The 144179-nt window shown below is 37.8% G+C and overlaps 1 protein-coding gene and 2 non-coding genes across 6 annotated transcripts; 2 read left to right on the top strand and 1 right to left on the bottom strand.

The window, feature by feature from the left end:
• Positions 1 to 304: 304 nt before the first annotated feature.
• On the top strand, positions 305 to 410 carry LOC120100168 (U6 spliceosomal RNA). The gene has a single exon (XR_015657178.1). It is a non-coding gene; the product is annotated as a U6 spliceosomal RNA (small nuclear RNA).
• Positions 411 to 16570: 16160 nt separating this feature from the next.
• Positions 16571 to 72641, top strand: LOC134484003 (cytochrome P450 2C7-like). Of its 4 annotated transcripts, none has more exons than XM_087609356.1 (9): positions 16571 to 16874; positions 25927 to 26089; positions 26255 to 26404; positions 35023 to 35183; positions 37002 to 37178; positions 50370 to 50511; positions 67838 to 68025; positions 71060 to 71201; positions 72219 to 72641. In XM_087609356.1, exons 1-9 carry the CDS (start codon positions 16638 to 16640, stop codon positions 72398 to 72400), a joined length of 1542 nt encoding a protein of 513 aa, XP_087465482.1. In that variant the 5' UTR covers positions 16571 to 16637; the 3' UTR covers positions 72401 to 72641. The 4 variants fall into 4 exon arrangements, 3 of the variants coding, with proteins under 3 accessions (XP_087465482.1, XP_087465494.1, XP_087465504.1); XR_015653289.1 differs by having other exon boundaries at positions 16592 to 16874; positions 50370 to 50522; XM_087609368.1 differs by lacking the exons at positions 67838 to 68025; positions 71060 to 71201; positions 72219 to 72641 and adding an exon at positions 54624 to 55976 and having other exon boundaries at positions 16592 to 16874.
• A 15111-nt stretch (positions 72642 to 87752) lies between these two features.
• LOC134485296 (U6 spliceosomal RNA) lies at positions 87753 to 87859 on the bottom strand. Its single transcript, XR_015656573.1, has one exon. It is a non-coding gene; the product is annotated as a U6 spliceosomal RNA (small nuclear RNA).
• Positions 87860 to 144179: the final 56320 nt, after the last annotated feature.

Here is a 144179-nt window from a genome sequence, read left to right on the forward strand (position 1 = left end):
GAGTACACTGTCAGTAAAGGTTGGTGGATGCAATAGAGCTGAATTTCTATATGGAGAAAAAAAGGGCAAGATAAGGATTCACACCCTGGCTCAACTACCTACATTCTCTGTCTGCCTAGGCAAAGGACAAAATGTACAAGGCTCAGCTTAATGGCCAGTAGAAATAGTTTTGTCTTAGACAAAGAAAGTAGAGAAAAATCAGAAGAAATACTGAAATGAGAATTTTAAGAAAATCCACTGAATTTGTGTAATATCATTTAGGAAATACTGTATAACAGTCTTTTCTTAAAAAAAAAAGATCTTTTTGCTTGTTTTGGCAGTACATATACCAAAATTGGAATGATATAGAGAAGATTAGCATGACCCCTGTGCAAGATGACATGCAAATTCGTGAAGAATTCCATATTTTTTAACAAGTAGAAGCCCATAAAGAAGAAACACAAAAATCCCAAAAGAATTACAGGAAAACACAACCAAACAGGTGAAGGTATTGAACAAAACTGTCCAGGATTTAAAAATGGAATTATAAAGAATAAAGAAAGCACAAAGGGAGACAACCATGGAGATAGAAAACCTAAGGAAGAGACAAGTAGTCATAGATACGAGCATCTCCAATAGAATACAAGAGATAGAAGAGAGAATCTCAGGGGCAGAAGATAGCATAGGAAAATTTGTACAACTATCAAAGAGAATGTAAAACACAAAAAACTCCTAGCCCAAAACATCCAGTCAACTCTGGATGTAATCATTAGGATAATAGGTATAGAAGAGAGTGAAGACTCCCAGCTTAAAGGGCCAGTAAATATATTCAACAAAATTATAGAAGAAAACTTCCCTAATCTAAAGAAAGCGATGCCCAGAAATATACAGGAAACCTACAGAAGTCAGAATAGATTGGATCAGAAGAGAAATTACTCCCATCACATAATAGTTAAAACACCAAGTGCACAAAACAAAGGAAGAATATTAAAAGCAGCAAGGGAAAACGTCGAGTGACGTATAAAGGCAGACCTATCAGAATTACATGAGACTTCTCACCAGAGACTATGAAATCCAAAAGATCCTGGGCAGATGTCATAAAGACCCTAAGAGAATAAAAATGCCAGCCCATGCTATTATATCCAGCAACATTCTCAATTAACATAGAAGGAGAAACCAAGATATTCCATGACAAAACCAAATTTACACAATGTCTTCCTCTAAAGGATATAAGATGGAAAACTCCAACACACGGAGAGAAACTATGTCATGCAGAAAGCAAGAATATAATCTCCTTGCAATGAAACTAAAAGAGAGACACACAAACGTATTTCTACCTCTAACAATGAAAACAACAGGGAGCGACAATCACTATTTCTTAATATATGTCAACATCAATGGAATCAATTCCCCAATAAAACGTCATAAACTAACAGACTGCATACATAGAGAGGACCCAGAATTTTGCTGCATACAGGAAATAAACCTCAGAGACCACGGCAGACTCTACCTCTGAGCAAATGGCTGGAAAAAAATTTCCAATCGTATGGCCTGAAGAAACAAGCTGGGGTTGCCATTCTAATATTGAATAAAATTGACTTTCAACTAAAAGTCATCTAAAGGATAAGGAAGGACACTTCATGTTAATCAAAGTAAAAATTCACAAAGATGAATTCTCAATCATAAATATCTATACTCCAAATGCAACGGCACCTACATTCGTAAAAGAAACCTTAACTAACGCTCAAATCACACATTGCACATCCTACAATAATAGGTTCAGCGCTCCACTCTCATCAATGGACAGATCATGGAAACAGAAATTAAAAAGGGACATAGAGGAACTAACAGAAGTTATGAACCAAATGAATTTAACAGATATTTATAGAATGTTCCATCCTAAAACAAAATGATATACATTCTTCCCAGCACCTTATGGTACCTTTTCCAAAATTGACCATATAATTGGTCACAAACAGGCCTCAACAGATACAGGAAGATACAAAAACGTCCATGAAGCCTATCAGATCACCACAGAACGAAGTTGGTCTTCAATAACAACAATAATGACAGAAAGTCCAACAGACACTTGGAAGTTGAACAATGCTCTATTCAATGAAAACTTAGTCAAGTAAGAAATAAGGAAATTAAAGATTTCTTACAATTTAATGAAAATGAAGACGCAACATACCAAATTTATGGGACATAATTAAAGCTGGGCTAAGAGGAAAACTCATACCTGTGAGGGCCTGAAAAGAAAAAGGGGAGAGCGTATGTCAGCAGCTTGACAGCACACCTAAAAGCTCTAGAACAAAAAAGTGAGCCCAAGAGAAGTAGAAGGCAGGAAATAATCAAGCTCAGGGCCAAAATCAAACAAGTAGAAATGAAAATGACTATACAAAGAATCAACAAAACCAGGAGTAGCTTCTTTGAGAAAAATAAAAAAAAAATAGATAAATCCTTAACCAGAGGTCACAAAGAGTGCATCCAAATTATCAAAATCAGAAATGACAAGGGGGACACAACAACAGAATCTGAGGAAATTAAAAAAATCATCAGATCCTACTGCAGAATCCTATATTCAAAAAAAGTCTGGAGGAAATTCACAATTTTCTAGACAGATACCAGGTACCAAAGTTAAGTCAGTAACAAATAAACCATCTAAACAACTCATAATTCCTAAATAGAAGCAGTTACTAATAGTTTCCCAACCAAAAAGAGCCCAGGACCAGATGGGTTTAGTGCAGAATTCTATCAGACCTTCATAGAAGACCTCATACCAATATTGTCCAAATTATTCCACAAAATAGAAACAGAAAGAGCAGTACCATATTTATTCTATGAAGTCACAATTACTCTTATACCTAAACCACACAAAGACCCAACAAAGGAAGAGAACTTCAGACCAATTTTCCTTATGAATATTGATGCATAAATATTCAATATAAATCTTGCAAACCGAATCCAAGAACACATCAAAAGGATCATCCATCATGATCAAGTAGGCTTCATCTCAGGATGCAGGGATCATTTAATATATGAAAATCCATCAATATAATCCACTAAATAAACAAACCCAAAGATAAGAACCACATGATCATTTCATCAGATGCTGAGAAAGCATTTGACAAAATTCAACACCCCTTCATGATAAAAAGTCCTGGAAAGATTAGGAATTCAAGGCCCATATCTAAACATATTTAAAGCCATATACAGCAAACCAGTAGCTAACATCAAACTAAATGTAGAGAAACTTGAAGCAATCCCACTAGAATCAGGGACTAGACAAGGCTGCCCATCCTCTCCCTACTTATGTAATACAGTACTCGAAGTCCTAACCAGAGCAATCAGACAACAAAAGGAGGTCAAAGGGATACAAATTGGAAGGGAAAAATCAAAATATCACTATATGTAGATGATATGATAGTAAACTTAAGTGACCCCAAAATTTCATCCAGAGAACTACTTAACTTAATAAACAACTTAAGCAAATATTCAGGGTATAAAATTAACTCAAACAAATCCCTGGCCTTCCTCTACTCAAAGGATAAACAGGTTGGGAAAGAAATTAGAGAAATGACACTCTTCACAATAATCCCAAATATTATACAATATCTTGGTGTGACTTTAACCAACAAGTGAAAGACCTGTATGACAAGAACTTCAACTCTCTGAAGAAAGAAACTGAAGATCTCAGAAGATGGATGGGTCTCCCATGATGATGGATTTGCAAGATTAATGTAGTATAAATGAACATTTTGCCAAAAGCAATCTACATATTTAATGCAAATCCCTTCAAATTCCTTCTCAAATCTTCATAGAACTAGAAAGAGCAATTTGCAAATTCATTTTGAATAAAAAGAAAAAGTGAGAATAGCAAAAGTATATTCAAAAATAAAAGAACTTCTTTGGGAATTATACCTGACCTCAAGCTATATTACAGAGCAATAGTCATAAAAACTGTATGGTATTGGTAGAGAGACAGGCAGATAGATCAGTGCAGTAGAAATGAAGACCCCCACATGAACCCAGACACCTGTGGTCACTTGATCTTTGACAAAACAGCTAAAACCATCCAATGGAAAAAAGATAGCATTTTCAACAAATGGTGCTGGTTCAACTGGAAGTCAGCATGTAGAAGAATGCAAACAGATCCATTCTTATCACCATGTACAAAGCATAAGTTCAAATGGATCAAGAACTTCCACATCAAACCAGATACACTCAAATTAATTGAAAAATTAAGTGTGTATGAGTATCGAACACATGGTCACTAGGGAAAATTTATTAAACAAAACACCACTGGCTTATGCTCTAAGATCAAGAATCAACAATGGGACATCATAAAACTGCAAAACTTTTGTAATGCAAAAGACACTGTCATTAGGACAAAATGGCAACCAACAGATTGGGAAGAGATCTATACCAATCTGATAGAGGACCTATATCCAAAATATACAAAGAACTCAAGAAGTTAGACTCCAGAAAGCCAAATAACCCTATTAAAATGGTGTATAGAGGTGAAAGAAACATTCTCTGCTGAGGAATATTGAAAGACTGAAAAGCACCTAAAGAAATGTTCAACATCCTTAGTCCTCAGGGAAATGAAAATCTAAACAACCCTGAGATTCTTCCTCATACCAGTTAGTACAGCTAAGATGAGAACCTCAGGTGACAGCAGATGCTGGAGAAGATGTGTAGAAAGAGGAACACTCCTTCACTGTTGTTAGGATTGCAAACTGGTAAAGCCTCTCCAAAATTAGTCTGGAGGTTCCTCAGAAAATTGGACATTGCACTACCTGAAGAGCCATCTGTACCTTTCCTGGGCATATACCCAAAAGATGCTAAAACATAACAACAAAGACACATTCTCCACTATGTTCATAGCAGCCTTATTTATTATAGCCAGAAGCTGGTAAGAACCCAGATGCCCTTTCACAAAGGATTGAATTAAAAAATGTGGTACATCTACACAATGGAGTACTACTCAGCTATCAAAAACAATGACTCTCTAAAATTCATAGGTAAATGGAATGAACTCAAAAACATAATCCTGAGCAAGGTAACACAATCACAGAAAAACATACATGGTATTCAGTCATTAATAAGTGGATATTAGCCCAAGAGCTTGAATTACCCAAGATGCAATCGAAAGGCCAAAGGAAAATCAAGAAGAAGCATGATGGAAATTCAGATTCTCCCACCCCTTGATCAAAGGGGTAACAAAAACATCCATAGGAGAGGATACAGAGGCAAAGTTTAGAACAGAGCCACAGAGCCTGAAGGAACAGCTATTCAGAGCCTATACCACATGTGGCATATATATATATATATATATGTATATATATATGTATATGTATATGTATATACACACACACACACACACACACACACACACACACACACATATATATATATATATATATATATATATATATATATATATATATGTTTGAAAATAAAAAAAATGCATGCTGAAAGGGACCAGATATAGATCTCTCCTGAGAGATACATCCAGAACATGTCAAATACAGAGGTCAATGCCAGCATCAAACCATTGAACAGAGAACAGGACCCCCTTTCAGGGAATTAGAGGAAGGATTGAAGGAGCTGAAGGAGCTTGCAAACCCATAAGAGCAACAATACCAACCAAGCAGAGCTTCCAGCAACTAAACCACTACCCAAAGTCTATACGTGGACTGACCCAGGGCTCCAATTGCATATGTAGCAGAGAATAGCCTTGTTTGGGCACCAGCGGAAGGGGAAGACCTTGGCCCTGACAAGGTTTGACCCCTAGTGCAGGGGAATATTGGTGGGGGGCTGGTAGGGGAGTAGATGGAGCGGAATACACGTATGGTGGAGGGGGAGAGGATGGTTGCTTATGGACAGAAAACTTGGAAAAGGAATAACATTTGAAATGTAAATAAAGAAATATATTTAATAAAAATAAAATAAAATAATAAAAATAAAGATTTTTTTATTGTATATGAGTACCCTTTAGCTATTTTCAGACACACCAGAAGTAGGCATCAGATCACATTATAGATAGTTGTGAGCCACCCTGTCGTTGCTGGGAATTAACTCAGGACATCTGAAAGAGCAATTAGTGCTCTTACCCAATGAGTCATCTCTCTAGCCCCATAACATAGTCTTAAAAGACAATTTTCTGTTGTAAGGGAGCTTAGCAATATCTGTTGTCAATTTAGAATATCAGGCCATCTCTACAAATCAAGCCTTTGCTTGTGCTTTGTCATTATAATTAGAATAACACATATCATTTTATTCTTATTTGATTCTTTATAGTATCTGTTTCTTCCCATCCCATTTTGAACAGTCTGGTCATTGTATACTATGAATTCCAACATCCCTAAGCAACAATGTTTTATTAAAGCCAAGAGTGATATGAAGGGGACAATCCCAATACTTTTCTTACATAGTCATATAGCTGCTAGCTATAGTGTTTTTGTGGAACTCCTAACAGGGGGAGTGGTTCTTTTGCCTGATCTTGAAACTCTTCTCCCTTATTGTGTTGTCTTTTTTAGCCTCAACATGAAGGCTCTTGTCTTGCCTTACTACTATGTCTTGATTTGTCCAATTTGACTGTCATCCCTTGGAGACCTGCAATTTTCTGAAGAGAAAAAGAGGGGGAGTAAATTTGGGAAAGAAGAGAGATGGGAGGAGCTGGAAGGAATTGTGGAGGGAGGAGTGGCCTGGATGTATGGTATTAGACAAGAATAAATTTTCAATAAAAAATTGTAATAAAACGTCAGTGAGTAACTATGGCCATAAGAAAATCTCATTGTATTCAACTTCCTTTTTCTATGAACTGTATCATAGTGACAGTACTTCTGTTTGTTTTTTCACCATTAGGACAAATTGATTTTATATGAATTGTGTCATATAGAGGTCATGGACAAGATAATGCATCTTCTTTTATTCAAGATATATGAGTAGCACTAGACACACCTTATTTACTTAGTTGTGTTTGTCATAGTGTATGAAATTACACTTATTGAGAATGCTTGTGTAAATGTTTATGGTAACAAATATATATTTTAAATATATAGTTAAACCTGGGCATGGTCACTTCTAACCTTGGGAAAGTAAAGAAGATTGGTAGATAGTCTGAGCTATAACATGAGACTTTTGTAAACATGAAGAACATTGTTTTATTGATCACATTTTTGTAATTTTGTGTTTATCACTAGGATAATGTCCACATGAAGGATAGATGAAAGAGCATCAGCTAGCTAGTTAGTCAATTATGAGGACATCTTGATTCTGAGCCACAGGATAAAAGTTCTGTGTTGTCTGATCAGAGCTGGTTCAGTAAGTAGGAACTCAATGGATCACACTACTGGTACTTACACGCTCTCTCTCATTCTCCTCTCACTCTGAAGACAGAGTTCTGGGAGAGGGAAGATTCCTCCTGGCCCCACCCCTCTTCCAATTATTGACAATTTACTCCAGCTAGATATAAAGAATGTCACTCAATATTTAGCCAATGTAAGTATGTATAAGTATACCTTATGCTCCTTTAGTACCTTGCAAAGAAAGATAAATTGGACTGTTCTCTTAAATTTTTCATTTTATATTATATTTACATTAGTATTATTTGATATTATAATATATTACACTTTCTCCTAACATGGTGGAAGATGTGACTTGCTCTTTACCAGAGACCTTTAGCAAAAATTGTTGGAAATGATAGTAAGACAAAAATGGGAAGAAGTATACAAGCTTTTGCAATTTTGCAAGCTGTCCCATATACTTCTTGTTCTATTTAAAAATCCATGGCCTATTCTTTTTATTAAGTGTTATTACAGGTGTATATGTACCATATATATATATATATATATATATATATATATATATATATATAATTCCTACATATAACCTCTGTAGTCTGTATAACGTTATTTTGTGCATATTTTCAGAACTGGTCAAACCAATAATGTAATCATCGATTATAAAGTTAGAAACCTGTAAAGTTGCATTTCTTGTCCCCATCAGAAATCGAGGAAAAAGTGATTTCTATTTTAAATTAGAGAACTTTTGGGTCTTTGCATATTGTAATAACATTTGCAAACTTGCAGAAGTTGTGTATACGTCTTTTGATCTTCATTTAATTGCTGTTTAACATAGTTTTTTCTTAAGTGTCTGGTAAAGGGTACAATACTTCCAAGGGAGGCTGCACTTTAGAGATGCAGTTTTATTGGATGTAGCCTTTGAATAACTGACGCTCCCTGAATAACATGCTTTATTAAAAGAAAATATCTATAGATGTGGCATAATACAGGGAATAAGAGAACTAAACATTTATGATCCTATCTAAATTGATTTTTATTCTGTGTCCAGGACCATGACTGCCCCAGTGTAAGAAACTGTTCTCTTAGCAGATGCACATGCTGTGTGCAGCGTGTAGTAATGACAGAATGAACCTGGTGTTCTCACTACGGATTTCTTTTTCTCTTACTGGATATTTTATTTCTTTACATTTCAAATGTTACTTCCCATCTGGGTTTCCCCTCTGCAAACCCCCTATCTAATCACCCTTCCAGTACTTCTATGAGGGTGCTCCCCCATCCCACCAACCCAATCCCACACCAGAGTCCTGACATTACACTGGGACAGGGAGCCTCCACAGGACCAAGGGCCTCTCCTCTCATTGGTGCCAGATTAGGCCATCCTCTGCCACATATGTAGCTGAAGCCATGGGTCACTCCATGTGTACTCTTTGGTTGGTGGTTTAGTCCGTAGAAGCTGTGGGAGGTCGGCTTGGTTAATACTGTCGTTCTTCCTCGGGGGTTTCAAATACATTTAACTCATTCAATCCTTTTCCAAACTGTTCCACTGGGGTTGCTGTGCTCAGTGCAATTGTAGTCTACAGTCAGCCTCATCTGTATTTGTCAGGCTCTCATGAGAGAGATATATCAAGCTCCTGTCAGCAAGCACTTCTTGGCATCAGCAATAGTGTCTGGGTTTGGTGTCTGTATAAAGGATGGATCCCCAGGTGGGGCAGTCTCTGGATGGTCTTTCCTCAGTCTCATTATGGATTTCCACTCTTTTTCTAGGGGCTAAGCTTCACAAGAAAAGTTGTACAGGTGTTTCTGAAACCATCATCTGAGCATTGATACTTATTTTAGTATTGAGTCAAAGTGGAATTAGATTGCCCAGGCCTCAAGTGTTAAAAGAATACCAATGTTGAGGGTTTTTTTAAATTGGATATTTTTTTAATTTACATTCCAAATATTATTCACTTCCCCAGTTTCCCATATATAGTGCCCTATCCAAAACCCGCCTCCCCATTCTTCCAGAAGGGTGTCCCAAACCATTCTTGCCTCCCTGACCTGACATTCCACAACATTGGGGGCAGGGTCCAGCCTTGGCAGGACCAAGGGCTTCTCCTCTCATTGGTGCTCAACAAGGTCATCCTCTGATACATATGCAGCTGAAGCCATGGGTCTGTTGGTGTGTAGATTTTGAGTTGTAGTTGAATCCCTGGGAGCTGTTGTTGGTTGGTATTATTGTTCTTAGAGTGTTGCAAGCCCTGTCAGCTTCTTCTTCTTGTTTTTTTTTTTTTAATCTCTTAAGTTTTTTTTAATTGAAATGAGAAGACCATGTTATTTGTCCTATCTTACATATTACTCTGATAATCTCTTAGTTTTGACTTTCATTATCATGAAACAAGAGGGCAGGGACAGTGTAAACAATCAGAAGACACAGAGCGTACACCAGCCCAGGAATGCTCATGTATGCCTTTCCAGTCCACTCATCTGCTGTGGGCGATAGGTTTCTCCATTCTATTTTTTTTTATTATTTTTTTCATTATCTTTATTAACTTGAGTATTTCTTATTTACATTTCGATTGTTATTCCCCTTTCCGGTTTCCAGGTCAACGTCCCCCTAACCCCTCCGCCTCCCCTTTTATATGGGCTTCCCCTCCCCATCCTTCCCCCATTACCACCCTCCCCCCAACAATCATGTTCACTGGGGGTTCATTCAGTCTTAGCAGGATTACCACATGAGCGTGAATGATATTTTATTTCTTTTTTTTCCCAATTTTTTTCTTTTTTTCTTTTTTCTTTTTTATTTACTTGAGTATTTCTTATTTACATTTTGAATGTTATTCCCTTTCCCGGTTTCCCAGCAAACATCCCCCAAATCCCTCCCCCTCCCCTTTTTTATGGGTGTTCCCTTCCCCACCCTCCCCCCCATTTCCGCCCTTCCCCCAACAATCACTTTCACTAGGGGTTCAGTCTTAGCAGGACCAAGGGCATCCCCTTAAACTGGTGATCTTACTAGGATATTCATTGCTACCTATGAGGTCAGAGTCCAGGGTCAGTCCATGTATAGTCTTTAGGTAGTGGCTTAGTCCCTGGCAGCTCTGGTTGCTTGGCATTGTTGTTCATAATGGGTCTGGAGCCCCTTCAAGCTCTTCCAGTTCTTTCTCTGATTCCTTCAATGGGGGTCCTACTCTCAGTTCAGTGGTTTGCTGCTGGCAATCGCCTCTGTGATTGCTGTATTCTGGCTGTGTCTCTCAGGAGCGATATACATCCGGTTTCTGTCGGCCTGCACTTCTTTGCTTCATCCATCTTGTCTAATTGGGTGGCTGTATGTGTATGGGCCACATGTGGGGCAGGCTCTGAATGGGTGTTCCTTCTGTCTCTGTTTTAATCTTTGCTTCTCTATTCCCTGCCAAGGGTATTCTTGTTCCCCCTTTTAAAGAAGGAGTGAAGCATTCACATTTTGATCATCTGTCCTGAGTTTCATGTGTTCTATGCATCTAGGGTAATTCAAGCATTTGGGCTAATAGCCACTAATCACTGAGTGCATACCATGTGTGTTTTTCTGTGATTGGGTTACCTCACTCAGGATGATATTTTCCAGTTCCAACAATTTGCCTATGAATTTCATAAAATCATTGTTTTTGATAGCTGAGTAATATTCCATTGTGCAAATGTACCACATTTTCTGTATCCATTCCTCTGTTGAAGGGCATCTGGGTTCTTTCCAGCTTCTGGCTATTATAAATAAGGCTGCTATGAACATAGTGGAGCACATGTCTTTTTTATATGTTGGGGCACCTTGTGGGTATATGTCCAAGAGAGGTATAGCTGGATCCTCAGGTAGTTCAATGTCCAATTTTCTGAGGAACCTCCAGACTGATTTCCAGAATGGTTGTACCAGTCTGCAATCCCACCAACAATGGAGGAGTGTTCCTCTTTTTCCACATCCTCGCCAGTATTTGTTGTCACCAGAGTTTTCCATCTTAGCCATTCTCACTGGTGTGAGGTGAAATCTCAGGGTTGTTTTGATTTGCATTTCCCTTATGACTAAAGATGTTGAACATTTCTTTAGGTGTTTCTCAGCCATTGGGCATTCCTCAGCTGTGAATTCTTTGTTTAGTTCTGAACCCTATTTTTTAATAGGGTTATTTGACTCCCTGCGGTCTAACTTCTTGAGTTCTTCTTATATTTTGGATATAAACCCTTATCTATTGTAGGATTGGTAAAGATCTTTTCCCAATCTGTTGGTTGCCGTTTTGTCCTAACCACAGTGTCCTTTGCCTTACAGAACTTTTGCAATTTATGAGATTCCATTTGTCGATTCTTGATCTTAGAGCATAAGCCATTGGTGTTTTTTTCAGGAAAAATTTTCCAGTGCCCATATGTTCAAGATGCTGCCCTAGTTTTTCTTCTATTAGTTTGAGTGTATCTGGTTTGCTGTGGAGGTCCTTGATCCACTTGGACTTAAGCTTTATACAGGTGATAAGCATGGATCGATCTGCATTCTTCTACATGCTGACTTCCAGTTGAACCAGCACTATTTGCTGAGAGTGCTATCTTTTTTCCATTTGATGGTTTTGGCTCCTTTGTCAAAAATCAGCTGATCATAGGTGTGTGGGTTCATTTCTGGGTCTTCAATTCTATTCCACTTGTCTGTCTGTCTTTGTACCAATACCATGCAGTTTTTTATCACTATTGCTCTGTAATACTGCTTGAGTTCAAGGATACTGATTCCCCCACAAATCCTTTTATTGTTGAAGATAGTTTTAGCTATTCTGGGTTGTTTATTTTTCCAGATGAATTTGCAAATTGTTCTGTCTAACTCTCTGAAGAATTGGATTGGTATTGGAATGTTATTGGATTGGATTTGATAGGGATTGTATTGAATCTGTAGATCGCTTTATAAGACTTGCTTTGGCTGTGGTGTCTGTTCATAACTGTGAAACCTTAACTATGGCATTGTTGTTAATATCATTATTGTTAATTATCATTTTTATCATCATCATCATCACCACCACCACCATCATCATTATTATTATTCATTCACATCTGTAATTTTGCACTTCATCCACTCTTGCAGAGTTCTTTCCCCATCATCTCTCTCCTGTCATTCTGAGAGGGTACCTTCCACCTATTTCCCCCTTCTTCACATATCAAATTTCTACAGGATTAGGAACATCCTCTCGAACTAAGGCAAGACAAGGCAATTCTCTGCTACATTTGTGGAAGGGGGGGCTTAAACTTTTCAAGACATGCTTTTAGGTTGGTGGCATAGACTTTGGGAGCCCCCAGGTGTCCAAGTTAGGTGACAGTGTTGGTCTTCCTATGGGGTCACTATACCCTTCAGTTCCTTTAATCCTTCCCCTACTCTTTAGTAAGAAGTTCTCTGACCTCAGTCCAATGCTCGGCTGTGAGTAACTGCATCTGTTTCAGTCAGTTCCTGGAAAAACCTTTCAAAGGACAAACATGCTCAGCTCCTGTCTACAAGCATAATATAACACTGGTAACAGTGTCAACATTTGGTGTCCTGCCTATGGGATGGAGTCTTTTATTCATGAACAATTAAGTCCTAAAATCAATCTGGAAAACTCTTGGCTCAGTTATTTGTTGAACATGATCAAGAGACCTGTTGACTATTTTGAAGTGACATTTAACTATAATCCAAATACCACCTGCCTGGGTCATCACAAGGTACATTGTGACATCAATTACCCAATATTTTGCTTTCCAAATTCCAGTTATCAAAAGTGCATGGCCCTGTGCTCACTCTGTACTTTTGGATGAAGTCCAATGTGGTGTTGGATGTAGATGAAGCAGTAAACGAAGACTTGATTGATCATGGGGAGTAATTTGCTGTAAGAAGAAGCATCCCACTAGCTGAAAAATTAATAAAGGCCTTGGTAAGTAAGTGTGCATGTTCATATGTTGGCTGGGTAGCAATCATAGTGAGAAACAAGATAGAAAGAAAAGCCAGACTTGATCCTCTGGCTTATCCACTGCCTCTCTATGGTTATGTCTTCTCAGATGCCCTTTCTCTTTCTGGGATCACATTGTTGTTTCTGTTATTATTTGTTAGGAAAGTTTTTAGCCATGTAAGCAAGGGAAAGAGGCAAGACCTTCACACTCATGACCCTTCAGAATTTAAGAATGGGGAAAGGGAACATTGAGGACCATGTTCAAGAGTAAGCACAGTCCTCAGACACAAAACCTGCCTTCAGAGAGCTGGTATGACAGGAACACTCTCCCTCCTAAACCAACAGCCCAGAGGTAGGACCTTACTTTCTCTCAGCTGACTCCCATAAAGAGACCCACCATTAGTGGAAGGATTCAGAAGCCACCAGGTAGCCTGGAACAGGACACTTCTAGTCTCCATCTATGCCCAGAGCTGGGGCTGTTCCACATCTCTCTGAACCAAAATCTGCCAGCAGAGAGCAGGTCTCCCAGGAGCACTCTTATTTCAAAGATCACAGGCTCATGGGCTCATAGGCTCACAGGGTCACAGGCTTACAGTCCCACAGACCCACATTAGAGACACGCTCCACTCAGAGACTGTAAGACCAAGTAACATCGGAAACAACTAGATTGTGAGAGGCAAGAGCAAGAACCTAAGCACAAGAAACCAAGACTACTTGGCATAATCAGAACCCAGGTCTCCCAACACAGTAAATACTGGATATCCCAACATACCTGAAAAGTAAGATTTGGCTTTAAAATCACATCTCATGATGCTGTTAGAGGACTTTAAAGAAGGACATAAACAACTACCTTAAAGAATTACAGGAAAACCCAACCAAAACGGTGAAGGAATTGAACAAAGCCATCTAGGATCTAAAAATAGGAATAGAAACAATAAAGAATTTACAAAGCAGGATAACACTGGATATAGAAAACATAGGAAAGAGATCATGAGTCATAGCTGCATTCATCACCAATAGGATACAAGAGATTGAAGAGAGAATCTCAGGGACAAAAGATACCATAGAAAACATTGACATAATAGTCAAAGAAAATTCAAAAGCAAAAATCTCCTAACCCAAAACTTTCAGGAAATCCAGGCCATGGGGACCCACATGAAGACAAGATGCACATATGTTGCATATGTACAGGTGTACGGGTATGTTCAGTCCATACTTGCTCTTGGTTGGTAGTTCAATCTCTGGGAATCTCCAGGGGTCCAAGTTAGTTGATTCTGTTGGAGTGCCTATCTTCTTGTGGTCTCTCAATCCTTCCCCAACTCTTTCACTAGACTCTCTGTGCTTTATTTAATGTTTGGATTTGTGTATCTGTATCTGTTTCCATTGGCGTCTGGGTAGAGCCTCTCAGATGACTGTTATGCTAGGCTCTGGTCTGCAAGCATAATCTATTATGTCTAGTATCCTTAATAGTGTCCAGGATTGGATTTTGCTCATGGGATGGATCTCGATTTGGTTGGCTCTTCCTCCATCTTTGCTCCTTCTTTGTCTCTGCACATCTTGTAGGCAGACTACACTTTAGGTAGAAAGTTTTGTGGGTGAGTTGGTGTCTTTATTTATCCACTTTGAGTCCTGCCTGGCTCCAGGCCATGGTCACTTCAGATGCCACATCCCGCACTGCTAGAAGTCTCAGCTAGAGTCACTCCCATAGATTCCCTGGGGCCTCCCCTTTGAGATATTTATTAACAAAGAGTGTAGTCTATGACATGGAAGGACATTTTAGAAGAGAAATATTATTAGGATTCCTAATGTAGAAGAAACAACTGGTAAAAAAAGTGTTTATAATTTCCAAGTCATTACATAATGACTTGATATTAATAAAATGGTATTATGAATTCTATTCAATTTTGTAATCAATATGCACTAATATTTTTTTTCAAAATGACATAGAAATGCTTCAAAATATGTGTTGATGGGTGAAGATACATGCCAATAAATGAAATGATATGAAGAAAAGTGTCAAGAAAAAGTTTACACAAAATCTTTAATCTTAGATAGAGTTGCAATGATTGCTGATACGCCATGCATCACTAACAGCTCCTTCCTCAAAAATCAAGCAAAATGTAGTCTACTTGAGCTCAGAGCCTCATCTCTCTCTAAGTATTCTGTAATTCTTATATTTGATAAAGGAAAAGTTGATCCAAAGGCCCAAAATGTCTTATAAGTAAGTGAAATTGTACCAGAATCAATATCTCTCCAGGCATAAAAAGATATCTGATTGTATGCATACATATAATCTATTTTGGGGGGGGGATTTTAGAGTTATATAATATGATAACAACAAACTTCTTCTTTCTCTGCTGTAAATGATGAGAATAACCCTGACATTGGGCCACTGAAGTTCTGAACATTACAAAATAAATAAACCTTTTTGACTCTAAGGTTAAAGAATATAATTATTAACTAGAGTCATGTTTATTTTTTGTGATAGTGGTTATCATCAATATATTTACATAATGAATAGTCAAGTAATTATGGACATAATAGTTCAGAATTGAGCTTTTGTTTATGTAGAAATGTCCTCCTTAGCCTCAGACATTTGAACACTAGGTACCCAGTTGGTACTGCTGTTTGGGAACACTTAGCTGGTATCAGTTATTGTTATTTTCTCTGTACAGAATCATGCTTAACCAGTTTCATATGTGCATTAGTGGAAAATGGAGAATCATGAAACTTTTCTTCAAGAATCTATAATAAAGTCAGGGTAATAAGCATGCTCGTTAGATATTCACAGTGGATTTTAAATTCTTCCAACTATGATCTGTGAGATACTGACAGTTCTTTTTGTTTCACCACCCTTAGAAAAAGAATAATGGTCTTTTATAATTGAGTAAAGATGTGTGACTGACATGTATGTTTTCTGTTCTTTGTTTTGTATTGGACAAGAGTAAAATAAGGAGCTATAAAGCATATGTTATTGAACAAAATCTGTTGGAATGTTTAGTATAGAAAATAAACATTTTAAGTATGCATGATCTTTGTGGTATGTAAATATATTTCTGGTTATTGGGGCAATGTAGCAGAAGAGCTGTCAGTTAGAGACCTGCCTATGTTATATAGTATGATTTTGTTAAAAATAAACATATTTCATTGAGTATATAAATATCATAAGTAATATATGACTTAAGTCATATATGGAGGAGTTTTCTTGAATCTTAAAATTAATATATTAATTCTGAAGAATTACCACACATTAGAAAATATTTGTTTACTTTTATTATCAGTAATTGGGCACCAATCCTTAGTATTAGCCAGAAATTCAAATGGGCACTGTATAAAGGTCAAAGTAAATGATATCTTATATTTATCTCTATCAAAGGGACAAAGATCACTTGATAGAGAGCAAGTGGGATTAAAGATTCCCTAATGGACTAATCAATGATGCTCAAAGAGGTGCATGTTGTTTCAGCATGTTATAAAATCTCTGTGCTGCCTGATCACAACTGCATCAGTAAGGAGGGTCTCCATGGATCTGGTCACTTTCCTGGTACTTACTCTCTCCTCTCTCATTCTCCTCTCACTCTGGAGACAGAGCTCTAGGAGAAGGAAGCTCCCTCCTGGCCCCACTCCTCTCCCAATTATTGGTAATTTCCTCCAGATAGATGTGAAGAACATCAGCCAATCCTTAACCAAGGTAAGTATTGTCGGTGATCCTGTAATAACTTGATAAGGAAGATAAATTAGAACTTCTTTTAAATGAAAATATAGTACTGAAGACAGTAATGTTATAAATAATCATAAAGTCATACCTCTCACCAAGTATTGTGTAGCTTATGCCTTTTATAACTGGCACTTGTCAGGAATTGAATAATGAACAAGGTTTCATGTTGAAGAAAGTTAGGTCATGGCATTAATTTATTAATTATTTTAGTAACTCAAATCCTGACTGTAGTTTCTTCTTAGCTCTTCCTAATATTTGGTTGTGAGTTTCCATCTAATTCCAACTGCTGATTGTTGAAGCCTATCAGATGACAGTTATGCTAGTCTCATGTCTGTAAGTATAGCAGAATATCATTAATAGGGTCATGGATAGGCTTTTTCTTAAGGAATGTCTCTCAAGTTGGGCCAGGCATTGTTTGGTAATTTCTTCAAATTTTGCTCCAGCTTTATCCATGCACAACTTGTAGACATGAAAAATTGTGACTTGAAGGTTTTGTGGCTGGAATGGTGTCCCTGCCTGTCCACTAAAGTTTTGCCTGGTCTTAGCAGGTGGCTATTTTAGCGTCTATATCCCCTACTGAAACAGTTATGGCTACAGTCACCCTCATAGATTACTGGAGTTTCTATTTTACTAGGTTCCTAGCTTGTTCAAGAAGGATTTCTTTTCTTTTCTTTCCCTTCCTTCCTTCCTTCCTTCCTTCCTTCCTTCCTTCCTTCCTTCCTTCCTCCCTCCCTTCCTCCCTTCCTTCCTCCCTTCCTTCCTCCCTCCCTTTCTTTCTTTCTTCCTTTCTTCCTTTCTTTCTTTCTTTCTTTCTTTCTGTCTGTCTGTCTGTCTGTCTGTCTGTCTGTCTGTCTTTCAATACACACCCCAGGGGATCAATGAGTTTGAGGCCCTTTCCATGTTCTCTCAGATAAATCATCTAAACTGACCCACGAGCCCAAGGCAAAAGAAGCAGTCATTAGAAGTCTGCCAACCAAAGATTAAAACAGGGGCAGAAGGAACACCCATTCAGAGCCCGCCCCACATGTGGCCCATACATATAGAGCCACCAAATTATACAAGATGGATGAAGCAAAGAAGTGCAGGCCGACAGGAACCGGATGTAGACCTCTCCTGAGAGCAACAGCCAGAATACAGCAAATACATAGGCGAATGCCAGCAGCAAACCACTGAACTGAGAACGGTACCCCCATTGAAGGAATCAGAGAAAGGACTGGAAGAGCTTGAAGGGGCTCTCAACCTTACATGAACAACAATGCCAACCAACCAGAGCTTCCAGAGACTAAGCCACTACCCAAAGACTATACATGGACTGACCCTGGGCTCCAACCTCATAGGTAGCAATGAATAGTAAGAGCACCAGTGGAAGGGGAAGCCCTTGGTCCTGCCAGACTGAACCCCCAGTGAACGTGATTGTTGGGAGGAGGGCAGTAATGGGGGGAGAATGTGGAGGGGAACACCCATATAGAAAGCGACGGGGAGGAGTTAGGGGGATGGTGGCCCAGAACCGGGAAATGGAATAACAATAAAATGTAAATAAAAAATACCCAAATTAATAAAGATGGAAAATAAAAGAATACTTAAAAAATATAAATGTTACCCCCTTTCCAGGTTTACTGTCCGTCAGCCCCATAACCCCTCCTCCCTTTCTGTAAGAGTGTTCCCCTTCCCATCCATCTCCCCCTAACCTCTGTAAACAATCCCCTGAACTGGGAGTCCAACCTTGGCAGGACCAAGGGCTTGCCCTTCCATTGGTACCCCAACAAGGCTATTCACAGCTACATGTGTAGTTGGAGCCCAAGGTCAGTCCATGTATTGACTTTGGGTGGTGGTTTAATTCCTGGAAGTGCTGGTTGGCTGTCATTGTTATTCTTTTGGGGTCGCAAGCCCCTTCAGCTCTTTCAATTCTTTATCTAATTCCTCCAACAGGGGTCCCATTCTCAGTTCAGTGGTTTGCTGCTAGCATTCACTTCTGTATTTGACACGTTCCGTTGTGTCTCTTGGGAGAGATCTATATCTGGTTCCTGTCATCATTCACTTCTTTGCTTCATGCATCTTATCTGTTTTGCTGGATATATGTATATATATATATATATATATATATATGTATGTATGTATGTATGTATATGGGCCACATGTGGTACCGGCTCTGAATGGCCATTCCTTCAGTCTCTGCTCTAAATTTTGCTTCCATATCCCCTCCTATGGATATTTTTTATTTTCCTTTTTAAGAAGGAATGAAGCATCCACATTTTGTTCATCTTTCCTGAATTTCATGTGATTCATGCATTGCATCTTGGGTAATTCGAGCATTTGGGCTAATATACACTTATCAATGAGTGAATACCATGTGTGTTTTTTGTGATTGGGATACTTCACTCAAAATGATATTTTCTAGTTCCTTTCATTTGCCTATGAATTTCATGAAGTCATTGTTTCCATAGCTCAGTAGTACTCTATTGTGAACATGTAATACATTTTCTGTATCCATTCCTTGATTGAAGGGCATCTGGGTTCTCTCCAGCTTCTGGCTATTATAAATAAGGCTGCTATGAACATAGTGGAGCATGTGCCTTTGTTGTATGACAGAGCACCTTTTCTTTTGAATATATGCCCAGGAGAGGTATAGTTGGGTCCTCAGGTAGTGCAATGTCCAATTTTCTGAGGATCCTCCAGACTGATTTCCAGAGAGGTTGTACTAGTTAGAAATCCCACCAACAATGGAAAAGTGTTCCTCTTTCTCCACATCCTCATCAGCATCTGCTGGTGCCTGAGTTTTAGATTTTAGCCATTCTGACTGATTTGAGGTGGAATCTCAGGGTTGTTTGATTTGCATTTCCCTGATGACTAAGGATGTTTAACATTTCTTTAGGAGCTTAGCAGCCATTTCATATTCCTTAACTGTTTATTCATTGTTTAGCGCTGTACCCCATTTCTTAATGGTGTTATTTGGCTCTCTGGATTCTAACATCTTGAGTTTTTGTATATTTTGGATATTAGCCCTCCATCGGATGTACAAGTGTTAAAGATATTTTCCAAATCTGTTGGTTACCGTTTGTTCTAATGACAGTGTTCTTTGCCTTACGGAAGCTTTGCAGTTTTTTGAGGTTCCATTTGTCAATACTTGATATTAGATTATAAGCCATTGGTGCTCTGTTCAGAAAAGTTTCCCCAGTGCCCATGTGTTCAAGACTCTTCCCTACTTTTTCTATTACTTTGAATGTATCTGGTCAGATGTGGAGAGAGTACTCTCCTCCTGTTTCTCAGAGTATATCTCCCCCCACTGTAAGTGATTTGGGTATAGGGAACGGTTTGACTGGTTAGTTCAGATCTGGGCACAGATCTGGATCTTGGGGCTCCTGCAGCTGACTGCTGCTATATATATATATATATATATATATATTTAACTTTTTGAAACTTAATTTTTATTTTAAATCTTTTTTTATTAACTTGAGTATTTCTTATATACATTTCGAGTGTTATTCCCTTTCCCGGTTTCCAGGGCAAACATCCCCCTCCCCCCTTCCCCCTCCCCTTTCTTATCGGTGTTCCCCTCCCCATCCTCCCCCCATTGCCGCCCTCCCCTCAACAATCTAGTTCACTGGGGGTTCAGTCTTAGCAGGACCCAGGGCTTCCCCTTCCACTGGTGCTCTTACTAGGATATTCATTGCTACCTATGAGGTAAGAGTACAGGGACAGTCCATGTATAGTCTTTAGGTAGTGGCTTAGTCCCTGGAATATCTGGTTGCTTGGCATTGTTGTTCATAAGGGGTCTCGAGCCCCTTCAAGCTCTTCCAGTTCTTTCTCTGATTCCTTCAACGGGGGTCCTATTCTCAGTTCAGTGGTTTGCTGCTGGCATTCGCCTCTGTGATTGCTGTATTCTGGCTGTGTCTCTCAGGAGCGATATACATCCGGCTCCTATCAGCCTGCACTTCTTTGCTTCATCCATCTTGTCTAATTGGATGGCTGTATATGTATTGGCCACATGTGGGGCAGGCTCTGAATGGGTGTTCCTTCTGTGTCTGTTTTAATCTTTGCCTCTCTATTCCTTGCCAAGGGTATTCTTGTTCCCCTTTTAAAGAAGGAGTGAAGCATTCACATTTTGATCATCTGTCCTGAGTGTCATTTGTTCTAGGCATCAAGGGTAATTCAAGCATTTGGGCTAATAGTCGCTTATCAATGAGTGCATACCATGTGTGTTTTTCTGTGATTGGGTTACCTCACTCAGGATGATATTTTCCAGTTCCAAACATTTGCCTACGAATTTCATAAAGTCATTGTTTTTGATAGCTGAGTAATATTCCATTGTGTAGATGTACCACATTTTCTGTATCCATTCCTTTGTTGAAGGGCATCTGGGTTCTTTCCAGGTTATGGCTATTATAAATAAGGTTGTGATGAACATAGTGGAGCATGTGTCTTTTTTATATGTTGGGGCATCTTTTGGGTATATGCCAAAGAGAGGTATAGCTGGATCCTCAGGCAGTTCAATGTCCAATTTTCTGAGAAACCTAGAGACTGATCTCCAGAATGGTTGTAACAGTCTGCAATCCCACCAACAATGGAGGAGTGTTTCTCTTTCTCCACATCCTCGCCAGCATCTGTTGTCCCCTGAGTTTTTGATCTTAGCCATTCTCACTGGTGTGAGGTGAAATCTCAGGGTTGTTTTGATTTGCATTTCCCTTATGACTAAAGATGTTGAACATTTCTTTAGGTGTTTCTCAGCCATTCGGCATTCCTCAGCTGTGAATTCTTTGTTTAGCTCTGAACCCCATTTTTTAATAGGGTTATTTGTCTCCCTGCGGTCTAACTTCTTGAGTTCTTTGTATATTTTGGATATAAGCCCTCTATCTGTTGTAGGATTGGTAAAGATCTTTTCCCAATCTGTTGGTTGCCGTTTTGTCCTAACCACAGTGTCCTTTGCCTTACAGAAGCTTTGCAGTTTTATGAGATCCCATTTGTAGATTCTTGATCTTAGAGCATAAGCCATTGGTGTTTTGTTCAGGAAGTTTTTTCCAGTGCCCATGTGTTCGAGATGCTGCCCTAGTTTTTCTTCTATTAGTTTGAGTGTATCTGGTTTGATGTGGAGGTCCTTGATCCACTTGGACTTAAGCTTTGTACAGGGTGATAAGCATGGATCAATCTGCATTCTTCTACATGTTGACCTCTAGTTGAACAAGCACCATTTGCTGAAAATGCTATCTTTTTTCCATTTGATGGTTTTGGCTCCTTTGTCAAAAATCAAGTTCCCATAGGTGTGTGGGTTCATTTCTGGGTCTTCAATTCTGTTCCATTGGTCTATCTTTCTGTCTCTGTACCAATACCATGCAGTTTTTATCACTATCGCTCTGTAATACTGCTTGAGTTCAGGGATAGTGATTCCCCCTGAAGTCCTTTTATTGTTGAGGACAGTTTTAGCTATCCTGGGGGTTTGCTATTCCAGATGAATTTGCAAATTGTTCTGTCTAACTCTTTGAAGAATTGGATTGGTATTTTGATGGGGATTGCATTGAATCTGTAGATCGCTTTTGGTAAAATGGCCATTTTTACTATATTAATCCTGCCAATCCATGAGCATGGGACATCTTTCCATCTTCTGAGGCCTCTTCAATTTCTTTCTTCAGAGTCTTGAAGTTCTTATTGTACAGATCTTTTATTTGCTTGGTTAAAGTGACACCGAGGTACTTTATATTATTTGGGTCTATTATGAAGGGTGTTGTTTCCCTAATTTCTTTCTTGGCTTGTTTCTCTTTTGTGTAGAGGGAGGCTACTGATTTATTTGAGTTAATTTTATACCCAGCCACTTTGCTGAAGTTGTTTATCAGTTTTAGTAGTTCTCTGGTGGAACTTTTGGGATCACTTAAATATACTATTATATCATCTGCAAATAGTGATATTTTGACTTCTTCTTTGCTGATCTATATCCCCTTGACCTCCTTTTGTTGTCTGATTTCTCTTCAGATCGTATAAATCTTTTGCCGTTCTCCTATATTTCTATGCTCAGAGTCACTACGCAGTTTCCGCTTGTGCCTGTGATGTAGGCAAATGTGGGCAGAAGTTGCAGTCTGTACTGCCCTGCAGTCTCAGGATTGCCTGCACTTCTGAGTGTTCAGTTCTCTCTCCCATGGGTTTGGGAGCAGGGAGCTGTGGGCTGGGATCAGATATGTTCTGGCCACAGTCAGAAACCAGAAGTGCCCGTTCCTAGAGTACTTCTATCTTTGTGTGTCCTGAGTCCACCAGGCAGGTCACTTGGAGCAAAACAGTTGGCCTTACCTCTGCTCTCAGGCATATAGTTGCTCCTGACAGCTGGCTTTCAGCTCTTGGTGAGGGCAGCAACTGGAAGGGTCCTGCCTCTATTGCTCCTAGTTCCCTGTTCCCAGGGCAGAGATGGCACTAGGTATTTTCCTCTTTAGACCAGAAGGTGGGTAGAGAGTAGTCTCCTCTCGTATCTCAGGAGTGTCCACACTTCTGAGGGTCTAATTCTCCACCCCCACGGGCTTTGGATGCTGGGAGCTGTTTGACCTGTTCAGTTCAGATCTGGGCACAGATCTCCACCTTGCTCCTGCAGATGACTGCTCCTATATTCCTGTGTCCAGAGGCACTATGTAGTTTCCTTTTGGGCCAGGGATGAGGACAAGGCTAGGCAGAAGTGGCAGTCTGTTCTGCCCTGCAGTCTCAGGATTGCCCGCACCTCTTGGTGTTCAGCTCTCTCTCCCATGGGATTTGGGAGCATGGAGCTGTGGGCCAGGATCAGAAAAGTTACAGCCACAGTAAGAAACTGTATTTTGATTGATATTAATAACCAATGATTATGAATTGCTGTTATTCTCATGATAATGGAGTGTGTGTGTGTGTGTGTGTGTGTGTGTGTGTGTGTGTGCGCGCGCGCGCATACACCTTCTTTTGATTTTATTTGTAAGGAATTACTTATTTCTTGTGTTTTCATGGGTATAGTCAATATCCTTGAGTTAAAGTTTTCCTTCCAGTATCTTCTATATGGCTAGATTGTTGAAAGATATTCTTTTAAATTTGGTTTTGTCATGGAATATCCTACTTTCTCCATCTATGGTGAATTTGAATTTTGCAGTGTATAGTAGTTTAGGTTGGTTTTGATGGTTTCACAGATTCTACAAGACATTTGTCTGGGATCATTTCATTTTTAGAGTCTCTATTAAGAATTCAGTATAATTCTGTTAGATCTCCCTTTGCATGTTACTTGGTATTTCTTCCTTGGATCTTTAAATATTCTTTGTTTGTTCTTTAGGTTTTATGTTTTCATTAATATACGGTGGAAATATTTTCTTTTCTGGCTCAATCTAGTTGGAATTTTGTAAGCTTTGCATATGTTCATAGGCAGTTTTTTCTTTAGCTTGGGGAAAATTTTCTTCTATGATTTGATTGAAAATACTTTCTGGGCATGTAGCTGGCAATCTTCTTTTACTCCTATCATTCTTTGGTTTGGTCTTTCATACTGTCCCAGATTTTATTAATGTTTTGTGTCAGAAACTATTTATATTTATCATATTCTTTACAGATGAATTTATTTATTCTATCATACCTTTTTATGCTTTTGATTATTTCTTTGATATCTTTAAATTTGTAGCTTCTGTTCTTTTACCTAATTGTTTTATCTCCAGGATTTTTATATTTGTGTATTTTTTGTTTGTGTTTGTTGGTGTTTGGTATTTATTTGTTTGCTTACTTATTTACTTATTTATTGCTTTATTTCCATTTTGAGATCTTAAACAGTTTTATTCATTTCCTCTTAAAGTCCTCTATCATCTTTATTGGATTTAAGGTCATTTTTTCATGTTTTAACTATGTTAGCATATATGCGGCTTGCTAGAGTAGAATATCTAGGCTCTGGTGGTGCCATTTTGCCCAAGTTTTTCTTGATTTTTGTTCTTAAGCTGCTTTTACCAAAGTGACTGTCCCAGTTACTGGCAGGCCTCCAGGAATGCAGGCAGAGTTTTGAGCTGCACAATGGAACACAAGAGACCATGTGCAGCTTAGGACCCTTTGGTATGATTTAGAGGGTATTGGTTTGCAGGGAACTTGGAGGTGAGCATTTTTACCTGGTTTCCCCCACTGCATGCAGTCTCAGAGAATGGAGATACAGGGACAAAATGGAACACAGGGGGTAACGTTCAGGTTGCTTTTGCTTGGTGGCCCCTGGAGGCAAGCAGTCTGGGGCTGGTTCTTACCAAATTATCCTTGGTCCATGTAGGTCTCCAGAAAAGTTGGAAGAGCTCAGGGGACAGGGCATAGATCGTTGGTGATGGGCATATGAGACATGGAAGGCACACTTTGTGAGGGAGGGGTCCAAATGCTTATCCCTGGTGCTTTCAGGCCTCCAGGAATACAACTGAGCTATAAGTTGTAAATGGCGCTCCAGCTCAAAACATTTTTTAAATAAAAAATAAAAATCCACTCAAACTAGAAAATTTATGAATATTTGTTTTCTTTTTTAAAAACAGCTTTTCCGATTAGTTTTGTTTGGGAGTCAATAGTGAGTAACATTTTATTCAATAAGTCAGGTATACTTTTAGACATATATCTTTATTGAGGTTATCTACTTGACACTGGACTCTAGAGAACTAATACCTAATTTATCTAAATACCAATGGACATGGAGTAACACAAGAAATGCAAAAATATCATTCTGCATATTTAGTGATATTCATATCCATTTTTGGTTCATGCATGCCTAAATCTGGTGTTAAGAATACTGCCATATAAGGGACCAGTTTTTCAGGAAATACTGTATACCTGTGGTGTTCACACCTGCTTCTGCAGTGTTCATTCTCTGTGTTTGTGATAGCAGTAAGCCAAATCTGGACTGATCAATAGAATCATTGGTGTTGTCTTAAAAATTTACACTTCAAACATTAATTGGGCCTAATTTTGCTGATTTATGTCTGCATCATTAAAATGCAAAGACAATGTTAGTGTGAATGAGGTTTACACTGTGTAGATTAAGATAACATATGTTTGCTAGTATTTGCATTTTCTTTCCTATTTCCAGTTTTCAAAAACCTATGGCCCTGTGTTCACTCTGTATTTGGGCTCACAGCCCACTGTCATATTGCATGGATATGAAGCAATAAAGGAAGCTCTGATTGATAACGGGGAGAAGTTTTCTGGTAGAGGAAGCTATCCAATGATTGAAAATGTTACTAAAGGTTTTGGTAAGTAAGTGTACATATTCATGTGTGTGTTGTATCATGTTTATATTAAGATATAAGTTTGAAAGAAAGGGGTGGACTTCCTTCTTAAGCACAGTAGGACGTCTCTATGGCTTCCATTTTCATCTGTTCCTAGCATCTATTTCTAGTATCTTCTCATTTCTTTAGGCATTGTTTTTAGCAATGGAAACAGATGGAAAGAGATGAGACGATTCACAATCATGACCTTTCGGAATTTGGGAATTGGAAAAAGGAACATTGAGGACCGTGTTCAAGAGGAAGCACAGTGCCTAGTGGAAGAACTGAGGAAAACAAAAGGTAAATACAAATTTATACATTTACATCTTAGTTAGGGTATGCATGGCTAAGTTATGTTGATAATGTTCTATCTAAAACAATTTCATTGTTTTTAATCAGAAATAACAATATATGCTTCATGTAATTTTATGCTGAGTTGTGGAACTATGTAGTCTTATTAGAATAGATGTGGTTTCCCCATTTTGTATCATTTCATCAAAGAATAAATGCTACTGATAAAGGTGGCAGAAGATATTTGCTTACATTTTCTTGAACTACAGATAAATTACACTGTATTAACTACAGATTCATTCCAAAATCAAACTAAATGGAGGGAAACTTGAAGAAATCCCACTAAAATTAGGGACTATCCAAGGTTGCCCACTCACTCTACATTTTCAATATAGTAGTTGGAGTCCTAGCAAGAACAATTAGACAATTAAAAGAGGTTAAAGGGATACAAATTGGAAAAGAAGATGTCAAAGTATCATTATGTGCAGATGATATGATAATACAAATTAAGTGACCCCAAAACTTCCATGAGAGGAATGCTAAACTGATAAACAATTTCAGCAAAGGAGTTACGTATAAAATTAACTCAAACAAATCAGTAATCTTCCTCTACTCAAAGGATAAACAGGCTGAGAAAGAAATTAAGGAAAAGACACCCTTTACAATATTCACAAATAATATAAAATACCTTGGTGTGACTCTAATCAAGGAAGTGAAACATCTGTATAACAAGAGCTTCAAGTCTCTAAAGAAAAAAGTTGAAGATCTCAGAAAATGAAAACATATCTCATGCCCATGGATTGGCAGGGTTAATATAATGAAAATGGCCATTTTTCTGAAAGCAATCTACAGATTCCATTCAATCTCCAGCAAAATTCAAAGTCAATTCTTCATCCACCAAACCCAGTCACTACTGCTGATACCAAGAAGTGCTTGCTGACAGGAGTCTGATAGAGGTCTCCTGAGAGGCTCTGCTATATCCTTACTAATACAGATGATGATGCTTGCAGCTAACCACTGGACTGAGCACAGGGACTCCAATGGAGGAGTTAGAGTAAACACTGAAGAAGTTGAAGTGGTTTGCAACCTGATAGGAAGAACAACAATATCAACTAACACTAACTAGACCTCTCAGAGCTTCAGGGACTAAACCACCAACCAAAGTGTTGGGAGACATTTAATGACTGCTTCGATTTCTTAGGGGTTACAGAACTATTTGGATTGTTTATCTGACCCTGATTAAACTTTGGTACCTGGTATCTGTCTATAGAATTGTCCATTTCATCCAGATTTTCCAGTTTTGTTGAGTATAGTCTTTGGTAGTAGGACCTGGTAATTTTTTGAATTTCCTCAGTTTCTGTTATGTCTCCCTTTCCATTTCTGATTTTTTTAATTTGTATACACTGTCTGTTCCCTCTGGTTAGCCTGGCTAAGTATTTATCTATCTTGTTGATTTTCTCAGAGAACTAACTTGTGGTTTTGTTGATTCTTTGTATAATTATTTTTGTTTCAACATGGTTGATTTCAGCACTGTTTGATATTTTCTACATTCAACTTCTCCTGGGTGTATTTGCTTATTTTTTTCTAGAGTTTTCAGGTATGCTATCAGGCTTGTTGGATACATTATATATGATTTTACAACCAAACAGCTCTGCCAAGGGTCATGCAGGAGAAATGACAAATGGCTTTAGAATTTATGTAATTCAGTCCATGGGTTACCATAGCACTATGGGAGGGCCTTTTTGTGTCACAGCCCTGAGACCTATGTGTCCTGTGGACATTATGCTGTTATGGAGTTCTGCTCTGTTTGTTGCACTCTTAGTTTAAGAGTTATATGAAAACTTTAAGCAGACTTCCATTCCCTCACTGGGAAGTCTTGGTGGCATTCACAATATTAGTGCCTGATTTATTTTTGGCATTACTACTGGAACACCACCTTAGAGAAGAACTTAGAGATTTAGAATGTGAACAATGACTACCACCCTTAGAAAACTTTGGGAAAAATAAGTCAGTTAAGCTTGGTTGAGATAATTTTTACTACTATCTCCGATGTAAAAAATCTTAGGGAACAGTGTGAAGTTCAGAAAGGTACAGTTTTAGTTAAGCTAGGGACCTTTTATGGTCAGGGAACACGAACAGTGTCATTATTCTCTGATGTCATTACATCTCATTGAGGATGGACTGGTGATAACTGATTTCATATATCATTTTTTGCATTCAGCTTTCCGATATGATTTATTAACTATTGTTGATGAGTAGATGTACATTTTGAGGATTTAAGACAGATATGACTGTGAGTAAGAGAGCTGAACACCCAAAGTGCAGACCATCCTGAGACCTCAAAGCAGACTGCCACTTCTACCCACTTTTGCCAATATTGCTTGTTCAAGAGGAAACTTCATAGTGCCTCTGGACACAGGAATATAGGAACAATCAACTGCATATACCTGCCATTCTGGTCTTTGCCCAGAACTGAACTGAACTGGACAAACAATTCCCTGAACCCAATCCCTCAGGGGAGAGAGTTGGACCTACAGAAGTGCAGACACTTCTGAGAAATCAGAGGAGACTACTCTCTGCCCACATACCCCACCAAGAGGGAATCACGTAGTGCCAGCTGTGCCTGCTGGATGCAGGGAACTAGGAGCAGTCAGGGACAGGACCCTTCTGATTCTTGCCTTCATCGAGAGCTGAAAGACAGTAACCAGGAGCACCTACACACCTGAGAGCAGAGATAAGACCTATTTTTCTGCTCCAAGTGACCTGCCTGGTAGACTCGAGACACACAGAGGCAGAATTCCAAATCCAAACAACCCTGAGATTCCACCTCACACCAGTCAGTCTAAGATGAAAAACTCAGGTGATAGTAGATGCTGGCAAGAATGTGGAGAAAGAGGAATACTCCTCCATTTTTGGTGGGACTGCAATCTGGTTCAACCACTCTTGAAATTAGTCTGGAGGTTTCTCAGAAAATTGGACATGGCACTTCCTGAGGAGCCAGCTATACTTCTGCTGGGCATGTACCCAAAAGATGCTCCAACATACAACAAAGACACATGCTCCACTATGTTTACAGCAGCCTTATTTCTAACAGAAGCTGGAAAGAACCCAGATGCCCTTCAAAGGAATGTATTAAGAAATTGTTGTACATCTACACAATGGACTATTACTCAGTAATCAAAATCAATGACTTCATGAAGTTCATAGGCAGATGGAATGAACTAGAAAATATCATCCTGAGTGAGGTACCCCAATCACAGAAAAACACGTATGGTATGCACTCAGTGATAAGTGGATATTAGCCAAAAATCTCGAATTACCCACGATGCAATCCACAGACCACAGGAAGCTCAAGAAGAAGGATGACCAAAATGCAGATGCTATCACTCCTTCTTAAGAGGGGTAGCAAAAATGTCCATAGGAGGGGATATGAAGGCAAAGTTCACAGCAGTGACTGAAAAATGGCCATTCAGTGCCTGCCCCATATGTGACCCATATGTATACAGCCACCAAAGCTAGATAAGATTGATGATGTTATGAAGAGCATGTTGAAAGTGATTGCATATACATCTCTCCTGAGATACACAACCAGAGTATTTCAATTACAGAGGTGAGGCTAGCAACAAACCACTGAACTGAGAATGGTGCCCCCTTTGGGGGAATTAGACTAAGGGTTGAAAGAGCTGAAGGGTCTTCAAACCCATAAGTACAGCAATGCCAACCAACCAGCAATTCCAGGGATTAAACGACCATCCATATACTGATCCAGGGCTCTGACTGAATAAGTAGCAAAGAATAGCTTTGTTGTGGCACCAGTGGAAGGGGAAGCCCTTGGTCCTGCCAAGGGTGGACTCCTGGTTCAGGGGAATGTTGGGGGGGTTATAAGGGGTGGTTGATTGGGGAAACATCCTTATGGTGGAGAGAGAATGGGAGGGTGATTATGGACAGGAAACCGGGAAAGGGAATAACATTTGAAATGTAAATGAAGAAATATGTCTAATAAAAAAGATAGATATGACTGATTTTTATATAAAAGTTTAGATTTGTGATTATGATTTTACAGGATTACTTTTAAAGATAAATAGTATTGTAATACTTCTTTCTTTATAACAGCAAATTGCTGCCTTCCAGTAAGAGAAAAAACCGTGAGAAACTCTCTTGCTTGCTTACATTTTGTTAAACTATAGATGTTGCTTGTTTATGAATGCATATGATTTTTTAAGATTAATTTGATCTTTACATGCGCTATGTAATATTATATTTCCTAAAGTTAGGAGAAAACATACTGTTTCTTCATAATCATTCACCAGAAGAAAACTAACATGTAATCACATTATAATTATATACTGCTTGAAAGATTTTGCTGGGATATATGAGCTGTAGAAGAAAGAATAAACTAAGATAGGGTGTGGCTAGAACATTGTTTCTCTCATGCATCAACTATGTGTATGTGAATGGTTTGGCTGGGACATTGCCTCTCACAGCCATCAGCTGTAAGTGTGTGTGTAGAGTTTGTGCAAATGGGACTTGGAACATTGTTCCTTCCATCCACCAGTTGTGTGTATGTATGTATGTATGTATGTATGTATGTATGTATGTATGTATGTATGTGTGTGTCTATGTATGTATGTATATATGTATGTATGTAATACTTGGACTTTGCATGCTGAAGCTTTTTTCTAACCATTCAATAGGTGAATATTTATTTGTCTGTCTGATCATCTGTATGCATGTGTGTATGTTTGTATGTATATATGCAAGCATATTTGTGTGTATGAAGTTGGACTCTGCTTTTTGATTTGTCCATTCTGTCTGTGAGTGTGTGTGTGTGTGTGTGTGTGTGTGTGTGTGTATGTGTGTGTGTGTATGAACTTTCTCTTTCATCCTCTTTCTCTCTGACCCCAAGGAGTTAAAAGAGTTCATAGGGTTTTTTTTTTGTTGTTGTTGTTGTTTGGCTGTTTTTTTGGGGGGCGGAGGACTGGCAATATAGAGTGCCAGACCCAGTCAATTAAGTTCCCTTCCTTCAGCAAATATGTCTGCTGAGCAACTTCTCTAATCTGCCTTTAGCAGCAGCCCCTGTAGGTATCTGGATCAACCCTTGTCAGTGACTTTAAGCACTGACCTCCAATGGTTCAGTTTACCCACCATGTGGATGACAAAGACAGTCACTAGCAATTAACAACTTATGAAACCAATAAGTGGGCTTATCATTACAGAGGTTAATTTTCCTCACCCCATCAGTCATATATAGCTCTCTGTCTAAGGGTAGCGTCTGAGCTTTTTATCTTCCCACATTAACACTCCTAATGATTCAGTCATTTTTCTAATTATTTTTGCAGCCATGTCCAGGACAAGTTTTCACAATAGATTTCATGCTATTCTTGTTCTTACAATGTTTCTGCCTCCTCTTCTGCATGTTCCCTGATCTACAAATGGAGAAGTTGAGACTTAGATGTGTTGGTTGAAGTTGATATCCCTACAATCTGTTGATATCTGCATTGTATCCAATTGTGCCTTTCTGTGATGGTCCCACATATGCTCTAAGAAGAGATATCTTTTATAAGGTGTGGCAGCTATACTTTTAGAGGAATTTGACACTTCCTCTTCCAGAAGCTAATAATTGCAAATAATCCCTTCACTATGTACAGCACATCATGCCCAGCTACCGTTTTAGGATATGTTATGACTTTGGCTTGCACAGGTCTTGCTCATCCTATTATATTTGCTGTGACTTCATATGTGCAGCTGTCCTGCTGTGCCCAGAAGACATTTTTTCCTTGTGGTTATCCACCACCTTTCTGTTCCCTATTTCTCAATGGTCCCTGAATCTTTCAAGGAAGGAGGATAATACATAAGTTATATTTAGGACTGAACATTTTGAAGTCTCTTATTCTTTGCTCTGTGTTCTCTTGTTGTCTCTGTGTTGGTCATCATCTACTATAAACAGAAGCTTCTCTGACAGTGGTTAAGAAATGTCATGTATGTGTGGCATTCTTCTAGAGTACAATTGACATATTATAGACAGCCATACTTTTAAAGAAAGTCAAATAATTCTGTCTTAAGAACTAAGAAGTGCCAGTAATTCTTGACTATTGGTGGAACTTTGGAGCCATCTCACCTCTCCATCCTTTATGATCTAGTCGTATTCATTCCAGAGATTCAGGGACATTTTAATTAATAAAAATCAAGAAATATAATCAATTTAATTATTTCTTCTTTTATATACTCAGAATTCTGACGTATGTTCTAATAAAATACATATGACATCCCAGATCTTTAAAAATGCATAGAGAAGCTGTGGAAATATTTTCAAACTAAATCATTTTTTAAATTAAATCTCAACTATTTCAACTAACTCTGCTGCCTGCCATTTCTACACAAGTTAACTCTTTGTGAGTGTTTGTCTGAAAAAAGATTTTTCTTTTCCTACTACAGTGGATGGTACTACTCAACAAGTTTCTGAAGGAAAAATTTGATTAGCCATTTGATTTCTAATGATTTTTAAGTTAGTCTTCCAAATAAAGAGAAAGGAAAGAACGAAAAATCAAATTTAACCTGTGGGTAGCATGTATACACTCTTGAAAATTCCCAAATGTTTATCTTCCACTCCTTTTTGGTAAATTAAAACATTACTTGACAATATAGAATATAATTATGTTTTAAAAGTCCAGTATACTAACAGCAATTGTAAGGATTTTATTTTATTTAAATGTTCATTAATTTATTCAGAAAAGTGGTAATTTAATGATCCCTATGTGAAGTCTTCAGACTTAAATTAAGGATCACCTGGAAAATAAAGACTACTGATCATTTGATCAAAAAAATTCTCTATAGAAAGGACATCAGAAGAAACTTCCCTGAGAGATGGCTTATCACCTAGGAGAGTATGTTTCTCCAGAGGAGCAGCAATGGGTTCCCAGCAACTATATAAGGTAGCTCCATGACATATGACATGCTTTCCAGATCTCCCTAAGTATAAACACACACACACACACACACACACACAACACAACACACACACAGACACACACACACAACACAACACAACGCTTCTGTGATGTATTCACAGAACTAAAAAAAAGAATTTTCTTATGAATTTTGAACCTGTAATATTATTGACATCAATGTGATGCATAATTTTAAGCATTATATTTACACAGAAATTTGATGATGATGATTTTTGAAAATGTTTACAAAAGTATAAATCTCGTTTTCCCCCAGACATTTTGTGTAGAGTGTGATTGAACATGCTTGTTATTTAGTTCTCTTGTAAAAAAGATCAATACTAATAGTATATATAGTGAGGGTTTCATAAAGATCCTTATTGTAGTGTACCATGTGCTTTGAACATGCTCACATACCATCACCTTTCTGGAAATTCTATTTCAGTTTTTCCTATTCCTTCCTTCTCCAGAATTGTTACTTAAATATTTGTGTTTATTTTTAGTTTCTTTATATAAATGCTTACCTACAAATATAGGAGTGCACCACTAACATGCTTGGTGGTCACAGAAGTAAGGAAAGTGTGTCTGGTGATCCCCCTAACTATGCAGTTTTGAAACCAATTCTCCATTCTTTCCAATGTCTTTCTGAGGGTTCTCGGGTATCTATATGCGATCCTTTCTGTTTATCTCTCAGAATCCTGTCTACAGCTGAGATAAAGACCTAGTACTGACACTTCTCTTTTCCATAACTTGGGTACCATTAGCTAAAAATGTCTACCTATGGACTGTCTTATCTTCTAGCACCTTGTGTTGTTGAGTTCCTTTGTGAAATTTCTTAATCTTTGCCCTAAGCACCCTGAAACTTTGGCCTATGGTACAAAATTGTGAATGCAAGACATGGCACTCAGCAAAATATATCGCTTTCAGGTGACAAAATGAATATAGAAGTCTCTATCAATTCTTTCATGTTTTTCCCCTCCTAGAATATGTACGGTAAAATTTTATATTTAATTTAGTCATATCAACAAATCCACAGAGAACTGGCTGTTCTTGGAGTTGCACCATCTTCTTGTATAGCAAGGAGCAGTTCTCATCATGGTTTTTCCTCTCATACGGAAACCACCTGTAGTGTGGTCCTCTCCTCCTTTTTTGGATCAATAGTTGCTTTTTTGATTTATTGATTGTGGATACACAACTTCCAGGTATACACTTTTCTATTTCCTTCTGAGTATCAAATAGCCTATACGCAGTGAAGTAAGATAAAATTCTGCTCTGAATCTCTGAATACATGAAAATTTTATTATAACGTTTTTGTTTCCTTTCAGTACAGAAGAGAGTTAAAACTGCTGAATTGGTATAATAGATTTTCCTTAAGAGTTTTAAACCTGTAAGATCATATACTTCAATATGATGCAAAATTGTAAGCACTATATCAGCACAGAAATTTGATGATATTGGAAAATATTTACAAACCTATAAATTTTGCTTCTCCCTAGAAAAATCACCTCAGGTTTAAGATCAAAGAGATATGTGAATTTTATATATAATAAATGCTTAGCTATTAGGAAAATTGTAGGCAAGATATGATTTAAAACTCCTAAAGAATATTTACCTTTTAACAGAAACAGCGTGTCTTATTTGTCTATTTTAATGGTATTTTTCTAATTTTTTCTAAATCTTCAGGCTCACCCTGTGACCCCTCCTTGATCCTGAACTGTGCTCCATGCAATGTCATCTGCTCCATTACTTTCCAGAATCATTTTGATTATAAAGATAAGGAAATGCTTACGTTCATGGAAAAAGTGAATGAGAATCTCAAGATTATGAGCTCCCCATGGATGCAGGTGATGTCAATATTTTTTTAACTTGTGAGAACACAAATGATACTTTACTGGCACAGATCTAATTCAATATTTCCCAAAAAGTGATGTGATAAGACACCTTGGTTCTGACCAATGTATTATGTAAAGAATATTCATTGATCTTCCCATGAATGTACAGAGAACTGTTGGTATAAAGCACAACATTTAATACACTTAAAGTGTGCCCAAAAAATCACAGGACATTATTCAATGCAACATTCTTGTTGTCTTTAAACTACTAAGCAATACTCATCATATTTCTGGGCAGAAATACCTTAGTTTAGAATCAATATTCTCGTAAGGAGAAAGAATATCAGTGGCAATGAAATCTGCCTTGAAAGCATGTTTATTTTCAATGCTTTGATTTTTGAGCCACAATCCTAGTGATGAGGTGACAGGTAGAAATAGAATATGAATAGTTCAATGCTGTGTAGACCACAAATGTCCTTACACGGTTGTCATAGCTCGAATTAGCATCTCCTGAATTCTGCATAATAACTTTGTGGTCATAGAGAATCTTGTAAGTGGTATGATGTACATTTGCATTCAAGGCTCTTAGGAACCCCAACCACTTCTGAATATTCACTCTTTGCTGAGACTGGTTTTAGGAAGTTAAATATACCTTTTGTTCTGTAAATCAAGTCACTTAACACTTCCCTTCTGCTATCATCTGAATACTATAAATGGCAATAATTAACATATCATATTTCAAACTCAATAATGTGGAAACTTATGATCTTTGATCAATTGGTCAGGAATTTTTCACCCAATTCTTTCTATACTCAGAGGGCATTACATTATTCCATGCCTGAAATGAAATACATTTCTTTATGTTAGACACCATTTTTATTCATGTCTGCATTCATAAACCCATGCTGGACATTGTATATATTTTAGATATGTGCATTTCTTCAAATCTATCCATTGAAAAGGATTCTTTGGCAAATGTATAATGAATATCATTTTGTATGTGTGTAGTAAATTAGCACAGAGGGTGCTTTTCTTTATCTTAGCTAGTTGCCCAACAATGACACAGATAGATCAAGACAGTTTCCAAGTTAAAACATAATATCTAGCATTAAAATTATATTGTAATTCTCTAATCAAATCTGTCTGTCTACCAGCAAAATCCCAAACCATTTGAATTTTTGGATTGGTTTGACTATCTGGAATTCAAATGTATATTGCTTTTTATGTCTGTCTAGATCCCTTCCTCATGCTGAATCCTCTCTTCCTTTCTCTTCCTTATCCCCTGGCTGGTAAAAGTCCTGCCCTATACTTTCTATTGCCTAGTTATTTCCAGCTTTTATGGACAAGTCAGAGAATAAATGATGAACCTTGTTTACACAAACCTCATACAAGAGTTGCTTAACATAAGCAGTATAACGCTGTCTCAGATGGAAACAAGAGAGTAGGATAGGGTAATCAGCATTTGAGTGATAGAAGGATACATTTTACACAGTACACAATATATTATGCCTATAGTCAGGGACTGAATAGATGCATCAGTGCTTAAGGTTGTGTGTTACCTTCCAAAGGATCTGAGTCCAATCTTCAGTACCCATGCCAGGTGGTTCACAACCACTAGTTTCAGAGGCTCTAATACATCTGGCCTTCAAAGGCACCCATCCATATATCATACACTTGCATGTGTATGTATAGACACACACAGATACACAAGCACAAACAATGACACACAGGCACACAAATACATACACATATTCACACACATACACGCACACATAAATAAAATTAAAGCAACACATATTAACAAAATAAATTATTGGTCTGGTTTTATAGGTCTGCAATAGTTTTCCTTCACTCATTGACTATTTTCCTGGAACTCATCACAAAATAGCAAAAAATATTAATTATATGAAAAGCTATTTGTTGAAGAAAATAGAAGAACACCAGGAATCATTGGATGTTACAAACCCTCGTGATTTTGTTGATTATTACCTGATTAAACAAAAACAGGTAAAATGTTAATATAAGATTATTTTATTTTTCAAACATTTTCTGGTTTGTTGAACATTGAAACGTTTGTCAGAGATGTTTGACGTCAGTATACTTTGAAAAAGATTTCTGTATATGTTATATGTTAGAATGTAGCATACAGATACTTGTGATATTAAGGGAATTTGTTAATCAGAGCACATTAACTCCACTGCAGTTGTGGAGAAAACAAGCCAAAGGGCAGATAAGATTGGAAAAATGTAAAAAAAGTGTGGATGCTACAGTCCTACTCAGTAGGGGAAGAGAATAATCTCTGGGAAGTAGAGGGAGACAGGTATCTGGGAGGGAGAGAGGAGGGTGAGGGGAAAGTGAGGGCAGTTCAGATAAGGGAGGAGATTGGGAAGAAGTACAAAGAATCAAAATTTGAAGGTAAATGTGTAGAAATGGGGGAGGGGGAACTGGGGAGTAGCCACTTGAAAGTCCCAGATGCCAGGGACACAAGAGGTTTCCAGGACCCTACAGGTAGGACATTAGGCAAAATACCCAACAAAGGGGAGATAGAACCTATAGAGACCATATCCAGTGGATAAGTATGGCCCCAGGTTGAGGGATGGGACCACCCACCCACCTCAAAAATATTAATCCAGAATTCCTCCTGTCAAAAGGAAATGAAGGGACAAAGGGTGGAGCAGAAACTGAAGGAAAGGCCATCCAGAGACTGCCCTACCTAGGGATCCATCCCATCGGCTGACACCAAACCCAGACACTATTGCTGATGCCAAGAAGTGTTTCCTGAGAGAAGCCTGTTATAGCTGTCCCCTGAGAGGCTCTACAAGAACCAGACAAATACAGATGCAGATGTATACAGTCAAATATTAGACTACACATAGGGACCCAAATGGAGAAGTTAGGGCAAGGACTATAGGAGCTGAAGGGGTTTGCAACCTTATAAGAACAACAAGAATATCAACCAAACAACCCCACTAAGAGTTCCCAAGGACTAAAACACCAACCAAAGAGTATACAGGGGGTACCTATGACTCCAGATATGTAGCAGAAGATTGATTGATTTATCTGGCATCACTGGGAGGGTAACCTCTTGGCCCTCTAGAGGCCTGATGATTCTTGGTGATGGAATGCTAGGGTGCTGAGGCAGGAGTAGGTGGGCAGGTGGAGGAGCACCCTTATGGAAGAAGGGAGGTGGGAGGAGTGGATATGGGGCTTATGGAGGGGAAACAGAGAAGGGGGATAACATTTGCAATGTAGATAGGTAGAATAACAATAAAATGAAAAAAATTCTAATCAAGTAAAAAGCAACCAACTGTCATGGAAGTATGCATATTGGCACCATAAATGCACATATTGTGTGGCTAGATTTCCTGCATGTCTAGCGGATTAAACTTTATCTAGCTATATTGTTTATTTTATAATGATAGGTATAGAAGCTAATTTCTGAACGACTGAATGGTATATGAAAAGGCATGTTGTGGGAAGAGTTAGTGTATCAAAGAGCAAGACTTTGAGTATAACCTCAAGTTAATATTCACCAGAAGTGATTGAAGAGTGGTATCTGTTGCTTATCCTGGTAGCATGGACTGTGCTCGCACCATACAGTTTGCGCAAAAGACGTTTCTCAACTGAATTTTCTTCAGACTCTGTATAAATGTGTTGACAATAGATTTTTGGGGTTGTTTGTGCACATCGATTCTGCTCCACTGATCTTAACTTTCTTTTGCTAGTCCACCACCATGATTTCTTCACTCCTGTAATTGTATAGCAGTACTTACTATCCAAGTGTTTAATGTCTTTGATTTTGCTGTAATTTGATTTCTCTTGAATGACTATTTTGTCTCATCTGTGTCCTTTAAATTTGTATTCTTGTAAGATTATAATTCAGAAAGTCAGATCAGGATGTTTAATTGGTACCTCAGGGCAATAACCCTGTTTCTTTTATTTTATGGTGGTATTTTATGTGCCTACAAAACACTGCAAGTGCCAGTTTCTGCTGTTTGGAGAGCATCTTATCACTATGTAACCACTTATGAAAACCCCTGATGTCCTGTGATGTCTTGTAGATTTTATTTTATTTCTTATTTTGTTATTTTGCGTTTAGGTTCTTCTAAGTGTCTCTTGGCAGTAACTTCTGTGGCACAGTTCAGATTCCCCTGGGACAACTCTCAGCAGCAGTCTTCTCTTCTACTCTCTGATCCTACTCTTTTGTCTCTTGGTCTATTCTCCTGTTTAGTCTGCAATCTTCTATTTTTTATTTTTATTTTACTGGGTTTTTAATTTACATTTCAAATGTTATTCCTTTTCCTGGTTTCAGAGATATAAGCCCCCAATAGTATTCCCCTGCCCTTCTTCTATGAGAGTGCTCCCCTCCCCATCCACTCCCTCCCTTCATGCAAGCCCCCACCACCCCATGATATTTCCCTACACCGGGGGTCAAGGGCTTGGCAGGATCAAGGGCTTCTCCTTCCACTGGTGCCCAACAAGGGCATTCTCTGCTAAATATGCAGCTGGAGCCATGGGTCAATCCGAATATGTTCTTTGGGTAGTGGTTTAGTCCCTGGAAATTCTAGTTGGTTAGCAGTGTTGTTCTTCTGGGGTTGCAAGTCCCTTCACCTCTTTCAATCCTTTCTCTAATTCTTCCAACGGGGGACCTATTCTCAGTTCAAAGGTTTACTGCTAGAATTTGCCTCTGTATTTGCCATGCACTTACTGTATCTCTCTGGAGACATCTATATCCAGTTCCTGTCAGCATGCACTTCTTAGCTTCATCAATCTTTTCTAGTTTTGGTGGCTGTATATATATGGGCCACCAAACTTTGATTCCATATCCCCTCCTATGAATATTTTTGTTCCTCCTTTTAAGGAGTGAAATATCCCTACTTTGGTAACCATTCTTCTTGAGCTTCATATGGCCTGTGGATTGTATCTTGGATAATTTGAGCTTTTGGGCTAATATCCACTTACATAATGTGCATTTTTTTTGGTTGCGTTACCTCACTCAGGATGATATTTTCAAGTTTAATCCATTGGCGGGTGAATTACTTGAAGTCATTGTTTTTGATAGCTGAACAGTACTCCATTTTGTAGATGTACCACGTTTTCTGTATCTATTCTTCTGTTTAACGGCATCTGGGTTCTTTCCAGCTTCTGGCTATTATAAATAAGGCTGCTATGAACATAATGGAACATGTGTTTGTGAATTGGTTTGGAATTTTGATGAGAATTGCATTGAATCTGTAGATTGCTTTTGTCAAAAGGGCCATTTTTACTATACTAATTCTGCAAATCCATGAGCATGGGAGGTCCTTCCATCTTCTGAGATCTTCTTCAATTTCTTTCTTCAGAGACTTGAAGGTCTTCTCATACAGATCTTTCATTTCCTCGGTTGGAGTCCCTCTGAGGTATTATGGTATTTGGGACTATTGTGAAGGGTGTCAATTCCCTAATTTCTTTCTCAGTCTGTTTATTCTTTGAGTAGAAGAAGGGTCCTGATTTGTTTGATTTAATGTTATACCTACCCACTTTGTTTTTCAGGATTAGTAGTTCTCTGGTGGAACTTTTGAGGTAGCTTAAGTATACTACCATATCATCTGCAAATAGTGATATTTTGACTTCTTTCTTTCCTATTTTTCATCCCTTTGACCTCATTTCGTTGATGTTCCTTGAATTCCTGAACTTCCCAGGTCTTTTATCATGAAGGGGTGTTGAATTTTGACAAATGCTTTCTCAGCATCTAATGAGATGATCATGTGATTTTTATCTTTGAGTTTGTTTATGTGGGGGATTACGTTGATGCATTTCCATATATTGAACTATCCCTGCATCCCTTAGATGAAGCCTACTAGATTGTGATGAATGATAGTTTTGATGTTTTCTTGGATTCGTTTTGCAAGAATTTTATTGAGTATTTTTGTGTCAATAATCATAAGGAAAATTGTCTGAAGTTCTCTTTCTTTGTTGGGTCTTTGTGTGATTTAGGCATAAATATAACTGTGCCTTCATAGAAAGAATTTGATAGTGTTCAGTCTGTTTCTATTTTCTGTAATAGTTTTGACAGTATTGGTATTAGGTCTTCTACGAGGTCTAATAGATGTGTGCACTGAACCCATCTGGTTCTGGTCCCTTTTTGGTTGGGAGACTTTTGATAATTGCTTTTATTTCTTTAGGAGTTATGGGGGTTATTTAGGTAGTTTATCTGTTCCTAATTTAACTTTGGTAGCTGGTATCTGTCTAGAAAATTGTCCATTTCAGTCAAATTTTCCAGTTTTGTTGAATATAGGCTTTTGTAGTAGGATCTGATGGTTTTTTGGATTTCCTCCAATTCTGTTGTTTTTGTCTCCCTTTACATTTCTGATTTTGTTAATTTCGATATGCTATCTTTGCCTTCTGGTTAGTCTGGCTAAGGGTTTATCTATCTTGTTGATTTTCTCAAAGAATCAGCTCCTGGTTTTCTTGATTCTTTGTATAGTCCTTGTTTTCTGTTTGATTTCAGCCCTGAATTTGAGTATTTCCTGTCTTCCTGGGTGTATTTGCTTCTTTTTGTCGTAGAATTTTTGGTGTGCTTTCATTGTGTCTCATAAGTTTGGGTATGTTGTGCCTTCATTTTTATTAAATTCTAAAAAGTCTTTAATTTCTTTCTTTATCTCTTCCTTGACCATGTTATCATTGACTAGAGAGTTGTTCAACTGCCATGTACATGTGGGCTTTCTCTTGTCTTGTTGTTATTGAAGACCAGCCTTAGTCCATGGTGATCTCATAGGATGCATGGGATTATTTCTACCTTCTTGTATTTGTTAAAGACTGTTTTGTGGCCAATTATATGGTCAATTTCGGAGAAGGTACCATGATATGCTGAGAAAGTGGTATATCCGTTTTTTTTTTTTAGGATGAAATGTTCTATAAATATCTGTTAATTCCATTTGGTTAATAACTTCTGTTAGTTTCTCTGTGTCACTGTTTAATTCTGTTTCCATGATTCCTCCATTGATGAGAGTGGTGTGTTGAAATCTTCTAGTATTATTGTGTGAAGCATAATGTGTGATTTCTTTTATGGATGTAGGTAATCTTGAATTTGGAGCATAAATATATAGGATTGAGAGTTCATCTTGGTGGATTTTTCCATTGAGGAATCTGAAGTGTCCTTCCTTAACTTTTTTGATATCTCTTGTTTGAAAGTTGATTTTATTTGATATTAGAATGGCTATTCCAGCCTATTTCTTCAAACAATTTTTATTGGAATTTTACCTCTTACTCTGAGGTATTGTCTGTCTTTGACTCTGAGATGTATTTCTTTTATGTAGCAAAATGCTGTGTCTTGTCTGTTAGTCTATATCTTTTTGTTGGGGAATTGAGTCCATTGATGTTACAAGATATTAAGGAATAGTGATTGTTGCTTCCTGTTATTTTGTTGTTAGAGGAAAAATTATTTTTGTGTGTCTCTCTTATTTCAGTTTCATTGCAAGATTAATTTCTTATATTTTCTAGGGTGCAGTTTTCCTCCTTGTATTGGGGTTTTATGTCTATTATCTTTTTGTAGGGCTGGATGTATAGAAAGATATTGTGTAAATCTATTTTTGTCATGGAATGCTTTTGTTTTTCCACCTACATTAATTGAGAGTTTTGCTGGATATATTAGCCTAGCATGGCATCTCTGTTTTCTTATGGTCTGTATGACATCTGCCTAGGATTTTCTTGCTTTCATAGCCTCTGGCGAGAAGTCTGAAATAATTCTTATAGGTTTGCCTCTATATGTTACTTGACCTTTTTCCCCTACTCCTTTTAATATTATTTCTTTGCTTTGTGCATTTTGTGTTTAAATATTATGTGATGGGAGAAATTTCTCTTTTGTTTCAATCTATTTGGAGTTCTGTAGGCTTCTGGTATTTTTATTGGCATCTCATTCTTTAGGTTAGGGATGTTTTCTTCTATAATTTTGATGAAGATATTTACTGTCCCTTTAATTTGGGAGTCTTCACTCTCTTCTATACCTATTATTCTTAGGTTTGATGCTTTCATTGTGTCCTGGATTTCCTGGATGTTTTGGGATAGGAACATTTTGCATTTTACATTATCTTTGATTTTCTTGCCAATGTTTTCTATAGTATTTTCTGCCCCTGAGATTCTCTCCTTTCTCTCTTGTATTCTATTGGTGATGCTTGCACCTATGACTCCTGATCTCTTCCCTAGATTTTCTATCTCCAGTGATGTCTCCCTTTGTGCTTTTTTATTGTTCTTATTTCCATTTTTTTAACCCTGGATGGTTTGTTCAATTCCTTCACCCGTTTGGTTGTGCTTTCCTGAAATTCTTTAAGGTATTTTTGTGTTTCCTCTTTAATTCCTTCTACTTATTATTCGTCTTGCCCTGCATTTCTTTAAGGGAATTCTTTATGTCCTTCTTAAAGTTCTTTATTATCATCATAAAATTTAGTTTTAAATCTAAGTCTTGCTTTTCTGGTATGGTTGGATATCCACAACTTGCTTTGTTTGGAGTACTGTGCTCTGAAGATGCCTGGTAGTCTTAGATTCTGTTGCTTAATCTCCTTTGCTTGCCTCTCACCATCATTTTGTCCCTGGTGTTAGCTTGACTTGCTGTCTCTGACAGTGGCTTGACCTCCCTGTTGGCCTGTGTGTCAGCACTCCTGTAGACCTGTTTTCTTTCATCCTGATCTGGGAACATAGAGCTCTGCTCTCCATTGTATAAGTGCTCCTCATGACTGGCTTTCTACTCTCCATGCAGGCAGAATCCAAAAAGGTCCTGCCTCTGACTGCTCCCAGGTTCCTGTGCCCAGTGGGCACAGATGGCACTAGGCAATTTCCTCTTGGGTCAGAAATGTGGGCAGAAAGTAGTTGTTTCCTCTGATTTCTCAGGAGTGTCCACACTTCTGAGGACCCTGCTCTCTTACCTAGGGAATTTGGGTGCAGTGAACTGTGTGAACTGTTAAGTTCAGTTCCTGGCACAGGCAGAAACCTCTGTTCCTGCTGCTGACTGTGCCTATATTCTTGTATCTAGAAGTACCATGCAGTTTCCTCTGAGTCCAGGTATGTGAACAGAAGTGTGCAGAAGTGGAGGTCTGTTCTGAGGTCTCAGGATTATCTGTGCTTCTGGGGTTTCAGTTGTGGCATCGGTTCAGTTCAGTTCTGGGAACAGTCAGAAACTAGAAGTGCACTGTTCCAGAGTACCTCTGCCTTTGTGTGTCCTGAGTTTACCAGGCAGGTTGCTTGGAGCAAAAAGATGGTCTTACCTCTACTCTTCGGTGTTTAGGCAATCTTGGGAACAGGCAGAAACCTGAAGGGTCCTGCCCCTGACTGCTTCTAGGTCCCTTTGCCCGGAGGTCACTGATGGCACTAGGTGATTTCCTCTTGGGTCAGGTGTGTGGGCAGAAAGTGGTTGTCTCCTCTGAGTTCTCAGGAGTGTCTACACTCTGAGGGCCCACTTTCGCCCCCACAGGATTTGGGTTCAGGGATCTGTGGGACATGTTCAGTTTTCTAGTGTCCAATATTACTAGTCAACTTTCAGCCTCTGTTATGTTTTTGTAACCTCTCCCATTCCCAGAATTCCAAGAGGCAACTGACACTAAAGGTCATAGTATGAAGCAGTTCTAGAGAATAATAATTCGAAAAGAGTTAGTTGACTAGCCATCTGTCATCCATTAAAGGGATAACTTTGCAAAATAAAGCACCTTCTATTTCCTGTCATTTGTTTTAGCTACTGATTATGCAGTTTTGAAGCTGCTTTTCCATTTTTCCCAATGTCCTTTCCAGGGTTCTTAGGTGTTTGATGTGGTCTTTCTGTTGACCTTTCAGTATCCTATCCACAACTGAGATAAAAACCTAGCAGTGATGCTTTTCTTTTCTGTAACATGGATTCTGCTTCCTGAACCTTTTATATGTAGAGACTATCTGATATTCTATAATCTTCTATTCTGGAGTTCCTTGCTGCAGTGTTTTAGTCTGTGCCCACACCTTTGTGAACTTTTGGGTTGTCTCAACTTGGTAATTCAAGATGTAGTATTCAGAAGAGTCTTTTTAAAGTCCAGTTCACAGTCCTATTGTTGCTCAGCATTGTGGATGGCTCTGTACTGCAGGAGATCAAAACCCTGCTCATAGGTCTTTCAGAAATATATGGTAAATGTTTCTCATTCAGGCTTTTCCTACTTGCAGAAGAAAGCAGTGACTTGATAGGCTCTGTTCTTTCCTCTTTTGGGATCAGTGGTCTAGGTTTCCAGAATATCTCCCATGCTTAACTCTGAGATTTATTAGTTTTTTAGTATTCATAGTTTCTTTTTGAAAAAATATAAACAAGTCCATGTCCTTAAGACAAAACATTCTCTGATGTTAACACATTCTTATAGTCCACAGGATGATTTAATTCCAGTTTTTTCTATAACCCCATGTATTTCAGCTGCTGTCCTTTTTTGTATGGCGTATAAACTTTAATTTTCTAGTTCTGCGAGATGAAACATGTCCACCTGCCAGTTTTCATTTGTTTTGGTACTCTTAAAGTTGATTCCAGCAGGAAGTGGAGTTGGGTTATACAAAGGGCCAGTAGAACATTTTATTGTAATTACCTCAGTTTGTTTCCAGGAGATAGAAAAGTTTTTCTTTAAACATTTACTGTTAACTTGAGATTAAATGTGATATTTTGGGGTTACCAATATATTTCCTACTAACAATTGATCAGCGTTTTCATTTCTTTTGTCAAAGTATTTTGCAAGCTTGTATATATGAGATAGAAGATGGTTAATATGATGTATAGTTTCCATTTATGATTGCTTATTGCATTTGCTTAAATAACAAGGATAATTCTGAATTATCTATTAAAATTCATCTGTTTCTATATTTAAAATAACTCGACATATTTAGAATCAGTAATTATATTCAGAGTTTCAGGAAAATCTAATAATTCAATGATAATTACATAACACTCTGATTTTTGAAGTGAATTATATGGGCCTTCTATCAGTTTCTGACTTATAACTAGGCATTCCCAAATTTTTGCATCAGAATAGATTATAGGTGGTTAAAGAATTGATGTTCCTTTTCCAAAACACAGAATTCAATTAGTGCTTTTTATAAGCTAAAGATGCTTGCTTTTAAGATATTGTTGTTAATTTCCCCCAAATAGTTTCTATAAGCTCTTTGACAATTTTTAGTGATTACACAAAACATAGAATATTTTTACTTTGTGTACCAAGAAAATCTTTTCTAAAATACTTTCTCTTATATAATTGAAAACTCAGTTCTTGTTGTGTTCTGTTTGGATAAACTGCAAAGTATATGGTTGTTTTGGATGTTATTTTTCTGTAATTTCCCAAGGAGTATGTTCCATTTCACCCTTAATTTTAGGGACTGTATTTGGTATCGAGAGAATATTAATATGAGTTCCCCAGCGCTGTACTGAAAGTCATCACTATAAGTCCAGGACTTTGTCAGTCATATAAGGTTTTAACTTTCCTATTTAACCTTCTAGTCCCACACGTGTAAGGTATCACAAGTTTGTTTTATGTGAGGTGACTTTTCAATACCTAGATATTTTTTTGAAGTGGCCATTATGAAACCAAAGGTTTGTGTGAAATAATAGTTACATTGGCTTCTGTATGCAATACATCTTCTATTTCAATATCATTCACTTGTGACTTTATTATTGGACTCTGGTGATTAATAACTGCAAGAATTCATGTTTTCCTGTAATTCCAAACTCTTCTGATCTTTCAACTGGAACAGCTTTATCATTAACATAGAAAAATAATAACAGCTGAGCAATGTCATCATCTATGTTAATTGCATATTTTCTTTATTTTTTTTAAACTCCAGAATTTATCCCCTCCCAGTCCATCCTCAGATTGTTTCACATACCAAATGTCCTCCCCTCCACTCCACAAGGATGTCTTCATTCCCCCACCCCAACATCCTGCTCCTCCCTGGGGCCTCCAATCCTTGAGCGTTAGGTGCATCTTTCCTGACTGAATATGGTCCTGGCAGTCCTCCACTTTACATGTGTTGGGGGCCTCATATCAACTGGTGTATGCTGCCTGGTTGGTGGGCTAGTGTCTGAGAGATCTTGGGGTGTCTAGGATAGTACACTTTCGAACCAATAGCATTTGTATTCTTTTTTTTTTCTGTTCATCCTTGAACATTTTCTATGATTTTAGTGGTGTAATAACTTTTCCACATTCTTAATTCCAATTATTGAATTTTAGGTTCTCTACCAACACCTTGATTCTGATTAGATATGATTATGTTTGCCACTGGGATCAATCTTTGTAAAAAGAAAACAAAAAACAGTGAAATCTTATCCTAAGCCTTATATAAATTTTGTAAAAAAGTTAGAAATGTTTTTTATCTGGATTCTCAAATTTGTTCCAAGTTCTTAAAACTTCTAAATAACATAGTTCTGTGATTGCATCTTCAAATTATACCTGTTCTTGTATATTAGCATAATAACCTTCAGTAATATACTGATCCCTCACTACATTATTAATTTCCTTAGTTCTATTGAGTTGTGCCACATTTTTGGCTTCTTCTCTTAACCATGACAACCACTGCAATTCAGGGCCAGCATCTAGTACAGCTGTTACCAATCCCATCAGTCTTGGGGTATTCTATTTTGAGTAGCCCAATTATTTAGAGTTTGTTTCACATGGTATGAGTCCACACCATTAGACATCATTGCCTCTTTTGATTTATCTATCTATCTATCTATCTATCTATCTATCTATCTATCTATCTATCTACCTCAATCAATTTATTTTAATAATCCATATTTTATTCCTCTCCCAATCTACCCCATAGAATTCCACATCCCATATCTCCTACCCACCCACCCTTCACTCCCCCTTGCTATGTTTCCACAAGGATGTCCCTACTTCACCCACCCCACCAGACCTTTAAACATCCTGGGGCCTCCAGTCTCTTGAGGGTTTGCCTGCAAAAACTCAGGATTTCCTCATTCTTTTTTTTTCTTTTTTTCGGAGCTGGGGACCGAACCCAGGGCCTTGCGTTTACTAAGGATTTCCTCATTCTTAATAGCTGAGTAGTACTTCATTGTGTAAATGAACCACATTTTCTGTATTCATTGTTCTGTCATGAGACATCTGGATTGTTGCCAGTTTCTGGCTATCACAAATAAGGCCACTAAAACAGAGTGGAACATGTGTCCCTATGTCATAGTGGTGCATATTTGGGGTATATTCCAAAGTGGGGTATTTCTGAGTCTTTAGGTCTATTTCCAATTTTTTGAGGAAACATTAAATTGATTTCCAGAGTTGTACCAGTTTGCAATTCCACTAGCAATGGAAGAGTGTTCCTCTTTTTCCACATCCTTGCCAACATGTGTTGTCACCTGAGGTTTTGATCTTAGCCATTCTGACTGGTGTGATGTGGAATCTCAGGGTTGTTTTGATTTGCATTTCTCTGACCATTAAGGACTTTGAACATTTCTTTAGGTGCTTCTCAGTCATTCGAGATTCCTCTATTTTATATTATCCATTGATGACAGTTGGGTGTTGAAATCACTTACTATTATCATGTGAGGTGCTATGTGTGCTTTGAGCTTAGGTAAGGTTTCTTTTATGAATGTAGGTGCCCTTCCATTTGGAACATAGATATTTAGGATTGAGAGTTCATCTTGGTGGATTTTTTCTTTGATGAATATGAAGTTTCCTTCTTATCTTCTTGAATGACTTTTGGTTGAAAGTCAATTTTATTTGATATTAGAATGAAACTCCTGCTTGTTTCTTTGGGCCATTTGATTGAAAAGGTGTTTTCTAGCCATTTACTCTGAGGTAGTGTCTGTCTTTGTCTCTGAGATGTGTTTCTTGCATGCAGCAACATCCTGGGTCCTACTTACCTGTCCAGTCTGTTAGTCTATGTCTTTTTATTAGGGAATTGAGTCCGTTGATGTTGAGAGATATTAAGGAATAGGGATTGTCACTTCCTGTTATTTTCATTGTTAGAGGTGGAATTATGTTTGTTTATTTTTCTTTTGGTTTCATTGCAAGTAAATTATATACTTGCTTTCTGTACAGTGTAATTTCTCTCCTTGTGTTGGAGTTTTCCATACATTATCCTTTGTAGACCTGGATTTGTAGAAAGATATTGCACAAATTTGGTTTTGTCATGGAATATCTTAATTTCTGCATTTATGTTAATTGAGAGTTTTGCTGGATACAGTAACTTGGGCTGGCATTTGTGTTCTCTTAGGGTCTGTGTTATATCTGTCCAGAATCTTCTGGATTTCATAGTCTCTGGTGAAAAGTCTGGTATAATTTTTGTAGTTCCGCCTTTATATGTCACTTTGACAATTTTTACTGCTTTTAATATTCTCTCTTTGTTTTGTGCATTTGGTGTTTTAACTATTATGTGATTAGAAGAAATTCTCTTCTGGTCTAATCTATTTGGAGTTGTGTAGGCTTCTTGTATATTTATGGGCATATCTTTCTTTAGGTTAGGAAAATTTTCCTCTATTATTTTGTTGAATATATTTACTGGCCCTTTGAGTTGGGAGTCTTCACTTTCTTCTATACCTACTATCCTTAGGTTTGCTCTTTGCATTGTGTCCTGGATTTCCTGTATGCTTTGGGCTAGGACCTTTTTGTGTTTTACATTATCTTTGACAGTTGTGTCGATATTTTCTATGGTACTTTCTGCCCCTGAAATTCTCTCTTCTATCTCTTGTATTCTGTTGGTGATGCTTGTATCTATGACTCCTTGTATCTTCCTTAGGTATTATAAATTCAGAGTTGCCTCCCTTTGTGCTTTCTTTATTGTTTCTATTTCCATTTTCAATTTGTTTACCTGTTTACTTGTGTTTTCCTGTAACTCTCTATCTATTTATACATATATATATATATATATCATAATCGAAAGGATATGTTTATTTCTCCTCTACTCTATATTCTAGGGTCTTTGTTACCATCACCATAAAACTTTAAAAACTATATAAGGTTTAGTATAAAGTAACCTTGTAAATGAATAAATATATCATGTGAAAAATTATACCCAAAATCTATTCAACTCGGTGAATTTCTATTCAGTTGGAATAGCCATTGAACTATGTACTTTCTCTTGAATTTTAAAACCTCAATATCAACTATTCAACTGTACAAATTGTACAAACATTCAAATGTACAACTGTAGATTCACTGTAATAAGTTGTGTTGGTAAGTAATTTACTAGATTTCCGCATCAAATTATTTATAGGCAAACAACATCGAACAATCAGAATATTCACATGAAAATCTGACATGCAGTATCATGGATCTCATTGGTGCAGGGACAGAGACAATGAGCACAACATTGAGATATGCTCTCCTGCTTCTGATGAAGTACCCACATGTCACAGGTATGTCACAGGTAAGGGCACAGGTGGTGAACAAAAGTGGAACAATACTGGAAAGATGATACCAGGATTCAGCATGTTGTTTTAGTTAGAGCAGTCTCAGTTCTTCACTTTTTGTGCTACTGACTATGATGAATAGCATGACTGAGATGAATGGATTCTGGCTGTAGGAAAAGCAATCAACTGCTGGTCAGTATCTGGGTTCCCTGGGTAGAATATATTGCCTGACAGAAACATATCTTTCTTTTTTATTTTATTTTATTATTTTTACACTTTGGATTTTATTCCCCTCCCAGTACACTCTCTAACTATTCCACATCACAGACTTCATCCCCATACCCCTCATCCCTAATCTCTAGGAGAATGTCTGACCCTGACACCTCACCCCATCAGACCTCTAAACTCTTTGGAGCCTCCAGTCTCTTTAGAGTTAAGTACATCTTCCCTGACTGAAGCCAGAGTATTCTTCTGTATGTATGTTGAGGGGCTCATATCAGCTGCTGTATCTCCCTAGTTGGTGATCCAGTGTCTGAGAGATCTTGAGGTTCTAGGTTAAATTGAGACTGTTGTTCCTCCTACAGGATTTCCCTCCCCCTCAGATACCTCCGGATTTCTCTAATTCAAGCAAAGGGGTCAGCAGTGTCTATTTCTCAGTTGGGTGCAAATATGTACAGTTGACTCATTCAGCTGCTTGGCCTTTCGGAGGGCAGCCACAATGGTCCAATTTTTTGTCAGAGTTCTATACTTTAGTAATGGTATCAGGTCTTGGGGCCTCCACTTGAGATGGGTCCCACTTTGGGACTGTCATTGGCCCTTCTTTTCCTCAGGTTTTTCTCCATTTCCATCCTTACAGTTCTTTCAGACAGGAAGACTAATGGTTTGGGTTTTTGACTGTGAGATAGCAACCTCATCCCTCACTTGATGCCCTGCCTTTCTGCTGGAGGTGGGCTCTACAAGTTCCCTCTCCCCACTGTAGGGCATTTCATCTAGTTCTCCCAATTTGAGTCCTGAGAGTTTCTCACCTCCCAGGTCTCTGATACATTCTATAGGGTACACCCAACCTCCAACATCCCGAGGTTGCCTGTTTCCATTCTTTCTGCTGGCCCTAAGGGCTTCAATTCCCCACCCAATACCAGATCATGTTACCTTCTCCAGCCATCCCATTCCCTTTCTCTCCCAGTACCCTCCTACCCTTCCCCCTTATGGTTGCTTTCTTCAACCTATCAAGTAGTACAGAGGTGTTGTTACTTGGGACTTTTAGTTTGTTGACCTTTATGACTTCTGGGGACTGTATCATGGGTAGTTGGTACTTTTTTGGCTAATATCCACTTATTAGTAAGTACATAACATTCATGTCCTTTTGTAACTAGAAGATACATATTCTTTCATTCTTAAAATTCTTTAAATTTTCTTTAAAATCTCTGTAAGTCAGCTAAAATCTTATGGTCTCATGTCCTTATTTTGATGAATTTAATTTTAGCATAGAAAAAAGAAAACTTACTTCACTGAAGCATAACCTGAAAGTCAAGAACTTATTATGATTGAGATAATGTACCCACTGACAAGAAATCAAAATATTTAGATTATCTAGTGACGTGTTTCTATTCATGCAGAATATTTAGATAATCACACCACACTGTTAGTCCACTTACTTAACCTTCTGTTGAACAATGGTGTTTTTCACCTCTACCAATGATGTTTTCTTTTACAGTGTACTTTAAATCAGATCGAGTGCTTCACCATAAATGAAACACACCTTCACTTCTTTGCCTAACATTTCCTACTCCAAAAAGTACAAATTTAATATTTTTAATGTATGAGAAGATAACAATAAGGCTTCTCAAATTTACTAAAACAAAATATGATGTTTAAGAAAAAAAGAACAAGATTATATTGAAATTTAAATGTTATAAGGACACACATGCATTAATCAAAACATGTTAAGGATGTATATCTACAAACCAGAAAAGACTAGTACTGTTCAACAGTCATAAAAGTTTAAGTAGAAAACAAGGTTATACAGACCATGCTCATCTTGCTAAAAATGCCTTCCTACTCGAATCATCAGAGGACTTACCTTCCAGATTCACTGAATTCTTAAATAAGGGTATAGGGTTGTCTAAGAGGTCTTTTTCCTGAGACATCAGTTGTTAACAGGGAATGAGCAATGAATAGGTATGAAAGGGGAGACGGGCAACATTTGATTCCTGAATTCTCCTTCTATCTGTGCCTCTTCCCTGATTTGTTCCATGAATGTAAGCTTTAGGCTCAATCCTCTAGACACAGAGTGTTAATACTGTTCCATATTTTACTATCCTAGTAGAAAAGACTTTCCAAGTATTCATCAGAATGGATTAAAAACATCCACCAAAGACACAGGTTCATAGTTTCATGAGTCTTCTCTTTATGTGGACTCATGAATAGAAGTGTGAAACCCTTCAGGGAGATCCCTGAGTCAAATGTAAACTATTCTCTTAGAGACTACATCAGAATTTTCAAGAGAAATGGATTTCTGGTAAGTTTATAAATTAAAATCCAAATGAGACCTCTGTTTGCTTCCCCCATTTTTCAGGTCTACTTGAATCTGTGAGATTGTTTTTTATTCTATGATCTAAAGCAAAGTCACAGGAATTCATGGAGTCCAGGAGTCTGAATAACTAATCAAAGAGAATGAGGGTTTCAATGAGGTTCCTGGGTCCCAGGTTTGCTAAGTCCCAAAGTCAGTATTTATATTATTGGTGCTGCAGGTGTGAATGAAAAAGGAGATGAAAGGAAACATTCTGTAGCCTAAAGCTCCCATTACTCGAGTATAATTACCAGCATCTTAAAAAAAATCTATCTCAATATTAAGTATAATTCTTTATCAAGGAATGCAAATTTACAAATAAAAATGTATCCAATTATCAAAATGTGCTAATGAAAGGTAATCACAATTTATTTTCATGACAATGAAAGGTCTTTATTATCATGAATAATATTTTGTGATTAAAATTACTCTAACAATGGATATTGGTTTAACAAAGAATTATAATTTAATCTGCTGTTTTTTTTCTGTTAATTGAAAATTATTTTTTCTCACCTACTATATCATAATTATGGTTTCTCCTCCTTCTTCTCAACCCTATTTTTCCTCACCTTCCACAACCTGCAGATCTACTTCCTTTCTGCCTCTAATTAGAATACAATCAGGCAGCTAAGAGCCAGGACAGTTTCACAGCCCTCACACACAAACTTGCCCTCAGACAACTGGTCCATCAGTAGCACTATCCCTTCTAAATCCTTAGCCGACAGGTGAGACTCTACTACCTTCCGCATTGTCTATCCAAGGAGAGATCCAACAGAATGCACAGTGCTGAGGAGCCACAGTGCAGTCTGGGAATGGACCCTTCTAGTCTCCATCTGTGCCAGAGCTGGGTTTTTCCCCACAGCATTATGGACAATAAAACTGTACACAGAGAGCTGGTCTGCAAGGAGCACTCTCCCTACTAAACCCACAGCCCACAGGAGATATCACACTTTCTCCCCACTGACTATCTAAGGAAACATATTCTGGGAGCACATGGGCACAGGAGATGTAGCACAGCCTAGGACAGGACCCTTCCAGTCTCCATCTAAGCCCAGAGCAGGGGTTGCCCCATAGCTCTCTGACCCAAAACATGCCCACAGACAGCTGGTCTTTCAGGAACTCTCTCACTCCAAAGATCACAGGCTCAAAGGCTCACAGATCCACAGGACAGAGAAGCTCCAGTCAATGACCGCAAGTCCAACTAACATAAGAGATAACCAGATAGCGAGAGGCAAGCACAGGAATCTTAGCAACAGAAATTTCTAAAGCTCAAAACATTTATTACACTGCACACGATAATAGTAGGAGACTTCAACATACCACTTTCATCAATGGACAGATCATGGAAACAGAAAATAAATGTAGACACAGTGAAAATAACAGAAACTTGGAACCAAATGGATCTATAGAACATTTCATCCTAAAACAAAAGAATATACCTTCTTCTCAATACCTCATCATACCTTCTCTGAAATTGACTATATATTTGGTCACAAAACAGGCCTTAATAGATACAAGGATATTGACATAATCCCATGCATTCTATCAGGTCACCATGGACTGAGGCTGGTCTTTAATAACAACAAAAACTTGAGAAAGCCCACATACACGTGGAGGCTGAATATTGCTCTTCTCAATGACAACATGGTCAAGGAAGAAATAAAGAAATTAAAGTTTTTTTAGAATGTAATGAAAATGAAGACACAACATACCAAAACTTATGGGAAACAGTGAAAGCTGTTCTAAGAGGAAAACACATAGCTCTGAGTGCCTGCAAAAAGAAACAGGAGAGAGCATACATCAGCAGCTGGACAACATACCTAAAAGCTCTAGAATAAAAAGAAGCAAATACATCCAAGAAGAGTACAAGGCAAGAAATAATCAAAACCATACAAAGAAAGAGAACTTCAGACCAATTTCCCTCATATATCGATACAAAAATACTCAATAAAATTTTCACAAACTGAATCCAAGAATACATCAAACTGATCATTCACCATGATCATGTAGAAGTCATCCCAGGGATGCAATGATGATTTAGTAGATGGAAATCCATCAACATAATCCACTAGTAAAGAAACTTAAAGGAAAGCTGACATGATATCCACAGATGCTGAGAAAGCTTTTGAAAATACTCAATACACAGAAAAACACACTTGGTATGCACTCATTGATAAGTGGATATTAGCCAAAAGGCCCGAATTACCCATGATGCAATCTACAGACCACAGAAAGTTCAAGAAGAAGGATGATCAAAGTGCAGATATTCACACTCCTTCTTAAAAGGGGAAAAATATTCATAGGAGAGGATATGGAATTATAGTTTAGAGCAGTGACTCAAGGAATGGCCAATCAGAGTCTGACACACATGTGGCCCTTATATATACAGCCACCGAAACTAGATAAGATTGATGAAGCTAAAAAATGCATGCTGAAAGGGACTGTATATAGTTCTCTCCTGAGAGACATATCCAGAGCACGTCCAATACAGAGGTCAATGCTAGCTGCAGACCACCGAACTGAGAATAGGACCCCCTTGGTGGGGGGATTAGAGGAAGTATTAAAACAGTTGAAGGAGTTTGCAACCCCATAAAAACAACAATGCCAACCAGCCAGAGGTTACGTGAACTAAACCACTACCAAAAGACTACACATGGACTGACCCAGGGCTCCAACTGTATATGTAGCAGAAGATAGCCTTGTTGGGGCCCAGTGGAAGGGAAAGCCCTTGTGCAGGGGAATACCCATATGGGGGAGAGGTAGAGGAGGGAATGGGGGCTTATGGACAGTAAACCCGGAAAGGGACTAACATTTGAAATGTAAGTAAAGAAATATATAATAAAAAATTCAAAAAAAGAAAAGTAAAGAAATATATAATAAAAAATTTTAAAAAAAGGAAAAATAGTAGCTTATTTGAATTTCCGGGTTTGGATTATATAGTGATACTTTTATTTTTTTATTTTCTTTCCATTTTTGATGTATTTATTCTTTGACCATCTCACACATACATATAATGAATTCCCATTGTTCTCTCCTCCATTATCCTTTGTCACATCACCACTCACCCCACTGAAAACCCTTCTACCCAGAACGCTCCCCAAAAAGCCACTACTTTAATGTCTTCTTTGTCTATTCAACCCACACATTTCTTTCTCTTTTTTTTAAACATTTTTTGACATTCCTTTATGTACATTTCAAATGTTATTCCCTTTCCTGGTTTCCAGTCCATAAGCCACCTATCCCCTACCCTCCCCTTCTTCTATCAGTGTGCTCCCTTCCATATCCAGCCCCCCCCTTTTCCTCCCTCTAGATATCCCCTTACACTGGGGGTCCAACCTTGGCAAGATCAAGGGATTCTCTTTCCACTGGTGGCCAAAAAGGCCAAGCTCTGCTACATATGCAGCTGGAGCCATAGGTCAGTCCATGTAGTCTTTGGGAGTGGTTTAGTCCCTGGAAACTCGGGTTGGTTTGCATTGTTGTTCTTTTTTTTTTTTTATTAACTTGAGTATTTCTTATTTACATTTCGAGTGTTATTCCCTTTCCCGGTTTCTAGGCCAACATCCCCCAACCCCTCCCCTTCCCCTTCTTTATGGGTGTTCTCCTCCCTATCCTCCCCCCATTGCAGCCCTCCCCCCAACAATCACGTTCACTGGGGGGTTCAGTTTTAGCAGGACCCAGGGCTTCCCCTTCCACTGGTGATCTTAGTAGGATATTCATTGCTACCTAGGAGGTCAGAGTCCAGTGTCAGTCCATGTATAGTCTTTAGGTAGTGGCTTAGTCCCTGGAAGCTCTAGTTACTGGGCATTGTTGTTCATATGGGGTCTCGAGCCCCTTCAAGCTCTTCCAGTTCTTTCTCTGTTTCCTTCAATGCGGGTCCTGTTTTCAGTTCAGTGGTTTGCTGCTAGCATTCGCCTCTGTATTTGCTGTATTCTGGCTGGGTCTCTCAGGAGAGATCTACATCCAGCTCCTGTCTGCCTGCACTTCTTTGCTTCATCCATTTTGTCTAATTGGGTGGCTGTATATGTATGGGCCACATTTGGGGCAGGCTCTGAATGGGTGTTCCTTCTGTGTCTGTTTTAATCTTTGCCTCTCTATTCCCTGCCAAGGGTATTCTTGTTCCTCTTTTAAAGAAGGAGTGAAGCATTCACATTTTGATCATCCGTCTTGAGTTTTATGTGTTCTAGGCATCTAGGGTAATTCAAGCATTTGGGCTAATAGCCACTTATCAATGAATACATACCATGTGTGTTTTTCTGTGATTGGGTTAGCTCACTCAGGATGATATTTTCCAGTTCCAACCATTTGCCTACGAATTTCATAAACTCGTTGTTTTTGATAGCTGAGTAATATTCCATTGTGTAGATGTACCACATTTTCTGTATCCATTCCTCTGCTGAAGGGCATCTGGGTTCTTTCCAGCTTCTGACTATTATAAATAAGGCTGCTATGAACATAGTGGAGCATGTTTCTTTGTTATATGTTGGGGCATCTTTTGGGTATATGCCCAGGAGAGGCATAGCTGGGTCCTCAGGTAGTTCAATGTCCAATTTTCTGAGGAACCTCCAGACTGGTTTCCAGAATGGTTGTACCGGTCTGCAATCCTACCAACAATGGGGGAGTGTTCCTCTTTCTGCACATCCTCGCCAGGATTTGCTGTCACCTGAGTTTTTGTGCTTAGCCATTCTCACTGGTGTGAGGGGAAATCTCAGTGTTGTTTTGATTTGCATTTTCCTTATGACTAAAGATGTTGAACATTTCTTTACGTTTTTCTCAGCCATTCAGCATTCCTCAGCTGTGAATTCTTGTTTAGCTCTGAACCCCATTTTTTAATAAGGGTATTTTTCTCCCTGCGTTCTAACTTCTTGAGTTCTTTGTATATTTTGGATATAAGACCTCTATCTCTTGTAGGATTGCTAAAGATTTTTTCGCAATCTGTTGGTTGCTGTTTTGTTCTAACCACAGTGTCCTTTGCCTTACAGAAGCTTTACAGTTTCATGAGATCCCATTTGTCGATTCTTTATCTTAGAGCATAAGCCATTGGTGTTTTGTTCAGGAATTTTTTTTCCAGTGCCCATGTGTTTGAGATGCTGCCCTAGTTTTTCTTCTATTAGTTTGAGTGTATCTGGTTTGATGTGGATGTCCTTCATCCACTTGGACTTAGGCTTTGTACAGGGTGAAAAGCATGGATCGATCTGCATTCTTCTACATGTTGACCTCCAGGTGAACCAGCACCATTTGCTGAAAATGCTATCGTTTTTCCATTTGATGGTTTTGGCTCCTTTGTCAAAAATCAAGTGCCCATAGGTGTGTGGGTTCATTTCTGGGTCTTCAATTCTGTTCCATTGGTCTATCTGTCTGTCTCCGTACCAATACCATGCAGTTTTTTATCACTATTTCTCTGTAATACTGCTTGAGTTCAGCGATAGTGATTCCCCCTGAAGTCTTTTATTGTTGAGGATAGTTTTAGCTATCCTGGATTTTTTTGTTATTCCAGATGAATTTGCAAATTTTTCTGTCTAACTCTTGGAAGAAATGGATTGGTATTTTGATGGGGATTGCATTGAATCTGTAGATCGCTTTTGGTAAAATGGCCATTTTTACTAAATTAATCCTGCCAATCCATGAGCATGGGAGATCTTTCCATCTTCTGAGTCTTCCTCAATTTCTTTCTTCAGAGTCTTGAAGTTCTTATTGTACAGATCTTTTACTTGCTTGGTTAATGTCACACCAAGGTACTTTATATTATTTGGGTATATTATGAAGGGTGTCATTTCCCTAATTTCTTTCTCGGCTTGTTTCTCTTTTGTGTAGAAGAAGGCTACTGATTTATTTGGGTTAATTTTATACCCAGCCACATTGCTGAAGTTGTTTATCAGCTTTAGTAGTTCTCTGGTGGAACTTTTGGGATCACTTAAATATACTATCATGTCATCTGCAAATAGTGATATTTTGACTTCTTCTTTTCCGATCTGTATCCCCTTGATCTACTTTTGTTGTCTGATTGCTCTGGCTAGAACTTCAAGAACTATATTGATTAAGTAGGGAGAGAATGGGCAGCCTTGTCTAGTCCCTGATTTTAGTGGGATTGCTTCAAGTTTCTCTCCATTTAGTTTAACGTTAGCAACTGGTTTGCTGAATATGGCTTTTACTGTTTAGGTATGGGCCTTTAATTCCTATTCTTTCCAGGACTTTTATCATGAAGGGGTGTTGAATTTTGTCAAATGCTTTCTCAGCATCTAATGAAATGATCATGTGGTTCTGTTCTTTCAGTTTGTTTATATAATGGATCATGTTGATGGTTTTCCCTATATTAAACCATCCCTGCATGCCTAGGATGAAGCCTACTTGATCATGGTGGATGATTGTTTTAATGTTCTCTTGGATTCAGTTTCCAGAATTTTTTTTATTTATAATACATTTTATTTATTTATTTATTTTTATTAACTTGAGTATTTCTTATATACATTTCGAGTGTTATTCCCTTTCCCGGTTTCCGGGCAAACATCCCCCTCCCCCTTCCCCTTCCTTATGGGTGTTCCCCTCCCAACCCTCCCCCCATTGCTGCCCTCCCCCCATAGACTAGTTCACTGGGGGTTCAGTCTTAGCAGGACCCAGGGTTTCCCCTTCCACTGGTGCTCTTACTAGGATATTCATTGCTACCTATGGGGTCAGAGTCCAGGGTCAGTCCATGTATAGTCTTTAGGTAGTGGCTTAGTCCCTGGAAGCTCTGGTTGCTTGGCATTGTTGTACTTTTGGGGTCTCGAGCCCCTTCAAGCTCTTCTAGTTCTTTCTCTGATTCCTTCAATAGGGGACCTATTCTCAGTTCAGTGGTTTGCTGCTGGCATTCGCCTCTATATTTGCTGTATTCTGGCTGTGTCTCTCAGGAGCGATCTACATCCGGCTCCTGTCGGTCTGCACTTCTTTGCTTCATCCATCTTGTCTAATTGGGTGGCTGTATATGTATGGGCCACATGTGGGGCAGGCTCTGAATGGGTGTTCCTTCAGTCTCTGTTTTAATCTTTGCCTCTCCCTTCCCTGCCAAGGGTATTCTTTTTCCTCATTTAAAGAAGGAGTGAAGCATTCACATTTTGATCATCCGTCTTGAGTTTCGTTTGTTCTAGGGATCTAGGGTAATTCAAGCATTTGGGCTAATAGTCATTTATCAATGAGTGCATACCATGTATGTCTTTCTGTGATTGGGTTAGCTCACTCAGGATGATATTTTCCAGTTCCAACCATTTGCATACGAATTTCATAAACTCGTTGTTTTTGATAGCTGAGTAATATTCCATTGTGTAGATGTACCACATTTTCTGTATCCATTCCTCTGTTGAAGGGCATATGGGTTCTTTCCATTTTCTGGCTATTATAAATAAGGCTGCGATGAACATAGTGGAGCACGTGTCTCTTTTATATGTTGAGGCATCTTTTGGGTATATGCCCAAGAGAGGTATAGCTGGATCCTCAGGCAGTTCAATGTCCAATTTTCTGAGGAACCTCCAGACTGATTTCCAGAATGGTTTTACCAGTCTACAATCCCACCAACAATGGAGGAGTGTTCCTCTTTCTCCACATCCTCGCCAGCATCTGCTGTCACCTGAGTTTTTGATCTTAGCCAATCGCACTGGTGTGAGGTGAAATCTCAGGGTTGTTTTGATTTGCATTTCCCTTATGACTAAAGATGTTGAACATTTCTTTAGGTGTTTCTCAGCCATTCGGCATTCCTCAGCTGTGAATTCTTTGTTTAGCTCTGAACCCCATTTTTAATAGGGTTATTTGATTCCCTGCGGTCTAACTTCTTGAGTTCTTTGTATATTTTGGATATAAGGCCTCTATCTGTTGTAGGATTGGTAACGATCTTTTCCCAATCTGTTGGTTGCCGTTTTGTCCTAACCACAGTGTCCTTTGCCTTACAGAAGCTTTGCAGTTTTATGAGATCCCATTTGTCGATTCTTGATCTTAGAGCATAAGCCATTGGTGTTTTGTTCAGGAAATTTTTTCCAGTGCCCATGTGTTCCAGATGCTTCCCTCGTTTTTCTTCTATTAGTTTGAGTGTGTCTGGTTTGATGTGGAGGTCCTTGATCCACTTGGACTTAAGCTTTGTACAGGGTGATAAGCATGGATCGATCTGCATTCTTCTACATGTTGCCCTCCAGTTGAACCAGCACCATTTGCTGAAAATGCTATCTTTTTTCCATTGGATGGTTTTGGCTCCTTTGTCAAAACTCAAGTGACCATAGGTGTGTGGGTTCATTTCTGGGTCTTCAATTCTCTTCCACTGGTCTATCTGTCTGTCTCTGTACCAATACCATGCAGTTTTTATCACTATTGCTCTGTAATACTGCTTGAGTTCAGGGATAGTGATTCCCCCTGAAGTCCTTTTATTGTTGAGGATAGCTTTAGCTATCCTGGGTTTTTTGTTATTCCAGATGAATTTGCAAATTGTTCTGTCTAACTCTTTGAAGAATTGGATTGGTATTTTGATGGGGATTGCATTGAATCTGTAGATTGCTTTTGGTAAAATGGCCATTTTTACTATATTAATCCTGCCAATCCATGAGCATGGGAGATCTTTTCATCTTCTGAGGTCTTCTTCAATTTCTTTCCTCAGTGTCTTGAAGTTCTTATTGTACAGATCTTTTACTTGCTTGGTTAAAGTCACACCGAGGTACTTTATATTATTTGGCTCTATTATGAAGGGTGTCGTTTCCCTAATTTCTTTCTCGGCTTGTTTCTCTTTTGTATAGAGGAAGGCAACTGATTTATTTGAGTTAATTTTATACCCAGCCACTTTGCTGAAGTTGTTTATCAGCTTTAGTAGTTCTCTGGTGGAACTTTTGGGATCACTTAAATATACTATCATGTCATCTGCAAATAGTGATATTTTGACCTCTTCTTTTCCGATCTGTATCCCTTTGATCTCCTTTTGTTGTCTGATTGCTCTGGCTAGAACTTCAAGAACTATATTGAATAAGTAGGGAGAGAGTGGGCAGCCTTGTCTAGTCCCTGATTTTAGTGGGATTGCTTCAAGTTTCTCTCCATTTAGTTTAATGTTAGCAACTGGTTTGCTGTATATGGCTTTTACTATGTTTAGGTATGGGCCTTGAATTCCTATTCTTTCCAGGACTTTTATCATGAAGGGGTGTTGAATTTTGTCAAATGCTTTCTCAGCATCTAATGAAATGATCATGTGGTTCTGTTCTTTCAGTTTGTTTATATAATGGATCACGTTGATGGTTTTCCGTATATTAAACCATCCCTGCATGCCTGGGATGAAGCCTACTTGATCATGGTGGATGATTGTTTGATGTTCTCTTGGATTCAGTTTCCAGAATTTTATTGAGTATTTTTATGTCGATATTCATAAGGGAAATTTGTCTGAAGTTCTCTTTCTTTGTTGAGTCTTTCTGTGGTTTAGGTATAAGAGTAATTGTGGCTTCATAGAAGGAATTCGGTAGTGCTCCATGTGTTTCAATTTTGTGGAATAGTTTGGATAATATTGGTATGAGGTCTTCTATGAAGGTCTGATAGAATTCTGCATGAAACCCATCTGGACCTGGACTCTTTTTGATTGGGAGACCTTTAATGACTTCTTCTATTTCCTTAGGAGTTATGGAGTTGTTTAACTGGTTTATCTGTTCCTGATTTAACTTCAGTACCTGGAATCTGTCTAGGAAATTGTCCATTTCCCCCAGATTTTCAAGATTTGTTGAATATAGGCTTTTATAGTAAGATCTGATGATTTTTTGAATTTCCTCTGAATCTGTAGTTATGTATCCCTTTTCTTTTCTGATTTTGTTAATTTGGACACACTCTCTGTGTCCTCTCGTTAGTCTGGCTAAGGGTTTATCTATCTCGTTGATTTTCTCAAAGAACCAACTTTTGTTTCTGTTGATTCTTTCTATGGTCCTTTTTGTTTCTACTTGGTTGATTTTGGCTCTGTGTTTGATTATTTCCTGCCTTCTATTCCTCCTGGGTGTATTTGTTTCTTTTTGTTCTAGAGCTTTAGGTGTGCTGTCAAGCTGATGACATATGTTCTTTCCTGTTTCTTTCTGCAGGCACTCAGACCTATGAGTTTTCCTCTTAGCACAGCTTTCATTGTGTCCCATAAGTTTGGGTATGTTGTACCTTCATCTTCATTAAATTCTTATGGGGCTGCAAGCCACTTCAGTTTTTTCAATCCTTTCTCTAATTTCTCCAACGGGGGTTCTGTTTTCAGTTCAGTAGTTTGCTGCTAGCATTTAACATGCCCTTGATGTGTCTCTCAGGAGAAATCTATATCTGGTTCCCGTCAACATGCACTTCTTAGCTTCATCAATCTCATCTAGTTTTGGTGGCTGTATATATATGGGCCACATGTGGGGCAGGCTCTGAATGTCCATTCCTTCAGTCTCTGGTCTAAACTTTGATTCTGTACCCCCTACTATGAATATTTTTGTTCCCCTTTTTAAGAAGGAGTGAACGAACTATCTTCATTTTGGTCATCCCTCTTCTTGAGCTTCATGTGGTCCCTGGACTGCATCTTTAGTAATTCGAGCTTCTTGGCGAATATCCACTTACCAATAACTGCATACCATTTGTTTTTTCTGTGATTGAGTAACTTCATTCATGATGATATTTTCTAGTTCGTTCTATTTTCCAATGAATTTCATGAAGTCATTTTTTTTTACAGCTGAGTAGTAGGCCATTGTGTAGATGTACCATATTTTTTGAAACCAGTCCTCCAGTGAAAGGCATCTGGGTTCTTTCCAGCTTCTGGCTATTATAAATAAGGCTGCCATGAACATAGTGGAGCATACATCTTTGTTGTATGCTGGATCATCATTTGGGTATATGCCCAAGAGAAGTATAGGTGGGTCCTCAGGTAATGCAATGTCTAATTTTCTGAGGGCCTTCCAGTCTGATATCCAAAGTGTTCTTCCTCACTTTTTCTTCTATAAATTTCAGTGTATCTTGTTTGACATGGAGGTCCTTGATCCACTCGAACTTAAGTTTTGTAATCCCACCAACAATGGAATTAGTGTTCCTCTTTCTCCACATCCTCGCCAGAATCTGCTGTCACCTGAGTTTTTATCATAGCCATTCTGACTGGTATGAGGTGGAATCTTAGGTTGTTTTGATTTGCATTTCCCTGATGATTAAGGATGTTTTGCATTTCTTTAGGTACTTCTCAGGCACTTGCTATTCCTCAGGAGAAAATGTTTTGTTTAGCTCTGTGCCCCATTTTTCCTGGGGTTATTTGGCTGTCAGGATTCTATCTTCTTGAATTCTTTGTATATTTTAGATATTAGCCCTCTACTGAATATAGGATTGGTAAAGGTAATTTCCCAATTTGTTGTTTGCTGTTTTGTCCTTATGACAGTGTGTTTTTCCTTACAGAAGCTTTGCAGTATTATGAGGTCGCATTGTCAGTTCTTCACCGTAGAGCATGGTGGTTTTTTTTCCAGGAAATTTTCCCCAGTGCCCATGTATTCAAAACTCTTCCTCACTTTTTCTTCTATAAATTTCAGTGTATCTTGTTTGACATGGAGGTCCTTGATCCACTTGAACTTAAGTTTTGTAAGGGCCATAAGAATGGATTGATTTGCATTCTTCTACATGCTGACCTCCAGTTCAGCCAGCACCATTTGCTGAAAAAAATCTTTTCTTCAATTCTATTCCGCAGATCTACCTGCCTGTTTCTATACTAATACCATACAGGTTTTATCACTATTGCTCTGTAATACTGCTTGCAGTCAGAGGTGGTGATTCCCCCAGAAGTTCTTTTATTGTTGAGCATAGTTTTCACTATCCTGGGTTTTTGTTATTCCAAATGAATTTGCAAATTGCTATTTCTATCTCTGTGAAGAATTGGGTTTGAATTTTGATGTGGATTGCATTGACTTTTTTGGTAAAATGGCTATTTTTACTCTATTAATTCTGCAAATCCATGAGCATGGGAGATCTTTCCATCTTCTGAGATATTCAATTTCTTTCTTCACAGACTTGAAGTTCTTGTCATACAAATCTTTCCCTTACTTGCTTAAAGCCACACCGAGGTATTTTATATTATTTGTAACTCTTGTGAACTTTGTCATTTCCTTAATTTCTTTCTCAGCCTGTTTATCCTTTGAGTAGAAGAAGGCTACTGATTTTTTTGAGTTAAATTTATACCCAACCACTTGGCTGAAGTTGTTTTTCAGGCTTAGTAGTTCTCTGTTGGAACTTTTGAGTTCTCTTAAGTTTACTATCATATCATCTGCAAATAGTTATATTTTTACTTCTTCCTTTCCAATATGTATCCCTTTGACCTCCTTTCATTGTCTGATTGCTCTGGCTAGGACTTCGAATATTGAATAAGTAGGGAGAGAGTGTGCAGTCATGTCTCGTTCCTGGTTTTAATGGGATTGTTTCATGTTTCTCTCCATTTTGTCTGATGTTATGTACTGGTTTGCTTTATACTGGTTTTACTATATTTAGGTATGGGCCTTGAAAATCTGGTCTTTACAGGACTTGCATCATGAAGGGGTGTTGAATTTTGTCAAATGTTTCATAGCATCTAATGAAAAGATCATGTGGTTTTTATCTTTGAGTTTCCTTATAGAGTGGATTAAGTTGGTGCATTTCTGTACATCATATCATCCCTGCATCCCTAGGATGAAGCCTACTTGATCCTGATGGATGATCATTTTGATGTGTTCTTGGATTCGGTTTGAAGAATTTTCTTGAGTATTCTTGTCTCAACATTCATAACAGAAATTGGTCTGTAGTTCTTTTTCTTTGTTGGGTGATTTTGTGGTTTAGGTATAAACATAATTGTGGCTTCATAGAAGGAATTTTGTAGTGCTCTGTTTTTCTATTTTAGGGAGTAGTTTGGATAGTATTGGTATGAATGGAGGAATGTTCCTATTTCTCTACCAGCATCCGCCCTGAGTTTTTTTTAATGGATAATTTTTATTTGCATTTCAAATGTTATCCCCTTCCCCAGTTTCCTGGCCAGAAACCCCCTATTCCATCCTTTTCTCCCTTCTTCTATGAAGATGTTCTCCCACCCATCAACCAACCCCTTCCCATCTCCCCATTCTGATATTCCCCTACACTGGAGGGTCGAGCCTTGGCAGGACCAAGGGCTTTTCCTCCCAGTGGTGCCCAACAAGGCCATCCTCTGCTAATTATGCAGCTGGAATCATGCATCTGTCCATGTGTACTCTTTGGATGGTTGTTTAATCCCTGGGAACTCTGGTTGGTTGGCATTGTTGTTCTTATGGGGCTGCAAACCTCTTCAGCTCCTTCAATCCTTTCTCCAACTCCTCCAACTGGGACCCCTTTCTCAGTTCAATAGTTGTCTGTAAGCATCCTCCTCTGCATTTGTTAAGTTATGGCAGAGCCTCTCAGAAGACAGCTATATCAGGCTACCACCAGCATGCACTTCTTGAAATCAGCAATATTGTCTGGGTTTTGTAGCTGTATGTATATGGGCTGGATTCCTGTTGGGCACTTTCTAAATGGTCTTTCCTTCAGTCTTTGCTCCAAACTTTGTCTCCATATTTACTCCTGTGAATATTTTTTTCCCCATTTTAGGAATGACTGAAGCATCTGCATTTTTTGAATGTTTAAGGTTAGGAGCTTTTTACCCTTTGTATTTTCCTTGACTGTGTGTTGATATCTTCTATGGTATCTTCTATACCTGAAATTATCTCCTCTATCTCTTGTATCCTGCTGGTGATGCTTGCATCTGTAACTCCCACCCTTTCCTATGTTTTCCATCTCCAGGGCTGTCTCCCTTTGTGTTGTCTTTAATGTTTCTATTTACATTTTTAGATCCTGGATGGTTGTGTTCAATTCTGTCACTTGTTTGATTGGCTTTTCCTCTATTTCTTTAAGGGTTTTTTTGTGCTCTCTCTTCATGGGTTTCTACTTGTTTATCTGTATTTCTTTTAATGGAGTTATTTATGTCCTTCAAGGCCTCTATCATCTCTATGCGATGAGAATTTAGATCTGAATCTTGCTTAATAGATGTATTGTGGTATCCAGGGCTTTCTGTAATGGGAGAAATGGGTTTTCATGCTGTGAGCAATATTGGTTTCTGTTGCTTATGTTCTTAAGCTTGCCTCTTGCCATCTACTTATCTCTGGTGTTAACTGGCCTATCTGTCCCTGGCCTGTTCTTCCAGTGAGCCTCTGAGCTTGTGATTCTGTGAGACTGAATGAGTCAGAATCCCTGGGGGTTTGAGCTTACTGGGGTGTGGTCCACGTGGATTGGGATCCAGAGCAGAGGCTATACTCCAGGTACAGGTGTAAACCTCAAGGAATGCAGGTCTCTCACTGGGCAGGGTATCTGCAATGCAGGGTCCATGGATCTGGTTCCACCAGGTATTGGGCTGGGGTTTGGGAGTCTCATCTGTGATTGTGGATGTGTCAGAATACCTGGTGATTGAAGTTGCAGGTTGTGTGTGGGTTGAGTTTGTTTGGATCCAGAGCAGAGCCTCTGATACTAGCACAGGGGCAAAAGGGAAATAGCACAGGTCTGGAATGAATTTTGGGTTTAAAACCTAACACTAATAACTTTAACCAAGGACTAAAATATGTTGACTAATTATACTGCTTTATTTGATATTTTAATTACTTATACTTTCTTTGTTCTCATGACTCCAAAATAATGAGTATATGCTGTTTTGTCTAAATATTTCTTTTGGCATACTTATATTGAACTCTGTATGTCCTGAAATTATGACAAACCTGTCACTTTCCCCACATTTTCCTGCTTTTTACTATGACCAACCAGCTAAAGTCCAGGAAGAGATTGACCGTGTGATTGGCAGACATCGCAGCCCCTGCATGCAGGATAGAAAACACATGCCCTACACAGATGCCATGATTCATGAGGTACAGAGATTCATTGACTTTGTCCCGACCAACCTGCCCCATGCAGTGACCTGTGACATTAAATTCAGGAACTACCTCATCCCGAAGGTAAGCTCCTTTCTTTGTTGAGCCTCCAAGTTCTTGATGCTTCTAGTTTCATAGTGTGGTACCAGTCCTCTGATATATCTGTGCCTGCCTTCATGATCCAAAGGGCAGCTCTACTGCAGCCACAGATATATTTTGTATTGACACCGCCACATTTGCTTAGCCTTCCACATACTGTTTTGCAAAGGTTAGGTATTTCTCTGTGAATGTTTCACTATTTTGTCAATTTTCCAAAAGTCTTTTCTGAAATTTTTATGACTGTGAGAAATAAATCTCCAAGTTTGAAAACAAAATGAAATGCTGAATACTTTAATTTATCAATGCCATTCATTTATGTATTGGGGATGTTAATTTTCTCTATGCCTTGTTTCTTTGTCATAGAGCAGCCCATTCATATCTACTTAGAGTTTTCATGAATGGTAAATATACTTCTGTTATCATTTCTCTAAGTGCCTCTGACATTCTTTCTATCTGCTTAATTATTTATTCACTCTGTTGAATTTAAATTTATCCCAATGTAAATGTTTACTTATATTTATATGCATGTAAATGTATGTGGAATTTAAAGTGTTATGTGAGCTAATTCTTTTGTATGTACTTTTTGTATCCTGTGTTATTAGTTTCTCTTCGTTGTGACAAATTGATGTGCAGACCTGGTTCCCTTAGGCATGACTTGTATCATTTCTCATTAGGCTGAAAAATCATAATTTTAACATCTCCATATCAAATTTGATGTTTTAGAAATACACAGTCATGTTGATCAGATGAACATTTTTTAAGTCTGTTCTGTTTAAAGATATAAAGGACACTTTATTTTGGAACAAATTATGTATGAGTATGACCAAGAATACTTATCTATACTTTGGAATGATATTTCTATCCAAAGTCTCTACATTATTTCCAAAATATTTCGCAGCAACATTTTAATGATTCTATGCCTTGTTTACTTTTCTTTTAAACTATTGACTGTATATTGTAGAAACATGGATGTACATTGGATATTTTCTGCTTTACGTTGCCTATGGCTTCTATCATAAGAAATCTCTGTTCTTATTTTTGCTTCCTCAAACTTGTTAGAATTTTGATACTAAAACTGAGATGGCTGCTTAAAACTAAGTTGAAAAATGTTCCCTGATGTGGTTCTGTTTTTATATATTTAATTTTTTGTAGTTACTTAATGTTACTTTCAAGACACTGAAAAAATTCTGATTGAGGATATGGTATTACAGATGAAAAATGCCAAAGTTTTATAATGATAACTCCATTCAGAAAGAGTTCAATGCTATCTCTTGGGCAATTTCATATTTTTAGTGAGTTGAGCCAAAATGATACAGGTAGAGTTCCCACTACTCACATCATGTGGTGCTGATGGAACTAACTTTGCAGGTGGTAATGGGCCTTGCTGTGTAATGCCAGGCTTGGTATAAGTGTTAGGATACCAGTTTGCTCTCTTTAGCCAAATGATATTTTTGAGATATTGTTTTCACTTATTATAGTTGAGATCTATTGCTAATTTTCAAAACTTGTTTATGTTGTATGACCTTAGACCCATCTAAATGGTAAATAGAATGAAAAACAAGATAGGAATGACTTGTGTCATGATAGATTTCTTGAATTTAATGCCTAGCTTGAGGCTAGTGCTGCATCAGTTAAATTTCCCACCCTTTCTACTGCTGTTGGCTCATGACATGATTGGTCTCTGTACTCCAGTGGAGTAGAATATTCCATTATTTTCTTTTTCAAATTTACCTGGTTTAGAAATAAGCATCGCTTCACAGCTGAAAAATGAGGTAATTGATTTGTTTGATAAAACTCAAGCCACTGCTCTTAGTAGAACTAATAGAATAAAGAAGAACCATTCATCTTTGCCATAATAAGCATAGTAGATTTCAGGCTTTCTTGACCATTAGGATTATGCTTCTTCTTCAGAAGCTCTGTCATGAGTAGCAGAGAAGCAATCACAGGCAGTGTGTAAACAAATGACTATGAATATAATATGTTCCATGCTTACTGAGACTTGGACTTAATTTTCACACAACTTAACAATGTATTCTTTCGGGATTTTAAATATTAAATATATTTATTTAAGCTGAATTCAAACACATGTGACAGGCTTGTGAGACCTGTGAACAGAACATTCTTAGAACATTTGCAATGATATGAGGTTACTTTGTGCTTTAGTTAAAGAGAATTTTTCAGTACAAGTTCCCAAAATTTCTGTGAATCTTCAGAAGTTTTATGATTTAGCTTCCATCAGGTTATGGCTATTAAGACTTACACTGTGTCTTATTTTGTTTTATTTTATTTTCTTCTTCTCCAACTCCTTCTATTTCTTCCCTTACTTTTCCCACATAACCCTCATCCTGCTTTACAATCATACACACACACACACACAGACACACACACACACACACACAAACACACACATATATATGTATATCTGAGAATTTGCATCTGCACATTAATAAAGATATATAAATTATATATATATATATATATATATATATATATATATATATATGATAGCACACCTCTACTCTGGCACATATCCCCGCATTTACATTTATATGATATAAATATATAGACAGATGGATGAATAAATAGAGTACATGAAGGGGAAATGTAGTATTTGTCTTTCTATACACTTCCTAATGTGCTTAATGAATTTGGAACTCTCAACATATTATTCCTTTTGGACTCTGATTCATGTGATGTGTATGGAGTCAGATGTGATGAGCTAGAACAGTGAGTGCTACGAGAAGCAAGAGTCCAATCTACAGGAAAGGGAGAAGAAACTCAGAAATTTTCATTCAAGAACTCATGTGAAATGTTACTGGAAGGCACTTTGGCCACATCAGTATGACTGGCCTCAGATAAATTTCCACCCCCTCCTCCAATACTTTGTGCATTAAAATGTCACTGCCATTCTTTGTATTCAACTCCTTCTATATAGCAAAAGATGTGAATTATGTTATTTTCCTGGTAACTTTAGCCCTATGATTTCTTTGTAACTTGATGCTTCTATGTATTGTTCTAGGGAACAAAGGTGTTAACATCATTGACATCAGTGCTGCATGACAGCAAGGAGTTCCCCAACCCAGAGATGTTTGACCCTGGCCACTTTCTAGATGAGAATGGAAACTTTAAGAAAAGTGACTACTTTTTGCCTTTCTCAGCAGGTAATAGAAACTCATTTTTATGGTTTCAGTGACATGAAGATCTGTGGAGACTTACACAGTGGCTCCCAATTCCTGAGAGACTTGCAATTTATGCACAATTGAAAGCATACTTATCCATGTCTCAGTGTCATCCTAGAAGGCAAACTTCATTTACAATTTACTATCTCACTACAGAATTGAGGGAATCATAATTTAAATTCATATTTCTTGTGTCACTCACCTCCATGCTCAGTTAGCTAGTATCAAGTATCAAAAATATAGAAAACCACAAGGGATCCTCAAGTACACTCAGTATTCGCATGAATGACTACTACTTTTTAAACGTCTGCTGGAGAGGATAATGAAAAAGTCTCCAAGATCTCTGGGTTTTTGAGAAAATAGCAAATTTCTTGCTCAAACCTTAAATTTTACAACTGCAAAACATATCACCATCTTAATAATTGACTTCTTAGTTGTTTCAGAATATGGGTAATGGAGAATTATAAGAAGAAACTGCATATCAATGAGGAAGCATTAGATCAGAAACTTTCTATGTGAGTCGAATAACAGAAACTTCAAGATTATTATGAGATGATGGAGACTTTGTATTTATGCCATGATTTTCCACAGTGAAACCTTGGGAAATCACTGGGAACCTTGTTTTCCTCCATTCAAGCTGAGAGTTATGGATTTTGAGTCTAAACTTATTTTGTAGGGTCTGACTTCTGATATGCAGTTTCTTTCCTTGGGTTTGATTTTTGATAGTAAACATAGAATACTTCTTAAATATCCCAGACAGTTTGATTATAAATGTGAACTGTTACACTTTGCTAAAAAGTATTTGCAATTCTCTAGATTATGTTAGTTGAAAAACAAATTTGTTCTATCTTTGACTGTTTATCTAGTCCTTTCCCCTAGCCACCCAGCTAACTACCAATACAATGACTCACCATTCATTCATAATCTTATGGGTCAGATACAAGAATCGTGTATTGCACATTTAGGGATATTTAGTATTCTACTTCGACTTTTTTCTAGGAAAACGAGCTTGTGTTGGAGAGGGCCTGGCCCGCATGCAGTTGTTTCTATTCTTGACAACCATTTTACAGAACTTTAACCTGAAATCTCTGGTTCAACCAAAGGACATTGATACGAGGCCAGTTCTGAATGGTTTTGCCTCTCTGCCACCCACTTACCAGCTCTGCTTCATTCCTTCCTGAATAGATCAGGCATTTTGGCTTCTACTGTGTTGCCTTCTGCAATCCCCTTCAGGTTTTTATCCAGTCCCTTCCCTCTATCATCCATCCTGACTCTTGTCTTAAGATCCAGAAAGCACATGCAGTTTCTGGAGTTATAGCACAAATCCACTTGTATTATCTCTTTCATATAACAATTTATGATCCCTTGTGTCATTGTGTATCCATTCCTGAGTTAAAATAAAGCTTCACTATAAAATAATAATTATCATAATTCCTAGTTATTTTTTATTTTGCATATTTTCAATAATATTTATACTTGATTTGTGTACCTGCTCTAAGACTTGCTTAAAATTTATGTAATAAATTGGCAACTTAACACATCCTTCAGGTCTACATCAAAAGAAGCATAGAGAATGCAAGAGAAACTGTTAGGGAATATATATTGTTTTCTAAACTGCTTTCACCTGTATACAATCTCTAGCACACACACACACACACACACACACACACACACACACACACACACACACACGTGTGTATATATTGACACAGGGACAGTCAGATAGATCAGCGGACTAGAATTGAAGACCCAGAAATGAACCCACATACCTATGGTCACATGATCTTTGACAAAGGAGCTAAAACCATCCAATGGAAAAAAGATAGCTTTTTCAACAAATGGTGCTGTTTCAACTGGAGATCAGCATGTAGAAGCATGCAAATAGATCTATTCTTAACACCCTGTACAAATCTTAAGTCAAAGTAGATCAAGGACCTCCACATCAAACCAGATACTCTCAAACTAATAGAAGAAAAAGTGGGGAGGAGTCTCAATCATGTGGGTACTGTGGAACATTTCCTCAACAAAACACAAATGGCTTAAGATTCAAAGATCCAGAATTGACAAATGGGACCTCATAAAACTGCAAAGCTTCTGTATGTCTAAGGGCACTGTCATTAAGACAAAACAGCAACCAACAGATTGGAAAATACCTTTACCAATACTGCATTTGATATAGGGCTAAAATCCAAAATATCCAAAGAATTCCAAAAGGTTATTTGACTCCAGAGAGCCAAATAACACTATCAGAAACTGGGGTATAGATCTAAACGAAGAATCTTCAGCTGATGAATATCGAATGAAAAGTACCTAAAGAAATGCTCAACATGCTTAGCCATCTGGGAAATGCAAATCAAAACAACCCTGACATTTCACCTCACATGAGTCAGAATGGCTAGGATAAAAACCTCAGGTGACAGCAGAAAGGGGAAAACTCCTCCATTTTTGGTGGGATTGTAAACTGGTACAACTCTGGAAATCACTCTGTATGTTCCTCAGAAATTGAGACACTCCACTACCTGAGGACCCAGCTATACCTCTCCTGAGCATATACCCAAAAGATACTCCAGCATACAATAAAGACACATGCTCCACACTGTTCATAGCAGTCTTATTTCTAATAGCCAAAAGCTGGAAAGAATCCAGATGCCCTTCAACAGAGGAGTGGATACAGAAAATGTGGTAAAGTACATCTACACAATAAAGACTCAGAATGCTCATAAAATTTACAAAATCCAAACACATTCACCTTCAAAGGTATATAAGCAGGAAAAGTTGCTAGAGGTTATGTCTAATTAACTCAGCTTTATGAAGTTGTTCCAAATGTCTATGAGTAAGACCTTAGCTATGGGCTTTTAAGACGTTCTAATAAATTCATTGATTCACTAAGAAAAAAAACAAGAAGAATTAGATGGAACTTCTCAACAGAGACACTAAAATTCAGAAGAACCTGGTTAAAGGTCATGCAAACTCTAAAAGAACACAAATACCAGCCAGGTTACTATACCCAGCATAACTCTCAAACAATATAGGTTAAGAAACAAAAATATTCCTGGACAAAACCAAATTCAAACAGTACCTATCTGCAAATCAAGCCATACAGAGTACTCTAGAAGGAAAACTCCAACATAAAGAGGGTACTCACAACAAAGTCAAAATGAGAGAAACACATGCACATAATGCCATCTACAAAAAATAAATAAAAAAAATGACAGAAGCTAACCACCATCTGCCTTATCATCTCTCGATGTTAATGGACTCATCTCACCTATAAAGAGACACGGGCTGGCAGACTGGATATGTAAACAGAGTCCAGAGTTTTTCTGCATATACAAGGTACCTAAATAACAAAGACAAACATTACCTCAGAGTAAAAGGCTGGAAAAAATATCTTCCAAGAAACTGGTCCCAAGAAACAAGCAGTACTTGCCATTCTAGTATTCAATAAAATAGACTCAACCAAAAGCTATCAAGAGGAATAAGAAAGGACACTTCATATTCATGAAAGAAAAAATTCACCACGAGGAAGTCCCAATTCAGAACACTATTCCCCAAATACAAGGCCAACAACATTCATAAAAGAAACTTTACTAAAGCTCAAAACGCACATTGATCCTCACACAACAATAGTAGAAGAGTTCAACAGTCACTCTCACTAAAGGTCATGTCATTGAAACAGACTAAGCAGAGACACAGTGAAATTAATAGAGGTTTTGAACCAAATAGATTTAACAGATATCTACAGAACATTTCACTCTAAAACTCTTCTAACGACTGCCTGTATTTATGTGTTATATACTTGTTTATGTGCTATTTAATTGTTTTTCTGATCTTGTCTTTACTTCAGTATATTTTATATATATATATATATCAGTAAATGATATATATTTTTAAATTATATATACATATGTATATACATATAATTAATAAAGAAAAGTATCCATTTATAGTTTTTTATTTTATGGAGAACATGTCTTTAAAGTATGAGTTGATGATTCATTGAATTTCCTTGCTGTCTGATGTTATGTCTCCCATTTCATTTCTGATTTTGTTAATTTGGACATTCATTTTCTCCTTTTTAGGTAGTTTGGATCAGGGTTTTTCTATGTTGATGATTTTCTCAAAGAACCTACTTTGTTTTATTACTTCTTTGTATTGCTCTCTTGTTTTCATTTTATTAATTTCAGCCTTTATTCTCCTATTGCTATTATTCTTTTTTAGTCAACTAGAGTTGGTCTTTTCATAGTACTGCAGATTTTTTGGATGTTTTGTTTCAGAAAGCTTTTTTACATATAACCTTTTCTTTGACTGATGTATACATTTCTTCTATTATTTTGCAATTGGCTGAGGTTGGTATCTGTAACTTCTGTTTACATACCTAGATTTTCCATTTTCAGAATTTTCTTTTTGTGTTTTATTCATTGCTTCTTCTTCCATTTTCCATCAACTGTCTGTTCATTTGTTAGTTTTTATTTTTCTTCTTGTTTGAGGAATTTATTTATTCCCTCCAATTTTTTGTTTGTCTTTTCCTCAATTTCTTTAAGGAATCCACTCACTTCATTAGGGTCTTCTGTCTTGTTCATAATGTTGATACTGATGTCTTTTCCTTGTGCTTTTAACTGTGTTAGAGTATTCCAAGCTTCCTGCAGTAGCCTAGCTGTGCTGTAATAGTGAAATAATGCTTTGGCTATTGATTTTGTTCTTATCTTGACATCTAAGCACCTGGGTTTGGTGAGATTATACATCTAGGTGCTGATTTTCAGGTTTTTCTTTGCTACATGTCTGTTTTGTTCCTTGCTTTATGTTTCTACTCTGGCCTTCTGGCCTGTATGATCAGGTTAAGTAAGAGGTCTCCACTGAGTTTGGAGGCTAGATAACTGGTGGCCAGCATAATCTTTTGTCAAACTGGGGGTCACTGTCAATTTAGGAACTGGTCTTCTAGTAGGCTGTAATAAAATGCTTAAATGGAAGATAATAAAACTTGTGGCTATGGTTGGTGGTCATGATCTACGTGTAGCAACTAAAGAAACACAGTTCTGAAAACACATGAGATTTGAGGTAGTGGTTCTAGGCTCTCTTCAATTAATAATCGAAGTGAATTCATATTCATTTTAAATTTCTAATGGGTCCTCATGATCTTCAGAACTTTTACAAGATTGGATTTTGTAGCAATATATTAATTTAAATAACATATTTAAAATTTAAAAAACAAAAAGTTATTTTTGACATATGGAATTATTTGAAAATTAAATGCTAGTTTCAAATTTTTGGAATATTGCTATTCTCGTTTATGTGCACATTGCCTATCACTGTTTTTCTACTATAGTTGCATATTTCAAAAGCATCAGCAAATGCTTGTGAAGTAAAGTGTAAAGTGTTTTTCACAAAGTCATCTGTAAGCAAATTATTACTCTTGTCTTTATCTATTGTCTGAAGTGATATTAGTTGCCCCATCTGTTAAAGAAGTTATTATTTTCATGGTTAGTAAGAGTGTAAAGTCAGTTATAAAAATCATGATATTTCTTTACCAAGTAATTCCAAGAATGAAAAGAATATGATTCAGTTCATAAGACCCAAAGTGTACAAGCATATTATGCATTACAGGTTAGATGGAGGGTTATGAATATATCAAATGTGATAATTGATATAAAGCTTGACTATACTGAACTCATGCTGAGGGGATCTGTGTCATAAGACATCTCTCATTCTTCAGTCTCTTTAGCATTTATTTATCTGTAATGATTTAACTTAAATGTTGCCACATTATACATAAACCCAATATTTAGAAACAAAAAAATATGTCAGAAAGTTCATTTGGCTACAACTTAATAAAAAAACACTTTCCAAATCATATAAATTCTTTTAATTTGACAGAGAAATGTTACAGTTATATTGTTCAAAAATGACATGAACATGCCTATGTATTAGACATACCTATTCTCTCGTATTTACCTCATAATATTTATGCCAATCCTGTCAATTGTCTGGATGAATTATGAATTGATAGTATAATCGACATTTTGAGTTTCTGAAGATCTTTCCATTATTTGGGTACACACATATTCCAAGTGTTCTGATATATTTCTATAAACATCTTATTTTCATGAATTTACAAATTAGCAGCAGTTCAAATTACTGATTAATGAAATTCATCATTTGGGTCAATAATAAGTTAAATGATAATGAAGTACAAACATATGAAAATAAATTTACAGATAAAATGTTCACCAGAAGTCACCTTTAATTTTGCATATAGTTTTAGAAGAAACATCTGTAACTAGCAAAATATATGAGATTAGGTAAGATAAGATCATGTAATGATTAAATCATTTTGAAACAGTAGCTTTAAAAGTAATAAGAAAAGAATATTCATTATTCAAGAAAACTCAAAACTATTTACGAGTTATAGCATTAAAAGGAAATTATTGTGACTTATTATGACTGAAATACACCAAACATAAGTCAAAGTATGATATAGCCTTTTTCATAACTTGAAGAATTATGCATATAAACTACTTTGAATTATTTGTAGTTTTTTTCAGTATTAAAAACTCCCAAACATCTTTTTTGTGTTCAACACAAATTGGAAAATATACCTGAAATTATAAACAACTAATTTTCATACAAAAATCTTTGGAAAAGAAAGACAAAACAAATGTGGAAATGCCCATGTCCTTGCTTTCTTAGAACTGCTTTCCCAATTGTGAACCTGCATAAGTAATAGGAAGCACAGTGTTATGGAGAGTACTTGAATCAAACTGAAACTGGGAAGATCAAGAGCACAGAAGTGTAGCAGAGAGAACGAAGCTTACTTTGGGTATGAAGTAGTTTCTGAATTTAGTATCACAGGTCACTTCATACACTATATTGTTTGGGACAATGTTACTCTATCTCTGTACCTCATGCACCATGGCATTTGTGTAGGGCATGTGATTCCTGTCCTGCATACAGGGGCTGGGGTTTCTCCCAATCACCTGGTCAATCTCTTCTTGGACTCTAACTGGATCTTAGCAATGAAAAATATTGTAAAATGAGAAATACAGCCTGTATTTCCCATTAATGCATAACTACCTAGGCCACGAAGAAAGTGACCCAATAGCATTTGAACTTACATTTCACACTGAGGAGTAAACTTAGATACATAGAATTATTTTAATACAAATTTATACTATTATTCTATCACATAAATAATATGATTCATTATTATATGCCAATTGTTTTTATTCATGGTATCAAATAATATGATATGTAATTCAATATTGGTAATAATAAAACAGAATACAATTAATTTGACATTTATAGACAATATTAAAACATATCAGAAATAAGTTATAAAGTGCTGAATGCAGTACTGATTTTAAAATTATATATGTGAAGATCTTGTTGGTGTCATTTTATGTTCTTTTTTTAACTATTTGTGTGAAGGTTCATCACCAACAACTATGGAGAAATATATTTGTATTTTAAACAATAACTGTTTTTATGTACTCAATCATATACAATATTTTATTAAAATATTGGTATCAAATGAGAACGTATCCATTATATCTATAGTTTATTTATAAATACACATCTACAAGTAGATAATGAACTTACATACCATATACATGTAAATGTACACACATGCATCATTCTTAGATTACCATATTTAGTAATATAGACAAATTGGGGAAAGAGTTAGTTGTAGACATATAAATATAATACCCAGAAGCTGGAAGAACGCAGATGCCCTTCAACAGAGGAATGGATTTAAAAAATGTTTTACATCTACACAATGGAGTATAATCAGCTTTCAAAAAATGAGTACATGAAATTCATAGGCAGATGGAATGAACTAGAAAATATCACCCTGAGTGAGGTTACTCAATCACATAAAAACACACTTGGTATGCACTTATGGATAAGTGGATATTTCCCAAAAACTCAAATTACCCAAGATAAAATCCACAGGAAGCTCAAGAAGAATGAACAAAATGCAGATGCTCCCACTCCTTCTTAAAAGAGGAAAAACATGCATAGGAGGGTATATGGAAGCAAAGTTTAGAGCAGCGACTCAAGGAATGGCCATTTGGGGCCTGACCCACATGTGGCCCATATATATACAGCCACCAAAACTAGAAAAGATTGATGAAGCTAGAAAATGCATGCTGAAAGAGACTGGATATAGATCTCTCCTGAGAGACACATCCAGAGCATCTCCAATATAGAGGTCAATGCTAGCAGCAAACCACTGTACTGAGAATAGGACCACCTTGGGGGGAATTAGTGGAAGTATTGAAAGACATGAAGGAGCTTGCAACCCCATTAAAACAACAATACCAACCAACTGGAGCTTCCAGGGACTAATCCACTCCCGAAAGTCTATATATGGACTGATGCAGGACTCCAACTGCATATGTAGCAGAGAATAGCCTTTTCGGGGCACAAGAGGAAGGGGAAGGAAGCCATTGGATCTGCCAAGTTTGGACCCCTAGTATAGAGGAACATGGGGGGGGCAATAAGGGGCTTGTATAGGGGGAATACCCTTATGGTGGAAGGGGAAGTGAAAGAATGTCGGCTTATGGACAGGAAACTGGGAAAAGGAATAATGTTTGAAATATAAGTAAAGAAATATATCTAATAAAAAGTAATAAAAGTAAAAAATGCACCCCATGGAACTGGAAATTTTCTTTAAGCAAAAGGATATGGTCCATATTGCAAATAATCAACTTACAGATTGTGAAAAACATTTCATTAACTCCATATTCCAATAGATGGCTTAAATCCAAAGTGTATAAAGAACTCATGAAATTTAACACCAAAAACGCAAACAACCCAATCCAAAAATGTGGTATAGAACTAAATAGAGAATTCTCAACAGAGGAACTGTAAACGGTTGAGAAGAACTGAAAGAAATGTTCAAGTCACTAGTGATCAGTGATATATAAATCAAAATGACACCTTACACCAAGCAGAACGGTTATGGTCACAATTTCAAGTGACAGCACATGCTGGCAAGGATATGTTTAAAGAGGGCCTCTTCTCCATTGGACGTGGAACTGCAAATTATTACAACCATTCTGGAAATAAATCTGGAGGTTCCACAGAAAATCGGATATAGATTTACCTGAAGAACTTGCTATACCACCATTGGGTAATGCCTAAAGATGCCCTACCATATCACAAAGGCACTTGTTCCACTATGTTTTTATCAGCTTTATTTTTGATCGGGAGAATGTTGAAACAATCCAGAGGTCCCACAAAGGAAGAATGGATACAGAAAAAATGGTTCGGGTACGCAATATAATATTACTCATCTATTAAGAATGAGGGCATCCTGAGGTTTTTAGGCAAATGGATGGAAATAGAAAATGTCATCCTGAGTGAGGTAACTGAGACCCAAAAGTACATTCATTCTATATCCTCATTAACAAGTGATTATTAGCCAAAAATTTACAGACTACCCAGGACAATCATCAGAACTAAAGAAGGTTAACAAGCTGAAGGGCCCAAGTGAGAATACCTCAGTTCCACTGGTGAGAGAAAAGACAGCAATTGGGGGTTGGGGGCAGAAAGAGGGAGGAACCTAGTTTGGAGAGGGCACAGAATGTGTTAAAGGTGAACATGATGAGGTATTGGTGTGGGAAGCAAGACTGAAGCCCTCAGAGCCAGCAGAAAGAGTGAAAACAAGCAACATCAGGAGGTAGGATGTGGCATATCCTTTATGATGTTCCAGAGACCAAGTAGATGAGAGATTCTCAAGATTCAAAGAGAGGGACCTTAGATGAAATGTTCTACAGTTCAGAGAGGGAGAATTCAGAGTCTACCTCCGGTAGAGCGACAGGATAACATGTGAAGTGATAATGTTGCCATCCCACAGACAAAATTCTGACCCAGATTTGTTACTGTCTGAAAGAACTGCAGGAACAAAAATGGATAAGAGCCTGAGGGAAGGGAAGCAGAATGACTGGCTCAAATTGGGATCTAGCTCAAGGGAAGGCTCCAAGGCCTGACATTATTACTGATGACACGCTGTGCTTACAAAAAGGAGTCTACCATGGCTGCCCTCTGAGAGGCCAAACAAAGAGCTGAAAAAGTCAGATACAGATACTTAAACCCAATCAGTGTACAGAAGCCAGGGGCCCCTTTGGTTGTATTAGGGAAAAGCTGGAAGAAGCTCTGGAGAAGGGTGACCCCATAGAAAAATCACCAGTCTTATCTAACCTGAACACCTGAGATCTCTCAAGACAATGAGCCACCAATCAGGTAGCATACACGAGCTAATCTGGGGCCCCTGACACATATAAAGTGGCCTCAGTGAGGGAAGATGCACATAATCCTTGAGAGACTTGAGAACACAGGGAGTGGGGAAGTCTATTGTGTTGGGGTTTGTGGTTGGGGATATCTTGTTCGAGACAAGGGACAAGGTATAGATTGAAGATCAGTCAGTGGGCAGACAGGGAGGGGCATAAAGAATAGATGGTAAAAATGGAGTAAAAACAACAACAACAACAACAACAACAACAGTAATGGGTAAAAATCAACATACATAAAAAAGGCCAATCTCTGTGAGTCCTCACTGGCCTCCTTACAGTAATTGACAACATATCTTTAAATTCATATGGAAGTTTAAGGATGTAGAATGATCAACAGTCTTGAAAATATGTGGCAAATTCCAGGGACATACAGTCTGGGCTTTTAAAACAGGATTTGAATGTTTCATTAATAGGGAACTGGGACACTGCACCACTAGTAAAGGATATAAACAAAGACAAAGGGAACAGAACTGACTCCTAACAACTAACCTCAATTTCATTAAATGTTTTATAAATTAGATTGTCACATTGTGGAAAAACAGTTTTTCCTAAATTACACAATGCCAATAGTTAATCTTGACAGTTTATTTAATAAACACCTATCTTTAATCCAACTAAGGCAAATTCATCAAAATTATTCTCAGATCTTTCATTCACCTACTCATTCTAATGGTACAACACAATTATCTGTTTAAAAACCTCTATAGGGCTTATTGGTACAAATATGTCCATATCTTTTTAAATACACATGAAATACAAGTGATGCACACACTGGGTAATGGTGGTGAAAATTTTCATATTAATACAGAACTATTTATGATTTGTAAGAATGTTGAATATTGCTTCATTTTATCTGCCATTTATCTTACGCTATTCTGCTTCATTATTTTAAATTTTCCTGCAGAATCACCATCCCTCATCTCAAGCTATATTACAGGTAATTGTGATAAAAACTGTATCATATTGGAACATAGACAGGAAGGTTGAAAATGGAATGGAACTGAAGACCCAGAAATGAACCCCCACAGGTAAGGTCACTTGAACGTTGACAAAGGAGGTAAAAACATACAGTGGGAAAAAGATAGCATTTTTAACACATGGTGCTTGTTCAACTGGAAGTCAGCATGTACAAGAATGCAAGTTGATCCATTCTTTTTCCCCTATCCAAATCTCAAGTTCAAGAGAATTAGGACCTCCTCATAAAACCCAATATACTCAAAGTAATAGAATAAAAATTGGGAAAGAGTCTCAAACACATATGCACTGTGGAAAATTTCCTAAACAGAACACTAATGGCTTATGCTATAAGATCAAGAATTGACAAATGGGACCTCATAAAACTGCAAAGCATATGTAAGGCAAAGGACACTCTCATTAGGACAAAACAACGACCAACACACTTGGAAAAGATCTTTACCAATCCTACCTCAAATAAAGGACTAATATCCAATATATACAGAGAACTCATTAAGTTCAACTTCAGAGAATCAATTAATACTATTAAAAATGGAGTACAGAGATACAAAAATTCTCCTCTGAGGAATATAGAGTGGCTGAGAAGTACCTAAAGAAACGCTCTGAATCTGTAGGTTGCTTTTGGCAAAATGACCGTCGTTACTATATTAATCCTGCCAATCCATGAGCATGGAAGGTCTTTCAATCTTCTGAGATCTTCCTCAATTTCTTTATACAGAGACTTGAAGTTCTTGTCATACAGATCTTTCACTTGCTTGGTTAAAGTCACACCAATATATTTTATATTATCTGGGGCTATTGTGAAGGATGTCATTTCATTAATTTCTTTCTCAGCCTGTTTATCCTTTGAGTAGAGGAAGGCTACTGATTTGTTTGAGTTACTTTTATACCCCGACACTTTAGTGAAGTTGTTTATCAGGTTAAGTAGTTCTCTGGTGGAAGGTTTGGGGTAACTCAAGTACACTATCAAATCATCTGCAAATAGTGATATTTTGACTTCTTCATTTCCAATCTGTATCCCTTTGATCTCCTTGTTGTCTGATTGCTCTGTCTAGAACTTCAAGAACTATATTGAATAAGTAGGGAGAGAGTGGGCAGCTTTGTCTAGTCCCTGATTTTAGTGGGATTACTTCAAGTTTCTCTCCATTTAGTTTAATATTAGCTACTGGTTTGCTGTATATTGCTTCTACTATGTTTAAATATGGGCCTTGAATTACTGATCTTTCCAGGACTTTTATCATGAAGGGGTGTTGAATTTTGTCAAATGCTTTCTTCAGCATCTATTAAAATGATCATGTGGTTCTTATCTTTAAGTTTATTTATATAGTGGATTACATTGATGGACTTTCGTATATTAAACAATCCCTGCATCCATGGGATGAAGCCTACTTGATCATGATGGATGATTGTTTTGATGTGTTCTTGGATTTGGTTTGCAAGAATTTCATTTTTTGTGTCAATATTTATAAGGAAAATTGGTCTGAAGTTCCCTTTCTTTGTTGAATCTGAGTGTGGTTTCTGCATAAGAGTAATTGTGGCTTCATAGAAGGAATTTGGTAGTGCTCTGTCTGTTTCTATTTTGTGGAATAGTTTGGACAGTATTGATATGAGGTTCTATGAAGGCCTGAAAGAATTCTGCACTGGACCAATCTGGACATGGGCACTTTTTGGTTGGGAGAGTTTTAATAACTGCTTCTATTTCTTTAGGAGTTATGGGGTTGTTTAGATGATTTATTTGTTCTTGATATAACTTAGGTACCTGGTATCTGTCTAGAAAATTGTCCATTTCCTCCAGATTTTCCAGTGTTCTTGAATATAGGCTTTTGTATTAGGATCTGATTTTTTTAATTTCTTCAGATTCTGCTGTTATGTCTCCCTTTTCATTTCTGATTTTGTTAATTTGGGTACACTCTCTGTGCCACCTCGCTAGTCTGGCTAAGGATATATCTATCTTGTAGATTTTCTGAAAGAGCCAGTTCCTGGCTTTGTTTATTCTTTGTATAGTCCTTTTCTTTTCAACTTGGTTGATTTCAACTCTGAATTTGATTTCCTTCCTTCTACTCCTCTTGGGTTTATTTAGTTCTTTTTTTCTAGAGCTTTAAGGTATGCTGTCAACCTGGTGACATATGCTCTCTCCTGTTTCTTTTTACAGGAACTAAGGGCTATGAGTTTTCCTCTTAGTACTTCTTATATTGTGTCCCATAAGCTTGGGAATGTTGTGTCTTCATTTTCATTAAATTCTAAGAAGTCTTTAATTTCTTTTTTTTTCTTCTTTGACTAAGTTGTTATTCAGTAGAACATTGTTCATTTTCCACGTATGTGTGGGCTTTCTCTCATTATTGTTGTTATTGAAGACCAGTCTTCATGCTTGGTGATCTGATAGGATGCATTGGATTATTTCTATCTTACTGTATCTGTGGAGGCCTGTTTTGTGACCAAATATATGGTCAATTTTAGAGAAGGTTCCATGAGGTGCTGAGAAGTATGTGTATCCTTTTATTTTAGGATGGAATGTTTTATAAATATCTGTTAAATCCATTTGTTTCACAAATTCTGTTAGTTTCTCTATGTCTCTGTTTTCATGATCTGTTCAGTGATGAGTGGGGTGTTGAAAACTCATAGTATTATCACGTGATGTGCAATGTATGCTTTGAGCTTTAATAAAGTTTCTTTTATGATTGTAGGTGCCCTTGCATTTGGAGCATAGATATTTAGGATTGTGAATTCATCTTGGTGGATATTTCCTTTGATGAATATAAAGTGTCCTTCCTTATATTTTTAATGACTTTTGGTTGAAAGTTAATTTTATTTCATATTAGAATGGCAACTCCAGCTTGTTTCTTTGGACCACATGCTTGAAAAGTAGTTTTCCACCCATTTTCTCTGAGGTAGTGTCTGTCTTTTTTTCTGAGGTGTCTTTCCTGCATGCAGTAAAATGCTGGGTCCTCTTTACGTATCCATTCTGTTAGTCTATGTCTTTTTATTGGGGAATTTATTCCATTGATGTTGAGAGATAGTAAGTTATAGTGATTGTCACTTCTTGTTATTTTCATTGTTAGAGGAGGAATTATGTTTGTCTCTCTTTTTGTTTCATTGCAAGGAAATTATATTCTTGCTTTCTGTACAGTGTAGTTTCTCTCCTTTTCCTGGAGTTTTCCATCCATTATCCTTTGCAGGTCGGTATTTGTAGAAAGATATTGCATAAATTTGTTTTTGTCATGGAATATCTTGGTTTCTCCATCTATGTTAATTGAAAGTTTTGCTGGATACAATAACTTGGGCTGGCACTTGTGTTCTCATAGGGTCTGTATGACATGTGTACAGTATCTTTTTGCATTCATAGTCTCTGGTGAGAATCTGGTGTAATTGTTATAGCTCTAACTTTTTCTGTCACTTTAACTTTTTCCCTTACTGCTTTCAATATTCTTTTTTGTTGTTTTGTGCATTTGTGTGTTTGGTGTGACAGGAGGAATTTCTCTTCTGGCTCAATCTATTTAGAGTTCTGTAAGCTTCTTGTACGTTTACGGGCATCTCTTTCTTTAAATTAGGGAAGTTTTCTTCTATAATTTTGTTGAATATATTTACTGGCCCTTCATGTTGGGAGTTTTCCCTCTCTTCTATACATATTATCCTTAGGTTTGATCTTCTCATTGTGTCCTGGATTTCCTCTATGTTTTGGGCTAGGATCTTTTTGCGTTTTACATTATCTTTGACAATTGTGTCAATGTTTTCTATAGTATCTTCTGCTCCTGAGATTCTCTCTTCTATCTTTTGTATTCTGTTGGTGATGCTTGTATCTATGGATCCTTGCCTCTTCATTTGGTTTTCTATATCCAGGGTTGTCTCCCTTTGTGCTTTCTTTATTGTTTCTATTTCCCTTTTTCAATTCCTTCACCTGTTTCGTTGTGTTTTCCTGTAATTCTTTCAGGGATTTTTGTGTTTCTTCTCTAAGGGCTTCTACTTGTTTACTTGTATTTTTTGCATTTCTCTAAGGAAGTTCTTTATTTCTTCCTTAAAGTCCTCCTTCATCATTATCAAAAATGTGATTTTAAATCTAAATCTTGCTTTTCTTGTGTGTTTGGATATACAGTATTTTCATTGGTGAGAGATCTGGACTCTGATGATGCCAAGTCGTCTTGGTTTCTGTTGCTTGTGTTCCTGTGCTTGCCTCTAGCCATTGGGTTGTCTCTGGTGTTTGCTTGTCTTGCTGTTTCTGAGAGTTACTTGACCCTTCTGTAGGCCTTTGTGTCAGCACTCCTGTAGAACTGTTTTCCTGTTTTCTTTCATCCTTTCCTGAGAATAGGTGCTCTGATTTCAGGTGTTTTGGCACTTCTGGAGACTGTCTTCCAGCTCTAGACATGGGCAGGAATCAAAGGGTCCTGCCCCTGATTGCTCATGTAGTTCCTTGCTCCCAGAGGGCACAGTTGGCACTATGTGATTCTCTCTCATGTCTGGACTATGGGCAGAGGATAGTTTTCTCTGACTTCTCAGGTGTATCCACACTTATGCGGGTCCAGCTCTCTCCCCCATGTGGTTTGGGTGCAGGGCGATGTGTGGCAGTTCAGTTTGGTCCTGGAGGCAGACCAGAACTGCAGCTACCACTGACCATCTGTTCCTATGTCCCCATGTCCAGAGACACTGTGCAGTTTCCCCTTGGAACAGGGATGTGGGCCGAGGTATCCCTTTCTTCTTTTAATATTCTTTCTTTGTTTGCGCATTTGTTATTTTAACTATTATGTGACGGGAGGCATTTCTCTTCTGGTCCAATCTATTGAGATTTCTATAGGCTTCTTGTATGTTTTCACGCATCTCTTTCTTTAGGTTAAGGAAGTTTTCTTCTATAATTTTGTCGAATATAATTACTGGCCCTTTAAGTTGGGAATCTTCACTGTCTTTCATACCTATTATCCTCATGTTTGACCTTCTCATAACATCCTGAATTTCCTGGATGTTTTTGGGGTAAGAGTATTTTGCATTTTACATTATCTCTGACAATTGTATAAATGTTTTCTATAGTATCTTCTGCCCCTGAGATTCTCTCTTCTATTTCTTGTATTCTGTTGGTGATGCTTATATCTATGACTTGTCTCTTCCTCAGGTTTTCTTTTTCCAGAGTTGTCTCACTATGTGCTTTCTTTATTCTTTCTATTTCCTTTTTTAAATTCTGGACAGTTTTGTTCAATTTGTTCACCTGTTTAGTTGTGTTTTCCTGCAATTCTTTTAGGAATTTTTTTGTGTTTCCTCTTTATGGGCTTCTACTTGTTAAAATATGGAATGCTTCACGAATTTGCATGTCATCCTTGCACAGGGGTCATGCCAATCTTCTCTGTATCATTCCAATTTTAGTATATGTGCTGCCAAAGCAAGCAAAAAAACATCTTTTAAAAAAAATACTGCTTTACAGTATTTCGTAAATCATATTACATAAATTCTGTGGATTTTCTTAAAATTCTCAATTCAGTATTTCTTCTGATTTTCTCTACTTTCTTTGTCTAAGCCAAAGCTATTTCTACTGAGCATTAAAGCTGAGACTTGTAGATTCTGTCCTTTGGTAGGCAGACAAAGAATATAGGTAGTTGAGCCAGGTTTTGAGTTCTTACCTTGCCCTTTTTTCCTCCAGATAGACATTTGGTTCTATTGCATTCACCAGCCTTTACTGACAGTGTACTCTGATTCAATATCAACCTTATTCAGTCCTATCCAAACAGACATGAATTTAGTTAATAATTAGATCATCATATTTGACGTAGAGATTAGAAAAGTTTGAACTTAATGATGCTTTGAAACCAGTTAATGATTCAATCATCATTTTCTGACATGGAGATCGAAAGGGTATGACCTTAATTATTTTTAGACATCTGGCAATCCAAAGTCATCTTGCCCTGTTGTCTTTGCAAGGTAAGCAGAATTTGTTACCTGGCTCATGTTGACGTAAAATCTAAAAGAAACAAATTCCATTTATTAGACAAAAGCTAGACTAAAATTTAAAGTTGGTTAAATCTTAAATTGGTGAGATTCTAAGGGCCTCAATGCCCAGAGTACTAGCTGAGAAGGACAGAGTCTATGGAATAGTTAGAGACATATGTCCTAACCTGTTGCATTTCCTACCAGAATCATTGTGGGTGACTGTTAAAATCTTGAGCTACACAGCACCCTCAGATGTATCAGTATATTAGCAGTATGACCTTGGTCTTACTCTTTGCTGAGCTGGTCTCAGAACTTGTGTGAACTATGAATTTAGGATGTGGTCCAACTTAAAGTATTCATTTCCATAGGTCCATATTATTGCTCCCTCAATATCAGGAAGGTCCATGAGAGTAATTGTCTTTATAGAAGAGAGGAGAATATGGGATGTGGGTAACAAGTTGTAACATAAAAGATTATTTTTGAAGGGTACCCACCAAGGAAGATTGCTCAGACATATGTGTAAGCCAATAGTCTATTAGCCAGCTGGTATTACTAGTGTTCTGGATACCAGTGTAGCCCTATGCCTTTCTCATATTGTGTGTTAAGCACACACACAAAGAGACATTTTTATGTTGGCATACTTCAATTAACAATGGTTAGCCAGAAGCAGAATTGCAGAAGCAAAAATAAGCAAAGTAAATACATGTAGAGATTTTTCTCAGAACTATATTTTGATGACTAAGTTCTTTTAGGGGTTTTCGGGTTTTTGTTTGGTTGGTTATTTTTTTGTTTTTGTTTTTGTTTTTGGGAGATGTGTTGTTGATTTGTTTGTTTGTTCTCATTTTGACAAGTAGTATTGTCTATGTGCTGAGTTTTATAATCTCAGCGGTACAGCCATCATGAAGTCAATTGTGCTAATATCTGAGGGCCCATTACAATTATAACTGGTCCCATCACAGTTACTGTGTCTGTGCAAGACCTGAGATAGGGAAGGCACCCAAGGATCAATGGAGGTGTCCTTAGTTGTGACTCACAGGTTCAGGGATATTAAGCCTGGAGCATCTGCCTCCTGTTGCCGGGCAGAAACCTAGGTTGAGAGATAGGGGGACCAATAAACTCACAAAATTTTTGATTCAAAACTTATCCTGTCTACAAAAAATGTATGGATTGTGAATGGAGCAGAGACTGAGAAAACAGCCAATCAATAACAGCCAAACTTTAGCACTATTGCATGGATGGTCACCAAATCCTGATACTATTACTGATACTTTGTTATGCTTGCAGACAGGAGTCTAACATGGCTGTCCTCTGATAGGATCTATCCACCAACTGACTCAGACAGAAACAGACACCCACAGCCAAACAGTGGATGGAGCTTGGGAACTCTTATGGAAGAAGAAGAGACAGGATTGTAGCTCTTAATGAGATTAGAACTCCAAAGAAAGTCAAACAGAATCAACTAATCTGGACCCTTGAGGTTCTCAGAGATGGACCCACCAACCAAAGAATATATGCAGGCTGGACCTAGGCCTCCTCCCTCATATGTAGCAGATGTGCAGTTTGGTCTTCATGTGAGTCCTGAACAACTAGAAAGGAACCTATCCCAAAAACTGTTGCCAGCAGTTGGGATATGGACTTACAGCTGGGCTGCCTTGTCAGGCCTCAATGGGAAAGGAAGCACCTATCCTCTCTGAGACTTGAAAAGGCAGGTTGAGGAGCAATCCAGGGATCTCCTACCCACTCAGAAAAGAGGGTAATGGAGAAGGATTGTGGAAAGGAGTGACCAGGAGCAGGAAAGTGAGTTGGATGTAAAGTGAATATGTAAAAAATTAAAAACTAAAATAAAACATTCTATTATGGAAACTAGTTTCCCACAATGTGCCTCACAGTGCTCCCCTTTTTCCCACATATCCTTACTTACAAATGCTTACTGCAATGAGGCATTGGTCTAGTTGAAACCCTATGGCTTCTGCTACACCATCAATAGGGGATATGCACAGGAACTCTTCTCAGATATCCTGTTCTTGTCATTTTTCATAGAGATCCTATATCTTTCTCTCTACAGGGGTTGCTTTTTCATTCACTTCAGCAGTTCATACATAAGGTAGATATTTGGGTGGGCCAATTAAAAGCCCAGTTTTTGGGACTAGGTGGTAGGTAAGTTGGTCATTCCATCAGATCTCCTGCACCACACCACCAGGGCAAGATCTTCAGCATCATCTCAGCTAGCTCACCCAATGCTGTAGTCAACAAGGGACATGGCCAGCTCTCACACTTTCATAATGTAAAAGTTGGCTCATCCATGTCATTGCCATCAGGGCTATCTCTACTGTGCTGCCTATGTAAGATGCAGGGCCTCTCTACTGGTGCTGCAGCTAAGGTTGGGTGAACTAGCTCTTCCATGATCATACATCCATTTCCTTCAACTGTAGCAGGTGGAGAGGGCATTTCTCCAGTGCCCACTCCATTTCCTCATGTTAGGAAAATGGCAGGGCCAGCTTTCCCAATCTCACACATTGAGGGCTGACACAAGCAATCAGAACCAGCTCTACTGTACTTGTTGGATGAGGTACAAAACCTGCTCTTAGAGTGCTGCAGCTGGAGAGTTGTGGAGCCAGCTCTTCCACAAGGCACAGGCAAAGAATGAAGCCATCTCTGCACAGCCCTCAGACATCAACATGGACCCAAATGGCAGAAGAGACCAGGGACATCCTGTGCTTACAACAGACTCCTACTGTCTTGGAGCCATGAACCCAGACATGGCCTTTGGTGGCAGCATAGACCAGGACTTCACAATGGCCTTAGGCAGCATTGCTGTCTATTCATATCAGGATGCTCCTCACTACTCTCAAGTGTCCAGTTACAACTCTCTTCCTTGTGCACACATCCTTCTACTTCTCTTTTTCTTCTATCTCTCCACCAATTACTTGCTCAACTTAGTGATACCCATGGTATCTGGGTGTCTAAGAATGTCTCATCAGTTCTCTGCCACACCCATGCCACATATCGCCAGGCTAGGGATCCTCTAAGGTTTGCTTTGACAAACGCAGCCTCATGGGACTGGGCATGGTAATCTTGGGGGTGTTCTGACTGCCCAGGCCCAGTGACACTGGGCTTGGGATTGTCTCTGGCTTGTTCTGCCCACCTGGGCCACATGACATCAGATGCATAAGAAGAAGCCACATTTTCAACAAGTTAATAAAAAAGTCAACCCTTGCTCTTTTTTTTCTTGTATTGCCATACAGCCTGAGTTTCCAAGATGCCCCTCTGCTCTATCACTGTAATCCAGTTCATGCTAAAAACACACCACCTGTGTTATTGGATTATCACCCTCTAGTGGTGATGTAAAAATACTCCATGGCAAAGCCCCGTCTTGTGGCAAACCTAAACACAAGATACAGTGTGCTTGTGTGCTGAGATAATAGTGTCAAACATATAAAGTAAGAACTGATTAAAACTATGATGAAGTATATGAACTCTTCATAGTAATCATGCCTGATATGTAAAAAATTAAATTCCTTTGGTCTCCTAGCTTCAAGAATCCCCAAGGTAAAGGCTCTATATAACTGGAGGCCCTAGTCTGCCCTCTGCCGTTTTCATATCACCTAACCCTGGTACGTAAAAGGTCCTTAGAAACTCAGTCCCTGGCCCAAATGTCTGTCCTCTGCTTAGTTCACGGAACTGACAGGTCAAGGGTTCTTGGGCTTTCACAGGCCCACATTTGTACACATCCAGCTAACTCCAGTTACCCAAGTTTCAGCACAAAATTAGAACCAACATTAAAAAAATCAAGGCAATGTACTGAGCCAGAAATTTTAAAATGGTATTCATTCGACATAGTCTATCACCAATCCTCCTAGCCAAAGGGGAAGACCATGACTTACACAAAGAGGGTGCTCCCACACCTACCCACCGAATCCCTCCTCCTTACCTGCCCTGACATTCTCCTCCACTGGGGCATGGAACCTTAACAAGGCCAAGATCCTCTCCTATTGACACTCAACAAGTCAGTTATTTGCTACATATGCGACTGAAACCATAGGTCCATCCCTGTTGATTCTTTGGATCGTGGTTTAGTCCCTAGAACCTTTGAGGAGGGGTGTGTATACTATTGTTTTTCTTATGGGGTTTCAAAACCCTTCATATCCTTTAGCCATTACTCTAAAGCCTCCACTGGGGATCCCATTTTCAGCTTAATTGTTGGCTGTGAGCATCTACCTCTGTATTTGTCAGGCACAGGAAGAGACTCTGAGGAGACAGTTATATCAGGTTCCTGTCAGCATGCACTGCTCTTTTATTTGTTCTGCTATCTCATCTCCCTCTTTGGGGCAGGCTTTGTGTCCAAGGTCTATCGTCTGGGCACAGATGAAAACTGGAAAGCTAATTTTCTCTTTCTTCTTTTTTGATGGGATTTTTCTCTTAGTACTTCATCTATTCATGCTGAAGTATACCTCAGAATACCTTTCCTTAAAAATTTAAGTCAGATTTATTTATTTATTTATTTATTCACTTATATTTATTTATTCACATTTATTTATTTATTTAGTGTGTGTATGTGTGTCTTTGTGTGTGTGTGTGTGTGTGTGTGTGTGTGTGTGTGTGTGTTTCTGGGGTGCTTATATGCAACAGTTGACATATAGAAGTCAGAAGACAATTTGTGGAATTTGGTTCTCCCCTTCTACCACATGGGGCCTGGGGTTTGTTCTCAGGCTTACCCTCTGAACCATCACATTAGACCTTTCTGTCCTTTTAAAGCTGAAATCATATTCAATTGTCTCTATGTAATACCATTAATTATCCATTCATCTGTCAGTAGAAGGATGACTTGAAAGAGTAGAGATATGTATGAAGTCATCATACATGGAGGAAACAGTGTTGGATGGAGGCTCTCTCAGATAAAGAACGTGGCAATGTAGTAAGCAAGTCCTAGGTTCATACTGACTGCTTTCAGGGATCCAGGATCATCAGATGACCTGGAGTTATAATGAACTGCTATTGTTAGGAACATGTCCTTGGTTTGGTGAGCATTGTAGTGTCATGGAAGACTATTGATCAATGAAATGAATAGAAAAACAGTGGTATGTTAATTAACTGAGTTTTATTCCTCTTCAGAAACAAACAAATGAAACATGGATGGAGGGTTTCCTGGAAAAAGAGATATTTGGGAATATTTCTATTTGTTTGGAGACCAATAGGAAACAAAGAGTATTCCAACTTCCAGGCTTGGCTTTTTAAGTGATAAAAAACTATTTACACCTTTCTGATGATATGACAGAATGATTTCCAGAGTGGTTGTACCAGCTCACAATCCCACCAATAAGGAAGGAATCTTCATCTTTCTCCACATCGTCATTATGATTATCTGGCATCTGAGTTTTGATCTTACCCATTCTGACTGGTGTGAAGTAGAATCTCAGGGTCACTTTGATTTGCATTTTCCAGAGGACTAAGATGCTTCACAAATTTACAAGTTTCTCTACCTATTCAATATAGGACTTGAGGTCCTAGCCAGAGCAGTTAAACAACAAAAAGAGGTCAAAGGTACACAAATTGGAAATGAAAAAGTCAAAATATCCCCCTTTGCATATGATATAATAGTATACATAAGTGACCCAAAAATTCCACCAGAGAAGTTCTACAGCTGATAACACAGCTAAGTGGCTGGATACAAAATTAACTAAAACAAAAAAATAATGAGTAGCCTTCCTTTACTCAAAGGATAAACAGACCGAAAAAGAAATGAGAGAAATAAACCCCTTCATAATGGCCACAGATAATATAAAATACCTTGGTGTGACTCTAACCAAGCAAGTGAAAGATCTGTATGACAAGAACTTCAAGTCTCTCAAGAAAGAAATTGAAGATGATCTCAGAAGATGAAAAAATCTCCCATGCTCATGGATTGCCAGGATTAGCATACTAAAAATGGCCTTCTGGCCAAAAGCAGTCTAAAGATTCAATGCAATCCCCTTCAAAATTCTTCATAGAGTTAGAAAGAGCAATTTACAAATTGATGAGGAATAAGAAATAGCTGAGGGTAGTGAAAACTATCTTCAACAATAACAGAACTTCAGGGGAAATCACCATCCCTGACTTCAAGCTGTATTACAGAGTAATCATGACAAAAGCTCCATGGTGTTGGTATAGATTTAGGCAGGTAGATCAATGGAATAGAATTGAATGACCAGAAATAAACATACAAACATATGATTGCTTGATTTTTGACAAAGGAACTAAAACCTTCTTGTGGAAAAAAGCAATTTCAACAAATGGTGCTAGTTAAAGTGGAAGACAGCATGTAGAAGATTGCAAACTGACACAATCTTATCTCTTTATATAAAGCTCAAATACAAGTGAATCAAGGACCTCCACATAACACCAGATACACTGAAACTTACAGAAGACAAAGTGGGGAAGAGCCTTTAACACATAGGCTCAGAGGAAGATTTCCTGAACAAAACACCAATGGCTTATGCTCTAACATAAAAAAAATGACAAATGGAACCTCATAAAATAGAAAAGCTTCTTATGTAAGGCAAAAGACACTGTCAATAGGACAAAATGTCAACCAAAAATGGAGAAAAATCTTTACTATTCCTACCTTGGAAAGAGAGCTAGTATCTAATATATTCAAAAAACTCAAGAAGTTAGACTCCAGAGAATAAAAGCATCCCATTAAAAATGGGCTACAGAGCTGAGACACCGCCGGAATTGAAGGAAACAGGCCGGATAAACAGTTCTCTGCACCCAAATCCCGTGGGAGGGAGAGCTAAACCTTCAGAGAGGCAGACAAGCCTGGGAAACAAGAAGAGACTGCACTCTGCGCACACATCTCGGACGCCAGAGGAAAAAGCCAAAGACCATCTGCAACCCTGGTGCACTGAAGCTCCCGGAAGGGGCGGCATAGGTCTTCCTGGTTGCTGCCGCTGCAGAGAGCCCGTGGGCAGCACCCCACGAGCGAACTTGAGCCTCGGGACCACAGGTAAGACCAAATTTTCTGCTGCAAGAAAGCTGCCTGGTGAACTCAAGACACAGGCCCACAGGAGCAGCTGAAGACCTGTAGAGAGGAAAAACTACACGCCCGAAAGCAGAACACTCTGTCCCCATAACTGACTGAAAGAGAGGAAAACAGGTCTACAGCACTCCTGACACACAGGCTTATAGGACAGTCTAGCCACTGTCAGAAATAGCAGAACAAAGTAACACTAGAGATAATCTTATGGCGAGAGGCAAGCGCAGGAACCAAAGCAACAGAAACCAAGACTACATGGCACCATCGGAGCCCAATTCTCCCATCAAAACAAACATGGAATATCCAAACACACCAGAAAAGCAAGATCTATTTTCAAAATCATTTTTGATCATGATGCTGGAGGACTTCAAGAAAGACGTGAAGAACTCCCTTAGAGAACAAGTAGAAGCCTACAGAGAGGAATCGCAAAAATGCCTGAAAGAATTCCAGGAAAACATAAATAAACAAGTAGAAGGCCATAGAGAGGAGACACAAAAATCCCTGAAAGAATTCCAGGAAAACACAATCAAACAGTTGAAGGAATTAAAAATGGAAATAGAAGCAATCAAGAAAGAACACATGGAAACAACCCTGGATATAGAAAACCAAAAGAAGATCCAAGGAGCTGTAGATACAAGCTTCACCAACAGAATACAAGAGATGGAAGAGAGAATCTCAGGAGCAGAAGATTCCATAGAAATCATTGACTCAACTGTCAAAGATAATGTAAAGCGGAAAAAGCTACTGGTCCAAAACATACAGGAAATACAGCACTCAATGAGAAGATCAAACCTAAGGATAATAGGAATAGAAAAGAGTGAAGACTCCCAGCTCAAAGGACCAGTAAATATCTTCAACAAAATCATAGAAGAAAACTCCCCTAACCTAAAAAAAGAGATGCCCATAGACATACAAGAAGCCTACAGAACTCCAAATAGATTGGACCAGAAAAGAAACACCTCCCGTCACATAATTGTCAAAACACCAAACGCACAAAATAAAGAAAGAATATTAAAAGCAGTAAGGGAAAAAGGTCAAGTAACATATAAAGGCAGACCTATCAGAATCACACCAGACTTCTCGCCAGAAACTATGAAGGCCAGAAGATCCTGGACTGATGTCATACAGACCCTAAGAGAACACAAATGCCAGCCCAGGTTACTGTATCCAGCAAAACTCTTAATTAACATTGATGGAGAAACCAAGATATTCCATGACAAAACCAAATTTATACAATATCTTTCTACAAATCCAGCACTACGAAGGATAATAAATGGTAAAGCCCAACATAAGGAGGCAAGCTATACCCTAGAAGAAGCAAGAAACTAATCGTGTTGGCAACAAAACAAAGAGAATGAAAGCACACAAACATAACCTCAGTTCCAAATATGAATATAACGGGAAGCAATAATCACTATTCCTTAATATCTCTCAATATCAATGGCCTCAACTCCCCAATAAAAAGACATAGATTAACAAACTGGATACGCAACGAGGACTCTGCATTCTGCTGCCTACAGGAAACACACCTCAGAGACAAAGAAAGACACTACCTCAGAGTGAAAGGCTGGAAAACCACTTTCCAAGCAAATGGTCAGAAGAAGCAACCTGGAGTAGCCATTCTAATATCAAAGAAAATCAATTTTCAACTAAAAGTCATCAAAAAAGATAAGGAAGGACACTTCATATTCATCAAAGGAAAAATCCACCAGAATGAAGTCTCAATCCTAAATATCTATGCCCCAAATACAAGGGCACCTACATATGTAAAAGAAACCTTACTAAAGCTCAAAACACACATTGCACCTCACACAATATTAGTGGGAGATTTCAACACCCCACTCTCATCAATGGACAGATCATGGAAACAGAAATTAAACAGAGATGTAGACAGACTAAGAGAAGTCATGAGCCAAATGGACTTAACGGATATTTATAGAACATTCTATCCTAAACCAAAAGGATATACCTTCTTCTCAGCTCCTCATGGTACTTTCTCCAAAATTGACCATATAATTGGTCAAAAAGGGCCTCAACAGGTAGAGAAAGATAGAAATAATCCCATGCGTGCTATCGGACCACCACGGCCTAAAACTGGTCTTCAATAACAATAAGGGAAGAATGCCCACATATACGTGGAAATTGAACAATGCTCTACTCAATGATAACCTGGTCAAGGAAGAAATAAAGAAAGAAATTAAAAACTTTTTAGAATTTAATGAAAATGAAAGTACAACATACCCAAACTTATGGGACACGATGAAAGCTGTGCTAAGAGGAAAACTCATAGCGCTGAGTGCCTGCAGAAAAAAACAGGAAAGAGCATATGTCAGCAGCTTGACAGCACACCTAAAAGCTCTAGAACAAAAAGAAGCAAATACACCCAGGAGGAGTAGAAGGCAGGAAATAATCAAACTCAGAGCTGAAATCAACCAAGTAGAAACAAAAAGGACCATAGAAAGAATCAACAGAACCAAAAGTTGGTTCTTTGAGAAAATCAACAAGATAGATAAACCCTTAGCCAGACTAACGAGAGGACACAGAGAGTGCGTCCAAATTAACAAAATCAGAAATGAAAAGGGAGACATAACTACAGATTCAGAGGAAATTCAAAAAATCATCAGATCTTACTATAAAAACCTATATTCAACAAAACTTGAAAATCTTCAGGAAATGGACAATATCCTAGACAGATACCAGGTATCGAAGTTAAATCAGGAACAGATAAACCAGTTAAACAACCCCATAACTCCTAAGGAAATAGAAGCAGTCATTAAAGTTCTCCCAACCAAAAAGAGCCCAGGTCCAGACGGGTTTAGTGCAGAATTCTATCAAACCTTCATAGAAGACCTCATACCAATATTATCCAAACTATTCCACAAAATTGAAACAGATGGAGCCCTACCGAATTCCTTCTACGAAGCCACAATTACTCTTATACCTAAACCACACAAAGACACAACAAAGAAAGAGAACTTCAGACCAATTTCCCTTATGAATATCGACGCAAAAATACTCAATAAAATTCTGGCAAACCGAATTCAAGAGCACATCAAAACAATCATCCACCATGATCAAGTAGGCTTCATCCCAGGCATGCAGGGATGGTTTAATATACGGAAAACCATCAATGTGATCCATCATATAAACAAACTGAAAGAACAGAACCATATGATCATTTCATTAGATGCTGAGAAAGCATTTGACAAAATTCAACACCCCTTCATGATAAAAGTCCTGGAAAGAATAGGAATTCAAGGCCCATACCTAAACATAGTAAAAGCCATATACAGCAAACCAGTTGCTAACATTAAACTAAATGGAGAGAAACTTGAAGCAATCCCACTAAAATCAGGGACTAGACAAGGCTGCCCACTCTCTCCCTACTTATTCGATATAGTTCTTGAAGTTCTAGCCAGAGCAATCAGACAACAAAAGGAGATCAAGGGGATACAGATCGGAAAAGAAGAGGTCAAAATATCACTATTTGCAGACGACATGATAGTATATTTAAGTGATCCCAAAAGTTCCACCAGAGAACTACTAAAGCTGATAAACAACTTCAGCAAAGTGGCTGGGTATAAAATTAACTCAAATAAATCAGTTGCCTTCCTCTATACAAAAGAGAAACAAGCCGAGAAAGAAATTAGGGAAACGACACCCTTCATAATAGAGCCAAATAATATAAAGTACCTCGGTGTGACTTTAACCAAGCAAGTAAAAGATCTGTACAATAAGAACTTCAAGACACTGAGGAAAGAAATTGAAGAAGATCTCAGAAGGTGGAAAGATCTCCCATGCTCATGGATTGGCAGGATTAATATAGTAAAAATGGCCATTTTATCAAAAGCAATCTACAGATTCAATGCAATCCCAATCAAAATACCAATCGAATTCTTCAAAGAGTTAGACAGAACAATTTGCAAATTCATCTGGAATAACAAAAGACCCGGGATAGCTAAAGCTATCCTCAACAATAAAAGGACTTCAGGGGGAATCACTATCCCTGAACTCAAGCAGTATTACAGAGCAATAGTGATAAAAACTGCATGGTATTGGTACAGAGACAGAAAGATAGACCAATGGAATAGAATTGAAGACCCAGAAATGAACCCACACACCTATGGTCACTTGATTTTTGACAAAGGAACCAAAACCATCCAATGGAAAAAAGATAGCATTTTCAGCAAATGGTGCTGGTTCAACTGGAGGGCAACATGTAGAAGAATGCAGATCGATCCATGCTTATCACCCTGTACAAAGCTTAAGTCCAAGTGGATCAAGGACCTCCACATCAAACCAGACACACTCAAACTAATAGAAGAAAAACTAGGGAAGCATCTGGCACACATGGGCACTGGAAAAAATTTCCTGAACAAAACACCAATGGCTTATGCTCTAAGATCAAGAATCGACAAATGGGATCTCATAAAACTGCAAAGCTTCTGTAAGGCAAAGGACACTGTGGTTAGGACAAAACGGCAACCAACAGATTGGGAAAAGATCTTTACCAATCCTACAACAGATAGAGGCCTTTTATCCAAAATATACAAAGAACTCAAGAAGTTAGACCACAGGGAAACAAATAACCCTATTAAAAAATGGGGTTCAGAGCTAAACAAAGAATTCACAGCTGAGGAATGCTGAATGGCTGAGAAATACCTAAAGAAATGTTCAAAATCTTTAGTCATAAGGGAAATGCAAATCAAAACAACCCTGAGATTTCACCTCACACCAGTGCGATTGGCTAAGATCAAAAACTCAGGTGACAGCAGATGCTGGCGAGGATGTGGAGAAAGAGGAACACTCCTCCATTGTTGGTGGGATTGCAGACTGGTAAAACCATTCTGGAAATCAGTCTGGAGGTTCCTCAGAAAATTGGACATTGAACTGCCTGAGGATCCAGCTATACCTCTCTTGGGCATATACCCAAAAGATGCCTCAACATATAAAAGAGACACGTGCTCCACTATGTTCATCGTAGCCTTATTTATAATAGCCAGAAGCTGGAAAGAACCCAGATCCCCTTCAACAGAGGAATGGATACAGAAAATGTGGTACATCTACAAAATGGAATATTACTAAGCTATCAAAAACAACGAGTTTATGAAATTCGTAGGCAAATGGTTGGAACTGGAAAATATCATCCTGAGTGAGCTAACCCAATCACAGAAAGACATACATGGTATGCACTCATTGATAAGTGGCTATTAGCCCAAATGCTTGAATTACCCGAGATCCCTAGAACAAACGAAACTCAAGACGGATGATCAAAATGTGAATGCTTCACTCCTTCTTTAAATGAGGAAAAAGAGTACCCTTGGCAGGGAAGGGAGAGGCAAAGATTAAAACAGAGACTGAAGGAACACCCATTCAGAGCCTGCCCCACATATGGCCCATACATATACAGCCACCCAATTAGACAAGATGGATGAAGCAAAGAAGTGCAGACTGACAGGAGCCGGATGTTGATCGCTCCGGAGAGACACAGCCAGAATACAGCAAATACAGAGGCGAATGCCAGCAGCAAACCACTGAACTGAGAATAGGTCCCCCGTTGAAGGAATCAGAGAAAGAACTGGAAGAGCTTGAAGGGGCTCGAGACCCCAAAAGTACAACAATGTCAAGCAACCAGAGCTTCCAGGGACTAAGCCACTACCTAAAGACTATACATGGACTGACCCTGGACTCTGACCCCATAGGTAGCAATGAATATCCTAGTAAGAGCACCAGTGGAAGGGGAAGCCCTGGGTCCTGCTAAGACTGAACCCCCAGTGAACTAGACTATGGGGGGAGGGCGGCAATGAGGGGAGGGTTGGGAGGGGAACACCCATAAGGAAGGGGAGGGGGGAGGGGGATGTTTGTCCGGAAACCGGGAAAGGGAATAACACTTGAAATATATATAAGAAATACTCAAGTTAATAAAAAAATGGGCTACAGAGCTAAACAAAGAATTATAAATGAGGAATAACAAATGGCTAAGAGCCACCTAAAGAAATGTACAACATCCTTAGTCATCAGGGAAATGCAAATCCAAACAACCCTGATATTCCTCTTCATACCATTCAGAATGGCTAATATCAAAAACTCAGATGGTACTCAGACCACTCTGGAAATCAGTCTGGTTATTCCTCAAAAAATTGGACACCATATTACCTGAGAATCCCACTATACCACTATTGGGCATACACTCAAGTAATCTCTAATATACAACAAGTAAACATGCTCTACTATGCTCATTGCAGCTTTATTTATAAAAGCCAAAAGCTGGAAAGAACCCAAATGTCCTCAACAGAGGAATGGATACAGAATATATAATACATCAACACACTGGATTAATACTCAGCTATTATAAACAATGATTTCATGAAATTCATAGGCAAATGGATGAAACTAGTAAATATCATCCTGAGTGAGGTAACCCAATCACAAAAGAATACACATAGTATTCACTCAGTGATAAGTAGAAAGCTTAGAAAACTTCAGAAAAAAATGCACAGATCATATAAACCTCAAGAATAAAGAAGACCAAAATGTAGATACTTCAGACAATCTTAGAAGGGAGAACAAAATGCTCACAGTAGGATAGAGACAAAGTGTGGATTAGGCACTGAAGAAAAGTCATCTAGAGATTGCCCCATCTGGGGATCTATTGCATATGCAGCCAGCAAAACCAGTCACTAATGCAGATGCCAACAAGTGCTTGCTGAAAATAGACTAATGTGGATATCTCTTGAGAGAGTCTGCTAGAGCCTTACTGATACAGATGATTATGCTTGCAACTAAACATCAGACTCATAAAGGGGACCCCAATTGAGGAGTTAGATAAAGGATTGAAGGAGCTGAGGTGTTTACAATCCCATAGGAAGAACAACAATGTCAACCCACTAGACCCCCATAGCTCCCATGGACTCAATCACCAACCAAAGTGTACAAAAGGATGGACCCATGGCTCCAGCTGCTTATATAGCAGAGGATGACATTGTCTGGAATCAGTAGGGTGAGAAGTCCTTGATCCAGTGTACGCACATTTCACTACTGTAGAAAAATCCCAGGTTGTTGATGTGGGAGTGGGTAGGTAGAAATGGGAGCATATTCAGTGAAGCAGAAGGAGAGCGAGTGGAACACACAAACAGAGAAAGTAGGATAACATTTGAAATGTAAATACATAGAATATTCAATAAAAATAAATAAAAAAGTAAGCAAAACATAATTTACCGAGGAATTGCGAATGGGGAAGAAACACCTTAAGAAATGTTCAAATTCTTGGGCACTGGAACTGCAGGTCCCCAGCACTCCACACACTGCCCAGACCTGAAGGGACCAGATCAACAGTTCACTGTACACAAATCCCATGGGAGGGAGAGCTAAACCTTCAGAAAGGCAGACACACCTGGGAAGCTAGAAGAGACTACACTCTGCCCACATTTCTGACTCCAGAGGAAACCACCTAGTGCCATCTGGGATACCTGTGCATGGGGGCTCCCGGAAAAGGCAGCACAGGCCCTCCTGGTTGCTGCCCTCACTGAGAGCTCAAAAGCAACACCTCACAAGCAAACTTGAGTTGTAGGACCACAGGTAAGAACAACTTTAATGCTCCAAGCAACCTGCCTGGTGAACTCAGGACATAGGCCCACAGGAACAGCTGAAGACAAGTAGACAGGAAAAACTACACGCCCGAGAGCAGAACACTCTGTTGCCATAACTGGCTGAAAGAAAACAGGAAAACAGCACTCCTGACACACAGGCCTATAGGACAGTCTAGCCACTGTCAGAAATAGCAGAACAAAGTAACACCAGAGATGGCGAGAGGCAAGCACAGGAACTCAAGCAATAGAAACCAAGACTACGTGGCATCATCGGAGCACAATTCTCCCACCAAACCAAACACTGAATATCCAAACACACCAGAAAAGTAAGATCTAGATTTAAAATCATATTTGATCATGATGCTGGAGGACTTCAAGAAAGACATGAAGAACTCCCTTTGTGAAATGTAGGAAAACATAAATAAAAAGTAGAAGCCAATAGAGAGGAATCACAGAAATCCCTGAAAGAATTCCAGGAAAACACAAACAAACAGGTGAAGGAATTAAAAAGGGAAACAGAAGCAATGAAGAAAGAACGCAGGGAAACAACCCTGGATATAGAAAACCAAAGGAAGAGACAAGGAACCGTAGATACAAGCATCACCAACATAATACAAGAGATAGAAGAGAGAATCTCAGGAAAAGAAGATTCCATAGAAATCATCGACACATCTGCCAAAGATAATGTAAAATAGAAAAAGCTACTGGTCAAAAACATACAAGAAATCCAGGAGAAGATGAAACCTAAGGATAACAGGTATAGAAGAGAATGAAGACTCCCAGCTCCAAGGACCAGTAAATATCTTCAAAAAAATCATAGAAGAAAACTTCCCTAACCTAAGGAACGAGATGCCCATAACATAGAAGAAGCCTACAGAACTCCAAATAGATTGGACCAGAAAAGAAACTCCTCCTGTCACATAATATTCAAAACACCAAATGCACAAAATAAAGAATGAATATTAAAAGCAGTAAGGGAAAAAGGTAAAGTAACATATAGAGGCAGACCTATCAGAATCACACCAGACTTCTTGCCAGAGACAATGAAAGCCAGAAGATCCTGGACAGATGTCATACAGGCCCTAAGAGAACTCAAATGCCAGCACAGGTTACTGTATCCTGCAAAACTCTCCATTAACATAGATGGAGAAACCAACACATTCCATGACAAAACCAAATTTAACAATATATTTCTACAAATCCAGTGCTACAAAGGATAATAAATGGTAAAGCCCAACTTAAGGAGGTAAGCTACACCCTAGAAAAAGGAAGAAACTAATCATCTCCGCAACAAAACAAAGAGAAGAAAAGCACACATACATACCTCACATCCAGATAGGAATATAACAGGAAGCAATAATCACTATTCCTTAATATCTCTCAACATCAATGGTCTCAACTCACCAACAAAAAGACATAGATTAACAAACTGGATAGGCAATGAGGAGCCTGCATTCTGCTGCCTACAGGAAACACACCTCAGAGACAAAGACAGACACTACCTCAGATTGAAAGGCTGGAAAACAACTTTTCAAGCAAATGGTTGGAAGAAGGAAGCTGGAGTAGCCATTCTAATATAATAAAGTCGATTTTCAAGTAAACATCATCAAAAAAGATAAGGAAGGACACTTCATATTCAGCAAAAGAAAAATCCACCAAGATGAACTCTCAATCCTAAATGTCTATGCTTCAAATACAAGGGAACCTACATACATAAAAGAAACCTTACTAAACTTCAGAACACACATTGCACCTCAAACAATAATAGTAGGAGATTTCAACACCCCACTCTTATCAATGGACAGGTCATGGAAACAGAAATTAAACAGAGACATAGATAGACTAAGAGAAGTCATGAGCCAAATGCCCTTAACAGATATTTATAGAACATTCTATCCTACAGCAAAAGCATATACATTCTTCTCAGCACCTCATGGTACTTTCTCCAAAACTGACCATATAATTGGCCATAAAACAGGCCTCAACAGATACAGAAAGATAGAAATAATCCCATGCGTCCTATCTGACCACCACAGGCTAAAGCTGGTCTTCAATAAAAATAAGTGAAGAAAGCCCACATATACACGGAAGTTGAACAATGCTCTACTCAATGATAACCTGGTCTAGGAAGAAATAAAGACAAAAATTAAAGACTTCTTAGAATTTAATGAAAATGAAGGTACAATGTACCCAAACTTATGGAACACAATGAAAGCTGTGCTAAGAGGAAAACTCATAGCTCTGAGTGCCTGCAGAAAGAAACAGGAGAGAGCATATGTCAGCAGCTTGACAGCACACCTGAAAGCTCTAGAACAAAAAGAAGCAAATACACACAGGAGTAGAAGGCAGGAAATAATCAAACTCAGAGCTGAAATCAACCAAGTAGAAACAAAAAAGACCATAGAAAGAATCAACAGAACCAAAAGTTGATTTTGAGAAAATCAGCAAGATAGATAAACCCTTAGCCAGACTAACGAGAGGACACAGAGAGTGTGTCCAAATTAAGAATATCAGAAATAAAAAGGGATACATAACTACAGAATCAGAGGAAAATCAAAAAAACATCAGAACCGACTACAAAAGCGTATACTCAACAAAACTTGAAAATCTGCAGGAAATGGACAATTACCTAGACAGATACCAGGTACCGAAGTTAAATCAGGAACAGATAAACCAGGTAAACAACCACATAATTCCTAACGAAATAGAAGTAGTCATTAAAGGTCTCTCAACCAAAAAGAGACCAGGTCTAGATGGGTTTAGTGCAGAATTCTATAAGACCTTCATAGAAGATCTTATATCAATACTATCCAAACTATTCCACAAAATTGAAACAGACGGAGCACTACCGAATTCCTTTTATGAAGACACAATTACACTTATACATAAGCCACACAAAAACCCAACAAAGAAAGAGAAGTTCAGTCCAATTACCCTTATGAATATCGACACAAAAATACTCAATAAAATTCTGGCAAACCGATTCCAAGAGCACATCAAAACAGTCATCCAGCATGATCAAGTAGGCTTCATCCGAAGCACGCAGGGATGGTTTAATATACAGAAAACCATCAACGTGATCCATTATATAAACAAACTGAAAGAACAAAACTACGTGATCATTTCATTAGATGCCGAGAAATCCTTTGAAAACACTCAACACCCCTTCATGATAAAAGTCCTGGAAAGAATAGGAATTCAAGGCCCATACCTAAATATAGTAAAAGCCATATACAGCAAACCAGTTGCTAACATTAAACTAAATGGAGAGAAACTTGAAGCAATCCCAGTAAAATCAGGGACTAGACAAGGCTGCCCACTATCTCCCTACTTATTCAATATAGTTCTTGAAGTTCTAGCCAGAGCAATCAGACAACAAAAGGAGATCAAGTGGATACAGATTGGAAAAGAAGTTAAAATATCACTATTTGCAGATGATATGGTAGTATATTTAAGTGATCCCAAAAGTTCCACCAGAGAACTACTACAGCTGATAAACAACTTCAGCAAAATGGCAGGCTATAAAATTAATGCAAATAAATCAGTAGCCTTGTTCTACACAAAAGCGAAACAAGCTGAGAAAGAAATTAGGGAAACAACACCCTTCATAATATACCCAAATAATATAAAGTACCTCTGTGTGACATTAACCAAGCAAGTAAAAGATCTGTACAATAAGAACTTCAAGACTCTGAAGAAAAAAACTGAAGGAGACCTCAGAAGATGGAAAGATCTCCCATGCTCATGGATTGGCAGGATTAATATAGTAAAAATGGCCATTTTAGCAAAAGCAATCTACAGATTCAATGCAATCCCCATTAAAAAACCAATCCAATTCTTCAAAGAGTTAGACAGAGCAATTTGCAAATTCATCTGGAATAACAAAAAATCCAGGAAGCTAAAACTATTCTCAACAATAAAAGGACTTCTGGGGGAATCACTATCCCTGAACTCAAGCAGTATTACAGAGCAATAGTGATAAATACTGCATGGTATTGGTACAGAGACATACAGATAGACCAGGGGAATAGAATTGAAGACCCAGAAATTCACCCACACACCTATGGTCACTTGATTTTTGACAAAGGATCCAAAATATTCAAATGGAAAAAAGAGCATTTTCAGCAAATGGTGCTGGTTCAACTGGAGGTCAACAGGTAGAAGAATGTAGATTGATCCATGCTTATCACCCCGTACAAAGCTTAAGTCTAAGTGGATCAAGGACCTCCACATCAAGCCAGATACACTCAAACTAATAGAAGAAAAGGTGGGGAAATATCTCAAACACATGGGCACTTGATAAAATTTTTTGTATAAAAAACCAATGGCTTATGCTTTAAGATCAAGAAACGACAAATGGGATCTCATAAAACTGCAAAGTTTCTGTAAGACAAAGGACACTGTGTTAAGGACCAAACGGCAACCAACAGATTGGGAAAAGATCTTTAGCAATTGTTCAACTGATGGAGGGCTTATATCCAAAATATAGAAAGAACTCAAGAAGTCAGACCGCAGGGAGACAAATAGCCCTATTAAAAATGGGGTTCAGAGCTAAACAAAGAATTCACAGCAAAGGAATGCCGAATGGCTGAGAAACACCAAAAGAAATGTTCAACATCTTTAGTCATAAGGGAAATGCAAATCAAAACAAACCTGAGATTTCACCTCACACTAGTGAGAATGGCTAAGATCAAAAACTCAGGTGACAGCAAATGCTGGTGAGGATGTGGAGAAAGAGGAACACTCCTCCATTGTTGGTGGGATTGCAGACTGGTACAACCATTCTGGAAATCAGACTGGAGGTTCCTCAGAAAATTGGACATTGAACTACCTGAGAACCCAGCTATACCTGTCTTGGCCATATACCCAAAAGATGGCCGAACATATAAGAAAGACACATGCTCCACTATGTTCATAGCAGCCTTATTTATAATAGCCAGAAGCTGGAAAGAACCCAGATGCCCTTTAACAGATGAATGGACACAGAAAATGTCTTACATCTACACAATGGAATATTTCTCAGCTATCAAAACCATGACTTATGAAATTCATAGGCAAATGGTCGGAACTGGAAAATATCATCCTGAGTGAGGTAACCCAATCACAGAAAAAACACACATGGTATGCCCTTATTGATAAGTGGCTATTAGCCCAAATGCTTGAATTGACGTAGATGCACAGAACACATGAAACTCAAGATGGATGAACAAAATGTGAATGCTTCACTCCTTCTTTAAAAGGGGAAGAAGAATACCCTTATCAGGGAATAGGGATTCAAAGATTAAAACAGAGGCAGAAGGAACAGCCAATCAGAGCCTGCCCCACATGTGGCCCATATATATACAGCCACCCAATTAGACAAGACGGATGAAGCAAATGAGTGCAGCCAGACAGGAACTGGATGTAGATCTCTCCTGAGAGACACACCCAGAATACAGCAAATATATAGCAAATGCCAGCAGGAAACCACTGAACTGAGAACGGGACCCCCGTTGAAGGAATCACAGAAAGAACTGGAAGAGATATAAGGGGCTCGAGACCCCATACGAACAACAATGCCAACCAACCAGAACTTCCAGGGACTAAGACACTACCCAAAGACTATACATGAACTGACCCTGGGCTCCAACCTCATAGGTAGCAATGAATAGCTTAGTAAGAGCACCAGTGGAAGGGGAAGCCCTTGGTCCTGCTAAGACTGAACCCCCAGTGAACGTGATTGTCGGTGGGAGTGCGGTAATGGGTGAGGGGAACACCCATGTAGAAGGGGAGTGGGAGGATTTAGGGGGATGTTGTCCCAGAAACCAGGAAAGGGAATAACAATCGAAATGTTATTAAGAAATACTCAAGTTAATAAAGAAAAAAAAGAAATGTTCAAAGTCCCTAGTCATCGGAGAAATTCAAGTTAATATGACCCTGAGGTTCCACCTTACACCAATCAGAAGGGATGGTGACGACACCTGCAGATCAGGATTTGGAGAAAGAGAGAGGTACATTTTTTTTCATTTTGGTAGTATTGCAAGCTTGTAAAAGCACTTTGTGAAACAATCTGGTGGTTCCACAGAAAATTAGAAATAGTTTCTCCTGGAGACACAGCTATATCCCAGTACTGGGTATATAGCCAACTGATGTTCCAACATATAACAATTATACATGCTTCACTTTGTTCAAAGAAGCCAAAAGCTTGAATCAACCCAGATGTCTCTTCACAGAAGAATTGATACAGAAAGTGGGGTACAATTCCATAAAATATATCAATAGAGTACATCTATTAAAAATACCACCTTGAGTGTGATAGCCCAGACCTCAAAGGACATACATAGTTTGTAGTCACTGATAAGCGCACATTAGTCCCAAAACTCAAATTTTTCATCATACAACTCCAAGACCATATAAAGCTTAATAAAATCAAAGGCCACAGTTTAGATACTTCAAACCCATTTAAAATTGGGAATAAAATAATCACAGAAGGCAGAGCTGGCTGGAAGAGGGAAGAGGAATAAAAAATGGGGATGGGTTGGGGACAGGACCAGTTATGGGAAGAGACAGGAGAGAAGTTCAGAGTGCCAGGAGAAGAAATAGAAATATGTTGGGGTGGGAACATGGAGCTTGGGGAAGATTAAAAAGTCCAAGATGCTAGAGTTGCAAGAGACTCCTAGGACCCATTGGGGATGATATTAACCAAAATACCAACAACAGAGAAATAGATGTTGAAGAGACTACTTCCATTAGATAGACATGGTACCCAGCTGAGGAATGTGGCCACCACCTATCTCAAATTTTTCAACCCAGAATTGTTCCTGTATGAAAGGAATGCATGGATAGAAATGGAGCAGAAACTGCAGGAAAGACCATTCAGAGACTGCTTCACCATAGCAATCATTCCATCTATAGACACCAAACCCCAATACTACTGAGGGTGCAAAATGTGCTTACAGACAGGAACCAGGTATGGCTGTCCTCTGAGAGGCTCTGCCATCACCCTACTAAAACAAAAGCAGTTGCTCATAGCCAATCATGGTACCTTGCCTTGGGTCCAGAATGGAAGAGTCTCAGTGAGGGAAGAAGGAGATGAATGGAATTGCAAAGTCATTAGAAAAGGAACAGTATCGAATACCTGGACCTCTCAGAGCTCTAAAGGACTAAACCATTAATCAAACTGTATACATGAGCTGGTCCATTGCTCCCACTACATTTGTACCTAAGGACTGCCTCATCTGGCATCAGTGGGAGAGGAGGCACTTGGACTTGTGGAAACTTGATCCCCCAGAGAAGGGGCATGTCAGAGGGGTGAGATAAGAGTGAGTGGATGGGTTGGGGAACACACTCATGAAGACAAAGTACAGGGGAATGACATGAAGAATTTGTGAATAAAAGACTAGAAGTGGTGATAACATTTAAAATGTTATTAATTAATGAAATTATTAATAAAAATGATTCAATATATCTGGTTTTATGTTGAGGTGCTTGATCCATTTGGACTTTGTGCAAGGTGATATATATGGATCTATATTCATCCTCCTACATACAGGTCTATAGTTAGATCAGCACCATTTATTGAATATGTCTTAAAGACATAATTGCATCATTTATGGTTAGAGAAAAAAAACCATGAAGCTGCATCACAAAGGATTACAAAGGGAGTTGAGTATCTTTTTCTGGTTGGTATCAATAGAGAATGCTAGTGCTTTTGATAGTGTTGGTCATACAATATTAGAGGGACTGAAGACACTCTGGAGATTATGATGATATCAAGATGACTATTAGAAAAGAAACTATATTTTGTTTATAATCCTGCATCAACATTTAAATCTATAATCTTATTAACAATTCTGTAGCACATGATCTTTGCAACTTTGTCACCTGTATTCCTCTTGTTCTCTGCTTTATGTTGTGAAGGTTACAAATGTGTCTTGTTTTGTCTTCACAACTTAGTATCTTGTCATTTATATTATCAAACCTTTCAAATTATATAGATTATATTCCTAATTGTTGTTCACATAAAGTGGAGCATGTTTGCACTGACTGTGAATCTATCTAATCTTGCTAGGACTGATTCATCACTTCATTTATAAAATTTGAACTTTGTTCAGAGTGTGCAGCTAGCTATTGTTAGTAGATAAAAACTTTGAGATTATGTTTAAAGCGAACTCTTTATACAAACTTGGTGCAGCTAGCATAATGTCTCCAACTTCTTATTTGTACTAAATCAAATTGTGCTTCCTAACAAATAAAGGGAAGTCTAGCTATGGATGCCTTAAAAATATAAAGGATCAGTGGACAAAGAAACTCATTGTAACCCACTGATAACCCACAAGGAGATATAAAGCATTAGAGTCAAGTGCCTTTCAATATTCTTACTATGTTTAGTGTGTAAGCTTTCTTTGAATAAATGCATCTCCTTATGCCTAGATAAGATGAAACCTCAATCTTTCCTTATATGTGTTTTAATAGAAAGAAACAACAAAATATTAGCATCTCTTCATATTTTTGTAGACTTATTATGCATTGTACACACACACACACACACACACACACACACACACACACACAAGAACATTAAACATGACCTTGGGCATGCTGTTTGACAAACAGAAAAAATGAGTGTGGAAAATGAAGTTTAGATCATACACACCCCAGTCTCTAAAATGCTATAATAGGTTTTGGCTCTGATGATTCTAGATTCTGTGCTGTCAACAATATAGATTTGTCCAGTCTTTTCTATTCAATTATAGTTGATTATTCAAGGACAATATTTATCAGGAAATAGTATCAATCCATTCTTAGGAAAATGGCAATCAGCAGATGAACTATACACAAGAACATCTGGCAACCATGGTGACTGATCTGTTATTTTGGTGGAAGAGAGACATTAAACTCAACGATGAGATTTGCGTTTCTGTTTTTGATGAAGTACCCATACACCACAGGTAAGGACATCAGTGTTGAAGCACAGCATACATGGAGGTTGCTGGGAAGATGCAGCTTATAGCCTGCAGGTTGTTAATCAAAATATCAATATTTATCTTTCTGTTCCATTGTCTTTAATGAGAATGATGACTGAATTAACTGAGGAGACATTAGATTTTGAAAAAGGCATCAAGGGTAGTCCTTTGCCAGAGTTCTCTGTACCTTGAGCATACATTCGTTCATGATTGCATAGTGTTGTCTTCCCCTAAATCAGGCCTTCAGAGCAGATGAATTCTTGCAGTTACTTTAATCACTGTGATAAATTTAATTCTGGTTTAGATAAAAGAATACTCAGCTCATTAAAGCATAAAATAAAGTCGAGTTTTTAATGTGTTTTTGTGGGAATTTTTTTTTCTGTGAAGGATTTTAAATTGTTTGGTTCATCATAATTGTATTGCACTAAAGGTCAAGGTTATGATGTCAAATTTATAAAAGACAGAGTTTTGTCATTTCTAATAAAAATTCTCATGAGTAATATTTTTCCAAATATGTGACAAAGTTTCATTTTACAAATATAATTATTGCAAAATTTTATTTTTAAACAGAAACAGGTGTTCAACATTAAACATACATTTTACCCTGTGTCAATATCTGCTGAAATCACAATAGCAGAAATTTTGAAACAGAATTAGTTCATTTAGGCTAGCAAATGAAGAAAACAATAAACAGCAGAATCCTTCATAATATAACTATAATAATGTAGTAGTGGTAGTGAAGAGTGAGTGGGGAAAGGTCGTGGAAGATGATAGGGTAACATATGCTTGAAGAAATGTTATATAATAGGAAAAGCATACTGTGCCTCACCGGTCTTCCTAAGAATCCCTCTTTATAAAAATATTTTATTAGATATATTTCCTTACTAAAATTTCAAATGTTATTCCCCTTCCCGGTTTCATGTCCATAAACTCACATCCTTTCTTCTCCCCCCCCCATACAGGTATTCCCCCATACACCCCCTTACTGCCCCCCATATTTCCCTGTACTGGGGGGGACTAACCATGGCAGGACCAAGGGCTTCCCCTCTGACTGGTGCCCCAACAAGGCTAATCTCTGCTACATATGCAGTTGGAGCCCTGGATCAGTTCATGTATAGTCTTTCAGGAATGTTTCAGTCCCTGGGAGATCTGGCTGGTTGGCATTTTTGTTTTTATGGGGTTTCAAGCTCTTTCAGCTCCTTCAATACTTCCTCTAATTCCCCACAACGAATTCTCAATGTAGTGGTTCTCAGTTCTCAGTTCAGTGGTTTGCTGCGGGCATTGACTTCTGTGTTGGACATACTCTGGATGTGTCTCTCATGAGAGATCTATATCTGGTCACTTTCAGCATCCATTTTTTAGCTTCATCAATCTTATCTACTTTAGTGGCTGCACATATATGGGCCACATGTGGGGCAGGCACTGAATGGCCGTTCCTTGAGTCACTGCTCATATCCCCTCATATCCCCTCATATGGATATTTTTCCCCTTTTAAGAAAGAGTGGGAACTTCTGCATTTTGGTCTTCCTTCTTCTTGAGTTTCCAGGGATGTGTACTTCAAGCTTTTTGGCTAGTATCCACTTATCAAGGAGTGCATACCAAGTGTGTTTTTCTGTGACTGAGTTACCTCACTGAGGACGATATTTTCTAGTTACTTCGATTTGCCTATGAATTTCATGAAGTCATTGTTTTGATAGCTGAGTAGTACTCCATTGTGTAGATTTACCATATTTTTTAATCCATTCCTTTGTTGAAGGGCATCTAGGCTCTTTCCAGTTTCTGGCTATTATAAATAAGGCTTCTATGAACATAGTGGAGCATATGTCTTTGTTATATGTTGGGGCATCTTTTGGGTATATGCCCAAGAGAGGTATAGCTGGGTTCTCAGGTAGTTCAATGTCCAATTTTCTGAGGAGCCTCTAGACAGACTGATTTCCAGAGTGGTTGTACCAGTTTGCAGTCTCACAACAATGGAGGAGTGTTCCTCTTTCTCCACATATTCTCCAGCATCTGATGTTACAGGAGTTTTTATCTTAGCCATTCAGACTGGTTTGAGGTGGAATCTCAGGGTTGTTTGGATTTGCATTTCCCTGATGACTAAGGGTCTTGAACATTTCTTTAGGTTCTTTTTGGCCATTTGATAATCCTCAGCTGAGAATGTTTTTTTAGCTCTGTACCCCATTTTTAATAGGGTTATTTGGCTCTCTGGAGTCTAACTTCTTGAGTTCTTTGTGTATTTTGGATATTAGCCCTCTGTTAGAGGTGGGATTGGAAAAGATTTTTCCCAATCTGTTGGTTGCTGTTTTGCGCTAATGACAGTGTCTTTTGCTTTATAAAAGCTTTGAAGTTTTATGAGGTCCCATTTGTTGATTCTTGATCTTAGAGCATGAGCCGTTGGTGTTTTGTTCATGAAATTTTCCCCAATGTCCATGTGTCTGAGAATCTTCCCCACTTTTTCTTCTATTAGTTTGAATGTGTCTGGTTTTCCTTTTATCTTACAAATTTACATAGAACCAGGTTGGAACTGGTGTATGCTCTGCTCACTGATCCTGTAATTACTTTATCCTTCAGATGAGAGTTTCTAAAACAAAAAACAGAATTATTTTAATTTTCATGATATACAAGCCCCAAATTTTTTAACTCCATGTTTTTTCATACTTAATTATTTTCAAAATGGAAATTTAGGAAGACCCAGAAAAGACAAAAGGAGAAGAGAAAAGAGACAAATAATTAACAGTAATAAGAAGCAAAATAAACAATGGATATAGAGCCAAAAGTAAGATGGAGACCTGGCTTCTATCTTGTGCTTGGTTACACGGGATCCATCTCTACCACATGGCTTAAACAAAAGACTGACAAAAAACAATGTTGATCAACATATGAACAAGTATATTATATATCATTGATATTAATTTAAAATTGTATAACAACCTTTTAAAAATTGCTAAGAATCTCCTTCTCAATATATGTGTAACCAAGCCACATCACTGTTGGTCATACACAAGTGAATTAGTATTTATATATTCATAATATAATCAGATGCTACTCAACAGTTAAAAGGATATATAAATGATATTGTGCTTAATATAATGTACATCAATAGAAAAAGATGAATTCTTTTACAGGCAACAACATGAATGTTAGAGATAGCTCCTTTTTTTAATGGGTATTTCCTTATTTACATTTCAAATGTTAAATCCATCCAATGAAAAAAAGATAGCATTTTAAACAAATGGTGCTGGTTCAACTGGAGGCCAGCATGTAGAAAAATGCAAATCGACTCATTCTTATTGCCCTCTACAAAGCTTTAATGCAAGTGATCAAGTACCTCCACATCAAACCAGATATACTCAAACTAATAGAAGAAAAAGTGGGAAAGAGTCTTGATCACATGGACACTGGGCGAAATTTCCTGAACAAAATACCAATAGAATTACTTTAAAAAATAACCACAAATCCATATGTAAAAGAGCACTGAAGTCTTGACAGGGAAAGGATTATGTAGAAGGTGAAAGTAGAGTATGGGCAATGTTGAATAGAGAGTCTCAGAGCCCTTTACTCCACTCTTTCATGAATAGCAAGACCATTTTTTCCCCATTGGGAGACTTTTAATGGCTGCTCCTATTTTTTTAGGTGTTATGGAACTGTGTAGATGATTTATCTGATCCTGATTTAAGTTTTGTACCTGGTATAGGCTTTTATAGTAGGGTCTGATGGTCTTCTGATGGTTTTGGGCATTTTTTATTTTTTGTTCAGTTTTGTTTTGTTTTTATTAGGTACCCTTGATTTTTGTTGTTATATCTCTCATTCATTTTTGATTTTGTTAATTTGGATATTAGCCCCAAAATTGCAATACTTAAGAATAAATTCACAGATCATATGAAGCTCTAGAAGAAGGAAGACCAAAATGTAGATGCTTCAGTCCTTCTTAGTAGGAAGAACAAAATAATAACCAGAAGAAAGACAGGGACAAAGAGTGGATTAGGGACAGAAGAGAAGGTCATCCATAGACTGTACCACCTGGGGATCCATCCCATATGCAGCCAGCAAACTCATTCACTATTGCTGATGCCAAGAAATGCTTGCTGACAGGAGCCAGATGGGGTTCTTTTTAGAGGCTCTGTCAGAGCCCTACTGATACAGATGAGGATGCTTGACCATTGGAATTAACAAGCGAACATCAATGTCAGAATTAGAGAAAAGATTGAAGGAGTTGAAGGGGTTTGCCACCCCACAGAAGAACAACAATATCATCTAACAAGATCTCACCAGAGTTTCCAGAAACTAAACCAAAATCCAATATGTACACATGGAAGAACCCAACACTCCAGCCACATATGTAGCAGAGGATGGCATTGTCCAGTATCAATAGAAGGAAATTTCCTTGGTCCTGTGAAGGCTTATTTCCCCAGTGTAGGGGAATTCCAAGGTGTTGAAGTAGGATTGGGTAGGTGGGAGTGGGAGCATCCTCCTTTAAGTAGGGGGAGGCAGTAAGAGGCCTGGGAAATGCGGGAAATGTAAATACATAAAATATAAATAAATAACAATAAAAATAATACAAAAATGAATATAAAATGCTTGGTATAACACCCAGACTGTAATGCAGTAAAAACAGCTCTGTATTTTGCATAGACATTTTTCCAAATAGCCTTCAAATATAACCATATAAATACCAGGATGTATACAATGGAATGAGACCACAAAAATATTCAGGTTCTCTGACAATCTCGTTTAAAATATAGACACTACACCAAAATTCTCAAGAGCAGGTGGTCATTGCATTATACATGAAAAAGGCAAGATTGTAAAGATCAATCTTCAATTTTAAATGTTGTTCCCAAATTTGCTTCTTTTATGAATCCCTGTAGGAGGTTTTCCACCCAATTGTCTAGAGTAAATTTCTGGCAAGCAATTAAATCTAGATACCTGTATAATTTATAACAGAAGCTGATATTTTCAAGGAGTTTTCTGGACACTAGAATTAGAAATCCCCATATTTGATACTTACCTGGGGTTACTGCAGGAATAAATAGAGAATGAGGAAAAGCACAGAATTAGTGTGTCTTCTGATGTCTTCATTAAATGCACATTTATTTTAGTCTCTGAACCATACACTTGAATAGGGGGAATTCTAAATCATGTAAAGGAAAATTACTAAAATAAACAGCATGCATTAATTCAATTAATTAAATAAATAAATTAAAAGTATATCAATAATGTAAACTAACTCATATCAGAGATAGGAGTCATATTTATATATCTGCAACTCATTACACAACTTGTCTATATTATTAAATATGGTAAATATTGTGTGTACATTTACGTGTAAATGTTATGTATGTATGGTCATTATTTACTTTTGGATACATATTTGTAAATAAAATATGGGCATAACTGTTATGCTCTACTACCAATATGTCAAATATATTATAAACAATCAAGTACATAAATAGGATTGTTTAGAATACAATAATATTTTAAATAATTGTTAGTGATGGACCCTCACACTTGTAATTAAAAATAAGACAGGTAGAATAAAATTGCACAAAGACTTTCACATACATTATTTTAAGATCAATACTATATTCTCTAATTTAATAATTGATTTCTGATATATTTTATTGATGTGTATAATGTCAAATTATTTGAACTCTGTTTTATGGTTATCAATATTTAATTATAACTCATATTATTTGATAAAATGGATAAAAACAAATAGCATATAGTAATGAATCATATTAGCTAAGTGATAGGACAATGCTATAAATTTATATTAGAATCATTCTATGTATCTAAGTTTACTCCTCAGTATGAAATGTATGTTCAAAACTTTATTGGCTACTTTCTTCATGATATAGGTATACATGCATTAATGGGAGATACAGGCTACATTTTTCCTAGTCCAAAATTTGCCATTTCTTATATCCGGATAAATGAAGAGATTGGCCAAGTGATCTGGAGACACCACAGCCCCAGTATGTTAGACTGGAGCCATATGATCTACACAAATGCCATGGTTCATGAGGTTCAGAGATATATTGATCTTGCCCCAAATGGGGTGGTGTGTGAAGTGAACTGTGACACTAAATACCCAAGAGACTACTTCATACCCAAATTAAGATTCTTTCTCTCTGCTATACTTCTGTGCTCTTGATGTTCTCACCAACAACGATAGGAAAATGAACTTCAGGAATTGGCAATACAATAGAAGAAATATATACATCAGTCAAAGAAAGGTAAATATTTTTTAAATATTAAATTTTAAATATTAAAAACCCTGAAATAAAATATTCAGGAACTATGCAGTAGTATGAAGGGACCAAATATAATTAACTAAATAATAATAATAGGAACAAGAGAGGAAATTAATGCAAAGATAACACCCCAAATTATTTTTTACTAAATCATACAGGAAATTTTTCCTAACTTAAAAAAGAAGATGCTTATAAGAATATAAAAAGGAATCAGACATGAAACATTGCACCAGAAATAAAAGTTCATTCTCAACATAATCATTGAAATACTAAACATGCAGAACAAAGAAATAATATTAAGAGGTGCAGGGGGGAAATCAAGTTACTTATAAATATAGATATATTAGAATTGTACCTGACTTCTTAATGGAGATTCTAAAAAGGAAGTGGCTGGGGAGATGTACTGCAGAGCTTAGGCAACAAAGGTATCAGTCAAAACTACTAGATTCAGGAAATATTTCAGTCACCATAAAGAAAACAAGTTATTATATGATAAATTTGAACTCAAACACAATCTAAATACAAATCCAGTCTTACAGATGATATTAGAAAGAAAACCTGAGGCCAAGAAGGTTAAATATACCTATGGACACACAGAAAATATATAAACTCACATCAACAAAATCAAAATAAAGACTTCTACCACCCATCTCTCTGTCTCTGTCTCTATCTCTGTCTCTATGTCTCTCTCTCTCTTACACACATACACACACACATACACACACACACACACACACACACACACACATCACCATCACTACCACCACCACCACCACATGAATCAATACAATAACAAGAATTGTTCACTGATATCTCTCAGTATTAGTGGATGCAACCCTCCCGCAAAAGACTGAAACTAACAGAATGAATAAAGAGCAGTATCTATCCTGTAGGGGCAAACAATAAATAAACTTTGTCATCAAAGATGGGCATTGCTTCAGAGTTAATGGTCAGAAAAATGTTTTCCAAGCAAAGGGACCTAAGAAGCAACCTCTTACAGACATTGTAATAGCTATTAATTAGACTTCCAATGAAAATGAGGAAGGACACTTCATATTCAATTAAGGAGTAATGGACCAAGATGGTATTTTACTTCTTAACTTTTATGCCCCTAACACCAGTGCACCTTTTATTGTAACAGAAAATTACTAAAGTTTAAATAACACATCAACACTCACACATTGGTAGTAGGAGAGTTTAATATTAAACTTCTACCAACTAACAGACCATCCAGATGAAAACTAAACAGAAAATTGTGAAGCTAAGAGATATTATCAAATAACAATCATCACAAATATCTACAGAACATTTACCCAAAACACAAAAGAATATTTCTTCTTCTGAGAAACCCATAGAAAATTCTCCAAAATTGAGCATACACTGTTTCCTACAGCAAGTCTTAAAAGATACCAAACAATTTAAATTAATGGAGACCACTACAAATTAAAACTTGGTTTCAACAACAGCACAAACAATAGAAACCTACAAACTCATGAAAACTGAGGAACTCTCTCATGATTGAAAACCGTGTCAAGACAAAAACGAAAGAAAGGAAAAATGAAGGAAAGAAATAAAAATTAAAGTCTTTCTATATATCAGTGAAGATGCATGCACAACATACCTAAATGTATTGGATACAATGAAGTCTAAAAGGAAAATTCATAGCACTAAGTGACTAAAGTTAACAAAAAAGAGTAATCTCCCACTAATAATTTGACAACACAAGGACAGACTAAAGGACCTGACAGGGTTTGCAAGCCCATAGGAAGAAAAATGTCATCAAATCATCGGACCCCACGAGAGCTCTCAGAAACTAAACTAACAACTAATGAGTAAATGTGGAGAGACCCATGGCTCCAGCCACATATGTAGCAGAGGATGGTATTATCCAACATTAAAAGGAAGAAAAGCCCTTGGTCCTATGAAGGGTCATTTCCCCAATGTAGGGAATGCCAAGGTGTTGAGTTATGAGTGGAAGGGTGGAAGTGGGAGCATCCTCATTGATTCCAGGGGCGGAGGAAGGGAGGATAGAGAGGGGTGAAGTAAGAAAACATTTGAAATGTAAATACATAAATTATCCAAGGAAAATAAGATGGCAAAAAGGTAATAGAGGCTGTCATTAAAATTGTTTTTAGCACAGAATTTTACAAGTCTTTTAAAGAAGAATTAATGCCAATAATACTCAAATTATTCAGAAAAATGAAACAGAAGGAACATCAAAAAGTTCATGTTATAAGGCCACAATCACAATGTTATTAAATCCACAGAAAAATCAACAAAGAATTTTATATGAAAATTTAACATAGATGTAATAGTACTCAAAAAGGTTTTTGCAAAATATTAAAAATCAAATAAAAAATCCTTTATGAATGGCTACATACTAGAGATGTAAACATGGTCCAACATACAAATTACCCACCCTACATATAGAAAGACAAAATCCCATGATCATCCCATTTGAAACTAGAAAAACCTTTGACAAAAAAGAACCCCCTTCCATATTAAAGTCTTGGAGAGATTAGACTTCAAAGGCACATACTTAAAAATAAATGAAATTCATTTCAAGCCTATAGCTATTCTCAAATTAAAGTGGAGGGGTGTCAAAGAAATACCACTAGAATCAGAAAATGGATATAGGCACAACAATAAAAGAAGTGAAAGAAATGAAATTGGTATATATTGAAAAAGAAGAAGTCTGTTTATATTTATATTTATTTGCCATTAATATGATAGTATGCATAAGAAACACCAGATATTTTACAAGGAAACACCTACATCCAATAAATTCCTTCAGAGATGTGATATGAGATTAACTTGATAAAAAAAATCAGCAACCCTCCTTCATACAAATAAAAATGGAGTGAGAAAGGAAAGAGGGAAACAATATTCATCACTATAGCTATTAACAATATTAATCTTTGGGCTAACCCTAACCAAGTGAATAGAAAATCTTCTATAATGAAATTCATGTCTTTGAAGAAAGAAATAGAAGATATCAAAAGAAGAAAAGATCTCTCATGCTTACAGACTGCTAAAATTAACATAGTAAAAACGCCCAATGTACCAAAATATCTACAAATTTAATGCACTCTCCATTAAAATTTCAACTCAATTCTTCTCAGTCCTTAAATGTACAATTATCAACACCTACATATGGAAAAACAAAAAGCCTCCATTAGCTAAAGTAATCCTGAAAAAGAGAAGTTCTAATGGTATCACCATTCCTTACTTCAACCTATAATACAGAGTAATATTATTAGTACTGATGGTAATTATATATAACAGACATGTTAATTATTGGAATAAAATTGAAAAGCCAGACATAAATTTACATACCTATAGCTAACTTACTTTTGATAAAGTAGCCAGAATAATAGAATGGAAAAAAATCCCACTAGAATCAGGAACTAGATTTAGGCACAATAATATAAGTGAAGGAAATCAAGTGGGTGTATTTTGGAAAAGAAATCAGTTTACATTTATTTGAAGCTAATACGATAGCATGCATAAGCAACATTAGATATTCTATGAGGAAACTCCTACATCTAATATAATCCTTCAGAGAAGTGATATGAGATTAACTTGAAAAATCAGTAACCCTCCTTCATACAAATGTAAATTGAACGACAAAGAGAATAGGGAAGCAATATCTATTACTATTGCTATCAACAATATTAAAACGTTGGGCTAACTGTAACCAAGTAAATAAATTTTCTATGATAAACTTCATGCCTTTGAAGAAAGGAATAGAAGCTATAAGAAGTTGAAAAGATCTTCTTCCATCCTTCAGATTGCTAGAATTAACACAGTAAAAATGCCCAGTGTACAAAAAAACATCAATCTACAAATTCAATGTAATCTCCATCAAAATTCTAACTCTATTCTTCTCAGACCTTAAAAGTACAATGATCAACTTCATATAGGAAAAATGCCTCTGATAACTAAATGCCAGGAACCTTGATATTTTAGAGCAAGTTGAGACCTGGAGTCTCAATGGGCACACACCAGAGACTTAGCTTATCCCTACACCCTGCCAGATTCTTGGCATGTAACAGATGCCATATTCCTCACAGAAGGAAATGTGACCTATGGTCACATAGTCCAGAACAGAGTTCTCCATGCTAGTGAGGTACCTAGTGGTCCAGAGGGCTTATCCAATAAACTTTCCTCCCTGCAAAAGTTATTTAATCTCAGGTCCACTCTAAGCAGTTGGTACCAAACAGCATACATGGATTCTACACAATGAACAGTCAATAATCAGTTGACAACCATGGACTGTCTCTTTCATCAAGTTCCTCCTCAGGCAGCCTTGGAGAAGGCATTTGCTTATAGAACCTCAACTTAATTCCCCAGGAGAAGGCTCCTCTGTGTTCCTAGCAATAACTGCCACCAGGCGAAGAATAGGCAACACTGGAACAAGTCAGAGCTCTTCTTTCCTCAGTCCCAAGGATAGACACTGTCCACAGACTGTGGACTCTGACTCTGTTCTCAGCTCCTCTGCAACTCCTAGCTGCACCTGGAAGTCTAAGAGTCAGAGAATCCCCTTGGCCCCAGGTTTGTCACATCTCAGACTGCTTTCCACCATTGAGCAGTGTCTTGGTGCTTCCCTACAGCACAGCACATAACCTACCAGTGGTGTGGGACAAGCACAGACAAGCTGCCTATGTTCCACCTACGCAAGAGGCTGTGACTAGCAACAGGGTAGATGTGGACTCACATCACCACACAACCAGACACAGTAAACCTGATAGAAGAAGAAATAGGAAATAGCTCTGTATGCCTTGGCATGAGAGACAATTTCCTAAACAGAATATTGATATTGCAGTTCTTAATACTGACAATTAATAAATGAGATCTCGTGAAAGTAAAAAGATTCTTTAAGGCAAAAGACATGGTCAATATAACACAATGGCAGCCTTCCAAATGGGAAAAAGATTTTCACCAACTTCACATCTGACAGCATACTAATACCTAAAGTATATAAGCAAAGACTAGACATTAACAAACCAAAGAATGAAATTATTTAAAAATGTACATATCTAAATGAAGAGTTGTCAGTTGAGGAATCTTAAATGGCTGAGAAACAAAGAGTAAAAAATGTTCATCATCCTTATCCATCATGAAAGTAAAAATCAAAACTACTATGAGATTCCATTATACCTCTCAGAGTACATAAGATCAATTGCATAAGTGACAGTTCATGTGGGATTAGGAAATCAACCCAGTTATAAGACTTTCAATCTAAAATTTGTCCTTCCTGGAAATGTTCTGAAGTAATGGCAAGTCTCAGAACTTGTGAGAATAACCAATCACTGACTGGTGTAAATTAAGTCTCATGCCAAGTCAGGGGGCATAGCCTGGACACTGTCTCGGTGTAGATGGCCCAAACTGAATGTTGCACATCTCGGGTATCTACAGTAGAGATGAACACAATTTGCAGCAAATAAATCAATTAAATTAGTTGTAATTATATTCTGCTATGTTAGTACCTAGACTAGTTGTCATCAGAGATGATTATTAAGGCAGTGACTAGGGGCAGATACAGAGACCCACAGCCAAAATTAAAGTACAGCTTGGGAAACACCACAAAAGAAGGTGAGATAAGATTGTTGGAAACAGAGGAAATGAAGACACCAGAAGAACATGACACACAGAATCAACTAACTGGGCTGATAGGTACTTACAAAGATAGATACAACCTGAGAACGAGAATGGGTCTGGACTAGGTATTCTGAAAATACATTATGGTTGATTGGATTGGAGTTCTAGTGGGACCTCTAACAGTGGGACTGGGATGTGTCTCACTTTTCCCTGTTCTTCTTAGTAAAATGAATACTTCTTCTTACTAAGTTTCCTGCTTTGATATGAGGGCTTATGCCTTGTCTTAATAGATCTTGTTGTGACATGCTCAGTTTATTTCACTGGTAGAGCATTGTTTGCATTTATTTATTTATATTTCTTTATTTAGTGAAGGTAAAGAGCAGGGCAGTGGCCTTGGGTAAAGAGGAGGATAGTGAGTAGAATGGGAAGAGTAGAAGGAGGGAGGATACTGACAGAATTTATTGTATGAAAGAATAAATACGAGGAAAAAATAGTAAAATGGGTCCTATTGTTTCCTCTAATTACTTTCTTTCCTTTCACAGTCTTCCTTCTATTTGTATATTTGCATCTGTCTTTATATACATAAATTCTGTTTGTGAAAGTAAACTCTTCCATCCATACATATAAGATCTTAATTATGTGTGTGAGAAAAAATAAGAAGAAATTTTCTTAGTAGACGTTTTTTGCCAGCACGAATGATTCCTATTTGCCTCACATAGAAAACAAGTCTTCATTTGAAATCATGACTGATGTGACTTATGAAAAGCATTGACAAACAAGAGTGGCAGGTGATGAAACAAACCTGCAGGGAAAGAGAAAAGAGTCACCAGCATTGTCACCAAATCCCCAATGCTGACTACAAATGTCACTGAAGGCACCTACTCACACCACTGTGGCTAATCTCAGACTCCTCCCTGTTCCTTGCATGTTCTGTGTTCAAATGACCCTTTTATTCTTTGTACTTCCTCTAAGGAGGAGAAGGTGAACAATATTAGTTCCCTTATCTTTTAGCACTCTGTTATATTTGTTCATTGCTTCCTTTATTGTGTGTAGTTTGCAGCAAACAATAGTAATAACATAACTGACATCAGTGCTGCATGACAGCAAGGAATTCCCAAACCCAGAGATGTTAGACTCACGTCACTTCCTAGATGAGAATGGAAACTTTAAGAAAAGTGAGTACTTCATGCCTTTCTCAGCAGGTAATAGAAACTCATTCCAAGGGCTCCAGTTACATGAGTGAGGTCCTCTGGGAAAGTTTATAGTGACTCCCAACTGTTGGTGGACTTGTAATTTGTGCATGATCAGAACCATTACTTCCAGTGTCCTTGTCATCGATAATAATGACTCTTTCTCCATGACTGAATCAAACATTAAGAATTCAATTTGTTCATTCTTTCCAAGCCATCCTAGTGGTTATACACTTGCAATTTTCCTTAATGTACATTTTGGGGAGGGAAAGACATTATCCTAGAGAATAAGTGCCACTAGCCTTTGATCAACCACCATTAAGATAAAGAATCAACCATAATTTTTTGTGTCTCTCTCCTTCAGGCTCAGCTATACATAAAAATTAAAAAGTTGAAATAAAACAAATAAGAGAAAATGACCAAAAACCTTCAATAGGCATAATATTCATGGAGGGAAGTCAATGAGCAAATGGGCTGATATAGTTGGACTTGTGGTTGGAGAGAATTACATATCACTGAACAAGCAGGCTGCTTGATAAAATCCTCCATAATTTTTCCTCTTTAGTATGTCAAAATCAAAATGGAAACGTGAATCAACATTATAATTGAGAATTTTCTACCTGCCACAAAGAACATAAGTGATAGACAAAAGGAAATAAAAGAATATTTTAAGGTCTCATTTTTTTATTGTTTTAGCTTTGTACGTGTACAGAAGGCTGTACTTTTATATGTTCATTTGTTTATTAACCATCTCTGGAGAATAATAACCCACAAATGGCCTAAGATTAGTAAAACTGTCTTTCCCTCTCTTAGTAGCCTGCAGTTACCAGTAACTTTTCATTAGAATTTAGGATTTGTGAGTACATTCCCAGCAATTACTGGAAATTTGGCTGGTGTTTGACATTCTGACAAAGCTAATAAATGGCTTAATAGATGGCTCAGCAATTAAGAGAACATGCAGCTCTTGCTATAAACCTGAGTTGAATGCCTAGCACCTATCTTGGGTGCTAAGGACCACCTGCATTTCCTCCTCCTGTAGACCTTGAGAAGTCTTCTAAACTCCCTTAAATAGCTAACTTTGACATTCACTCACCAACACATGCAAACACTATACACATTTATTTATATAAATAAGTTAATGAAACACAGTTATACAATACTTTCTAGGTCTAGATATTAGAAACTTCTAGGTCCCAATAAGGTCATTGAGACCTTGTAATTGTGACAGGAGACTAGGCTTGGATCATGGGCTTCCCTACTGCTCCATCAATGAGGATATTTTATGAGTATCACATCTCCTTACCTACAGTGTTAGTTTAGGTTCTGGTGATGGATTCATGTTCAGTCATCAATTGAGTTTGATAAAAAACTCATAACTTGACTCTTTCATCCTGTTTGATTTTGTGTCAATACCATCCTGATCCTATTACTATAGCACTGTATTACAATTTAAGGTCAGTGACAGTTACATCACTGTCCATTTTGTAATCATTCAGAATTGTTTGTTCTATCATGGCATTTTGTGTTTATTTTATATTAAACTGAAAATTCTTCATTACGTTGGAATTTCAACAAGGATGGTGCTGAATCTCTATAGTGCTTTTGGTAGACTAACCATTTTTCACTCTGTTAATCCTGCTGATCCATGAGCATTGATGATCTCTTTGCATCTTCTGATTTCTTCTTCAATATTTTAATTTTTTGTCTTTTAAGTCTTTCACTTACTTTTTCAGAGTTACCCTAAGATTTTTTTTGTTGTTAAAAAAGTGGAAGTCGTTGTTGCTCTGACATCTCTCTCAGTACAGTTGTCATTTGTACATAGAAAGCCTGTTTATTTTGTGTTAATTTTGTATAATGATACTTTCCTTAGAGAAGTATCAACTGCTGAAGTTACCTAGAAGAGATTTTAGGGTTTTATAGATATAATTTTATTATCTACAATTAAGAATATTTTGAAATATTTCTTTCCTACTTGTATTACCTCAATCTCCTTCACTTGTCACATTACTGTAATGTAGATTCAAGTACTATATTGAATAAGTATGGAGATAATGGAAATCCTTTTCTTGTTTCTGTTAGTAAAAATGCTTTAAGACATTCTGTTTAATTTGATTTCAGGTATAGGTTTTCTCTAAAATAACTTGTGTTATCTTGAATAAGGTTCCTTCGGCTTATAATCTTTCCATACTTTTCTCATGAAGGAATGCTGTGTTTCAGCAAAATCCTCTTCTAATGAGAAAATCATATTTTTGTCTTTTAATATGCTTAAATTGTGGATCACATTGATTTATATATGTCAAACCATCTGTTCATCTCTAGGATGAAGCCAACTTGATAATCTTTTTGGGTATTCTAGTATTTTATTATGAAGTATTTGTACTGAGAATTGTTACATCTATGATTGTAAGACAATTTGGTTTATAATTCTCTTTTATATTTCGGTCTTTACGTGGTTTAATTATCTGGGTAATTGTGACCTTGTAACATGAATTAGGAAGTTTCTTTTGTATCTATTTTGAAGAATAATTTTGTTATTGTTGCCTTTAATTTTCTTTGAAACTGGTACAATTTCTTGCTGAATCCTTCTGACCACAGACTTTAAATTACTGCTCCTCTTTAACTCTGAGTAATAAATTGGAAGCTTGATTTAACTTTTTGTATATATATCTTATAACTTTCTCTTAGTTTTTACAATTTGATAGGGTTTATAATTTTTTAAATTAATCATTCCATTCATCTATATCTCAAATGTTATTCCACTTCACAGTTACCCCGTGACTACTCCCATCCCATATCTCCCCTCTCCTCTTTGCCTATACGAGAGTGCTCTTCGACCCACCCTCCCTCTTTTCCTCCACCACTCCAGCATTCTCCTCTGCTGGGGCATCAAACTCCACAGGACCAAGGGCCTCCCTTCCCATTGTGGTCAGTCAAGGCCATCCTCTGTTACATATGTATCTTGAGCCATGGATCCCTTTCTGTATACACCTTGGCTGGTGGTCTAGTTCCTCAGAGCATTGGTTGGTCTGGCCAGCTGATGTTGTTCTTCCTATGATGTTGCAGTCCCCCTTAGCTCCTCCAGTCCTCATGCCAACTGCTCTACTAGAGTCCCTGGGCTCAGTCTGATGGTTAGCTCCAAGCATCCACATATGCATTTGTCAGTTGCTATGCAAACCTCCAAAGGAACAGCCACACCAGGTTCCTGTAAGTAGGCTATTCTTTGCAAAGGCAACAGTGTTGTGTGGGTGTCTGTAGACAAGGTGGATCCCCATGTGGGACAGTCCCTGAATGGCCCTTCCTTTAGTTCTCTGCTCCATTTTTGTCCCTGTCTTTCCTTTAGACAGGAAGGTTTCTGGGATAAAAACTTTGAGATGGATGGATTTCCCCATCCCTCAACTGGGGCCCATGCCTATCTACTGGTGGTGATCTCAACAGGTTCTATCCCACCATCTCTGCACATTTCAGCTATAGTCATCCGTGTTGGTTCCTGGGAGCCTCTCATTTCCTTGGCATCTGGGACACTCCAGTGGCTATCCCCAGTTCCTCATCCCCCCACCACTACTTATTTTAATTCGATTTCCTGATCCTCTGTACCTCTCTTCTGTGCCCTACAGCACCTCATAGCATTCCTTTATAATTCTCTGGATTTCTTCACTCTATTCTCATGTCTAATTTTCAACTCTAATTTTATTTACTACCATTTTATCTATTCATCATTTAGATAGTTTTGTCAATGGTTTATCAATCTTGTTTTCTCAAAGAATCAACACTTTCTTTTATTGATTCTTGTACTGTTTTGCTGTTTTTTTTCAATTTGTTGAATTCAGACCTTTATTTGTTTCTTACCACTTACATCTTCTGAATGTTATTTTTTCATTTATGCATAGAGCTTTCATATATAAAATTAAGTTAATATGAGTCCTGCCACTCTCCCACCTCTGTTCATCTCTCCTTCTCTCCTTGTTTTAATAAACAGGTCTATGACTTTGCCTCTTAGGAATGACTTTATTATGTGCCATTGGTTTCAGTTTTCATTATCATTTAATTTTTTACATTTCTTGCTTAACATGTTTTTTTTCCCCTCGGTATTGCCTACTTAAATTTCTATTAATTTTGTAAACCTGTGGTTTCTGTTGTTTTTAGTATTCATGAAGAAATCCATGGAAATCAGATTTTGTCTTGTTTTTTCTGTATTTATTGAGACATGCTTTGTTTCCACTTAAGTCTTCACTTATGAGAAAGTTCCATGAACTTCTGACAATGAAGTACATGCTTTGGTATTTAGTTGAAATGTTTGTGGATATCTGCTAGGTTCATTTGACTTATGATGTCATTTGTCTTCAACAGTTTTCTTTTGATTTAACTGGATGACCTGTTTCCAACAATACATTTCTTCTTTATTTTTCCCTTTTTAATGGATATTTTATTTATTTACATATCAAAGGTTATCCTGCTTCCCAGTTTCTTTCCAGCACCCTCATCACCTCATTCATCAACCTGCTACTATGAGGGTGCTCTCTCATCCATCCACTCCTACCTCACTGTTCTAGCATTCCCATATGCTGGAGCAATGAGCCTTTACAGAACCAATGGCCTACCCTCCCATTGATTCGAGATAAGGCAATCCTCTTCTACAGATGCAACTGGAGCCATAGGTCCCTTCATGTGTACTCTTTGGTTGGTGGTTTAGTCTTTGGGTGCTCTAGGGTGTCTGGTTTGTTGATATTGTAGTTCTTCCTTATGGGGATGCAAACCCCTTCACTTCCTTCAGTCCTTATCCTAGCTCCTCCATTGGGGTTCCCATGCTCAGTCTGATGTGTGGGTTCAAGGATCCATATCTTTTTTTGTCAGGCTCTGGTAGAACCTCCTGGGAGACAGTTTATCGAGTGCCTGTAATCAAGAACTTCTTGCCATCAGCAATAGTATCTGGGAATGATGTCTGCAAAGGAGTAAATCTCAAGGTGGGGAAGTCTCTGGATGACCTTTCCTTCAGTCTCTTCTCTATTCTTTGTCCATGTATTACTATTAACAAGTCTATATTAACATTTTTGAAATGGGTGGGTGGCCCCAATCCTCAACTGAGGTCAATACCTAACTTCTGGTAGGGTCTCTACAGGTTCTCTCTCCTCTTTCTTGAATATTTCAGCTAATGTTATCCCCATTGGGTCCTTGTTTTCCTGGTTTATGGGAGTTTCTGGTAGCTGCACCCAGTTCCCCAACCCAATGTTATTCAGCACTTTTCAATTTCCAGATCTTCTGTGCATCTCCCGTGGCTCCTCCCACACAATGTCCTACCCCATTTACTATCCCCTACCTCGCTCCCTCCCAAGTACCTCCCTTCCTCTGCCTCCCAGCATTATTTTCTTCTCCATTCTAAGAAGGACTGAAGAAGCATCTAAATGTTGGCCTTCCTTCTTCTTGAGCTTTATATGAGCTGTGAGTTGTATGGTGGGTATTCCAAGCTTTATGCATAGTATTCACTTATCAGTGACTTTGTCCTATGTGTTCTTTTGTGACTTGGTTACTTCACTCAGGCTATTTTCTAGTCCCATCAATTTGCCTAAGAAATTTATGTAGTCAATTTTTAATAGCTGAGTAGTACTCCATTGTGTAAATGTACCACATATTCTGTATGCATTCTTTTGTTGAGAGACATTGGGATTGTTTCCAGTTTCTGGCTATTATGAATAAGGCTACTATGAACATAGTGAGGCGTGTGTCCTTGATTTATGTTGGATCATCTTTTGTGTATACACCCAGAAGTGGGGTAGCTGGGTCTTCAGGTAGTACTATGTCCAATTTTCTGAGGAACCACCAGACTGATTTCCAGAACAGTTGCATCAACTTGCAATCACAACAGCAATGGAGGAGTGGTCCTCTTTCTCCACATCCTCCCCAACATCTGTGCTCACCTGAGCTTTTAACTTAGCCATTCTGACTGTTATGAGGTGGAACCTCAGGGTCGATTTGACTTGCCTTTCTCTGATGAGTAAGAGTGATGAACATTTCCTTAGGTACTATTCGGCCATTTGAGATTCAGTAGTTGAGAATTTTTTGTTAGCACCATCTACCATTTTTAAATAGGTTTATTTAATTCTCTGGAGTTTAACTTCCTGAGTTCTTTGTATATATTGGATATTAGCCTTCTCTCAGATGTAGAATTGGTAAAGAACTTTTCCAATTTGTAGTTTGCCAATTTGTCCTGATGACAGTATCCTTTGGCTTACAGAAAAAATTTCAATTTTATAAAATCTCATTTGTCTATATTTGATCATAGAATCTGGGCCATTGTTGTTCTATTCAGGGAATTTTCCCCTGTGCCAATGTGTTGAAGGCTCTTTACTATTTCCTCTTCTTTTCAGTGTATCTGGATCTATTTGGAAGTCTTTGATACACTTAGACTTGAACATTGACAATGTCAAAAATGGTTCAATTTACATTCTTCTCCATGCCAACAACCACTTAAGGTAGCACCATTTCTTGAATATGCTCTCCTTTTTCCATTGGAGGGCTTTGGCTTCTTTGCCAAAGATAAGGTGACCATAGGTGTATGGGTTTAATTCTGAGTCTCCAATTCTATTACTTTGATCTTCCATGCTTGTCTCATTACCAATACCATTCAGTATTTATCAGTATTGCTCTGTAATACAGCTTGAGGTCATGGATGGTGATTCCCCCAGAAGTTCTCTTATTACTGAGAATACTTTTTGGTATCCTGGGTTTTTCGTTGTTCCAAATAAATTTGATAATTGTTTTTTCTCTCTGTGTGAAGAATTGACTTAGAATTTGGATAGGGATTGCATTGACTCTGTAGATTGCTTTTGGTAAGATAGGCATTTTTACTATGTTAATTCTGCTGATCCATGAGCATGGGAGAACATTCCATCTTCTGAGGTTTTCTTCTATTGCTTTCTTCAGGAACACATAGTTCTTGACATACAGATCTTTCTCTTGTTTTGTTAGAGTCAAACCAAAATACTTTATATTATTTGTTACTATTGTGAAGGCTATTGTCATCCTATTTATTTCAAGCCATTTTGCTGAGATTTTTTTCAGCTACAGGAGTTCTTTGGTAGAATCGTTGTGATCACAGAAGTAAACCATTATATCATTGGCAAATAATGATAACTTTACATCTTCATTTTCAATTTATTTCCCCTTGACCACCTTTTGTTGTCTAATTGCTCTGGCCAGAACTTCAAGTATTACATTGAATACCTAGGGAATGAGTAGGTAGCCTTGTCTAGGCACTGATTTTTTTTGGGGGGGTGGGTAGGTGGGTGGGAGACTTTTAATGACAGGTTCTATTACTTTAGGCATTATGAAACTGTTTAGATGGTTCAACTTTTGTACCTTGCATTTGTCTAGAAAATTGTCCATTTCATAAAGAGTTTCCAGGTTTTTTGAGTATAAGCTTTTGTAGTAGGATTTGATGATTTTTTAAAATTTCTTCAGTTTCTGTGGTTTAGTCTCCCTTTGCATTTGTAATTTTGATAATTTTGCTACTGTCTTTGTGGCCTCTGGTTAGTCCGACTAAGGGTTTATCTATCTTGTGGATTTTCTCAAAGAACTAGCTCATGGTTTTGTTGATTCTTCGTATAATTCTTCTACTTGGTTGGTATCAACCTTGGTTGATTATTTCCTGCCATCTACTCCTCATTGATATTTTTGCTTCTTTTTTTTCTAGAGATTTTAGATGTGCTGTTAAGTTGCTAGTGTATGCTCTCTCCAATTTTCTGCAGGCAACCAGAGCTATGAATTTTCCTCTTAGCAGCCCTCATGTAATATAAATTTGGGTATGTTGTATCTTCATTTTCATTAAATTCTAAGAAGTCTTTAACTTTTTTTTATTTTTTACTTGACCAAGTTATCATTGAGTAGAGAGTTGTTCAGCTTCCATGTGTATTTGTTTTCTATTGATGTTTTTCTTTCTTTTGTTTTTTAGAAAGAAAGAAACTACTTTTTCTTTTTTTAAAGAGATTTATTGCATGTGAGTACACTGCAGCTGTCTTCAGACACACCAGAAGAAGGCATCAGATCTCATTACAGATGGTTGTGAGCCACCATGTGGTTGCTGGGATTCGAACTCAGGGCCTCTGGAAGGGCAGTCAGTGCTCTTAACCGCTGAGCCATCTCTCCAGCCCAGTTGTTTTTCTTTTTTTAATTGAAGATCAGTCTTAATCTGTGGTGACGTGACAGGGTACAAGGGATTTTTCAATCTTCTTGTTTCACTGAGAGCTGTTTAGTGACCAATTATATGTTCAATTTTGGAGAACATTGCATGAGGTATTGAAAAGGAGGTATATTCTTTTATTTTATTGTATATATATATATATATATATATATATATATGTTATATCTATTTGGTTCATTTCTTCTTTTAGTTTTGCTGTGTCTGTTCATTTGTGATAATATGCTGTGGATGTTTCCCACTATTGTTCTGTTAGGTTCAATGTGTGCTTTGAGTCTTAAAGCCATTGTTTTTTAACAAACATGGTTGTTTTTGCATTTGGTGCATAGATGTTCAGAACCGAGCATTCAACTTGGAAGATTTTTCCTTTGAAGAGTATAAAGAATCCTTCCTCATCTTTCTTGATAACTTTAGGTTGAAAGTCAACTTTACTCAGTATTAGAATGGCTACTCTAGCTTGTTTCTTGCAAACATTTACTTGGAATTTGTTTCTAGCCCTTTACTCTGAGTTAGTGTTTGTCACTGAGGTATGTTTCCTCTATGCAGCAAATTCTGGGTCCTGTTTACATATTCATTGTGTTAGTGTAAGTCTTTTTATAAGGAACATAATTCCATTGACATTAAGAAATAGAAGTGACCAGTTATTGTGCTTCTTGATGTTTTTACTGTGAGAGGTAGAATTATGTTTGTGTGATTATCTTCTTTTGGGTTTCATTTAAGAAGATTAATTTTTTGCTTTTTCTTCTGTATAGTTTCCCTCCTTGTGTTGAAGTTGTCCATTTTTTATCTATTGTAGAATTGGATTTTGGAAAGATAGTCTGTAAATATTTTTTTCATGGAATATCTTGGTTTCTACATCTATGTTATTGGAGAGTTTTGCAGTGTATTGTAAGTAGCCTTGGCTGCCATTTTTGTTCTGTCAGGTATGACATGACATTTGCACAAATCTTCTAGCCTTTATTCTTAGTTCAGACGTGATCGGTCTGCCTTCATATGTTACTTCACCATTTTCCCTTAGCACTTCTAATATTCTTTCTTTGTACTGTGTATCAGTTGTTTTAATTATTATGTAGAGGAATTTCTTTCATGGTCCAATCTATTTGGGGTTGTATAGGCTTCTTTATCTTGATGGGCATCTCTTTCTTTAGGTTCCAGAAGTTTTCTTCTATACTTTTGTTGGAGATAGTTACTGGCCTTTTGAGTTGAGAACCTTCGCTTTCCACTATAACTAGTATTCTGAGGTTTGGTTTTTTTATATTGTTCTGGATTCCCTGGATGTTTGTTCTAGGAGCTTTTTGTGCTTTACATTATCAATGAGGGCTCTGACAAAGTTTTTTATGGTGTCTTCTGCCCCTGAGATTCTCTGTTCTATATCTTGTATTCTGTTGGTGATGCTTGTGTCTGTGACTCCTAATCTGTTTCCTTGGTTTTCTATCTCCAGCGTTTCCCCCTTTGTGATTTCTTTATTGATTCTATTTTCATTTTTAAATCTGGATGATTTTATTCAATTCCTTCACCTGTTTGCTTGTGTTTTCCTGTATTTCTTTAAGCTATTTAGGGATTCTATCTGTCTACCTGTGTTCTCATATATTCTTTAAAGGGAGTATTTGTGTCATTTTTAAATCCTCAATCATGAAGCAAGCAACACACCATGAGCAAACTTGAGCCTCGGGACCACAGGTAAGACCAACTTTTCTGCTGCGAGCGACCTGCCTGGTGAACTCAGGACACACAGAGGCAAAATTCCTCTAGGACCGGACACTTCCAGTATTTAGCAGGAGTCCCAAACCTGCGGATCCCTGCCCGCAGCAGCTGTCTGCTCCCAAACCCCATGGGAGAGAGCCCTCACCGCCTGGTCAGGTGGGCACTCCTGAGACTGCAGAGCGGAAGAGACCACAAACACTGCCCACCCCTGCCCACATCCCTGGCCCAAGAGGAAACTGTATACGGCCTCTGGGTTCCCGTACAGGAGGGCCCAGGAGCAGCAGGTCCACTGCACCTGAGACACCACCGGAACTTGAAGGGAACGACCAGATAAACAGTTCTCTGTACCCAAATCCCATGGGAGGGAGAACTAAACCTTCAGAGAGGCAGACGCACCTGGGAAACCAGAAGAGACTGTACTGATTCCAAAGGAAAACACCAAACACCATCTGGAACCCTGGTGCACAGAAGCTCCCGGACAGGGCGGCGCAGATCTTCCTGGTTGCTGCGGCCGCAGAGAGCTTATAAGCAACACCCCATGGGCAAACCTGAGCCTCCGGACCACAAGTAAGACCAACTTTTCTGCTACAAGCGACCTGCCTGGTGAACTCAAGACACAGGCCCACAGGAACAGCTGAAGACCTGTAGATAGGAAAAACTACACGCCCGAAAGCAGAACACTCTGTCCCCATAACTGGCTGAAAGGAAACAGGAAAACAGGTCTACAGCACTCCTGAAACGCAGGATTATAGGACAGTCTAGCCACTGTCAGAAATAGCAGAACAAAGTAACACAAGAGATAATCTGATGGCGAGATGGAAGCGCAGGAACCAAAGCAACAGAAACGAAGACTACATGGCATCATCGGAGCCCAATTCTCCAACCAATGCAAACATGGAATAGCCAAACACACCAGAAAAACAAGATCTAGTTTCAAAATCATATTTGATCATGATCCTGAAAAACTTAAAGAAAGACGAGAAGAACTCCCTTAGAGAACAAGTAGAAGCCTACAGAGAGGAATCACAAAAATCCCAAAAAGAATTCCAGGAAAACATAAATAAATAAGTAGAAGCACATAGAGAGGAGTCACAAAAATCCCTGGAAGAATTCCAGGAAAACACAATCAAACAGTTGAAGGAATTAAAAAATGGAAATAGAAGCCATCAAGAAAGAACACATGGAAACAACCCTTGATATAGAAAGCCAAAAGAAGAGACAAGGAGCTGTAGATACGAGCTTCACCAACAGAATACAAGAGATGGAAGAGAGAATCTCAGGAGCAGAAGATTCCATAGAAATCATGGACTCAACTGTCAAAGATAATGTAAAGTGGAAAAAGCTACTGGTCCAAAACATACAGGAAATCCAGGACTCAATGAGAAGAATAAACCTAAGGATAATAGGTATAGAAGAGAGTGAAGACTCCCAGCTCAAAGAACCAGTAAATATCTTCAACAAAATCATAGAAGAAAACTTCCCTAACATAAGGAAAGAGATATCCATAAGCATAAAAGAAGCCTACAGAACTCCAAATAGATTGGACCAGAAAAGAAACTCCTCCCATCACATAATAGTCAAAACACCAAATGCACAAAATAAAGAATATTAAAAACAGTAAGGGAAAAAGGTCAAGTAACATATAAAGGCAGACCTATCAGAATCACACCAGACTTTTTGCCAGAAACTATGAAAGTCAGAAGATCCTGGACAAATGTCATACAGACCCTAAGAGAACACAAATGCCAGCCCAGGTTACTGTACCTGCAAAACTCTCAATTAACGTAGATGGAGAAAGCTGGAGTAGCCATTCTAATATCAAATAAAATCAATTTCCAACTAAAAGTCATCAAAAAAGATAAGGAAGGACACTTCATATTCATCAAAGGAAAAATCAACCAAGATGAACTCTCAATCCTAAATATCTATGCCCCAAATACAAGGGCACCTACATATGTAAAAGAAACCTTACTAAAGCTCAAAACACACATTGCACCTCACACAATAATAGTGGGAGATTTCAACACCCCACTCTCATCAATGGACAGATCATGGAAACAGAAATTAAACAGTGATGTAGACAGACTAAGAGAAGTCATGAGCCAAATGGACTTAACGGATATTTATAGAACATTCTATCCTAAAGCAAAAGGATATACCTTCTTCTCAGCTCCTCATGGTACTTTCTCCAAAATTGACCATATAATTGGTCAAGAAACGGGCCTCAACAGGTACAGAAAGATAGAAATAATCCCATGCGTGCTATCGGACCACCACGGCCTAAAACTGGTCTTCAATAACAATAAGGGAAGAATGCCCACATATACGTGGAAATTGAACAATGCTCTACTCAATGATAACCTGGTCAAGGAAGAAATAAAGAAAGAAATTAAAAACTTTTTAGAATTTAATGAAAATGAAGATACAACATACTCAAACTTATGGGACACAATGAAAGCTGTGCTAAGAGGAAAACTCATAGCGCTGAGTGCCTGCAGAAAGAAACAGGAAAGAGCATATGTCAGCAGCTTGACAGCACACCTAAAAGCTCTAGAACAAAAAGAAGCAAATACACCCAGGAGGAGTAGAAGGCAGGAAATAATCAAACTCAGAGCTGAAATCAACCAAGTAGAAACAAAAAGGACCATAGAAAGAATCAACAGAACCAAAAGTTGGTTCTTTGAGAAAATCAACAAGATAGATAAACCCTTAGCCAGACTAACGAGAGGACACAGAGAGTGTGTCCAAATTAACAAAATCAGAAATGAAAAGGGAGACATAACTACAGATTCGGAGGAAATTCAAAAAATCATCAGATCTTACTATAAAAACCTATATTCAACAAAATTTGAAAATCTTCAGGAAATGGACAATTTCCTAGACAGATACCAGGTATCGAAGTTAAATCAGGAACAGATAAACCAGTTAAACAACCCCATAACTCCTAAGGAAATAGAAGTAGTCATTAAAAGTCTCCCAACCAAAAAGAGCCCAGGTCCAGACGGGTTTAGTGCAGAATTCTATCAAACCTTCATAGAAGACCTCATACCAATATTATCCAAACTATTCCACAAAATTGAAACAGATGGAGCCCTACCGAATTCCTTCTACGAAGCCACAATTACTCTTATACCTAAACCACACAAAGACACAACAAAGAAAGAGAACTTCAGACCAATTTCCCTTATGAATATCGACGCAAAAATACTCAATAAAATTCTGGCAAACCGAATTCAAGAGCACATCAAAACAATCATCCACCATGATCAAGTAGGCTTCATCCCAGGCATGCAGGGATGGTTTAATATACGGAAAACCATCAACGTGATCCATTATATAAACAAACTGAAAGAACAGAACCACATGATCATTTCATTAGATGCTGAGAAAGCATTTGACAAAATTCAACACCCCTTCATGATAAAAGTCCTGGAAAGAATAGGAATTCAAGGCCCATACCTAAACATAGTAAAAGCCATATACAGCAAACCAGTTGCTAACATTAAACTAAATGGAGAGAAACTTGAAGCAATCCCACTAAAATCAGGGACTAGACAAGGCTGCCCACTCTCTCCCTACTTATTCAATATAGTTCTTGAAGTTCTAGCCAGAGCAATCAGACAACAAAAGGAGATCAAAGGGATACAGATCGGAAAAGAAGAGGTCAAAATATCACTATTTGCAGATGACATGATAGTATATTTAAGTGATCCCAAAAGTTCCACCAGAGAACTACCAAAGCTGATAAACAACTTCAGCAAAGTGGCTGGGTATAAAATTAACTCAAATAAATCAGTTGCCTTCCTCTATACAAAAGAGAAACAAGCCGAGAAAGAAATTAGGGAAACGACACCCTTCATAATAGACCCAAATAATATAAAGTACCTCGGTGTGACTTTAACCAAGCAAGTAAAAGATCTGTACAATAAGAACTTCAAGACACTGAGGAAAGAAATTGAAGAAGACCTCAGAAGATGGAAAGATCTCCCATGCTCATGGATTGGCAGGATTAATATGGTAAAAATGTCCATTTTACCAAAAGCAATCTACAGATTCAATGCAATCCCCATCAAAATACCAATCCAATTCTTCAAAGAGTTAGACAGAACAATTTGCAAATTCATCTGGAATAACAAAAAACCCAGGATAGCTAAAGCTATCCTCAACAATAAAAGGACTTCAGGGGGAATCACTATCCCTGAACTCAAGCAGTATTACAGAGCAATAGTGATAAAAACTGCATGGTATTGGTACAGAGACAGATAGATAGACCAATGGAATAGAATTGAAGACCCAGAAATGAACCCACACACCTATGGTCACTTGATTTTTGACAAAGGAGCCAAAACCATCCAATGGAAAAAAGATAGTATTTTCAGCAAATGGTGCTGGTTCAACTGGAGGGCAACATGTAGAAGAATGCAGATCGATCCATCCTTATCACCCTGTACAAAGCTTAAGTCCAAGTGGATCAAGGACCTCCACATCAAACCAGACACACTCAAACTAATAGAAGAAAAACTAGGGAAGCATCTGGAACACATGGGCACTGGAAAAAATTTCCTGAACAAAACACCAATGGCTTATGCTCTAAGATCAAGAATCGACAAATGGGATCTCATGAAACTGCAAAGCTTCTGTAAGGCAAAGGACACTGTGGTTAGGACAAAACGGCAACCAACAGATTGGGAAAAGATCTTTACCAATCCTACAACAGATAGAGGCCTTATATCCAAAATATACAAAGAACTCAAGAAGTTAGACCGCAGGGAAACAAATAACCCTATTAAAAAATGGGGTTCAGAGCTAAACAAAGAATTCACAGCTGAGGAATGCTGATTGGCTGAGAGACACCTAAAGAAATGTTCATCTTTAGTCATAAGAGAAATGCAAATCAAAACAACCCTGAGATTTCACCTCACACCAGTGAGAATGGCTAAGATCAAAAACTCAGGTGACAGCAAATGCTGGCAAGAATGTGGAAATAGAGGAACACTCCTCCATTGTTGGTGGGATTGCAGACTGGTACAACCATTCTGGAAATCAGTCTGGAGGTTCCTCAGAAAATTGGACATTGAACTACCTGAGGACCCAGCTATACCTCTCTTGGGCATAAAGCCAAAAGATTCCCCAACATATAACAAAGACACATGCTCCACTATGTTCATAGCAGCCTTATTTTTAATAGCCAGAAGCTGGAAAGAACCCAGATGCCCTTCAACAGAGGAATGGATACAGAAAATGTGGTACATCTACACAATGGAATGTTACTCAGCTACCAAAAACAGTGATTATGGGCCCGCAGCAGCTCTCTGCTCCCAGACCCGGTGAGAGAGAGACCCAACCGCCTGGTCAGGTGGGCACTCCTGAGGCTGCAGAGCGGAAGAGACCACCAACACTGCTCACCCCTGCCCACATCCCTGGCCCAAGAGGAAACTGTATAAGGCCTCTGGGCTCCCGTGGGGGAGGGCCCAGGAGCGGCAGGACCCCTGCCACAGACACCGCCGGACCCTGAAGGAAACAGACCGGATAAACAGTTCTCTGCACCCAAATCCCGTGGGAGGGAGAGCTAAACCTTCAGAGAGGCAGACAGGCCTGGGAAACCAGAAGAGACTGCTCCCTGCACACACATCTCGGACGCCAGAGGAAAAAGCCAAAGACCATCTGGAACCCTGGTGCACTGAAGCTCCCGGAAGGGGCGGCACAGGTCTTCCTGGTTGCTGCCGCTGCAGAGAGCCCCTGGACAGCACCCCACGAGCAAACCTGAGCCTCGGGACCACAGGTAAGACCAAATTTTCTGCTGCAAGAAAGCTGCCGGGTGAACTCAAGACACAGGCCCACAGGAACAGCTGAAGACCTGTAGAGAGGAAAAACTACACGCGCGAAAGCAGAACACTCTGTCCCCATAACTGACTGAAAGAGAGGAAAACAGGTCTACAGCACTCCTGACACACAGGCTTATAGGACAGTCTAGCCACTGTCAGAAATAGCAGAACAAAGTAACACTAGAGATAATCTGATGGCGAGAGGCAAGCACAGGAACCCAAGCAACAGAAACCAAGACTACATGCCATCATCGGAGCCCAATTCTCCCACCAAAACAAACATGGAATATCCAAACACACCAGAAAAGCAAGATCTAGTTTCAAAATCATATTTGATCATGATGCTGGAGGACTTCAGGAAAGACCTGAACACACTTAGGGAAGCACAGGAAAACATTAATAAACAAGTAAAAGCCTACAGAGAGGAATCGCAAAAATCCCTGAAAGAATTCCAGGAAAACACCATCAAACAGTTGAAGGAATTAAAAATGGAAATAGAAGCAATCAAGAAAGAACACATGGAAACAACCCTGGATATAGAAAACCAAAAGAAGAGACAAGGAGCTGTAGATACAAGCTTCACCAACAGAATACAAGAGATGGAAGAGAGAATCTCAGGAGCAGAAGATTCCATAGAAATCATTGACTCAACTGTCAAAGATAATGTAAAGCGGAAAAAGCTACTGGTCCAAAACATACAGGAAATCCAGGACTCAATGAGAAGACCAAACCTAAGGATAATAGGTATAGAAGAGAGTGAAGACTCCCAGCTCAAAGGACCAGTAAATATCTTCAACAAAATCATAGAAGAAAACTTCCCTAACCTAAAAAAAGAGATACCCATAGACATACAGGAAGCCTACAGAACTCCAAATAGATTGGACCAGAAAAGAAACACCTCCCGTCACATAATTGTCAAAACACCAAACGCACAAAATAAAGAAAGAATATTAAAAGCAGTAAGGGAAAAAGGTCAAGTAACATATAAAGGGAGACCTATCAGAATCACACCAGACTTCTCGCCAGAAACTATGAAGGCCAGAAGATCCTGGACTGATGTTATACAGATCCTAAGAGAACACAAATGCCAGCCCACATTACTGTATCCAGCAAAACTCTCCATTAACATTGATGGAGAAACCAAGATATTCCATGACAAAACCAAATTTACACAATATCTTTCTAAAAATCCAGCACTACAAAGGATAATAAATGGTAAAGCCCAACATAAGGAGGCAAGCTATACCCTAGAAGAAGCAAGAAACTAATCGTCTTGGCAACAAAACAAAGAGAATGAAAGCACACAAACATAACCTCACATCAAATATGAATATAACGGGAAGCAATAATCACTATTCCTTAATATCTCTCAATATCAATGGCCTCAACTCCCCAATAAAAAGACATAGATTAACAAACTGGATACACAACGAGGACCCTGCATTCTGCTGCCTACAGGAAACACACCTCAGAGACAAAGACAGACACTACCTCAGAGTGAAAGGCTGGAAAACAACTTTCCAAGCAAATGGTCAGAAGAAGCAAGCTGGAGTAGCCATTCTAATATCAAATAAAATCAATTTCCAACTAAAAGTCATCAAAAAAGATAAGGAAGGACACTTCATATTCATCAAAGGAAAAATCAACCAAGATGAACTCTCAATCCTAAATATCTATGCCCCAAATACAAGGGCACCTACATATGTAAAAGAAACCTTACTAAAGCTCAAAACACACATTGCACCTCACACAATAATAGTGGGAGATTTCAACACCCCACTCTCATCAATGGACAGATCATGGAAACAGAAATTAAACAGTGATGTAGACAGACTAAGAGAAGTCATGAGCCAAATGGACTTAACGGATATTTATAGAACATTCTATCCTAAAGCAAAAGGATATACCTTCTTCTCAGCTCCTCATGGTACTTTCTCCAAAATTGACCATATAATTGGTCAAGAAACGGGCCTCAACAGGTACAGAAAGATAGAAATAATCCCATGCGTGCTATCGGACCACCACGGCCTAAAACTGGTCTTCAATAACAATAAGGGAAGAATGCCCACATATACGTGGAAATTGAACAATGCTCTACTCAATGATAACCTGGTCAAGGAAGAAATAAAGAAAGAAATTAAAAACTTTTTAGAATTTAATGAAAATGAAGATACAACATACTCAAACTTATGGGACACAATGAAAGCTGTGCTAAGAGGAAAACTCATAGCGCTGAGTGCCTGCAGAAAGAAACAGGAAAGAGCATATGTCAGCAGCTTGACAGCACACCTAAAAGCTCTAGAACAAAAAGAAGCAAATACACCCAGGAGGAGTAGAAGGCAGGAAATAATCAAACTCAGAGCTGAAATCAACCAAGTAGAAACAAAAAGGACCATAGAAAGAATCAACAGAACCAAAAGTTGGTTCTTTGAGAAAATCAACAAGATAGATAAACCCTTAGCCAGACTAACGAGAGGACACAGAGAGTGTGTCCAAATTAACAAAATCAGAAATGAAAAGGGAGACATAACTACAGATTCGGAGGAAATTCAAAAAATCATCAGATCTTACTATAAAAACCTATATTCAACAAAATTTGAAAATCTTCAGGAAATGGACAATTTCCTAGACAGATACCAGGTATCGAAGTTAAATCAGGAACAGATAAACCAGTTAAACAACCCCATAACTCCTAAGGAAATAGAAGTAGTCATTAAAAGTCTCCCAACCAAAAAGAGCCCAGGTCCAGACGGGTTTAGTGCAGAATTCTATCAAACCTTCATAGAAGACCTCATACCAATATTATCCAAACTATTCCACAAAATTGAAACAGATGGAGCCCTACCGAATTCCTTCTACGAAGCCACAATTACTCTTATACCTAAACCACACAAAGACACAACAAAGAAAGAGAACTTCAGACCAATTTCCCTTATGAATATCGACGCAAAAATACTCAATAAAATTCTGGCAAACCGAATTCAAGAGCACATCAAAACAATCATCCACCATGATCAAGTAGGCTTCATCCCAGGCATGCAGGGATGGTTTAATATACGGAAAACCATCAACGTGATCCATTATATAAACAAACTGAAAGAACAGAACCACATGATCATTTCATTAGATGCTGAGAAAGCATTTGACAAAATTCAACACCCCTTCATGATAAAAGTCCTGGAAAGAATAGGAATTCAAGGCCCATACCTAAACATAGTAAAAGCCATATACAGCAAACCAGTTGCTAACATTAAACTAAATGGAGAGAAACTTGAAGCAATCCCACTAAAATCAGGGACTAGACAAGGCTGCCCACTCTCTCCCTACTTATTCAATATAGTTCTTGAAGTTCTAGCCAGAGCAATCAGACAACAAAAGGAGATCAAAGGGATACAGATCGGAAAAGAAGAGGTCAAAATATCACTATTTGCAGATGACATGATAGTATATTTAAGTGATCCCAAAAGTTCCA

Source organism: Rattus norvegicus, chromosome 1 (genome assembly GCF_021556685.1).
Source record: "Rattus norvegicus strain SHRSP/BbbUtx chromosome 1, alternate assembly SHRSP_T2T, whole genome shotgun sequence".
NCBI classification, from domain to species: domain Eukaryota; kingdom Metazoa; phylum Chordata; class Mammalia; order Rodentia; family Muridae; genus Rattus; species Rattus norvegicus.

What these genes read in the sequence shown, in the direction of transcription:
- LOC134484003 (XM_087609356.1), top strand. Translation starts at nt 16,638, where the DNA reads ATGTTGTTTCAGCATGTTATAAAATCTCTGTGCTGCCTGATCACAACT. An exon ending in AAATGTTACTAAAGGTTTTG is followed by an intron (nt 26,090 to 26,254) that starts GTAAGTAAGTGT and finishes TCATTTCTTTAG; the next exon opens with GCATTGTTTTTAGCAATGGA. An exon ending in GAAGTACCCACATGTCACAG is followed by an intron (nt 50,512 to 67,837) that starts GTATGTCACAGG and finishes ATGACCAACCAG; the next exon opens with CTAAAGTCCAGGAAGAGATT.